At 44.4% G+C, this 124,984-nt stretch overlaps 3 protein-coding genes across 15 annotated transcripts; 1 reads left to right on the forward strand and 2 right to left on the reverse strand.

Moving 5' to 3' along the window:
• Positions 1 to 1,155: 1,155 nt before the first annotated feature.
• MAPK8IP3 (mitogen-activated protein kinase 8 interacting protein 3) lies at positions 1,156 to 79,696 on the reverse strand (the record flags this gene model as incomplete). Of its 10 annotated transcripts, XM_082313849.1 has the most annotated exons (30): positions 1,156 to 4,058; positions 4,618 to 4,761; positions 5,033 to 5,212; positions 7,096 to 7,134; positions 8,549 to 8,662; positions 8,788 to 8,959; positions 9,814 to 9,962; positions 11,272 to 11,339; positions 11,868 to 11,948; positions 12,226 to 12,348; positions 13,150 to 13,336; positions 13,947 to 14,132; positions 14,597 to 14,762; positions 15,698 to 15,859; positions 17,976 to 18,071; positions 18,906 to 19,032; positions 20,691 to 20,861; positions 21,336 to 21,392; positions 22,015 to 22,145; positions 23,943 to 24,024; positions 25,619 to 25,771; positions 26,780 to 26,837; positions 34,852 to 34,970; positions 37,729 to 37,831; positions 40,552 to 40,798; positions 46,119 to 46,263; positions 53,748 to 53,839; positions 54,607 to 54,677; positions 55,463 to 55,583; positions 79,379 to 79,696. In XM_082313849.1, the coding sequence occupies 30 exons, from the start codon at positions 79,694 to 79,696 to the stop codon at positions 3,937 to 3,939; spliced, it is 3,984 nt and encodes a 1,327-aa protein (XP_082169975.1). In that variant the 3' UTR covers positions 1,156 to 3,936. The 10 variants fall into 10 exon arrangements, 9 of the variants coding, with proteins under 9 accessions (XP_082169975.1, XP_082169982.1, XP_082169980.1 ...); XR_014228357.1 differs by lacking the exons at positions 46,119 to 46,263; positions 53,748 to 53,839; positions 54,607 to 54,677; positions 55,463 to 55,583; positions 79,379 to 79,696 and adding an exon at positions 43,263 to 43,326 and having other exon boundaries at positions 1,156 to 1,558; positions 3,559 to 4,058; positions 22,015 to 22,166; XM_082313856.1 differs by lacking the exons at positions 46,119 to 46,263; positions 53,748 to 53,839; positions 54,607 to 54,677; positions 55,463 to 55,583; positions 79,379 to 79,696 and adding an exon at positions 43,263 to 43,326 and having other exon boundaries at positions 23,970 to 24,024.
• Positions 79,697 to 94,948: 15,252 nt separating this feature from the next.
• Positions 94,949 to 107,076, forward strand: LOC309590680 (lysosomal dipeptide transporter MFSD1-like). 3 transcript variants are annotated; one of them, XM_082312065.1, is made up of 13 exons: positions 94,949 to 95,018; positions 95,177 to 95,277; positions 97,287 to 97,411; positions 97,506 to 97,561; positions 98,313 to 98,456; positions 98,940 to 99,098; positions 100,679 to 100,794; positions 101,662 to 101,762; positions 103,668 to 103,779; positions 104,422 to 104,559; positions 105,129 to 105,268; positions 105,434 to 105,545; positions 105,832 to 107,076. In XM_082312065.1, the coding sequence occupies exons 1-13, from the start codon at positions 94,997 to 94,999 to the stop codon at positions 105,946 to 105,948; spliced, it is 1,443 nt and encodes a 480-aa protein (XP_082168191.1). In that variant the 5' UTR covers positions 94,949 to 94,996; the 3' UTR covers positions 105,949 to 107,076. The 3 variants fall into 3 exon arrangements, with proteins under 3 accessions (XP_082168191.1, XP_082168192.1, XP_082168193.1); XM_082312066.1 differs by having other exon boundaries at positions 98,370 to 98,456; XM_082312067.1 differs by lacking the exon at positions 104,422 to 104,559.
• Positions 107,077 to 110,052: 2,976 nt separating this feature from the next.
• On the reverse strand, positions 110,053 to 123,502 carry JPT2 (Jupiter microtubule associated homolog 2). Of its 2 annotated transcripts, XR_014228194.1 has the most exons (6): positions 123,379 to 123,502; positions 117,529 to 117,677; positions 116,888 to 117,030; positions 114,915 to 114,960; positions 113,913 to 114,157; positions 110,053 to 110,193 (listed from the first exon to the last, which is right to left on the reverse strand). XR_014228194.1 is itself a non-coding variant. In XM_082312123.1 (5 exons), the coding sequence occupies exons 1-5, from the start codon at positions 123,420 to 123,422 to the stop codon at positions 113,973 to 113,975; spliced, it is 567 nt and encodes a 188-aa protein (XP_082168249.1). In that variant the 5' UTR covers positions 123,423 to 123,502; the 3' UTR covers positions 113,785 to 113,972. The 2 variants fall into 2 exon arrangements, 1 of the variants encoding a protein (XP_082168249.1); XM_082312123.1 differs by lacking the exon at positions 110,053 to 110,193 and having other exon boundaries at positions 113,785 to 114,157.
• Between the last annotated feature and the right edge of the window lie 1,482 nt (positions 123,503 to 124,984).

Consider the following 124,984-nt stretch of genomic DNA (forward strand, 5'->3'; position numbering starts at 1 on the left):
GCAGAGCCAGAGCCAAGTGCTGCTAACGGAGTCCACCAACAGCCCCAGACAAGGCAAGAAATGACCCCCGACCAGGGTCCGCCCAGGGAGCCCAGCCAGAAGCACAAGCAGTGTGCCTTCACACAGCGCCCTGGGCAGCCCGAGAGCCTTGTCTGATTGTGAAGGTTCCCTTCTGGAAAGCCGCACAGCCCCAGTTCGCCATGTGTTGGATCCAATGCCTAGAACATGCTGGGAGCTCTGCCGGGACCCTCAAACCTGTGCATTAACCTCCTGGATCATTCAACAGCACAGGGGGGGTTGTCTGAAGGATGACGGTAGCAAGCCCCTTCCTCAGCCACCCCAGTGGGTGCCAGGCATGGCTGCACTCCACCCAGTGCCTTGCTCAAACTGCTCCCGGCCGTATTGAGGGGTGCAGCCCCAGGGGTGCAGGACAGGTCCCGGGACCTGTTTCCAAACCTCAATGTTGAGGTGCTTCTAGTAACCCAGGAGGCATTGCCTGTTGTACCTCACCCTGCCTGCACAGGGCCACAGTGCAGGTGTTAGTCACGGAGCTGCTCAGGGCAGAAGCTGCTCCTGGCAGAAGGAGGTGGCTCCCTTGTCTATTATTGCTCTGTACAGCCCTTGAATTAGTGCAGTTCTACAAAATAAATTGAATGTGCCTAAGTGCTGCTGGGACTAACAGGAACTCGCTTCCTGCAGTGCTGAATGGCACCGATTCCTACGGGACTTTGGGAAGTACCACCCTGTACTGACAGGGGACATTGGCAAATGGAGTGTTGAAAGCCGAGCCTGATGTGTTAACCCTGGCAGCTCACCCGAAGGGGCCACCACGAGGACAGCTGCAGCCAGCCAGCAGCTGAACGACTGGTTGTCTTTTCCGCCTTTTATTTCTGACGCTGGGAGAAGCTACAGATTGCACTGTGGCTCGCAGGACCAGCCCCTTCTGCTCTAACCCAGTGAGCAATCCACATCTCATTTCTTGCCACTAAACTGCTCAACAGTGAACGCCTGAGCTGCCGTTCCCACCCTTTTAAGTGTCTTGCTGTTATTAGAGACTGAGCAGAAATCCCAGGGCCTTTATAGGAACAAGACGCCCTGCGCTTGCTGATGTTAACACATTTATTACATACAGAACAGATATGGTTTGTTGTTTGATAGCATAGGGGACAAAGCAAGGGAACGTATTCATACAGCAGTCTCTTTACAGAATGCCATCTTCAGAACAAATAGCGGAGTTTACAGGCCTTAAGACACTTTTTAAAATCCTTTTGTAACATACAAGATACTTTACATACATCACAGTGGAGATATGACAGGGAAGTGTGTTGAAGCCAGTCAGTTCTCACCTTGCTGCCCAGCAGCCACCAAACGCCCACAGGAGCTGACAGCAGAGGCTGGTTCTGCTTAGCTGTAGCTGCCCCTCTTAGACATGTGCTTCTCTTGGAGGAAAACACGCACTGAGCTGGAAAGGAACCTGTTGGTAGAGGCCCCAGACCGGTTTCCTTATGTTGCCAGGGCCCAGTGGGTGACAGGAGACCGAGTACTGTCACTTCGACTGCTAAAACCAGATAGAGAACAAACAGTAAGAGGTAAGAACGTTGCAATTCTGTACTTTTCTATGGAAGAGTCGATAGAGCTAAGGAACTGGGCCTTCAATTTTTCCTTCAATTAGCCCAAATTATGAAGTTTACCTGGCCCTAACTGATGAACTGTTACATGTCTGTGGAATCTGTGGTCTAAGTGTTGGTCTTGTTAACTTTAATGCACTCTGTGTTGTGATCCCAAGAGCTCTTCCTAGCAGAAAGCATTCTGGGAAAGTGAATGAGAAGTCTGGCATGGTCAGCAGTGCCCCGGTGAAATGTCCCTGGTGAAAAGTCCCCCTGCATGCAGGCGGCAGCTCCAAGCATCCCTTAGCCAAATGCCAGCCACAGAGCCTGGTGTGCCCATGGCCGGAGGACACCGTCCAGCTGGTTTCCTACCTCAGTGAAGTGGGGTGGGTGCGCGAGTCAGCAGCACCGCTCGCAGGCAGCGTGGGCACCACTGTGGCTCCTTACTTTGGTGGCCGAAGCCTCTGTTCGCCAGAGCTGCCCTCTTGCCCCAGCCTTTTCTGAACTGTGGGTCCGAAAATCATTTCAGTGCTGCTGCATCAGGACCGAGGCCATGTGCTAGAGCTTCCCCTGGGAATACTGCACCCTGCAGCACAGGAGTAGCTTCAGAGCACAAGCCCTGGGGGCAGCCTGGTCCGTGGCAACAAGGACAGGACACAGCTGGGAACCTCCCAGAAGACAGAGGCTTCCCCCGGCTGTCCCCATACTGCCGCACTGGCGCACAAGGACATCCCTGTGAACCCCGGAGTGCTGCACAGCTCGGGGAAGAAACAACATGACCACCAGAAACTTCCAAATTCATCGCTAACAACTGCTACTCGCTTTAGTCGTGCACATCCAGGAGGGAGCATTCAAAGGAAACAGAACTTGTCCTTGTGGAGACAGGACTGTTTCTGCTGTCGGAAAGGGAGGACAAACCACTGCCTCTACATCTGTAGCTGCCACGTTCTGCATCTGGAGCTCAAAACCGCTCTCCCTGGCCCCATGTTTTGCTGCTTCTCTTGTAAGTGGGACGCACATTTGCAATCCCCCACCACTGCTTACACAAGGAGGGCCATGAGAATTTTTCTCGGGTGTTGTCAATTCTTTTCAGGAGTAAGAAATTTCCAGCTTTTCAAACTACTTAGTAACAAAGTCAGTGCTCACAACGTTAGGTAAAAGAGGTTGGGAGATCTGGCCTCAACTCCTTTTTCTGTGTGACCTCAGGTGAGACACAGCCTTTCTATACCTTGACTGCACCTACGCAGTCTTTCCTAACCGACAGCCACAGTGTGAAGGAAAACAGCCACCTCCTCCAGCAGTTCCCAGAATGGGGACACAGCCATATGAGTCAAGGTAATCTCAATGTGTTAATACAGAATTTACAGTAGACCAACATCATCTGCCCTCGCCTGTGTTTTAAAAGCCAACAAATGCTATGCAGAGGTAACAACCTTTCAGAATGAACTCAAGAGTTCTCTGCCTGGCGTTTTTGGAAGGAAGAGTTAAAAGTATTGCTCCCTTTTCTGCTCCTAAAAAAGCAAGGTTCCAGTACCCGTTTGCTTTTTTTCCAAAGGCCCTGTGGCCTCCACAATCAAACACCTGTCTCCCATCTGAGGCTACCAAACAATCCTCTCCAGACACACACAGTCACCCAGCACACGACTGCTGAGACAACAGCAGCAGCAGAGGAGGGAGCTTTTCATCTGCAAGTACGGAGGATGTGTTCCCCACAGTAATGGCACTGCTGCCTTCTCCAGCCAAACAGCGGAAGCGCTGCCCAAACCCTGACACTTGGGTCTGCTGAGGGTTCCTTGGACCTGGCTGCTCTCAGTCCGTGGCACATTATTCTGTGCTTAAGGGTGGATAAGGTGGAGAGTCCACTGGTGAACGAGAAAGGATTTCTGCTAGGGTGCTGTAGAAGTTGTGATTCACCATCACTGCTTTGGCGGGGGGCGCCAGGGGGACATACTTCTTCTCATGCAGGTGGGAGTGAGGCAACCTGCCGGAGAACCTGAGCCACCACCCATCCAGCTGCCAGCTCCCGAGCGCTGGGCAAAGGCTTGCACAGTTCTAGCTCCAAGCTTCACTTCATCAATGCACTGCCATTTCTCTCCTTGTAGATGCCAGCTCCAGAGCAGAACAATAATCCAACCACGCAGAAAGCGCACGGGCCCAAGATGAAAGCTGCAAGTTCAGAGGTTAGAAGGGGGTCACAGTCCGAGGCAGGAGCCATTGCAGTTGTCTGGGGTCGGTTTCCAGCAGCAGGTATAATGCAGGCGTTCTGTATGTACATCTTGGCATTCAGGCGGGAGGAGGGACACTTACATTGGTGGGAAAGGAGAAATTCTCACTCAGGGATATATGACACCTGCCACACAATAATGTGGCTCCTTTCAGCCTTGGAAAGTACTGGCTTCACCTGGGTGGCATCTCCTGCATTCTCCTCTGTCTCATCATCTTCTCCATCCCCTGAAGAGAAAAACAGAGAGTAAAAAAGGCAAGAAAGAAAATCCCAAATTGCTCTGCTCTGGAATGCTTCCAAAGAGGTTAATATCCCTGATACAGTCTCAGCAGTCTGACAACAGACAGCATGAGCTGAGACCTTCCTTTAGGTCTGGAGAACATTTATAGCAACATGATGCTTTTCTGAAGCAGGACTATATGGGTGGAACAAACCACCTCCAGCAGTAGGAAACACCACCCTTCTTTTCGGGGAAGCCCACGTTTACAACACAGAGCGCCCTCGAGCAGCACAGGTGACCACAGTGGGTTTGGAGCCAGTGGCACAGATGGTTTTATTCCTTCTAGGGCCGTTAACGCAGACTGCGTGGCACTGCAGGCGCAGGCAGGGGCAGGGTTTGGCAGCCTTGTGTTGTGCAAGGATGCTATCTGTCCCCACAGCTAGAGGCAGGAGAAACAGAGAGCACTGCTTTTCAGATTTCGCTCCCCACAGCAGTGATCCCTCTCTCCGTGATCATGGCCCCACACCCCCTCCTCGTTCCAGATGCCTCCCACCACAGGTGCTTACCGATCCGGAAATCGATGTACCCTTCTCCTCCACTCAGCACCAGGACGTTCTTCAGCTTTTGCCCCTCAGTCTCTGTGGCTGCTGTGCTGGGGTTCTCCGAAGGGCTGTCCAACACACTCCCATTCAGGGTTGCTAGGACATTGCCTGGGAGAGGACAGAGGTGCTGTTGGTGCCTCTGCTCAGCCCCCACGCAGTTAACACACACACACACAAAACCACAATTGAGCAGGCCAGTTCCTTCTGCTGGTGAAATCTGTAAGTCACTGCAGTTTAAACTACTGATGTCTGAGCCACAGTGATCTGCAAGCGCTAGAAACGGCATGGACAGCCGTCTGCTGCAGATCAGCTCAAGCTCCTGCCGCAGAATGGACAGTGGGACAAGACCCTCACAAGGAAGGGCTATGCTCATCCTTACCAGGCACAGAGACGAAGAACTTGACAGCATCACGGTGGCCGTGGAAACAGAGCTGTGCCTGAGCCATGGAGCAGTAGGGAATGAAGCTGCTGGCAGATTTGTCACTGTTGTCATCACCGTACACGTGGATGACCCCACCAGAGCGGCTGCCCTCTCCAGAGGTTGGAGAGGTCTTGTTGGCTGGGAACAGGGAGGAGGAATATTGTCAGCGATGGCTTTGAGTCCCATTTACAGAAGGGACTCAAAGAGGAAACTCGTGAGCCATGAAGGAAAAAACCCTTAAAGGCACAGGTCTCTTTAAAGGTCTTGTGTAAAGGATGTGATGGAGGAGACCACACTAGACTATACAGTCCCTCTCTCTTAAGCGGTAACAATCCACTCATGATAACAAACTACATTTTCTCATCAAATCTAGTATTTGGCTACTAATGAGGCACACATCCCTGGAGGGGGAGTGACCCCAGGGCAAGCTAGACAAGGTCTCTGAGGTGTCCCAGTGAAGGCCTCTTCACCAGCAGCAATCCTGTCCAAGCTCCAGAAATCACCTACTGTCCTAGGATCAACCTTGGTCTTCTGTACTCGGCAGGGTGTCCAAAGGTGTCCACTGTACCCATGAGACATTAAGGGCACCTGGAGGAGAATTACTGCTATTTTCTGGATTGGTGAAGTTGCTCAGTTTCCACATTAAGTCCTTTGCTTATGCCAAGCTGTGAGCACACAGGCTGCTGAAAGCAGCCTCTGGTCTGGTGAAGGCCTCTCAGCCCAGTAAATGTCACAGCAGTGGAGTGAGGTCCTTCCTTCGTCCTTGATTTAGCCGTGACACCAGAAGATCAGCTACTCAAGCAATGAACATCTGAAAGATGTTCACCATCCACAGTTTCAAAAGGATTTCAAGGTGGGCTCAAGGGCCTGCATCCTTCATGTCCAGGCTCCGAGAATGTGAATGCTTCCACTCACCAAGGAACAGAGACCAGTGCTCAGAGCTTAGGACGGGAGATGCTTTCCTTCTGCATGCACTCACATCAGTAAAACAGAAACAGCACTAAAATCAGAAGGCTTTCACTTTCTGTGAGAGAACTGAATTGCTTGCTTAATTATCTGTAGTTCTGTATTTTGGCTTGGGCTGGATTTCGGTTACTAAGCGACTTGGACAAAGGAGACTTTTACCTATCAGGCTCAAGCCAGGATGGCGAGACAAGTACAAATATTTTGATGGAAGAACGAGAATCAGTGTGTGCAGGGGGAAGGTCCCCAAGATGAAGGCTCTCTGCACCTCTGTGCTTTGGTTTGCTGTGAGCAGCTATAACTGGATGAGCTCATCCGATTGACAGACAGGGCTGGTACTAGCACTTCCCACTCAGTATCTGGCTTCTTACTGCAACCAATATCAGATGCTTTAAAAGGAGGAGACACATGTTGATAATGCTTCTGGACAGCCACAGAAACGTCTTACAAAGAGGAAAAAATACTCCGCTCTGACCCTGGAGAGGCTAAGGTAAGCATAAATTTGAACTCAGACCCTGCCTTAACTGGCACAAAATGAAACAATTCTTAATGTTTATCAAAGTCCCCTCTGATTAAAAGTCTTGGTTGACTACTTGCAGCTGGCCAGGTGCCACAGCACCTGCTGCCATTGGCCTGGAACAGATGAGAGAAGCATCCTTGGAAAACCAAGGATGACCAAGGAAGACCTTGGAAGAAAAGTCCACTCCTACTTCCTGGAACTCTCTGATTGAATGAACCTTTACAGTCCCCATCTCAAACCTGGCCTACGGGAACTACTGATGAAGAAGTACTCTTGACACAAAAAAAAAAAAAAAAAAAAAAAGAAAAAAAAAGAGGAATGACTGATGGGATGGATGAAAATGTTTTTAGCCATGGGAAATGAGGATATTTACATTACTGTCTCTGGTCACTTTTCTCAGATCAATTTAGAATGAAAGAGTGATGAGGAAAAACAGATGGAGAGAGCTGAATGGCAGGATGGAAGGGTGGGAAAGTGACTGCAAAGGTGAATGGGTGCAAAAGGAGTGAAAGCTGAAGGAGGGAGGCAATGAACTTACCCCGGAGCCCAAGGAGTTGGCCTCGGTGGAGGACTACAGCTAGGCACAGGCAAGGAGTGGGAACACAGAGGGGCACGGGAAGAGAAAGGCAGGACGGGAGAGAAGAAAAAGGTAATTACTGGGAGAAAATTCAGGGAGCAACAGAAATGTACAAAATCTAGAGAAACCGCAACAGGAGCTACAGGCTCGGATCGCTCTATACCAACACTGTTCTTGCTCACTTTGCTCTTATCTTACAAGGACAAATGTAGTATCTGAGATGGGAGAGGGACCATGGTCACAAGGATCCATTGCTAAAGTTTCTACTGAGACCTTACTGTTTACCACATTTTTACAGAAACACCAAAAGATAATGCAACTGGTTTACAGCAGGGAACAAGCTTAACTCAGAATTAGGACAGCAGCCCCAAGAAAGAATGGGCTTTAAAACAGAGATTCAGAAATGAGACCGAGATTGCAATACGCAAAGACGACTGTGTCACTGGCTTCCTGGTGTCAGCCCTGGGCATATCCAGCTCCACTAGCCTTAGAGGAGACCATCTCAGCCGTGACTTCCAGGAGGATTACAACAGGTTTGCTCCTCTTATACAAAAGCCATTTGCTTCTCAGATTTCCTGCTAGCAGTGATGAGAAAATGTAAATTTGGCTGCTTTCTGTTGAAAGCAACTGCAACTGGCCTCAAATCCTACTCCCCCATTACAATCTGGAACAGACCTTCAAAATCAGATGCTGACTGGCAGGTACAGAACAGGATTACTAAGAGCTTCAACTAAACTTCCAGCTCCAGAGATGCACCTATTAACTACTACTGCTGGGCCTCCTCACCAGGTTGGATTTGGTGTAGGATACTGATTTCTACTTGACTGATAAAGCTGAGTCCTAATTTGAGTAAATGAAGCTTTTCCAAGGTCAGTTTCTGGAAAATACTGTAATGGAGCTGTTTAGATGTCTATGCCAAAACAAAATTTCCAGAGAGATCTTCCTGGTGACTTCTCATCCCATGGCCTCCTTTTGGAGGCTTACTACAAGTCCCAAAGCTTTGTTTCTCCTGCTTTCCAGTAGCTACAGAATCAGTTCACATCAGTTTACTCTGTCAAGGTCACACTCAAAAAAAGAAAACTGTATGGATGGTAGAGGTCCCCCAAGAAGAAAATGGCTTCAACTGAACTGAAAGGGACAGTAACAAATACCTATTTGGTTTTAAACAGGTTAAATCCGTTTAATCGAACACTTAATTCCTTAATAAGGAAGAGTTAAACCAAGTTCAGGGTTGCTCATACTCAGGACTCTTCTCTCTGAACACTGCTATCATCAAAGGTATGTCAGGTTCACAGTAAAAATGTCCAGAAAGCATTAGCCTGCCAGAGCCATCTGCCATGCCGCAGAAATAACATGCAAAAGCGTTCTTTTTTAGGAGGGGGATGCAGAAGTATCTCCAATAAACATCACTTACTCTCAGTCAATGGAATGGAGATGACGACACCGTTCCCTGTCCCTACCCAGAGGCGGTTGCCAGCAATGAGCAGGGCTGTAATCCGCACGAATGAGAAGCCCAGCTTTCCAGTGCCTAGTAAGCATGCATAAGAATTGGAGAGTCAGTTATGACTTCGGGCAAGGTCTGCTAATGAATTTTGATTTCTCTCTGATCTCAGTAAGCAACAGACCATTTACTGACAGTCCCTACTGCCTCACCTAGCATCTTGCTGACGTAAGGCTCAATGTCGACATCTTGCAGATGTTGATGGCTGTGGGCATGGTAAAGCCTCAGAGTGGAGTCCAGACGGATAGAAACCCATACTCCATCTCCAATCCATGCCAGCTGTCGCACCTGACTCTCCCGCCGAGGGTGGGCATCAAAGGATTTCTGAAATGCCAAATAGGTGGACCAATGTGAGTTCACAAAAGGTTTGCAATTGTCTACACATATACTCCATTTTCCTCAACTGAGATCACTTATTTGGGTTTCAAAGCTCTTGGAGAAAATGTATTAATACCAGCTGACCTCAGAAGTTCACAACAGTATACAGAAAATCCCTTGCTTGAAATGATGAGTTGTATAACAGCTCTGCAGAGATTATGGTCTTTGCAGACCACTTCAGGAGCAAGAACATTTAGAAACCAAGAGCTTTCAATGTGCTTCATAGAAAAGGAAAACACACAACTCCAGTATAAATTCCAAAGATCAAACTGCCTTGGCTCACTGATGTGAACTTCAGATTCAGCACTTCTCCCTTTGATTAGATTTATCCCAAGCACTGTCAAACAGGTTTGTACCAACACCACTGTACTGAATTTCAACCACAAGGCTCTAAACTTCATTTTTTGATTAGGCAAGTGGGATCACTGGGGCTTGCTAACTATACTCTTCCTTTGTGCCACAACGCCTACAGATGGAGAAGTCTTAGACCATATATGAAGGGCAGCTGTAAAGCACACACGTACATTTGTACAGTACGTGGCCTCATACACTCACTAGTAAAGGCAAAGAAAGTCCTCTGTTTAGACTTATCTAAATATTTAAGCTCTGCAAAGGGAAGAAGGAATAAATACCCCCCTGGTAGACTGGGTCATAACATGACTCAAATTGACAGCTTGGGTCCTACAGTCAGCAATGACAATACAAAGGTTCTGCATTTCCGTGCACTGCAGCAGAAAACAACTGTAAGAATAAATACAACAAAAGCACGTGCATGCATACGCACACATTTGCTCTCTTACCTCAATCTGCATTGTCTTAGGCTGGATAACATGGATTTTGTTCTTGTAGCCACACCAGACTCTATCATACACAACAGCCATGCAGCGGATGGAATGGTGAGTGTGACCGAGGTCCATTAAGTGGTAATTACTGAGATCCCACTGACCATCTAAGGTGAAAAACAAGTGTGGAAAGATGCATCTCCTTCATGACATGTCAGCATACAATAGAATCATCTACCTTTCCGTATGCAGGCTTAGCTAATACTCAAATGCTCATTTTGCTTATGTCTGTGAACTTCCCATGAATCCACAATACTACTTCCGGCACAGCCTTATACTTACGAAACACGTGACAGTAAAGTTTAGTTTGGTGGGCTGAAAGCTCTCCAAATCGGGCTAATTTAAACATCCTTTTATTGTAATGAAGTGAACGGGCTTCTCTAACAAGTACAACAAAAACAGCAGGGGAAGAAAAAAGACAGCCTAACAAGACTATACAGAAACTTAAAAGGAAATGGACCATACAGTCCTTGTGGTGAGGCTTCCTCATATCACAGACAGACAACATAATTTCCCCAAAGTGTCAAATCCAGGACAAGGAATCAATCTCCCTTCTCTCACGCTTATTTTCTAACTAACCAGGCTGATACTGTGTCCTTCACAGACAGGTGGCCTCTATATGTCATGAAACTTTATCCTGTTTCTGATGGGAGCAATTTTTATGTGTCAATGGTCAGACTTGAACTCATGACAAAGGATGAATCAAAATTTAGATTGCATAAGACCAGAAATCTCTGTATTTCAGCTTGATGGATAAACTGCTACTCAATGAATAACTAAGTTCTTAATATGCAAACATTAGTTACAGTTAGCAAATTCAGATTACTCAGACATCTCTTTTTTGCAACAAGAAAAACTGACCAAGTGTAAAGCAAAGGTGCCATTTGTTTGGAATTTCCAGACTTCCACAGAATCCCAGCTCTGCCTGCTGTGTATGCAGTGATCAATTCCACTACTTAACATAGAGTCCAATTTCTCTGGGAAGCAGCAGGCCTATTGCTACTGCACGGATGATCTGCTCGGGTACAGCCGGAGCTGTGTGGAGCTCCCTGTGCACGCTCTGTTAAGGTTGATTTGTGAATGCACAGTAACACCGATACGGCCCAAATGCATTAAACTTACTAAGCATGCCTCAAACAACTGCACAGCATATGTATTCCTAAAAGTGTTGGACTTACTCTGCATGTGCTACACAGCACGTACACATGTTTTTGTTCAGAAAAGCTGAGGAAATGGTGTTAAAGTATGCCTTAGATGTTTTAGGATAAAGATTACATGTGTATAATAGCTATGCATTTTAACTGTATGTTTGTATTCTGGCAAGCCAGCACCTTTCCTTCTCAACTTAGAATAGCATTTAATCCATTGCTACGCTTTCAGCCAAGTTTGGTTTTCTCTTATTATGTTGATTCTTACCTTCTCCCCGGTGGAATATGGCTAGTGTTCCATCTGCCAGAGCAACAAGGACTCTCCCTTTCACATGCCTGAAATCACAGTAAAGTAAACATTTACAAAAATCTGTAAGGGACTAACAAATCCTTTCTGACATACACACATACCATCTTTGTGTTCTCTCTACAATTCCTATTCAGCTTAGCACTCGCAGGGACATCCTGCAAGGGCCGAGGGTCATACCTCTTACCTTTGCTGTAGTAAGATCATTCATAAATTTCCTGAGGAGGTTAACTTCTCCTTCACCCTACAAACTCCATCAACTTCAAAAAATTCCACCTAATTTACATCCCACTGAAATTTTGTTTTTCTCTTCCCCACTTATTTCCTCCTGATACTGCTAATCTCATTTAGTATCTTGTTCGTTGAATTGAGTCAGGTCTGCAGTTGAGCAGGAAAATGGCTTTCCAGTAACAAAAACCTTGGGAAACTTTCCTCACAAACCAATGCACTTAGAAGAGCAAAGAAAAATATGACTGACAAAGAGCTGCTACTCCCATCTGAAATATCACTTAGGCACTGAACCTTCTCCTTCAGCATCCCTCAGCATGCACACTTACACTAGACTCAGTACAGAGTCCTTCAGCTTTATCGAGTGCAGACACTTCTTCCAGTTGGATACAGCCGAGTGCACATAAAGCCTGTGAGAAAGGACAAATTGGGAAGGGTTAGCAGCAAGGCCCCACTCCTTCAGCCTGACTAGGCTTGAGTCTTTTCTTCTGACGGGAAAGGTAGAGGTTAGGTAAGAAAGTGAGGATAAATCCCTGTGCCTATGATGAATGAGGGCTCAGAACAACAACGAGCAATGCAAACCTACTCCAGAAACAAGAAGTGAATTAAAGGTGTGAGGACACGAAAAGTGGAGCCCCGAGGAGAACTGAGGTGACAGAGAGATCTGCCAGCCCCAGGGGAACCTACCAGCCGTTCTGTGCTCCCAGCCACATGGTGGGGGCAGCACTGGTGCAAGTCCCAGCAGCATCCCCATTCAACTCCTGATCTGGCAGTGTCGTGCTTGACTCTGTCTTCAGCTGCCCATTCTCCCTGAAGAGGCAAAAGAACATTGTTAGAGGCTTTAGTGACAGCAATGCACTGAATGCCCATCTACGCTCACAGTCTGGCATTCACAAGCAGATAAGGGCACTTTTGTACACAAATCACTTCCTTCTCTTCAGTGTTTTTTAATTGCTTGACTCCCGAATCCGCAATTTGCAAAACCTCCTTTTTACCCCACCAATACAAATAGCGAGTACTTCAAATCTACAGAACTTCACTTAGTGTTTGGTAGTACTATTACATGAACAATATTTTCTCCATTCATTTCGAACTTCAACAGAAACAACTTAGAACAACTCGGTCATTTAGGAACAATTTCTGTCCAAGACTTCCACCTTGCTCCTCAGGCCATCATATCAGACTCAACTGTCTTAAGAATTCTTGGGTGGTGAATATGCTTTCTTCATTATCTTTTACAGCACATTAGAGGTACTACTAGAATAAATCAATCATCATTTTTACACATGAATCAATAAGCTCCTTCAGTAAGAACATTAAGTGTACATGTACTTTGGAAGATCTGTCTTAACAGCAGGTCTAAATTCATACTGAGAAATATAAAAAATATTTGCACTTAAACAGCTGACAAAGTCTGCTGCACGCTAAACCACGTTTATTTTCCTTTCATTTCTTTCCCTATCATCCCATCTGTAATACTATTTGGGCACAAAACTGAAAAAAGTTTGACACTTTATTGGAAGATCAGGCTGGTTCTCATATCAAAAAGCTTATGAAAACAGAGCTGATCGGCAAATAACCAAACTGACACTTTGGCCCCAGACTGCCTACCCGTTCTGCCTAAGAGGTGCCGGTGCAGGGACTGGATCTGTAAACACGTGCTCCGTGAGGGGCCCAGGCCGGGCCTGAGCAGGCTCTGCCTCGCTTGTACCGTTCTCTGGTACCTCCATAGCTTCTGTTGCCTCCTCAGTAGATTGGGACTGGTTGATCTTCCCATTGCAGACAGCAGCCACCTCACCTAAAAGACAAAGAGTGTGAGACATACTGGAGAATGAGCTGGTAAGTTACCTATACAGAAATCAGGCTGTCAATTTTTCAGTTTATCCTTGCCAAATTCAATCAAGCCCTGAGCCTGCACCACAGACAGCAGCTCACCCAGTGTTTTCTGCTTGGATGGGGAACAGAGGCTATTTTAAAGTGAGGCACAATCTTTGACTAGCAAAACATCAGAAGTTCTCCAGGGCTGCCCACTGCAGTATGGAGTCAGCAAGGGCATCACTATGGTTTTCATACGGGCTTTACTGACTTCACAAGAAGGTATGGTTCAGAGGAGAAAGCAATGAGAACAGAAGCAATTGTAGCAGGGCAAACATATCACCTGTCCAAAATACTCTGCTATATGACCCCCACAACCAGGCTGCAGGATGTGGATCGCTCAGAGAGAAAAGGAGGGCTCTAAAGAGAAATGTACCAAAAGGGTCTTTGGTCTTCCTGTACCACATTAAGAAACTTCTTGAGGCCTCGGAAGTACTTAACTCAGGGACAGGAGGATGCAGCTTTAAGACCATAAGTTCATACAGGACTAGCTATAATTGGACTGCCATTCAGTTTTATGTCCCAAAACTCACTCTGTCCCTTGTCCAGCACAGGCGTGTCACCACGCGAGGAACAGTTGCTTCGTGGCACATTGCAGCGGGTTGCACAGCCCACCAGAGTGATTCCTGCCAAGACACCATCTGTTCCAGACGACTCTTCAGGATTTACGTCTCCCTCCAGAAAGATCTCGCCTGGAGGATAATCACTCTCACTGGCCGCTGAAGGGCAAAGAACAGATTCTCCCATAAATCTAGCTGTCACTACTAATTTAAATGTAGCAGTACTCCTGAAGTAACCATATGGATGGAAGATGCTGACGCTCGGGGTTCACTACCCTGGGGACGCACCACAGCATCAGTCAACATCATGGTGAATCCCCTCATCCCTAGCATCAGCATCCAGACCAGCTACAGAGCCCTCCCAAACCTGGGCAAGGTTCACTCTTGCTCCCAAGAACCATCCTTTACATGCCAAAGGAACCACGTTCTAAACATTCAACAGTGAAGGATCTCCACAGAAAGGTACTACAAGAAGGCAAGATCTGAGTTACAGTTTTGAGGGACAACTACAGAATGCAGTAGGGTCCCAGGGTTAGTTCTGAAGTGAGGACGCTACATTTGCCACTCCTCAGTGGAGCAGGTGACCCTGTGCAGATTGCAGCCAGTGCCTGGGCCCCACTTACCAGGGATGCTGGAGATACAGAGCACATGAGCATTGCAGACAGTGAACTGGTCCACCACTGTGCCAGGCTGGTTGGCATCAATAATTACAACTTTACTTGTTGACAGCGTACTGGTGAGGATCCAGACACGACTGGATGTGGCATCCATTTCATGGAGCTCCTTTGCCTTCAGGAGAGCAATCACATGGGCAGAATCAGTGCTCCTCTCAGATCAGACTGAGTGTATTAGTGCTTGGCAACATTCACATATGCAAAGGCCACAATGCCGGCTTCAAAGAGCCAAGTGTCTTCCTAGCTGATGCAAATAAACAATATGAGCTATGCAAACTTCGTCCATGTTGCTGCACTAGTATCTGGAACACTGGCCAAAGAGCCCATCTGGCTCCCTAGGGTAAGAGGAGTTTGGCCATTAATTTCTCTTCTGAGATGTCTGACTAATGCATCACCGAACATTCACTTCAGACAGAATACCACAGAGCCGGGATGCACTCAACCTACCAGCTTAAGGAAGCTGATCTCAGAAGACTATAGAGCAGCAGTGTAAGACAGCTGTTGAAAAAAACCCCACAAACCAGAAAGGACAAAACGTTCTATTATTATCTGCAAATTACAGCTTGGTTCTTAAAAAAACCCAATGCTTAAGACTACTGAAAAACAGAGCTGGAATAAGTCTCAAGAGCTTCAACTTCTGAACCAAATGGACTCATGGATTCTGCTATGTCTATCTTCTTTTTAACAAAGCTTTGCCTGAATTTATTTATTTATTTTTTAATTTACAGTCATGAGGGCTCCATAATCTTTCTAGCAACCTCATCAAGCACTTAATTACCCTTATTATTAGGAATTTTTTCAAAATTCCAAACGTTTCAAAAGCAGAAGTTGGAAAATTTTATCCTAGATGATTTATCCCAAATCACACGGAAAGTTACTGAAGAGCCAGAATACCACAACCCTGCCCCACAAGATGATGCCTCAGAAGTACAAGTTAGAGCATTACATAGCATAGTACAACGGTATTGAGAGAGGGGGCATGTCAGGGATGGAATGAGAAAAAACAGCAGAGAAAAAAAAAAAAAAAAAAAATCCGTTTTCTTTTCTGACCTTTTTCTTTTCAGGAGATGCATGGTTACTTTTGTTGTTCTCGCCTTCCACTTCTCTATCACAGGTGAGGGGATCACGTCCAGGATCCAGTTTCTGCCCATTCCCAGGCTCCTGCTCCAAAGGTCTCCATCCTGTGAGATTGACTCCAGCTGCACACCACAGCTAAATAACAGAGACAGGAATCTTAAACTAAGAATTCTGGAGGCTCCAGGGTCTCTTGAAATTCAGGCATCTTTGTAGAAAACTGTGGACACATGTCAAACACCTAAAACATTTAGTTGGAAACAAAAGGTCTTGTTGATTTCTACTAGAAAACATGGTCAGATTTTATGGAGGTAAGATAAAGGTTCTCTATAACCTAACGAAAAATCACTGGTTTTTTTAACAGATGTGACTAACAAATTTAAAGAAAATAAAGATAATAAATCAGGTGCATAACTGAAAACAGGCTTCTGAAATGTCTTCAGTTTTTCTGACTCTGGGGTTCCTAAGCCATTGTAGCAAAGCAAGGAGGACATGGCAGATGTTCCTAGCTCAGGGTACAGTAAGCATGACTGCTTAAACAAAACTGACAGTGACTGCTTGGCTGAGGATAGACATTCAGAGCAGCCCTGTTCCCTAGGCCCCCTCCCACCCCTTGCACTCTTCTGCTTCCTCACACAGTCCTTTGCCCCAAAATCAGCGTTTGTCTGATATTAGAGAGCTATTTAAAGAACTAAGCAAAAAAAGAAGTAAAAAAAAAAAAAAAGAAAAAAATATCTGCTGGTTTAGCTCCCTATGTAACAAGTGTAGAGTGAAAGCAGCACACTGCATATTTTCTGAAATCCAATTTAGCTAACCTCCTATGAGCTATTTCCAGATAGTTTTTTGGGAGAACACTGGGAACAGGACTACAGAAGCAAATACTGGATTCATCAAAAATCATAAAGGAAAGATAATAAACAGAATATTATCCAAAGATCACGCCAACCTTCTAGAAACAACTAACAGCGTAAGAATCTTCTTACAACTTAAACATCACAATGACATCTAAAACTCAGCTCTGAATGAAGTTAATGACAAACTGCCTATTTCAAAACAACTAGTTATAGCAGATAAATGTGCTCCCTGCAGAGAGATGACCATCTATTCTCAACTGCAATTCTACTCAAAATATTCTAGTCTTGACAGACATAGCTTCACAAAGATCTGCTCTAGATAATTTTGGCCTGTTACCAGTGAATCCCAGTCAACAATGGAATCTAAAAAAGAGTGATGAGATGCATTTTTACTTTCACCTGCTCGTTTTCATGAATTTTTACATTGTTCTATATTATACCCTACGGAGTCTTAGCAAAAGCCTTAGAAGCATAAAATGTTGCTGATATTATGTAAGTTGTCTGAAAAAAGCATAAGATGTAAGACAGAAGCATGGGACCTGGCAACCAGAATCAGCTGAGAATTATGTCCTTACAGAGAGAGGTACTTTTCCCCACATACACTAGAAACCACCATTCAAAAAAAGGAAGTGGAAGATAGAATTTGGAATATATAATGTAAAAAAAAATACAGATTGTTGTAAAAATTGCACATTTAGTGACCAAAATTCTTTGCTTATTCCATGTACCCTTTCTGGACTGGAATGGTATGCAGAGACAACGTACAGAATCACAGAATCATAGAATCATAAAGGTTGGAAAAGACCTTTAAGATCATCAAGTCCAGCCATTAACCCAACACTGCCAACTCCACCACTAAACCATGTCCCTAAGCACCACGTCTCCCCGGCTTTTAAATCCCTCCAGGGATTGGACTCAACCACTTCCCTGGGCAGCCTGTTCCAATGCTTGACCACCCTCTCGGTGAAGAAGTTTTTCCTAATATCCAACCTCCCCTGGCGCAGCTTGAGGCTGTTTCCTCTCATCCTATCGCTTGTTACTTGAGAGAAGAGACCGACCCCCACCTCGCTACAACCTCCTTTCAGGCAGTTGTGGAGAGCGATACGGTCTCCCCTCAGCCTCCCTTTCTCCAGTCTAAACAACCCCAGCTCCCTCAGCCGCTCCTCATAAGACTTGTGCTCCAGACCCTTCACCAGCTTCATTGCCCTTCTCTGGCCACGCTCCAGCACCTCAATGTCCTTCTCGTAGTGAGGGGCCCAAAACTGATCACAGTATTCGAGGTGCAGCCTCACCAGTGCCGAGTAGAGGGGGACGATCACTTCCCTAGTCCTGCTGGCCACACTATTTCTGATACAAGCCAGGATGCTGCTGGCCTTCTTGGCCACCTGGGCACAACATACCTTCATGGTTGGGTCCTTCTCTACTAGTGGGCGACAATATACAGGCACAGGGACGTTTTTCATGCGAGTGTCTTCCTGACCACCATTGGGACTCAGCTGTAGGGGAAGAGAAGACGAAAAAGACAGTACAAAGCTGTAAACACCAGGCTATGGTAAGAGAGATGTAACTGATATGGCAGTACCAAACTTATTAGCCTCAGAGGTGGGTGCTGCTGAGGCTTCATCTCTCATCTTGTATGAAACAGAGTCCCTATAGGGCTAGGAGCAGCCTACCCCAGTGACTGCCTCTCTCACCATGATACGGTGCCCCAGTTATGGTCAACAGAGGCTATACACCGCACTGCTGACAGAGAAAGGGTTGTTAACAGATGCTCCTTGCAATGAAGTCAGAACGCTGGCATTCCCTTCCACCATGGCCTGAAACTCATCCACTTTCAAGGCACAGTGCAAGACTCCTTCCTTTCAGGTGGTCTTTGACCAGTGAAATGAGTCATAGGCCAACAAATGAGGCTGATGACATTTGATTCTGTGTTACTGCTGGGGAGAAGTGGGAGTGAACTGCACTGCATTTGGTTTTTATACTAAACAACTGATAAAAATCTCAGAGTATAAATGAAGTATCTAATGTTCAAGCCCAATTATAATAACAAAGGAAATAAAAACAAGTACTGTGCTCTGGACAAAGAAGAATAATTACTTTTGGTTTAGGGTAGGTTCTTTCAGCACCTTCATGCAGAAGAGTGCCCCCTCCATTGACTTTGGTGGAGATACAGAAAAGACTAATTTAATCTGTGCCTACAATTATCATACAAATAGAACATGCATGTGATACCTCTAAATGAAATATTTAAGGACTAACGCTAAAGTTACCAGTGGGAGAGTTAGGTCTTCACTGTTTTCCCCTCAGCCTGTTCGGAGAATGGTCCCTACCTGTTTGTACTTAGCAGGGAGGCTCCAGCCGCAGGCCTGCAATCGCCCATCATCATTCCGCACGTGCTCCCGGACCTGGCGGTACTGCTCCCTTTTCTGCTCACGACGTGCTGAGGACGTACAGTCACTGAGGAGAGAAGCAACAGCATTACTTCTCAATCTATGGTTAAAAACAGAAGCTGAAGGTTAAGGGAGTGTCGCCATAGCAGGGGGAGGAAACACAAAGCAAACCAAATCCATCTTTGCCAAGAGATGTAGGAAATGGGAGAGAGAAAAACCCTGTTAGGAAGCAGACATAGGCATCCCTAATCTCTAACTCCCTGTTACCTGAGCAATGTGGCAGGCCAAATCATTGTCATCTTCACTTCAATGCTCCAAGAGCCCTTCAGAAACAGGGAATCAACCTTCCATAAGACCTATGAATCTATGAGATTACACCAATTTTTGCTTAGCTCTTACAATTTACTGATCTAATGTCTCCATCAGGAAGGCATTTTGAGTTCTTCCCTTCTTCATTATAGTCAACTATTTATTTTTCTGTCCATTTTAAAGCTTTCTCTGCTGACAAGGAAAATTTGCACTAACTGCTGTTGAAACTGCTCGTTTCAACAGAACAACTCCAGCTTTGCACTGGCAAAGGTTAAAAGAAAAATTGATCTGTGAGCTCTTAAGATATGTTTTAATATAAACAAAGGCTGTTTGAATATCAGTTCCAGATCTCAATAGGTTTTTAAAGTATCATTCCAAGGTACGAACAACATCAGCAAAAAAATCCAATCCAAAACAAAAACCCCTACACACACACACACACACACACACAATGACATATATACTTAAAACAAAAATAACCCCCTGCTAAAACACAACACTTCCCTGCACATGCTTCCTCCCCTGGGGAGAGGATGAGAGAACAAACAGCTTCTGACAGTGGTTAGTCACATCGTTTAATGCACTGCTGAAAAGCACTCAGACACCACTCAATGACTATGATATTGCAATCAGATAAAAAGAACAGAATAAAGGCAGCGGCTATCTATAAAATACAAATTTACCTTTCTGAAGACAATCTCTCTTCTCCTGATCTAGCACCTTTGCAACAAATGCTTCTTATTGCAGAAGTTATAATACTTCACCATCACATTCTCCAAAGTCCTTCCACAAAAACGTACCACATACGAAACTGTGCAACCTCGTAATGGTAGAACACACACATTCTGAAGTCAAGTAAAGCACAGAAGAGTTTTCTCCCTTCATGTCAGAGACATAAATGATAGGGAGAAGACTCTGCAGTGGCAACACTTAGAGGCTCTTTTTTAGCATGGTTAAGATTAAAACCAAATACTGTAACCTAAATGTGCTGTTGAGAGAACTTTTGTCTTTACCTAAGCTCCTTGTCAACAGGGTTGGGCAAGACACTCCATCCCACTGTCCCAGTGCTACCATCACACTCTACCACAAAAGCCCTACTTCATTCTATCACACAGTCTGCAAACACGAGTGCAGAACTAGGGTTGAGGCCAACTCAAGCCTACAGTGGTCCCTGCCGAGATGAACCATCATGGCCTAGAAAGCCACGACAGCGATATGTTTGGGAGGACAAAGTTTGCGGAGCCCATCCACATGGTAACTTATGAGTTAAAGATCAGGGAGACAAACCACAAGAGACAGAAACATATTAACACCACACAGACGTTTTTTAAAGTGGAAACCAGCTTATTTTAAAGAAAAGCTGCTATTCGGGAGAGCTGCGGGGGGACCTGGCTCGGCACACAGCATGCAACTCACTCTTCAGGGAAGAACTCCAGGGTGCGGCTGCCGGAGGAGATCTGGCACATGGTGTGACTGCGACGTTGGCTGAACCCTGCTGTTGTTGGAGACTTGTAGTGGATGTTCACAGATGGGTAGGTCCTCTTTGCTGGTGGGGGACTTGAGGAAGAGCTGAACAGACGGCTGAAGCTAGGGACAGAAAAAGGCCAACAAATATGAGAAAAGGTGCCTGGGGAGACAACACACCATAGATTCACAACAGGGGAAGCAAGATGTACACAATCAGGGGCTGTAAGCCCTTCATGAAAACTGCCCTACTTCAAACATAGAGCTAAGTCTTCAGTTTGACATAAGGTGGTTTTAGCTTCCAGAAACAGATACCTTCTGAAAACAGCCCTTTATTAAAACTGATTGTGAGTGTATGTTTCCATTGCAGGGTACTCGTGATCTTTTTCAGGTTATAAAACAAAACCAATGCTGGATATTCAGATCTGACTTTAATTTCACTAAGGACAAAGGAAGGCCTTGAAGGCAAAAGGGTTCAGCTAACAACACTTTCAGTTGCCTTTTCATTAATGTCGAAGTCTATTAAGTTGCTGTCTAGAGTAAAAATGGCAACGCTTCCCCTTTTCTTAATCTTACACAAACCACCAAAGAACTTACAACTGCCAGATGGTGGATTTCTTCTTCTCCTGGACGGATGGGTGCTCACGGGACGCTCTAAGGACAAACACAGCAGAAGCAAGTTAATTTCAGCATCTCTTACCCACGTTTCTGCCAACCAGCAGGCCATTTCCATCAAGGAAGCCATGTCAAAATTCAGAATTCATTCTAACATGTTTCAAAACACAACAGAGGAAGTGACATGCACTGGTCTTTAATGTAAGCACACTCAACCACTTTATGTTTCAATGTTGACATGAAGTGCAAGCAAGTGGGTTCAATTCAAAGTTTTGTCAACTCCCTGCAACATTAGCATTGCCACAGTACTAGTCTGGTAACTACAAACCTCAGCATTATATTCACTTCAAGCCATAGCTTTAGAAATCATTAATTAGAAGCAACCCTCTTCCCTACGGCTTCTCCTAACTTAATCAGCACACGAGAAACAAGCAAGACAAACAACTGCCCAGTGTCTCCAAATAATGATGGCAACTCGAGATTTGCAGCCCAGGTTCAGGAACAAGAGAGAAAGAATTAGGTATTAGGAGAGACGCATCTACAGTTTGGAAAACTTTCAGCACTTCTCAACCAATATCTTGGTAGGGGTTCCATTGACCACAAGGTCAAACATGGCCAGGTTCTGTCCTAAATAGGAATGTTCACCAACACCCAGTCTCACCTGATCATCTCTGTCCACCTGACAGCCTCCTGGAGCTCCATCAACCTCTCTTTGTATTGATTGCGCTCCATCAGAACCCGGGCCATTTCCACACGGGTGAAGCGGCGGCGCTGAGCTATGGGAATGTTGTCCTGCAGGGGGGAGGAGCACTGCTTCAGCCCACAAAAGATGGAAGGGGACTGATGTTAGTATAGAGCAAGTCAGGAGACAGAAAGACATATTTACTCGTTCTCCTCCTGTTCTGTTTGATTACCCCCGATTTCCCAATATGAGGTGCTAATTCTAGACAAGTGATCTCCAAACTATGGCTCATGGACCTCTGGGGTGTTCTGCAAACCCATGGAAATGAGAATTAGAACCACCACCCAATTGAAAGCCCCACCCAGAGACTATTGCCAGCAAGGTGCTTTGATAGTCTGCAAGGAATTGTGAGAGTTGACAGTGGTCCAATTGGTCCAGAAAGTTTGGAAACCAAAGTTTTAGTTCATTAGCAAATCCAGTCACAAGCAGCAGGGAGCACCAGGTGATGCTGTCTGTCCCCTCAAGAGGACGAGGAAGGAGGCGTTCTGTTAGTACACACTGATAAAGGTGTATGGCACAAGAAACTAAAGAAAGGCCTTTTCCTCTTTGGTGATGCAACTTGGCCTTCCAATGAGGGCACATGCGGCTTTGGGTTAGGAGGTGACAGGAATGAGATTCTGTTTGTCTCTTTTGAGGAGTGGAAAATGAGAAAACACAGCTAAGTTGGGGAAAATATCTGCCCAAAAAGAAATCGTAAGGATTTGGGAACTCATTACTAGGAAGTGGCACGGGGTTGTGCCTAAACTATGGCAATTCCCAAGCTCAGCCTGGCTGGTGAGTACTGCTGAAAGCTGAAATAGCACAAATTAACCAAGTCCCTCTCCAGCCTCCCTGGACTTGGAATAAACCTGTATGACCAGTCAAAACAAGAAGTGTATAAATGAAAAGGAATTTTACAAACTTTTTTTTTTTTTTAATTTAAAAAAACAGACCTGTCAGTTCAGCTTCAAAGAAATCCAGTCCTCTTCAGCATTTCACAAGCACAACTTGAAAATTTTCCTATCTACCTAAATTCTCAACAGACCGAGCTCACCCCAGTTAAGTCAAGAGAATTAGCTAGAATTGAACCCACTCCAATACCTTTTACAAAGTAAGAACACAGTAATATTGAAAAGAAGTGTATCTAATTCCCTGTCCTAGCAGAGGAAAATCTCTGTTACTGCTTTGGTTTGCCTTTTTTTTTTAGCTACAGTAGGTCTTCGTTGAAAAGCCTCTACCTCAGCCAAAACAGTTTGAAGAGCTGTGACAGTCCATGAGCCTTCTCTGCCTGTATCCTGTAACAGGCCGTACTGGCTTATGTAAAAGAAATAATGAGAAAAACAATGCCACAAGATTGAGACTACAGAACTAATAAAAGAAGGCAGTTACTGCTGCAAAGTTGTCTGTATAATCTGGATTTCACTGTACAATGTCCTCATGGCTTACAGCTTCACTGCCAACGTGGAGACAAGCTCTTCTGTAGAAGCCTGACTACCACAAGACCCTGAGAGAAACCACACTGCTCACTAGACTAATTCAAAATTAGGGAGAAACAGATAAAATGGGAAAGTGCTGAGCAGGGCACTGCTCTAGCACCGTTCTGTGGAAACGACATCGTGCACAGTATTGCCACTGTGTCGGCTGCTCGTCTTTTTGCCAAATTATGGTTTGAAAGTCATATGAAGAGGTACTCTCATGGCATCTATCTACTAGCAATGCTCATCAGCAACAACCCACAGTTCACCAGCTTTGCCCTCATCGTTAATGAAGGCAGATCAGTCTGCATCTCAGGACTCATATATGTGAAGTAATATAGACTAAGTATATAAACCCCCTTTCCCCACAGGCATTTTAGTAATGTAATATACCAATTCTGTACAGAGATAGCTGCTTACATCCTCCACCTCCTCTTTGGGTTCTCGTCGGGCAACAATCGCTTCAGATTTCACTCTAGGAAACAGGAAGAAAGGCATCAAACCAGCAAGTGATACCATGGCTTAGGTGTTCTGGGAGTAGAACCATCTACGGGAAGGTCTGTCTGTATGCATCACCAGGAAATGTTTGCAAAATGCGATCTAAGTGTACATATTATGAGACGCTTCTCTGATATTTTTCCCTCTCTCTTCCAGCATGTTACTCTGAACAGCTTCACAGACATCACCGCATTTCTTTGCAACATTTGATGTAAGCACCAAAATACTGACCACTGGAACAGTTCAGCCGATTTCTATTTCAGAGATATAACCTATGTTCAAATGTTTGGTGAGATCCATGGGAAAACTGAGCCATTATCGGCAGTGAAAAAGCTGGCTTAAGTTCTTCTTCTGGGCTGCTTCTGTTTTCAATGCAGTGAAAAAAGCCTCTAATGTGAAGGACAGTTTGCCATAAGGGTAAAGAAGAGAAGACCAAATCCGTGTTAATAAAATACTTAAAGTATTTATCTGAGTGCTTTCAATTTCTTTAAACTCCATACCGAGTTGCAGTCAGGTAGTCCCATTTGAATTACAAGCACTTTTATTAACAGCAAAGACACTGCAGGAAAAAAAAATGCTGTCTCCATCTCTTAAAAAGGCACACTTGCCAGTTAAAAGTCCATGTCCCTACTGCATAATATATTAAACGTATTATGTATATTATGAGAGACTCAAAAAGGCATTTTAAAAACATCAGACCTATTTCCACTGCTTGTGAGACTACTTTCATTTCAGACATTTTGATCAACAAAGAGACCAGTCTGTGTTATTCTTGGTGATTCTGTGCTCAGATTGCTGAGGCAACCTTCCAGATTCCAGCTGCAAAATGAACACTGTCCTCTGAATTGAGATGCCACAGTGCAATGTACAGCTAGTCAAAATATAATTATGTTGCTTTGAGCCCCATGGGGCATCTTTAGTTTTATGGACCTAAAATCATCACAGGCTTTGCCAGGCATTCAGGTTTCAGTTTCTCTAGTTGGAGTGGAAAATAAGAAGTGGGATCTCTCCAAATGCTACCTGCATAGGACTTTAAAATCTCTTCTGCCTCTTCTTCTCATTCTTAACATGAACAATGAAACAATTAACAATACTGGCATTTAAATATTATTTGTGGGAATCTGTATTAGCTCTTTCATTAAATGAATGGGCATTCATGCCTCTCAGAGCTGTCTTGGCTGCTGCAAGGATCAAGCTCTTGACAGTTTCCTTCAAATCTATTGGTTTTTAAATGCCCCCCCCCCCCCCCCCCCCTTTTTTTAAATTGCAAATTGAAACTCTGAACGCTTCACTCCAGGGAGCCTGGATTTGCAGTTGCTGCTGCAGAATCCTAGTCCTGGGGAGGAAAATTCTGCGCGATTTCCAAGGTTCGATAACCCATTTCAATCCAATAAAAACAACATAACACTAAAAGTATCTCAGCCACCTACCATCAGCCTTGAAGTGCTCTGTAAGGTACCTCTGAATTCCAGTGCTAACCTCCACGAGGGAAACAGAGTAAAACTAAGAGAGGGGGTGGGTTTATCACTCATATCCTCCCAGCTCCCTGGGGCAGGGTGTGAAGCACTCACCTCTTCAGCTCCTCCTCCAGCTCCTTGACTCTGGTTTCCATTTTGGCTTTGGCCTGCTTTGTTGCTTCAAGCTCTCCCTTCAGCACTTCTTGCTCTCCAGACAGCTGGTCCACCTTGGCAATCAAATCATTCTTCACAACGTTCAAAGCATTTCTTAAAGGTGTGAAAGGGACAATAAGCAAAAATGCCCAAAACCAGCAGCTGTCCATAAGAGAGACCTGAAACTAAAGTCACAGGCACTACGAGGAGAGTTGAAACGAGTGTATTTAAACAGTTCAGTCCAGCTATAACTCATGGAAATGTAGATTTTGGCAAGAAGGAGCTGCAGAAGAACATAGAAATCACTGTAATGGGTCAGGATGAGGTTTGTCCATTCCTGTATTCTGACTGACAGACCAACATCACCTTAAGAAGATGGCAGAATACTGCAGAAAGCAGGTGTAGGGTAACCTATCACCTGCATAAGGTTCAAATCTATTTTTAACAGAATGAAGATCTGAAACACGTCTTTCAGAACTGCTGTTATCTGTAATTGTGGATAATTGTGGATGATGGTGATATAAATAAGCATTTCCAATCAGCTCCGAAATATCTTACAATCTTTAAAATCAGCAGCTTCCTATCATAGTAAGTTCTCCAGCTCTCCCCAAGAGTACTTTGCCTTCCTCTTCCTGGCTGCTTGGCTTTAGTATCTGGTTTGCCAGCCTTTCTCAAAAAGTAAGGCCATTACATTGTCTGCTTCTCCTTTATCAACTATTGAATCTTTGAAAACTCTTCTCAATAGTAAGAAAATTTTCTTTCCAAATAGCAAACCTTACAAACAGAAACTTATAAACAGCAATATCCTCACAGAGGCTCAGACCCACATCTAGATTCCCACCGAAATTAATTTAAAGCTTGCCACTGATTTCAGTTGGGATCAGACCCTACCAGCACATGCCCAGAGACTTCACCCAAGTGCTTGCAGAAAGGAATCAGTTAGGAAAGTCGCTTGGAAGAGCAATTCCTTTTCTACAACTGAAGGAACAGCAAGTATTCAAGAGAACCCGTGAGATAAACAAGCAAGCCACTGTGAGGCAGGAGTTCTGGCCAAGACCGACTTCAAGATGACATCTCATTTGTAACTAGGCAGGCAGTTCAGAGCACGCAACAGTTCCTTACTTGGTCTCCAGTAGCTGCGAGTTCTCCAACAGCAGATTCCCCACTTCTTTGCCCATTCCTGAAAAGAAAGGCCAGGCAGTTTTCACCTGCTCTCCTAGAAATATGAAGCTTGTGTGGCACTGCCTGACTCATGCTTGAGGAAGAGAAATCACTTTTGTTAGGCTTCCCTAGGCTTCTGTGTCCTGCTGTGGAGAGCGGAGTGCCTCTTGCTCAAAGACCATGCAGCACAAGCAAAGGCACCCCTGTGTGCTTCTGTAAAGAGCCCAAATGCAGACCTAGCTTCTTACTCCAACTTTCACAGACTCCCTGGAGAGGGACAGAGAGGAGAGCTTCACTAACGCCAGTCAGGGGAAGTCACGTCAGTAACTCCTGGTTCACCCATGAGCTATTGCAACCATTTTTTATCATCGCTCATACAGAAAGAAGGTAGAAGTTCATGGGTTTTTCACAGAGGACAGCAGAACACTGTCCAAATCGCTAGCCAGATCTGCACATCAGTGATTTTCTTTCTTTCTTAGTATAAGCCAAATTTGCTGTTTCTCAGTGCAGATTTGGGATCATGGTTGTGATCAACTTCACGCACACGAAAGGCTTCCCATTATCAGCCTTCCACCAGAGCAATTTTAACAGGACTTTAGATTGTCCATTGCTCTATCCACCTTAATAGTTTTCTCATAGATGTTTAAAATCTGAAGGCTCAGTCCCATCACTTAAGACCCACACTCAAGAAAACACATCAGAGACACTGCACTTGCACTTGGGCATCAATGGATGACGACTGCAATATGCAGACTGGGTTCCAAGCACTTTGAAAAATCTGGGGCTAAGAGTGAAGGTCGAATTCAGTATTTCATAAAACCAAATGGGAAGGAATTTAGGGACCAAAAGCACATCTGGATTGCTTCCTGCTGCCAGGGTCAGCTTCTATCTTACAGTGGGGAACAGAGGCCACCTGAGAGCTAAAGGCAAAGAGACCTCTCCTTGTCAGGGGACAGTGCTGAGGGTTGCAGCTCATTTCTCACCACAGGTCCCAGAGCATGAAGAAGTCTCACAACCATCAGTGTTTGTGCTGAAGTGCTCCTTGTCCTGCCCTCTGAACTACCTCCTCCTTTACAGCAAAGACATCAACAGTTTTCATGATCTGTTATTTGCTGATTAATTAATATTTGCAATAAAATAAAAACAACACAAACTTGAAGTAAATGGAAGTTAGAGAAACATGGTAGCATACAAGAAGTGAGAACACATCACAACACTCAAACATACAGATCCTCTTCCCACAGTTAAATGGGATGAATTTATGATGGCAAAAGCAAATTCCCAGCAAGAATGAGTAAGAAGCAGCATTTTCAAATAACTTTTGAAAAATTAGTAGACAGATAATTAATCACTTTGATGTTTCAGGCAATGTGTTCTTTGGATGCTGTGTCAAAGAATACTGCAAACAGCAAAAAAGTGAGAGACACTAACTGCAGCGTAAACAGAAGTGTATTCTTGGTTTGGTAAGGTGAATGACCTATAGCCCTTTCTTTTGTAGCATGCCATATGTTGACTGGAAGACCAAGAAGTCTTATGTTTATTAAATTATTTTCTTGTTCCTTTTTATTGATTCTACAAATGATCAAATACATATTTAGCCAGTAAGACATTAAAATGACACAAGGGCATTGCATCAAGGGAAACAGTTAATCTCCAGTTCTTTTAGACTAAATCTTTTTCCTTCCCGTTCTTGAGTCATCTATCCCTCTCTGTGGCTCGTTTTTGGAGAAGAAGGAACTCTGGTGAAGAGGGTGAACTATCATGCCAGAACTAAAAGCCATACAGCGTCCCAACCATCAGTATCCTCACTATAGCTTCTATCTTATTTGCGTGACACAGTCACAGCCCAATGCTTTAACCAGTGAGAGGTCTGAAGGGCTAGTCTTGCAATAAAGAAATGGATGAAGCCATCCCAGAGCCATAGAATTGACACTATGAGATAACCTTATGCTGTAATGGAAAAGCCCTGCTCATGGGGAAAAAAGCCACTGTGGAGTGACTAAAAGAAGATCTCTTCACCCCTTTGTGGCATGGAGCAAAGGGAAGAGAGGTCTGGACAGAGCCCTGTCTAACAGAGCCCATCCTACACCGTCCGCCTCCCATAGCCAGGCAAATAGTGTGAAGCATCAAAGTGGATAATCAACTACAAGAAGTGGAGGAGAATCCCCAAACCACCGCTACTGACCAGCTGCGTCCTGCTTCTTGGAGAGGTGATACCACCATCACAAAAAACCAAACCAAGGGAATGCAAGACATATGGAGGGATGTTGAGTGAATGGAAGAAATTTTTTAAAAAATGCACATTAAAAAAAAAAAAGAGAAAGAAAGGGAAAAAAAAAAAAAAAAAGAAAAGAAAAGAAAAAAGGCCTTCGCCTTACCAAAGAAATCATCCCGTACTATGAGAGCCATCCCATACGAGAAAGGGAACAGAAAGAGATGGGGACAAAGGGGAAGAAAGGAAGAGAAAAAAAGCAGCCATTAAGTACCAGTCTGTAAATAGCAAACAGAGCAGCTCATCAGCATGTGTACATCTCTGTGTGGTGCCAGTATATGTGATGCTGAGTAGTAACTAATCTACACCTTGTTCTGCTGCAGCCTGGCCTAACAGGGATTTACACCTGAGATGTCAGGACAAGCTCGAGGTGAGCTCATCTGTTTCTTCCATCTTCATCATTTCCCCTGGACTACACATCTTTGGGTTTCCCATCCCCACAACAAAGGTAGTTCAACAGACATTATGAATAGGGTGAGGGAAGGACAGGGGCAGGAGGAAAAACAAAAGGGGGAGAGGATATCAAAGCTCTCATCTGGCCTTTTTGCACACACCCAAATCCACCTCCGCACTGCGGCAAACTCCAACTCAACTTCAGTGGGAGGTCTTCTGAGAAAGGACCACAAAAAAGTGGCTTACAGTAAAAACAGGTTGAACTAAAAGAAAGGATGATGCCATCCCTTTCTTTTGTAACCTCACAGAGCCAACACCAAGAGGTGCCGAGCAAAGGAACGTGACAGAGCTCATCGCCGCACAGCATTACGCTATCACGCTGCGTTAAGTCACCTGCCTTTTCTACAGGGAAAACTTCATCCAATTTTCACTGAAATCAAGAGACATCCCCTTGACTTCATCTGAAATTGCATCAGGGACCAAGTGCATTTTATGGAAAGGTGAAAATCTTCTGACAACAGAGCGTGGCCCTAAGGCAATGAGTCTCCTTCACCAAAACAAAAGACAGAGCTATCGCTTAAACTCCTGCCAGAAAGGCAAAGCTTAAACAGAAGACAGAGGCTTTGCCACTCCAATCCATCAAGAAAGTGTCTTTAACGTCACTACAGCTATTCCAGAAGAGGGCCAGTATGCACCAACTAACCCACAGCAGCCGTGATGCACACAGAGCGATTCCCCACAGTGTGGTTCACTGAGAGGAGAGTGGGAACCTAACTCAGTCCTGTGCCCACCCAAGCTCTGCTCCAAGCACAGCACCCGTCCTGACAGAAAAAAAAGCACTTTGAGCCCCAAGACCTTGAGTGACAGGCCAGTGTAACACAGTGGAGCAAACCTGCAGAAAGCCACACAAGAAAAGCTTATTGAGAGGCAGCAGGCATGTGAGCACAGAGCGGGGATGCCCTGCTGCCCAGGGACCCACCGGTGCAAGGCAACCAAGCGAGGCAAAGGTGGGAGAAGTCCGCAAAGCCAACCGTGTTTGGACAAAAGCAGGGGAGTATCACACGTGTATACCACGTCATTCAACCTCAACAAGGAAAAAAGAAACAAGAAAGGAAACTGAGCAGAGGAGATACACACCTGAGAACTCCCCTATGGGCCATGTCCAGCGAAGCACAGAGAGACAAGGGAAAAAAGGAAGTGAAAAAAGGATCAATCAGTGACTGAAACCAACAAAATAAAAATTTTGTTCAAAAAAAATTAACAATGATTCAGCCATTTCAATGTCAAAAGGCATGAAATAGTAAGGACAGGACCTGCCATGACTGTAGATGGCATGACTCTACATACAGGACATAAAAAAAATCAAGGGAAGGTAACCCGTGGTACAACTGCAACCACATGCCTCAGCTACCCCCACTTTTCCAGACGCGAATCTCAGGCAATCACATCTTCCTGGACTGGACAGACCTTTATTTTCTCTTTATTTAGTCATGTACCACTAAATGCAGAACAGCTAGTTCCCACTACCTTCTCAATTCCCTTCCCCTTGTGATTTTAGCAACTAGATCTTCTGATAATAAATGTGCTCTTCAATGATACTTCAGCTTGCAAAAGACAATTAGTTGCATTTAAAAAAAATTTTTTTTTTTTTTTCTTTTTTACAGTGCAGTGCTGGGACTCAGTTTGATAATCCCATTTCAACTTCGGTACAAAAAACTATACATAAACTTACCGCTAATGTGGCTGAATTTCTGTCTTCACCACAAAACCCCTGTTATTTGAAGGGAGGTTTTAATCTCCAAAGCAAACACAGTTGGGCATCCTAAAACTGAAAGGAAGGACCTGCCCATAGTGCACAACCAAACTGCTAGTGCTCCTTCGCGTCCAGAAACTCTTGGGATAGTGAAGAGCAGGAAGGGGGAGATGGGATAAGGACAAGCCTATCCAGGATCTGGAGGTAAGAATCTGTGATTAACAAGTGAATACGCAGGAAAACAGCCAACTAGTGTTCCTAGGGCTGTAGTGAGAAAGAAGGGAATTTGGTCTACAATTACCACTAGTAAATAATTGTTTTCACTCCACGTTTTTCTCCAGAATACTTCCTATACAAACTCATGTATGTAAAGCAGTATTAGAGGTGGGGGGGGACCCCACATATTTTATTTATTACTTTATATTCAAAAATTGCAATGAAAAGTGCCAATTTTGTACCAAGAGATGCTGGCTGCTTTGCAGATATCCAGAAGGAAAGGGTGAGCTTTTCTGTTCAAGAAACAGACTTGCCTGCCAGCTACTGCTCAAAGGTAACTTCTCTAAGATCCTTCTATTTTAAAGTCCTCTTTAATGAGATTTCTCTTTCTTTAAGAAACTCAGTCCAAAGGGAGAGAATATTCTTTGAAGACTGATTGCCAAGTTTTGAGAGAGACCAGAGCAAATACTCGCATTTCACTTAGGTGGGGTAGACTTCATTAATTCTCTTGATTTACAGAGAGAAGTGAGCTCCAAGTACAACACAGAAAGAGAGAGAACTCTTTTGGCTTGTGGATCTTGTTTCTTACATCACGTCCATAAAGCACAATTCCTCTCTGGCTCTTCAGACTCAAAGGTACAGCAGGAAGAGAGAACAATTTATCTAACAAAAAAGGCAAAATTTTGAATAATGTTGACAGATTTGTCAGTACTAAGATCTAGCCTTCTGCTTCCACCTTTACCAGACTTTCCTACTGCTTTCTATGGCACGAAGCAAAAAAAAAAAAAAGAAAGGTACTAATCTCCTTCCTTGGACAGAGACATGACCTCTAAGATCTCTCTCTGCCTTCTTCCCTTTGTACAATCCTGGCAACATGAGCGTTCATTTTAAAGAACGCTTTTATGTGGACAGAGTCAGTAGCCAGAACTCAACAAAAGGATTAATTAGATTAACATTTCTCACAGGAAACTCATCTCCCAGGTTGGAAAGGAACCAGGAGAAGCCTTTGTATTCTGCTGGCCTGCTGTGCAATCACCTGCAAGATTTTTGCTGCTCTGCTCAAACCAGCAAATTGTCCCAGCACAGAAATGTACTCTTCATAAGCCACACTATGTGGTCTTCATAAGCCACATTTACATGGGCACTGTTCACTGAAGTCTCTGTACATTTTTATTACAAGTGGTAACTGCCAAACAACAGATGTCTCACAACCCAAAATCAAGCACTGGTCTTTGGGTAGCCTTATTACTGGAAGACCTGAAGCACCTTTGACTTTAACTGAAACTGCGGTGATCAACCTTGCAAGGTTTGGGCAACTAAAATCTTTGGCCCTTTGAAAACAACAGTTTGCATTTCTCACTGATCACTGGGTCAGACTACAGGGTAATCCAAAGGGGAAGTGGATTCCCAGAAGGTAAACTTCCAGAAGTGGGAAACAAGTTGTCTGAAGCAGTTCATACACCAGGCAAATCATTTTCCTGAATAGTAACTCTTAGAAGCTGACAATCCCTAATGCCCCAGCCATTTTGGGGAGAGAAGAAAAGCAGTAGTTGGCACAGTGACTAGTGGAAGATATCCATATAATCAACCATTCACTCTCCTACATAAGGAAGCACCTGAGGGCCAAGATAAAATAGATGGGCAATGGCAAGACTGTCAGTGCTGTTAATGCTTTGATTCTGCTAGGAAGAGAGTTCCCAATAACATATGGGGGCTGGCTAACCAAAATTCATTCCACAGCAGGTAGATGAAGCTTGAACAGTCACATGTAGTTCCTACTGTCATCTTCACTTTAAGCAGGAGTCCCAGCCCTTCTGCAATGACTGCTACCATCCAGGTGATTTCCAAACCTGGAAATCTTGCTTTTTCTTCTAAATTCTTAATTTTGTAAGTATCTGCACATGTTGTCTCCAACTGCAGGCAGAGAAAGCCTGTGCTTTCATCTTGACCCTTCTATAGATTTTTTTTCTTCTGGCAATCTTGAGTTGCAGGTGAAAGAATAGATATTTTAACACTCCAGGCAATGGTCATCAATCTATGCATGAGAGCTGTCCTGCATGTTGCAGGGCTAACACCATGCTTCTAAAAAAATAAAACCAAACCTTTCCGTATCAAAAAGGTATTGCAAGCGTTCTGATGATAGTCTGGAATGTGTTCTTACATTCCAGTCACGCTATTGCCTATAATAGTAACAATTTCACAGATTTTTGTCTTTGATAAAGCAAGAAGTATTGCGTTAACCTCCTTTCAAGTCTTCAGTCCACATCTTCATGGTTAAGTCTTCAGTGAATACGGTAAAATCTATCCTCTCTGCAGAAACATACCCTTTTAGAGGGTCCTGATACAAGACTCATACTCAAAGGTGATACAAGTATCTTCCTAATTTCATTTCTGCAAAGGTGAGCTGCTGCAAATCTGCGACACGATTCAGCTCGTCCTGTTCTGGACATATATACAGAACCAAACATACAAGATTATGCATAAGCAGCTCTTACATCAGTAATCACCAGGAAGGAAATGTCCACTTTCAGATCAGATCTCGTTACTAAATGTATAAAAGGTTGGTTGGAGTCCTCATGTCTCCTAAGGCTCCTTAAATCAAGCAGTAAAATGGTGAGTGAGCTACTCAGTTATTAACTTTGCCAGCTGTCTGTGTTTTGAGTCTTCAAAGACCACTCATATCGTCCTGATTCAGGAAAACAGTCAGCAGGACTTAAGAGCATGACTAAATTCTGTCACGAATTAAGGTCTAGATACTCAAGAGTCCAATACCAAAAAGCATGGCAAGGGCTCAGACTGCTACCTGAGGCAAAGCTGCTTCTCTGACTGCTTCAAAGTCCTAGTCAGGAGTACGGATTAGAACCAGACTTCAGGTGTTACGAGCTCCTTCAAAATCAGCCTGAGAAGTGAATTACTACATCTCTCAGACTGACTATAAAAGGGTAAAAACTGCAATATTATTTCCTTATAATTTAAACTTAAAAAAACTTAACAAAAGGAGTTACTTTCTTGCAAATTTCAAACAAACTCTAGTCCAAGTGAAACTGCCAGTGTGTACAATTACGGGGGGGGGGGGGGGATGGGATGTGCAGGAGGAAGCAGAAGGAGCAAATTTTGTCTTTGAACTGTTTGTGTGGGAGAGTTCTATAGAAAGACAACTTAGGCACATAAAGACAACCCAAATAAAAGTTACCCAACAGTATAAGCTATTTTCTAAGTAAGCATTACTGTACTGCAGGTACCTATTTCAGTCACATAATGTCTCAATTTCCATGCCATTTTTTTAAAAGCTAAACATCCAAGTTCTGAAAAAAAAAAAGAGAATTTAAGTGCTTGTAGAAGCTTAATATAGTTGTCATTGTACCAGAGAAAACAGAATGGTTCTAAAGAAGTTTTTACCTAGCAGATCCGCTCCTTCATCAACATCTCCAATAACCTCAGACCCTGCCGTGGAAAGTTCGTGGTACAGAGAGTCTGTGTTGATGCCAAATGCTTTGTTCACAATCCCCTGTGTTGGGCTGTTGTTGGAAGGAAAAAAAACAAGGACTCTTGTTACTTGGCAACATTTAAGCTAGAACATTTCTCTCTGAAATACTGAGCATCCCAGACATTGCGATCAAAACCCTGAGAGCACATTCCACCTGCTCACCATGGGCTGATTCAGGGAACGTATTGAGTAAAGAAAAAAGCATGTTTTATTTTCCACATCAAGGACAAGTACCTATCATGCACAACCTCAAAGCTCGCCGAGCTGACTTCCTTTTAAATCATAATAGTTAATGACTATTCAATATTTGATAAAAAATTTCAACTCGCAGAGGCTCTCAGCTCTGACTTCTCAGACTCTGCAAGGACGCCCACAATCCTATCAATTTAGATAGCAACCTTAGCAGTAAAATCAGATAAGGGCTCAAATGTTGAAAACAGCAATGGTCTTTTTTCTTCAGCAACGCATAAGTGAAATCAGCCTGAAAGGTTAGTTTCGTCTTTGGGTGAGTCTATGCGCCAAAATGCTTCTTCTTATGTCAGCAAAATGCACTTCATTAAAGGTAAATCAAAGTTAATGTTTTCAAATCATATCATATGGGAGCACATTTCCGCCTCTTAGTATCTTTGGTACCACCAAGAATCTTCTTGCATTTCTTGACAGTTTCATGGCTCAAACAGAAAACAGCTGTTACAGGAGGCGAGGCTGAGGCAGCCTCCGGGATTGTCATTGCCTACCCTAAAAAATGGTCTTAACATGGGTATGAACACTTTTTAGTGCCCTGCTTTGTATGAGGGGAATCAGCCAGCATGAAGAGAGTCTTGTGCAATTTTTCCAGCAGTCTAACAGAAAGGTCAGTACGACTGGAGATGATATCTCAAGTTGTGTGGCTTCATTCTTAGATAAATCAAGCCTCAGTGATAAAGCCTGGAGGTTACAAATGGGGTGCAGTAGCTGTCTCTGATATTGCAGAGTTACAGCACATTGCAGAGAAAAGGAAAAAAAAAAATTGTGTTTTTTTCCAATTACAGAAAAATTATAGCTACCCAGACATCTGAGAGCACTGAGGAGTTAAAAATGGGTGCCGTGACTGCACCAGAATTAATCAGTTCATGCAGTCTAATGGACAGCACAAGTGGCAAGAAGCAACCAGCACTCAGCGTCTGACCTCAAGACCCAGTTCCGCTTGAACCTACCTCTTCAGCACTCAACCTTCAGAAGCTATATAGATCTCAAAAGCATTCTGCTTTTAAAGCAGCAAGCGCACTGTTCAGCAGCTCCAGAGTTAGCTTGTGTCTCCTGTAGCTTTCAGCCTCACTACCTGGATCAGAGCTCACTGCCTGAAGAGCTCCCAGTCCAGCAATCCTCTCCATCCCCTTCTTTTCCTTGGGTTTGACCGATTTTCAATCTGATCTCATCAGTCACTTTTGTCTGCCCCACACAGAGTTGTTTCGGCTACCTAAATTTGTCCTGCATCTGACCCTAAAAACTGTCCATGCATCCTACGTATTCTGAGGCAAGCTTCACTGTATGTGGTTTCACAGTTGAGAAACACATCTGTTATCGCTGCTCATACCCTCTTGATGAGGGTGCTCAACAGGGGGAATCCAGTCCAGATTTGGACTGTTAGAAAATCTTGCCTTAACTTTATCAGGGTGTTATATACCTGTAAGAGCTAAGGGGTTATTTTTGCCGATGTAGTGCCAGATTACCCACTGGATGAGGGTAAAAATTAATGAATCCTGTAAAATTAACGACCAGACCTTAGTAAAAATGAATCAGGGTACCTAGACTAATAATTCTAGACTAATACATGCCTCACAGAAATATGGTGCCAAAATTAATAGCCTTTAGGGAGCCTCCTATTTAGCACAAAACTGATGATGGATAGGAACCAGATCAGCAGAGCAGTTCTGTAAAAGTCTGCTAACTCAGAGGACTCTGTCGAGGTCCCGAGTGCAGTGACGGGTCAGAATTGCTCTGACCAGCCTCACCTGGGACTCACACCCACCCACTGGTCCAAGGGCTCCCTTGAACCTCAGGCCTGTGCCTTCAGTCCTTCTCTGAGCTACCTGTCTTCAGCCCTGTCTCCTGCTGCTCATGGGTAGCGTCAGGCCCTAATTCATCCCCGTGCCTTGTCTGGGGCTGCTGATGGAGCTTGTTGTCATAGAATCATAGAATGCTTTGGGATGGAAGGGACCTTTAAAGGTCATCCAGTCCATCCCCCTGCAATTGCAGGGACATCTTCAACCAGATCGGGTTGCTCAGAGCCCCATAATCAGTGTTCTGCCCTCTCTGCTCAGAACCTGTGGGACTGGGATCGCTGGGGTTACTCTTGCTTGTCCTCCCTCATGGAGCAGCCCTGCTCCTGCTCTTCAAACACTTGAAAAAATTAAAGCAGAAAAAAGCTTAAGGTTTTAAAAATTAATTCAGAACTGATCTCTTATTAGATAAATGCATCGTTTGCCTCTTCCTGATAGCTTAAGCCCATGTTCCCTTTGCCTGTCTTAAAACTTTTGTTGCTCCATCTCTCTGTCCTCCCTGATCCAGCCAGGCAAACAAGCCCAGTTCTGGGTCAGCTGGACAAATCCTTCTGCAGATTACCTGCAGACATTTGCCTTCTCTGCAGAACTCAAAGATGGTCAGGAGCCCTCATATTCGCGCTAGGCAGAATATACAGACTTTCTCAAACAGCTGCAATCTTGAACTCAGTGTGAGCCACAGCATCCATTCCTCACTCCTCATAAAACCAAGCGAAAGAACACACAGCGAAAAGTCACAATCGATACCTGTTACCAGTGCGTTCCAGGCGGGGGTCTTGACACATATCCAGCTCTGGAGTAGAGTCTATGATGTCCTGAACGTCAGACCACTCATCACTGCTGCCCATTCCTAGGTAAGACAATACATATGATCTATAGGATCAGGACTTTCACAGGATGCTGTACCTTGAAGGGACTTTTGCAGCTTTGAATACGGGGTTTCAAAACTTCATGGTGTCATGTTCCAAGTCTTAAAATAGGAACCAAAAGTGGCTGATCATCTACAGTCACAAATGCACCAGTGCTGGGAAGGTACCCTCACAATTCCAGAGCAGGAAGACCATAAGCATCCCCTCCCTGCCACCATACCAGAGTGTCACCAAGGTCACTGGCCTGAATCCTCATTAAAATGTGGTAACTACAAATACTTCATCCATTAAAATAAATTCTCAATAAACTTTTTATCTGTCAGTAAAAACTCTTCAATCACCGTGCAGCTTTAGCTGATATCTAAGACAACACAGTGATTTTCTGTATAGCTTCACAGAGATTACTGTAGTTATGAATTGGCACTATTTAGTTTTAATAGAAATAATTTTTCAATACAAATTCTCAAGTCTACAACTGGTTTAGACATCCATTACAGTGACATTTCACTTAAGACCTGATATACGAGATCTACTCTGGTTTCTGTATAATCTACAGCCCGAAGTCAGTATTTAAAGAATAAGGAACTTCCTCCTCTCGTCAAGTCACATTTATTGGATACCAAACTGTTAAAAAGCTCAAACTTCCACCTATTCTAAACAAACAATATGAACACAGTGTCTGTTCACACAAGAAATTCTTGAAGGATTAAAGACCTACTTTGTAAACTACTTTAGTCCCTCAACAGTGTTAGATGTGAAATTTTTGACCTTTCCAAACGGCCTCAGTAGCCAAATATACAAAGCCCATGACAACTTGAGTGTTGATTTTTTTCTTTTAGGCTGGCATTGTGCACCAGCTGGCAACAGATGCCATGTTTGAAGACAAAGTGTGATGTGTATCTGTTGCCAAAGTAGGCATCCATACACCAGTGGTTCTCAAGCTCGCAGAAAACAGAGGCTTCCTTTTCTTTATTTTTTCAAGCTGGGAAGCTTTTCTGCAAATACCTTTGAGTACCTTTTTTTGGTAGTTCAGCTCTAAGGCATTTGCATCACTGACAGACATTTTAATTATAGATGCATAAAATACATAATTAAAATTCAAGTATCTGTGTTTCTCCTCAGCATGGAGATCTGATTTTGCATTATGTGTGAGAAATAGTTGAAAGGCTGAATATGCAGAGCACATAGGAAAAATATAACTATCTGCCTTGAGCAGATTCCACAATATGATACTTCCACCAAGAAGAAAGAAGCTTTCACGTGCACAATGACTTCAGGGTTGCACACATACAGAAGAGAGCAGACTTTGACCCAAGAAAGCTATTGATGGTAAACGAGCTTGTTAAAGCAGCAACCGTAAAAATAAGGGTAAGTATTTATAGGGCATTCAAACTACTGACATCCGTGCTCAATTTCTCCGATACCAATGCTTACACTGACTTGCCCTGGCCAGGATTACTGAACAGATCACAATTTAACAGTTAGCTATGCAGAAGCCATACGCTTTCATGGGGAACTACACCAGTTTCTGGCAGATTGACATCTGTGACCCTGGGACCCCCTCAGCTGCTAACATAAATACAGAATGGGACTCACATTGTCATGACAATTCTCATTCAAGTGCTGCAACAAAAGACGTTACATGTTGTTTTGTAGGCTTAATTTGTTAGGAAACAGCTCGTGAATGTTAGCAGAGGAATTTCCTCTGTATTAAGTAGGAAAAAAGATGATCATCTGGTTCAGATGCTAATCTCGGAGACCTATGCTCATCTCTGTGCTCCTGCACAGACTTTCCTTACGATCTTCAGCTAGTTTTACAGTCCTTTTGTATGTAAGTTCATGAGCTGTAGAACAGATCACTTCTGATTTCTGAAGGCTGCTGCAAGTCTAAATACTATACAGGCTGGGAGTTGCTCAGATACTACATTGGCACAGCTATATCAAAAAGCACAGAAAGGGGCTTTTATCATGTTATTACACCATTTTCTTTACTTAAACAGCCTGGTACTAAAGACTTAGGTGATAGCTTTCCTAAGAAGAAATCATGAATTCAAATTACTAAAGGACTCTGGGAAGTGGAGAGAAAACAACTGTAATTTCCAAAGATTCGGAGGGTTTCTTATATGAGAAATAGACTAAAAGAAAACAGCTTATTTAGCTTAGAAAAACAGCTGGATATAATTGCTATTTTTAAACATATCAAGGTGTGGGATAAACACACAGAAGGGAGAATAATTATTTAACCTGACTGACAAATTTGGCATATGAACAACTGGATATTTTTATACTTATGAATAAATCCGGAGAGAAAACTAAATGGAAGCTTTTAACTATCATATTGAGGTCCAGAAACAGCTTTCCAAAAGCTCAGTTAGACCAAGATGGGACTTGACTGGTCATGAAAGAGGTTCTACGACATAGACAAATGCAACTGCAGGGGACTGAACTCAATAACCTATTCCCATCCTGTATGTTTGTCATTCATATTACTGACGTTTTAAACATTTACTACCCAGAAAACTGCTAACATCCAACTGGCCCTATCTCGCTCACGTATCTTTCTAAGTAAGGCTACCTCAAATTCTATACTTATGAAGCTGATTACCCCTCAGTCTCCCAGGCTCTTCCTGTAACAGAGGGACACAAGGACTGGGAAGTCAATTACTTTAATGACCAAATACGCAAGCTCCAGCATCCATACCTATGCTGACGTTCCTCATCTCCTGTGTGACCTGGACTTCCATGTTCCGGCTGTTCCGCTTTTCTCGTGCCCTCTTATTGCTCTTGGTCGTGCCATTGTATTCGCTGATGGGTTGGATGCTCTCGTTCAAGGGTGTGACAGCAGCAGAGGGCACAGATGACGTGGGAGTGTTGGACTTGGTTCCAGTGGTGCTCGGTGTGGCAGCTGCTGAGGACTGCCCAGATTCAGACATTTCATCTTGGGGGCACTATGGCAATTCCAGGGTGGGGGAAGAACAAAAAGCGAAAAGCACAGCTATACATTTCAATTAATCTCCCATTTGTTGGTGTATGGCTGCCTTAAAGCATTATGAAGAATGAGTCTTGCTCGCTGTACCAGCTACATGTCCAGTGCTTGCTGGTGACACTAGGCACTGCAACCACAACGAAGCAGTGAGTTCTCGTGCTGAACTCAGCAAGCAAATCCCACCTGTGAAAGGACTGATATCCTTCCTCCTTTACTACCAAACATTGTTCTTCACAAGTCACATCAGTATGTGATCTCTTTATCATGCATCTCGGGAAAGGTGGCCTTATCATAAGTGAAAAGCACCTGCAGCTTACACTGACTACAGTGGAAGCTGAAGGGCTTTGGCACTTGTGGTAAGCCAGGCCAGCGTTTCCCAAGACTGGAAGGCAATGTGGATATTGCTTAGGAAGGACCTGAAGTGGCCTCTTAGAGGTCTTGGATGATGTCATTACTGTAAGCCATCAACACAACCTGGATGAGAGAACAGCAAAGTGGTTTTGACACTAAATTGCAGAAGCAAAGCGGATACCAAGCTGGGATGGTCTGACTTTGCTAGCACAGGAGACCTGTGTCCCCATACCACCTTATGCAGAAGCTAGCCAGGCATGGGGTCCAGCTTGACAACACAGTAGAAACAGGTATGGTCTCCCCACTTCCAAATGACAGGATGACAAGACTCAAGAATTCAAAAATCAGAAGCTGACAAATTAACATAGGAGACGGATTCCCAGTGTGAAATGTGCACAAACGGCTCTCAGTTTTACAGACATTACAGCCCCATTTTTGTAATATCACCTCTTGAGAAACATGGGAGGCTTTCAAGGCTCTGTCAGGATTTTATACTGTGAACCTTGTTTGTCAATTGAAACAGCACTGCTTCACAGTCAGCCGATTACATCTTGACCAATGCTGTGATCACTCCCAGACCCAAATGAGATCTCCCCATTCTTTATGGCACCCCACTCTAATTACTGCGTGCAGGGAGATGACAAAATTAATGTTGAGAGTTATATGTGATAATGAATTGCAATTGGGTGCAGTGACACTCAGCATCTGCACATCCAGACCCAGCTTTAATCGTTACTACTTGTCTCTCCCCTCTTTATGAAAGTGCTAGAAAGATCCTGATTCTGCTCAGAGGCTGCTCTGAGCCTCCCAACCCTGGAGCTGTGACGCTGTTTCACTTCACTAATTTGGAAGTCTCGGTCTCTTGTTCTAATAGTAACTTCACAACATGACAAAAAAATTCAAAATGGCATGAGAGAGAAGACTGAAAAAAAATGGTGACTTAACCCTTTGCAGCCATTTTTTTTTTTTTTTTTTTAAATCTGGAATCTTAAGATCTTCCTTTAATTAGACTGGCCTCTATATGTTTATCTTAAAATACCCTGCTGTACATTACACTGTGGAAGTCAAAGGCTTTACATTGCATCTGTGCATTTCTATTGGAAATTCAAGGTATTTGAAAAACTGCATTACCATTAAATGTGCTCCACATTTTATATATAGTTTCTGCATTGTCAGTCCAAACAGCAGTCACATTCCCACATGGCCATTCAAATCATCTCCCTGTACATTTGTTGATTTTAGCATCAAGACTGAGATGGGGACTTTTCACTTGGGCTGCTACATGTGAAAACCACACTTCCCACCTCTATTTCATACTCCTGTTTCAGGAGCTACTTTCCTAATATGTAAAGAAAAAAAAAAAATCAAACCAGGTTTTTGAGAACAAATATGATCCAGTAAGTCTTGTACTACTTCAACTGCAGTTTGCCTGCTGTGCTTTCTAATGTACAAAAGGACAAAGAGTATCAAGTGTAAAGTGCAATGATAAAACCTCTTTCCCCAAACAAAACTTCTGTTGGATGAAAGGATCCAGAGATGTTCTTGTACCCACTGTAAGTCTATAAGCATAACCAAAGTCCACGAGCATCTCAGCACTGTAAGAGAGACACCCAGGTGGGTCCACGTGTCACTCCCTGTTCTTAGGAACTAGATGTCATTCAGAAAGCCTGTATCATCAGTGTCTGTAGGGCGATTTTTGTATCAGAGATATCCTGTAACTTCTTGTTTATTGGCATAAGCTGCCCCTCACTCAGAACACACCGGTGAGTAATAACCCCAGTCTTTCACTTATTCTTTGGTTATACATCTGAGTTTTATATTTACCTAGAAAACATACTTTATCAACCTACCAGCCTGCATTGGAGCAATTCCTCCCAGATGTAAGTACTACTAAGGTGCTCCTCTTCACAGTCCAGAAGCTCTATTAACCTTTGCTGTTATCTTCCTTCTATTGTCCCGAGTGCTTCGTTAATGCTAAGTATTCCACTAAGTGTACGGCTCTCCTCTGCAGCGTAGGAGGCATTCTCCATAACCCATAGCTCACCCAAAGAATACTCTCCACAACCACAACTTACCTACAGCCATACCTGTCAACCTCCTAAACATCAAATGTGTAGTAGTGACCTCCAAAATGCATTGCAAAGGCCCAACATTCATAGCAGTCATATGTCACCATGAGAAGCCACAATTGTGTGGTTATAACACTGAAAGCATAGTACATAAAAACAAAAATGTTAAGGACTTTAATCTCCAAAACATTATAAAAAATAAATATACAACTGAATGTAAAAATAAAATAATGACAGCAACTAAAACAGAAAAATAAGTATACAAGGACAATTAAAATATAACTACAGTATGGCCCCATGAAGAAGGAAAACTAGTCAGAAGAGTCAGGATATACATACTGGGAAGGTGAGTCTTGTGTGTGCAGCTGATGTCAGTGAAATATCAGAGCTGCTGAAGAAGAGGCAAGGAGTGCATGAGCAGTACTGCTGAGATCTCAGTCATGCAAAATATTTGAGAAATAGCATTCCAGTCAGAGAGTGCGCAAGAAGCTTGCAGGAGGAAAACCTCCATTCCAAATTGCAAATCTAGTAAGTCAGTCAATCACATCCTTTAATTATTCATAGGTTTGCTCCATACTCTTAGGAAATCCTCCATAACATGCTACCCCATCCAAGTCTTCCACAGCCCAAGCTCTCTAACTCCACCCTACTGGCTAGCCTCCTTAAAGCCAGCATCCCACTTCTGAGTTTCCCTAACGAGCACCAACACAAATCCCAGCACTACCCATCAGATACATTTGGAGTAGCACACTACTACTTCTGCACAAAGCTTTCTTGTAACCAGAAACAATTTTTTTGCCTGACACCACCACCACCAAATCACTAAGCGATCCAGTCAGTAAACCTCCATTACCTGAACTTGGATATGAAAGCTTCCAATTTATCTGGGTTCCTGTTGCATTCTCCTGCAATGCAGATGCTGGGTTATCAGTGAGATCCACTCAACTTCTTTCAGAACTTCTGCAATGGTACCGCTTAAAGAATTACGCCTTAGCAAGTCTGTGGAAGATGGATCTAACCCCAACGTCCTCCCAGCTCTTCTCTAAAACTAACTCCTGCCACATACGCCTGATTGCTAGAGAGCTCGAGTGCATGTTCACACCATAGTGTGCAGCACTGCCTGGAGATCCCAAGGAATAAACTGGCTCCAGAACCAGAAGCTGGTTGGTCTCTGTGCATTTTGGTTGCTGTTGTGTCCTTGCAGCAGCGTTGTGTTGTCACAGCACTAGTCTGAAGAAACACATTCATGCTCTATCTTCATTTCCACCATCCTTAATTAAGTTATTGCACTGTGGCGTTGCTATTCCCTAATTCCAGGCAAAGCTCTCCAGAAATGACTGTGGGACCTGACTGGCATTCTGCAAGTGGCTACGTTTCCCAAATTTCTGTGCCTCTAACACTACAGCAAGGGTTGGGTTCCAAGAACAGTCTCCATCCTATCCAAAGATCTTGCTTTTGGATTTCCAACTTCCATGATTGCAGAGGGCTGACAAAGTGCTAAGATTTGTGCTGTGCTAGGCCTGGCTGCTTTACAAAGGCAGTGTTAAAAAAGGGAAGTTGCTGCTTTGTTTTCTGCATAAATTTTGAATTTGTCTGAATTTCTTGTGCTATGCATCAAGGAGGCCACTCCTGCAGAGTCCCTCAGGCCAAAGTACCATTAATGTAATCTGGAGAAATGCAGAACGGATACAACAGTAAGTTGGGTTTTTTCTTTCTTTGTTTTTTTCCCTCCTCTTTGCCTTTACTGCCTCAATATATTTTACAGGATTAGTGACTTACAACTTCTCAAAAGGAGAACAGTCCTTAAACATGACATATGAAACACCTGATGTTCTACAAATTCCAGGCAGAGAGAAAGTAAATTTTATCAGACCCTTTTAAAGCAGAAGAGAAGCTCTGTGAGATACTGGTGGACATACTGTAAGCCATGCTGCGTAGATGCACCACTGGCTCTCAGGCCTGTCACCAGGCATTTGTGGAACATCATTCAAAGAGAGGAATTTGGTGGGATCCTAAGCACAAAGACTTTGAGAAGTCTACAGGTACAGTTCCTGGGAAATGCGAGTCACCATGTGTAGTCTAAACTGTTAACAACTGCAGTGAGCTGTCAGCTAAGGGTACAACATCTGGGTCTTTGGGCTCAGACCAGTCTCCGAATGGCAGAGCGGAGCACTACAAGCAACAGGCAGAACCATGCAGCTGCTTCAGCACAGTTGCAATGCTGTGAGGTTTTTGGCAAGCCCCAGTGCAGAAGGCAGCGTATTGAAGGTGACAGGCGTATTGAAGGTAGACAATGCAAGTCTAGAGCAATACAAGGAACTGAAGACCTTTAAGCACAGTGCAAGACTCGGGCATCCAGAGAAGATGAGGAGCCCTTTTTACTGAAGACAGGAAGGCCAGAACAGCAATCAGTCAAAAAGGACAAACACTGGAGAGCAAGTGCAACCCAATGCCTGGTCCCAGCTGAGGTGCAAAAGCACTGCTCTTATCAAGGGGGAGAGAGGGGACAGGTTCCACCATTTCCTCTCCCAAATAAGCTATAAAAAAAGTGAAGGGTTTATCCTCCCTAAATCTCTATCTGCCTCCCCACACATTTCTTTCACCTTGGGGCCAGCCAAGTAAAGGAGATTATCACTGAGACAAGAAGCATGAGGAGCTGTGTCAAATCCCTCCCGTACCATATACCAGATCTGCAAAAGAATATCTTCCCACCTACAGCACAGTGACCAAGGGAGCAGACACACAGCAGGGAGAGGCTGCAAAGGGTTATGGACACAGATTGGTCTCCATCTTAATGAAAACATGGGATGCTATTGACAGTGGGAGAGTGGGAAACCCCTGCTCTGTGATGGTCTATAAAACCTTGTAGCTGGAGTTGGACTGCAGCTGGCCGAGGTCACTCAGGTGCCAGTGGTCCAGTGTTGGGACGATCTTGGCCCCTATCTGCCCACGTACCATGCCATCCGTGAGGGGGAAGACATTCAGAGAGTTAGGACGTTCCTTCCTGCTAAACAGAGAAACAGAGAGAGAGGGGAAACCAATCTGTTAGCCGTTTACAAGGTTCTTATAGAAAAGAAACAGCACGCTAGCTTATGTGAAATATTAGTCACTAGAAATTGAATCGCACTCCTTCCCGTCACGTAGCAGCTGTATGAACTCCCAGCTCCCACACTTCCATGGTGTTGTGTACTCAGACCCATGGTGTCTACTGCTAGAGCCATACATCTTCCTGGGGAGACTCCAGGAGGGAAGGGGCCAAGTGACCACAACAGGCATGGCTGACTTCTCCATCAGTATGAAACATTTTGGGGGAATGCAAAAGTGCAGGGAATCATCAGCCAATTTAAGCTGGTGTATCTTCTGAGAAACAAAGGTATGGTAGGAAAACAAGCCACAGCAAACAACTCTCATGGCAAAAAAAAAAAGCTTCCATAGATCCTAGAGATGTCATCACTGGGTCAGGGAAGAGGCTTTTAAGAGTCATCTACATGGCACTTCTGTACATGCCACCCCAAATCTGGTTAGCTCTAACAGCAGAAATCAGAGGGGTTTGGATCTCTTCCAATATTAAGCAAGAAAAATAACACTTGTACTCTCTGATCCCCTCTCCATATCCATATTACAATGCACTCAAAATTCAGAAATTAAACAAAGGTATAAATGAATGCATCATTCATATTGCCAGATGTCTGCAATTATGTTTTCTTTACCCTCTTCTTTCTGGCAATTGCAGGTGACTAGCTAGCTGTGTGTTTGATTCTGAATACAAAAGCTGGCACAGGTTTTGAGACCAAGTTCCAGTGGGAGAAAATCTAGAGCAAGCAGTGGAGGTGGAAGAGGCTGCAGCAGCATGCCGGAACTGGCAACTGGTTTTGTGCCAGAGAAGCAGGCCTGCAGGGACAGAGCACGCATCCATTTAGGAGATATCCCCAGCAGCCTCCACTAGCTGGATTCCAGTGGCCCTGCAGAGATGAACTAAGCTGGTCCTCTGTGTGACATGCACCCACAAAGGGGTTCAATGACGGTACTTCACCTACTCTTATATGGGGCTTCTGCTTATTGGTGCAGGGTGACAAAATCCACCCACCAGTATTAATAACAGTAGACCTTCATGGGCCTTTCTTTAATGATCATCAGCACTGGTCTGATGACCAGGCTAGGCAACCATCACAACCACCTCACCCGTGACTGCAAGTGAAACGACTGCAGCAGGACCTAAGGCCCCCCAGGACGTATGTCAACACACTAACACAGGAGATGGTGCATGAACCGGGTCATTTATGAAGAAAGGAGTTGGAGTGTCTAGCAGAGGAGACAATGTTTGTGGAGAAAACCAAAATGCCCAGCCTTTCAGTTCTCAGCACTGCCCACCAACACAGCGTGCCGCACCGCTGTGTCAGTGTTGCTCGTGCTGAGGAATAATCGCTTGCTGTGGCCTACCTTGGACAGGCAGAAGGGGCGGAAAGGTGTTTCCAGTGTGGCCCAGCAAGGAGATCTGGGATGCACTTTTCCTAAGAATCTGCATTAAAATCCTCTCCTGAAGATCTTAAGGACTCATACGTGGAAGTTTTACAGACAAATCCTCTTACAAAGGCAGCATATAACTGGATTTCAGAGGAACACAGACCATTGACACAACCTGATTAACCTTACTTTCTTTTATAGAGAAGATGCAATCATCTTTCAACAGATTGAAACCCAGATTCATATATCATAGGGATTATCAGCTTCCTTGTAGCCTTTCCACTCAAAAGGCATCTTGGTGCTTGTTACTCTTAAATATTAACAATCGCTGAAGGTTTATAGAAAACATTCCACTGCTGTTTGTCTAAATACTGATTTATGACCTCTAACCTGCCTGCTCCTAATACATCATGACGCCAAAGTACATTTACCTCTGTCTGTCTTCCTGCATCTACCTCTCTTTATCCTACTGCTATCATTCCAAGACCCTGAAAGTTTCTAACAAACAGCTGTGTTTTAAGTTTCTAAATAACATACTAGGGAAATTTTTCCCCTAACATGAAATCTTCAACCCTGGCACTGTACTGATCTAACCGCCACAGAAAGTATAGTCAGTTATGTATAAGAGATTATGGAGAGATTCAAAACCAGAAATTAGAACTTCATGCCACAAACACACAAAGTTCCTAGCTTTATAGTTGAACAAATAACTCAAGGGTCCCAAAGAGTCTACTGCAAAAGAATTATTCTTTTCAGAGAGAATAAAAAAATTAGGCCATTTTTTGAGCTGCTTTAACCATTAGTTTCATATCTTTCCTCTTCTTCAGGTTACAATTCAGGTCTTAAGGCAGGTGTACATAGCTGGAGAAAATTTCCTATAACTGCAAAACATTCCTTGTAGAACAAGTGGTGCAGCCAGAATATCCAACGACATGCTAGAATATAAATGCTTTTGTGACTATGCCAGGATGGTCCAATGTAACTCAGTGGCAGCACTGAGAAATACGAGCCATCCCAAATGTATGCTGAGAGAGACATCGAATTATACCTCCTCTTTAGGTAATCTCTATCAGATTTCTTTTGGGAACCCACAGCTTATTTCTACATGCATGTACAAACACATGCACATTTAACATGCAAGCAGATACAGCACCCCACTGCATGTACAGGGAACATATGAACTTCACAGCCCCTGCTGAACGGAGAACAGAAGTACAAAGTCTCCGTAGCATCAGAAGCTGTAGGATCTTCAGGAAAGGATTTTAATATAGATTGTTAGGAAATTTCCTTGCTGAGTTTCTTTGGAAACACCTTCCAGCCTCTTCTGAACCTCCCAGGGAAGGGGAAAGAGCAAACACTACAGAAGAGCTAACATTAGCTTTGCAGTCTTGGGGTTGACTACCAGTCTTCAAAGAACTTAAGAGTATCCTCAGGGCTGGTCTAACTTCTGAGTGCTAGAGTAACCTTCATACACCCAATTCTTTCCAGTACAGAGTGACTCTTAACACTTGGTTAGTTCCACCTCGTGTTAGTTACACGGTAAACAGCAAACTCCTCAATAAAGGTCTGCAGTAGCCAAAACCTGGGATCAGGATGCTCTGCAAGTAACATCCTAAAGCTTATAAAACCTAACAAAACTATGATTTGTTTGCCAGCATTTGAAGATAAGAACTGCTCTCTTTGCAGGCTCTGGGCACAGAACTTGCTGCCCAGCCCAAAGTCAGAAGTGCCTCCAGAGAGCTCCTAACAGTGACATGCATTTTCTGCCCTGCTCAGAAAATATGCAGGCCTTGTACTCTATAGTAAAATAAGGGAGAAAAGACGACTTTTTAAAACATTCTGGGACGTGCAGTGTAAATGTCCAATCACAGAGGACTGATCCTGTTTTGGGACCGAACTTCTGTGTCTTCTGCGTTTGAGTACACAAGCTTCTTCTTGACATGTTATCCCAGCAGCCTGGTGGCTCCCTCTGCCTCACCCAAACGAGCAAGTCTAAGACAGGTGCCAGTGGACAAAGAGGGCAAACAGGCCAGTACAGTACATTCCCAGCATCACACTGTTGCCACTCAACAGCACCCTCCAAAACTAGGATTAACAAAGTTAAGATGCAGCAATAGGATTTACCTTTTCCTCCATGACTGGCGATGACTGCAGTGACAAACATAACAGCCAAAACAGAGCGGCAATCGCACAAAAAGCGAGACAAAAAAACAACCATTAGAGAGCAAAGGTCATGCAAACGTGCAGCCCTACAACAAACATGGGGTACGCATGCACCTGTAATCCACACCACGTGGAAGTGTGCACCGTACTCATTACCTGTCTTGGGCGGCAGTAGATACACCCCCCCCAACAGTTCTTGCACAAACTTCTCCCAGGTGACAGGCAAACATACTGGGTGGACTTACGGTCTTATGCAAATATGCACCCCTATGCAGTCTAACACACCCAAGCACATCCACAAATGAAAATAAATAAATGCACTCAAATTTGTGTAACAGGCCATGAGAAATTATACCCAGGTCCCCCCAGTGCACATCGGTGCACCAAGACACACAAACGCTGGTGCTCACCCCCACCCAGCTGTGCAGTGACACAAAAACACACACCTGACCCAAGTGCTTGTGCACAAGCATGTACAAACACAGAGCTACACACACACGCACGCACACGAACAGTGCAAAGCTTGAAATGAAGGAAAAAGTCCCGTTTCCCACTGGCGGTTCCTACAAACTCAGATCATAGCCCCTTCAGGGGCTTTCATAAAGTGTTTCTCTTTTTTTATTCTCCAAGGAGACTAGCAATATGCCACACTTAAAAGGGTAAAAGACTAATTTCTCTAACATGAAGAGGCAATTTTTGATGAAAATTTTGCCCTTCATCCCAGACAATGGCAGTCTCGCAGTAACACTTCTCACTGTGCATCTCTTTAATGGAATTACAACAATAAAACCACAACTAATATTAACTTATTTGAAAGTCAGCAACGGAAAATCTCATTAAAATCAATTTCTACCATGCAGTCTAACCCAAATTTGGCAGGTGCACATATGAACCACCCTTTAAAAGAGAGAGGCCCTAATCATGCTTTTGCGTATGGTACTTTTATATTTTACTGTGCAAGTACTTCCACAGATATACTGTTATTTACAGAAGGATAAGTGGGAAGGGAAACACACTTATCCCATTTCAGCCGTAACACTATGATCAGACCATGTTCTGGGAGCTCACTGTGGGCTTCCAGACTGTGAGGGGAAGAGAAGGAGGAAGAAAAATAGTCTAATAAGGGAGATTTTCTGAACAGAAGAACACCTACAAACTACTGGTTCTTTTTAGACCATGTCTCCTCTTGCTTTCCACACCCCTCATGCCTGTCTCTTTTTCCTAGGAAGGCTGCCATATATATTTTGACCCCCCCCCCCAAATAGATTTTTATATTTTAGACAATCCAATTTTAGCCAGATCCCAAATACTGTATTATGTAATTGCTTTTATTCTCCTAAACTACTCTGTTGCAAAGCTAATTTACTGTTTTGCAGAAAATAGAGCACAGAGATAACTTACTATACAGCCCACTCGACAACTACAACAGCCTTTAGTTACTCCTCTCTAGAAGAAATACTGCAAGACATTCTTTTCTGAAAAGACTATTTGACTGTCAGAAGAGGAAAGGTAAATAGTCCCCCTTGATTCACATATAACTGTGTCTTTCCTTCCCTTGTGTAAGGCTTTGATAGCCTTACAAATGAGAGCATAAAAATCTTATCAACTGATTCAGAATAAATAAAGGATCTTTGAGATACCAGTATCTTCCAGCTGCAAGTTATCCTTGTAGCCAAGGCTACAGAAGTTATCTTTAATTATTATGGGAGGTAATGAAATAGCAAATAGACAGTATTGGAAAAAATTCTTCACTGAGAGGGTGGCCAAGCACGGAACAGGCTCCCCAGGGAAGTGGTCATGCCTCCGAGCCTGTCAGTGTTCAAGAAGTGTTTGGACAATGCTCTTAGACACATGGTTTAACCTTCAGGTTGCCCTGTGTGGGGTTGGGAGTTGGACTCAATGATCCTCGTGGGTCCCTTCCAGCTCAGGACATTGTATGACTCTAAGGCTGAAGGGAATCTGGCAGGACTCCCAGGCTAGCTACCAAAGTTTCTGAAGATTCACGTCTTTCACTGCTCCCTTTCCATCCTTCAAGCCTCTTCCATTGACAAGGTGGGGTTGGGTCTCTTTTTCTGTCCCTTTTTCTTTCTCACAATACACAGCCAAAACTTTGGCAATTTGAATTCAGTCTTTTCCAGAGCAGTCCAATGCAGCAACAGGGAGCCATAGCAGACAGAGGGAATTTACATGTCCTATGCCAAGACCTGAAATTTCCTTTCTATTATATTACCCCAAAACCAACTGACATTCTGGTATTTATGTGTTACAGACTTAAAAACAAGTTACTAAAATAGCCTCACTTATTCTTCCTTTATTCTTAATGTATTTCTTTATTCTTAATTTCAAATGATTTTGCTCTTTCTTCATCTTCAAATTTTGCTCAATGCTCTTCTTTTGCATTTCATCATCCCTACCAGATGATACTTCAAAAACCTTCATGGCTTTCCATTTGTCTGTCTTCCCAGTATTTTCATCTCAGTATCTTTGCCCATGTTACCCTTTCTGTATAGTCTGACATGCCATCCCCACTCCTTTTCTTAGCCTAATGCTTCCCAAAGATTTGGGTTTTGAGTGAAGCTCAGTGATACTAACCAGCTGAAGTTCACAGATATTAACCAAGATCAGTCAGACATATTTTGTAAGAGACAAGGGAAGACACACCTAGCAGGCCCTCTTTTCTGAGTATTCCTGGGCAGCTGGTACTGTCTCTGTCTATTTTTCAGACCAACAGCTCCCATGGCTTGTGGTCAGCACGTGTGCAAAACCTTTTAACATTCCTCAAGGCCAGAAAAAATGAAAAAGTCAAGAAAAGACAGGCAAGGACAACAAAAAGATTTAATCTCCTGCAGCATATTACTTGGTCAATAACGTTCCCCTGGAAAACATTGGTTTTGTTTAAAACTTGCTGGGTTAGACAGTGTCACTATAGTGTTAATCATCTCATTAGCGTGTGATGATTAACACAAATAGTAATCTGCCATGCATAAAAATTGCCACTGAAAACATCTTTTTTTATGGTTGAGTGACTTAATAGATTATGCTTAATCTGAGTAGATTATGCGTTATGTGATCTATTACATCTCTAACTAGTATTCATGAAACATCACTTTTACTTCTCAGCCCACAGGCAATGTTACTGGTATACAGTATCGGAGGGAAAGCATTTGGTTCCTTCACATACCAGTTAAACCCAGATGTATCTGTACTGAAATCAACGTAACTGCAACTTTTGTGCTTTAAATTTGTTCTAAGATTACAAAAGACTACTTCTTCTATATACTGAACTTATTTCCCACCACTGCCTTCTTTAAGCAAAGGCTGGTTCTTACTGGTTTGGTGCTCTGAAACGGGGGGCGTGCAGAGAGGGAGGAAAATCAATTTTTTGCGCATAGGTAGGTCCATTGGGTGATTGACTTACAGAAAGCTTCCCTTGAAGAAACGGGGGGGGGGGGCGGGGAGGAAATCCTATAATGGCTAATGCATTTAACTGCTACGGTTTTGCTGGCTATCACACGTACAAAGACACACACACATGCACACAAATATTTTATTTGACACCTCCATCCATTTTATAGATTAACCTTTTATATGCTACCTGAGAATACAAATGCATTTTTCCAGAGGCCCCCCCATCAATAGCAGCATGACAAAGCCTAAGCTTTGTAACAGAACACATAAAGCTCCTCCTCTTCAAGCCTTAGAAAACATACCCACAACTCACCCAGAACCCATTACAAAAAAGCTTCAACCACAGTCTGTGCCCACAGGGAAAGATCCTACTTCTGGTTTCTCTCTCTCAAATACGCGCAATCGGTTTGTAAGTTCCCGGATGGCATACGTTACGTGGAGAGGTTATGGCCCTACCTTCTCCCAGGTAGACTGCCTTCAGTTTGATTATTTCCCCCAACTTGCTGCATCTTGGATCGCTCAATGTGTTCCACGTAGGTCTGGATCATCTGTGAGGAGAGAAAAATCCATAAGCCAAACAGAGAAGAAGAAAAGACTCATGTTCTGCTTTTGTTTGATCTTCTCCAGCATCCATTTCCAATTCCCTTTCTTTTTTTTTTTTTGCACATCTCCTTGTCTTTGCTCTTGTCTTCTAAGCTGATGATGTAAGTGAATGGACTAATCTGACAGAAAAGTTGACAGCAAATAGTGTTGGAAATGACTTAAGCTTAATCTCATAACAGCAGAGCCATGAAAGAGCATATCCAAAAATAATGTACGATGTCTCCCGGAGGCTCATGGGCAGTGGGAGATGAGGTAGTGGGGCACTGTTCACAGAATCATAGAACAGTTGAGGTTGGAAGGAACCTCCTGGGGTCCATCAGGTCCAACATCCCCGCTCAAACAGGGCCACCTAGAGTAGGTTGCCCAGGACCATGTCCAGGTGGCTTCCGAATACCTCCAAGGACGGAGACTCCACCACGTCTCTGGGTAACCTGTGCTAACGCTCATCATCCTCACAGTACGGAAGTTTTTACTCACGTTCAGAGGGAGCCTTCTCTATTCCAGTTCGTGCCAGTTGCTTCCAGTCTTGTCACTGGGCACCACTGAAAAGAGTCTGGCTCCATCCTCTTTACACTCTCCATTCAGATATTTCTGATGCTCCCAAAGTTCAGAAGCTCTAGTCATCACTAGTATTATAAAGCTGAATTCTTTGACATGACTTTACTTTAGGCTAAGAGTTTATTTATTTAGAAATAATGAGATGACATCCTACCTCTGTGTGACGCTGATGTAGAGCATTATACTCTTTCTTCATTTCTGATTCACGTTCCTCCAGTCGTGAAACTACCAAGAGAAGATTCCGACCATTAGCTAACACACATCAGGCTCTCAAAAGAAAGTAGAAGCCTCAAAGCATATTTTGTTAGAAATTAATTTATACCTACTGAACAAAAACTGAAACAGAATAATGCACATTGTGGCATCTGGTCTTCATTACAAACTCAATTCATGGGTATCCGCTGTTCCCAAAATGAGCGGACCAAATAGTGCAATAAGACCATAGAAGCAGAGCTCTTCAGCAGTAGACTGGTGCCCCGGAACTGTCCTAGTTCGACAACAATTTAAATCATCCTCTGGGATGGGTGCCTCTGGCTATTTGAGGAGCAGGAGTACTGGATGAAACACCAATGAATTCTGAGGGGAACCTCAGCCAACAAAACACAGCTGCACATGTTAAGGAAGTATGTGTAAAAATAAATAAATAAACAAACAAGCAAATAAATGTGATAGTTTATATAAGAAAAAAAAAAAATTGGAGGTTCTATGCAGGGACAAGGAGAAACTGGAAACTAGATTCAAAAGCTTCACCAGTGGTCCAAATCTTGCAACTGGAGAGACTGAGCATGCCCCTCACAATAGAAGCAACAAAGCCTCTACTAAATTAGTGTGGATACATCCCATCCTTTAGAAGGCTCAGAATTTTATACCAAAGTAAGGGGTAACCAGACATTTCAGGCTTTGCATAAATCACATTAAAATAAAAAGTATGAAAAAATATTTTCAAAGTAGCAGTATATGTGTGTGGAAGGCAAAGTATATAATCATGTCTGGTGTACAACTCTGCTTACTCTGATCTGCATAGTTTTTGGTCTTCAGCTCCAGCTGTCGAGTCTGAAATTCAAGGTGTTCCACTTGGATTTGTAGTTCTTTCTTCTCCTGCTCCAGTGCATCTTCAAACTCTATAAACTTCTGCATACAGAAGAAGCAGAGAAGGAGGCACAGATGAGGAATACGTGTGAAATGTGTTTGCCCTATATGACTTTTCCTTTCCTCACAAAAAAAAAGAAAATTTGAGAGAATATAAAGTACAAAATAGGAAATAAGAATTTTTAAGTACTGTAATTAGTCCAATAGCATTTAATCAAGCTGAATAGATTATGTTATATGAGACTATATAGCTATATTTAATGTATAATTAATACATAAACTATGGTCCAACACGAGTTATGTAAACCAGTGCAACTCTATCTTCAGCAACATTGATTCCTGTTAATTTGTCACAGAAGAAAAATTCTATTTCTATTGTCATATATTTACAAATACATGTCAGAAACCTTCAGACCAATTCTTCTATTTGTGCAGTTTTAGAAAGCTTCATCTATAATTCACGTGGTGGGTGAGTTTTGCAGGAATGTGCAAGTCTTGTGGAAAAGTTATCCACAACTCTGGCAGCCGAGAGCAACCTCTGCACCCAGAGACGGTGACCTGCCCCAGCAGCAAACTTGAGAAGGGCTCTGTGGTATGCGGGAGCAGAGGGAAGGAGGAGGGAAACAGGCAGAGGAGGAGATTCTCACAGCAGAATTTAACAAATTTATACATAGCAAGAAAAAGCTTGGCTAGCTGCTCTTGGCAAAGAAGGGAGGGAAGGGATCATTGCTGCTAACTCTCACTAGCAAGAACAAAGTGGCAGCTGTGCACACAGCAGTGTGGATTCCTGCACAGAACATTGGTTTGAAGGAAAGATTTCTACAGATACACTCATGTCACAATGAAAACGCAACAGAAAAATACAGGTTATTATATCTGTAAATGTCACTTCTGACCTGGGAGCTTTAGTCACACTCTGCATTGGATACTAGCATGCACAGCAAAGAAAAGTAAAACATGTGAAACATTCAATTTAGCTCCACCATAGCACATTACTCTTGATAAAAGCTTTAGTCGCAGTTGCTTTCATGAAATATTTAAACTAAACAGGGTCCCTGGAAAGTGAATAGCACCCTCAAACCTCTGAGTATACTTAAGCAAGCCTGGTTCTTGTGCTATACGTGGTCACGAGAGTTTTTCTGCAAAGAACACTGATGCATACCCATACGCAATAATGACCCATAATCCATACTTCTGGACTCACAGTGAGCTGGTTCTAGTAGCACCCCTGACACAAGCTTGTCGAAAAGTTCGTAAGGCTCAGAAAATATTTTCTCTGTTAACCACATACATCCTCTCCACAGCAAACCAAGTCTAAAGTGCAGTCCCACCACACTTACATGGATACTGAAGCTATCTCACTAGCTTCAGAACAAGTCCTATTCTGGCCTTACGAACCCAAAAATTCGAGTCTCATTACATTACTCCTGAACAGCTACATCCAAGGAAGCTAAAACAAGAGAGTTGTCTGCATCAACTAGTCCAATAATTCAAACACAAACTCATCAGATGAGCAGCAAGAGCACGACTGGGGCTGGGAGCAGCCCTGGATTCAGAGCTGCAGAGGAAGAGAGCGAGCAGGAAATAAAGCCGAGACGGCTTTAATCTACCTGTAAGATGTTTATCGAACAAGAGGAGGCTGCAGGAGGTAGCTCAGGGCTATGAGCAGCTCACAAGGGTGCTTGCTCCTGGCCCTGCCTCTCTTCCTCTCCGTCTGTTTGCAAAACGCTCCTTAGGTTGAGCTCTAACAGATTCACCAGCACATGCACATCAACTGGCTGAAATCTCCCCTTTCTAGAGGTATGAATACTGGGGAAGAAAAGCCTTCTCTCACCCTCCTCTGTTCTCTGCACAGGGGAAAGTATTGCTCTCTGCAAATAATGCCACTCAAGAGGGCATGGCAATTTTAATTTAACAAAGTAAAGCCTCATCGTACTCTTAAAAGAGACAGACTCTGGTGAAAATCATTTTTGGATAAGATTCCCCGGGAAACGAATGCATTTAAATGCACAGTAAGATCATTTTGTTAAATTCTGCACATGAAACAATATGCACAGTATTCGACTGCATTCTCAGGATAAGCCCTGTGCACATTTCATATTACTTTTACTGCAATAATTAGCAGTGACACTGGAGCCATCATTATGTTCATGAACTGGATTTCTCTCTGTAGACGACTAAAAGGCTACATCATTTATTATTCTTGCAGACTTTTAAAACTGTTCAGTAAATTCATCTGAACAATGAGTCAGTTTTCATTCCTACATACCTGTATTTATAGAAACATTCAAACGCGTTTTAGCCACGTCTCATTTTCCTGCACTGGGTGTTCTGCAGTGCCTTTAAGCTTTAACTGGGCTTTTAACTTTCTTTTCCTTCCTGCCCAAATTTATTGCAATAAGGGTTCCCCCTCCCCCCCCTTGTTTTCCAGCAGTATTTTCTAGAAATACCAGAAAGGCCAATACCTTTCTTCCACTATAAAGGAGTAATCTCAGAGGCTAAACATTTACTTTTTAATTAAATTTTAAGACTGTACAAGGTTTTAGATTTTTAAGTAAGCATTTTTTCTCTGAGATGTCAAATAAACATTGAAATCCCTTAGTCACTCACAAATATCCAGCAATCTGTTTTATGGATTTTGAGAAATTTATAAAGCAATCTGCTTTATAAATTTTCAGATTTATTCCTGAAACATTTTCCAGAATAACAATATAATTTCAGAATGAGTAAAAAGAAAAAAAAAATCGTAACCAACACGGTTACACTGACCAACAAACCTAGAGAAGCAGCAGTTTAACTTGCTCCATTTGGAGGACTGATGGAAGCTACACCAACAAAAGAGCTATTTTTCTGGTATAATCTCCATCTCCTTGCAGGGTTTTGCTGGAACCACTCTGTGCTAAAGCTGTATTGACGAACCCTTTTAATTACAGCCAAGGGCTAAATCCCCATCGCATCGCACTGGCTCAGCTTTCCCTACCCTCTTGGCTCAAGATGCCCTCCTGCTCCGAGTTCTCCATCCAAGAGCACGCCACCCAGGCCAGGCAGGAATGAGGCTTTTAGCAGCAATAGAAATGAATAGACTTTAAGGAAAACATTCACAGATTTCTCAACAGTAAATAAGGAAGCAAAAAAAGGTACAAGCCCAATTTTATTCCCACTATGTAGGTCATCTTTAATAGGATTCCTGGATTTGCTACTGCTGTTTTGGTTTAATGAAGAAGAAACTGATTGAAAGATTAAGTCTTCTACAAATATGGCTCAGTCTTTTTATTCAGTCCTGTCTATTTTGCAACCTACAAGTAATCAAAGAAACAGAAAACTAGAAATCAATTAACCATTTGGAGAAGAAAGAGACATGGAGACAATAATATTAAAAATGAATATCACGCTAAGTATTCTCAAGGAAGAACAGCATTTCAGATAAATGTATTGCAGCATATCCTGTCCTGTCTGCTGAAGAGATCGAAAGACATTTGTGCGCAGGGACCCAAGGGCTCTTTACTCTCCCTGTCTGCGAAGCACCTTTTAGCTGCTCCTGCATCCGAAGCCATCTCACCTGAGGTTCTCCCTGTGCACCAGAAGGTCTGAGAGCAGGGAAAGTCCCAGATCCAGAGAGGAGCGAGCAGCCACACCAGCAGGACGAGGCGGAGAGGTTTCACTGCCGGGGCTGTCCCCGAGCACAGCGCGCTCCTGATTGAGGAGACGGCTTAGCACACGCTGTCACTGCTGCTCATCCTTCACGGTACAAGTGAGCTCTCATCAGGGTATTCAGGCAGGCTTTTTTTTTTTTTCTCCAATAAGCCGGCAGCAGACATTTCATATAGCATCCAGGGAAGAGCCTTACTAGCCACTAAAACCAGCAGAGATTGAAATGACCTTGTTCAGAAATACGAGCACATCCACAAGCACAACTAAGCAGTGCCAGGAGTTTGGGGAAAACAGGCACTTCAGGTACATTTGTATTAGTCTTGTGAAGAACAGCCTCCAGAGACAGAGACAGCAGAGGCAGCACTTTGTCTACAGCATGATGCTGTGCCATGGTCCTCAAGCCGTGGCTCGTGGACCACGGTACACGGCTGTGGATGGCCCAGCCACGCAGCATCACCTGGGCTGGCTACAGTCTCTCTCCTGCCCTAACAACCTGCCAGGCGCGTCCCCCAGCACACAGCAAAGTCCCTACCACATGGCGCTCTCTGCACCAACCCTTGCCTTCCCATGTTGCTGGAAACTCACCAGGGCAGGAAAAACAGAGAACACAAACTGAATAAAGTAATTCAATTTTTTTTTTATTTTTTATTAACCAGACTCACAGAGGCAGTTATGCCTTAAAACCAAGCACATATTATTCGGTGAATGCAGCTCAGTAAATAAACATCCATAGGCATTTCACATTTTGCATTTCTTTCAGAGGCGGGGGGCGTACAATCCTGGCCCTGCTGAAGCTGTGGAAATGTTCTCGGTAACTTGAAGAGCACCAAGATTTCACCCCGACCTTTTAAACCTCATAAACAGGCAGAGGGGACACTCACTTGAAAGTCACCTTCCCATCTGAATATTTTCCATCTGTAATATTTACAAAAAGCACCAACAACAGTTATAACAGAAAAAGAATCCTTCTGGTTTACTTGTTTCTTGTGGTTTTCATCTAAGTTTGTGCGCAGCCAATCCTATCTAAATGCTGCACAAATGTTCGATGCACAAAGATGAAGCTCCATGTGACTGTGGGTGCTAACTAAAATCAGCAAGCCTTCATAAGGGAAAAGAATATTCACATGAATCAAATTCATACTTCTGGCCTCAGAAATAGTACAAATTCCAATGACTTACTGAAAGCAGATACTGCAGATATTATTCTTGCTTCATGATAAATATAAATATTTAACAGGATAAGAGTGGGCCAAAAAAAAAACCAAAAACAAAACCAAAACCAAACAGCATAGCCTTATAATCTTTTTAAAAACATCTTAAAATAACTGAGATACACTATTTACAAAAAACCTCTGACACGAATTAAAATGCCCAGGGTACTAAGTTTAAAAACTGAAATGCAAATTTGCTGACTGCATTCTTTCACTTTAGTGCTGCCAAGAAGGGAAAAAAAAATATGGGCTGGCGAAGAGTCACAGGCTTAACTTGCTGCTATAACCCGCCCTTGATTTCAAGGGGTTCCTCATTTGCAGAGCCAGGTACTGCAACTGATTTTCTCTGATGGTTTCACTGCACGGAGTTTGGTTCAGACCCACACCTCGGTGATTTCACAGCTCCCAGCTCCATCTTTATGGAGATGCAGTAAAGATATTTAGAAAACAGAAATAAAAAGGACCAGATAATTCCACTGATGGTTAAGAAAAAGTACTCTTTTTTTTTGATCCCACTATGACAAAGTAGATGAGTGCAGTGGAAGAAAAAACAGCCCACGCTCCCAGTAGTTCTCAATAGCAAGGCTGACCACAGTGTTAATATTTTTATTATTTTTTATCATTTTTACTCTTTTTTCGAGAGCCTCTATGCTTGCTTTCAAAGAATAATTTCTGAATATGAACAGTTACAGTTAAATAGTTAATCACCTCAATGATGTAAGAAAATGGAAGTATGAAACTGCTATATATAAAAATCAGTCACATGGATTTTTTTTTTCTGCTAGCCTCTATCCCCAGATTTCAAGCAGGATAACTGGTCTGTAATAACCCAAGATTATGACAAACAACAATGGCTCACACACTAATCTTTACAGGGAAAATATCTAGCATAAAATCATCTTAAGGTGAAAGAATGAGTATTCCTCTGAAAAGCAGTGGTACAATGCAGATCGCTTGGCTTCCTGCTTTACTGCCTTTTGCAAAGGAAGAAAATGACTAAAAATAGTAGCATATAATCAGAAATCATCACATCACATCAGTGATAAATCAAGCAGAGAGCCAGAGATGCACATATATGCAGAAATCTTATTATGTGGCCTTAATCTGTGGTGGCTGGTACTGTGTGCAATGTACCGCACACCACAGGGAGCATCGCGGGTTCAGTCGCAGACCCGTCCCCTCGTCCCTTTGCTGGCAGGAGGTGGCTGCGGGTGCAAAAGCAGCGCTGCACGAAGAAGCCAGGAATACCCACCTGGGAGAGGCAGGCTTTCCTGGCTAGGAAAAACAGAGGTCTGTTGGTGAAGCGGGGAAGGGCTGGTGCTGCGGATGACTTCCCAGGGGAGGTCACCTCACCTGCAGGAAGCCCTCAGACGAGGGGGGCAACACTGGTCGTGTAGTCCACCTCACAGCTTCTTGGCAGCACTTATTAGGTTGGCAATTTAGGGTGTTGACAGTATTTTGTCTTAGAAAGCCATGACAAAGAAAAGAGGGCAACTCCTGGCTATTTAAAATCTGACCTGTTCAAAATCAAGTCTCCAGTCCCATTATCAGGCCCACTGCTGATGAGTTTTACGTGCTACTCAAGGTGAAGACCTTGTTCTGCTCTCTTAACAGGAGCCATTTCACTCAACAGCAACTTCACAAAGAGAGATTACTTCCTTATGAAGCAGATGTCTATACCACATAGTATTTGACACTCAAATCAGCAAGTCACACTGTCTTATTGTAGCTCCTGTACAGGCAATGGCCACAGTCGGATACCAACAATGCCAGAGCTTCAGGAACAGAGTGTTAAATCTTTTCACTTTGACAATCAGAAAAAGGATCTTTAAATTAAGCCACTCCTCAGAATTACGGTGGTCATCAGTGAAATGCTCCCTCAGGAAATACCCTCCATTCCAATCGTCAGTATCAAGGGAATTCTGCTTCTCACTTTATAAGCCAGCACACATTGATGCAACTACTTTTTAGAAGAGCATTAGAGAACTGTGTAAAAATCAACAAATAGTTAAAAATCTCAAACTATGAATAGATGTTCAGATTTTTATCCCTATAGGCATTTTATATAAAATCAAGTCATTTATTTAGCATAGCTGAAGTAGAAGATAAGGGAATTGAGTCTTGTCTACCTTACATCAACGTTAACTTGACTCCATTGCATGAACACATTCCTAGTTTCTATCAAGAAGAGAGGCAGTACAGACATATTTAGTGTTTCCCTTGTGAAAACCAAGGTTTTGCAAATATTTAAAGCCGCGCTCCCTCGCTGGTCTCAACAGCTGAAATGTACCCTCACACAAATAGAAAAATACAGCCATCAGCCCACTCACAGTGATAAAAGCATACCTGAATTTCCAAGTGTTGTATCTAACTTGACATGAATTTTAGAAACATTTTGGCTCCCTGAGAGCAGAGTTTCACTAGGAGGTAAAAATGGACTCCTTGCATTTCACCTGATAGTGACTCATCTTGCTCTTCAATGCCCCAAGTGACAGACGCATGGGTCTGACGGTGGTCTGAGCAACGCTCACCCTTTCTCCCAGAAGCCCTTGCCTTCAGAAGACCCATCTCCAGGTGACCCAGGTCAATCCCAGCTACAGCACCTGAAGAGCGAACCCCAGATCCCCCTGCAGCTTGGATGCTCCCCAGCGGTATCGACGTGCAGTGAAATCCCAATACATCTCTGAACCATATAAAAGAGACCCCAGACAGCAACTGTGCCACAAGAAAATATGCATCAGTAAGTGTAAATTCTAATAATAGCTCCTATCTTCTCCATCTCAAAAGGATCTTAGTTACCGCAAACAAGAAGTTGCTATATGTCAAGTATGAATTTTATAAGACACAGTTCAAAGGACCAAACTGTAACTCTCCCACAAGTGCACTGACAAACAGCAGATAGTCCACAAGCTGAAAAGAAGTTCAGCTGCAACTGTGAAATGAAGCAATCAACAATTTAAAACCCCTGACTACACTACACTTTTAAACACTTACAGGTAATTAATTTACCATCTCAAATTTCATGCTTGTTCAAAATCTTATCCCGCACTTATCACCAAACTCAGCAAATCACAACTGCGTTCTCCAATGTCTCTTGTTGTACTGTGTGGGTTCCCCATTTCTGGTGTGTTCAGCAATTATGCAACCACAGTCGTGATACCCGTGATATAGAAACTCTTACATTTTCACTGCAGAGCTTGGCCTGAAGTTCAAACTATATTCACAGTACAACTTATGTTACACATCAGCCTTGGGACCAGGAGGTGTTTTATACTAGGAATGCATGATTATATTAATAATTCCATATTGAATACTTAAGATACGTAACACTGATTCACATGAAGACGCTTACACATAAATATGCATTTAATATGGAAAAATAAATATCAGCCTTCCTTGGCTGAAGTCTCCGACCTCAAATAAAGCTGACAGTGAACAAGGCCATTTATTAGCAAACAGACAAAACATCATAAAAGAGAACAACCCCTTCCACCTCCTTCCTATTTTTTCTGACACACTCTAATGCCATTTTAGCTGTATTTTTAACTTAGTTTTTAGAGTTTATTAGTCCAGAAGGGCACACAGCACACAGTTTTGTGATGGAAAGATGCTCTGAGCTATGCCCTGTGTCTGAATTTTTGCTATCCTCTCCAAAGACAAATGCACTCTTGAAGGAACATTTCCATCTCCATTAAAGCATACAACCTTCTAGTGAAATAACATTTCCTTTACATCTGCAGAGCTTGGAGATAAAGATTTTTGTTCCTGTTGCTAACTTCGAGAAGTCAAAAAGACATAGATACTCTATAGTCATAGATTGGCCTTTGAGTGCCTTCTGTGAAATGAAAGCCTTTTTTGTTGATTTATGCAAAGATTACCATCTCCTGTATTCCTGTTCCAAGGGATCCGAGTCTTTTTCCAAAGGAAGATCACTTTTCTCTTAAGATGCTCTCTGTGAAGTAGGCCTGGTCCTACAGCACAGCCAGGAGAGGCAGAGGGGGCTCTCCCACACCCTTAACCCTGCTCCAGCTCTGCCCGAGACACGGAGTTTGCCCATCCTGCTGCTCACATCTCCTGGTGGGACTAACGACATGCTTGCTTGGAACAGAAGATGCGGTGGCAGAAAGGGGTGCACAAAGAAGGGATGGGCTGCTAATGGAGTTCTCGAAACTGCCTTGAGAACAGCCTTGTCCCATATTTCCATCGGCAAGCATGGCCAACAAGAAAGGAGGTGCAACTGTGAAGTCTTGCAGATGGCACAAGACCAGGAGGTGCCATCAGCACTAAAGAGAACTGAACTATCACAGGGGGAGAACTGGATGATGCCAAAGACCAGAGCAATACTGGGACTGAACAGCACATGAGCGCAAGGGCACACACACAGAGACAGCCATTTCTGCTGTGATGAGGAGGGTTGAGAGGAAGGAGCTGATGACAGAACAATTAGTTCATCAGGCCCCACGGTGACATGCTCTGGGCCAGATGCAACTGCAGCGTGAGGAGGGCAGAGAGGGGACGGACATGCTGCCGCCTCCTGCCACTCCATGTCACACAGACTGCACTGGACCACGCTAACGAAAGCGACAGCCCTCAGATAAATCCTATTACTAGGACTTTGAAAAAGGCAACGTGACACTGGGACACTCCTGGGAGAGAATTCACACCACTGCACGAAGCACTGGCGAGATGTACCCGGAAAACCACCCGTTATTCCTCCTGCCTTTCTGGGAGGATCAACCCAAGCACCAGATGTGGCTAAGTGTTACTCAAGGAAGGGGGGAATGAGGGAATCTGTAAAACAAGTCTAGGCTGGCTCGGTGACACACGGGCACCTCCACGCTCGCAGGACGTGCAACACAGGTCGGCTCGCCCGCCTTCTTCAGCGAGGGAACAGAGAGCTTGGCTCCAACAGCTAGCAAAGGGAGACCAAGATAGGACAGGACCAGTTTCCATTAACACAGCAAAGACGTAAGTATTTGACAGAGGCAAAACTTACTAACAGTGAAGGACAATACTGGCACAAGAACAAACCAGTAGAACCAGGCCATGAATTAAAAAAAAAAAAAAAAACAACACTCCACTGCAATTTAGAAGAAGGTTACCTTTCAGAAGAGTAGAGGCAGGAGATTTAACTAATGGTTTTAAGACAAAGCTTGATATATTTATGAAACGGATTACATAACTCAATTGCCTGCAACACCAAGGGACTGGACATGCTGACTCGGGAAGTCCCATCCAGCGTTATTGTCCTAGGCTCTTAATTAAGAGTGGGTGTCTTTCTAAGAACGCTAGAGGCAAAACAGTTAGAGATTTGGTGCAAAAATTACCATGCGGTAAGAAGTCCATAGGGATCAAGTCTGGAGTAACTCAACTTAAACCAAGACACTCCCCAGCTGTACAGCTACACATACTATAGCTACATACATATTTAATACTAATATTATCTTATATGTTTGTGTGTGTATAAACAGATAAACATGATAATAGATCATTCAGTATTAAAACAACAGGATGAGTGGATGCTGGACACCCATCACGTCGTGACACACCCAGGCCTCCTGCTTCACACACTGCTTCCACAACAGGCTGTACAACGAAAGCTGGACACTTGGACAGAGGCATTCTCAGTAAAATTACATGGTAAATACTAGATTAAGGTAACTTTCCTTATTTCAAGAATGTAGATGCTAATTTCCTCCCAAATCATAGAGATCATCACACCACAAGTGCAGCAAGTGGAGAGCACCCAACAACCACTGTCCAAACAAACTCTTGCCTCCCTGTTTTTAATTTCTTTCTGAATTTTTTCATGTATGACATTGCATTATTGAAGTCACAGTTTTCTGCTTCCTGCATAGCTTAGCAGGAGCCTCCATTCAGGGAGAAAAAAGATACTGATGCACTGTTTTTAAATGTTGAACAGAAACAGAGCATGGATAACAATGGATAATGAAACAAACATTTTAAAAAGGAAGAAAAAATCAAAATTATGGAAGCTAGTAATGTAACCTTTACTTTCTTTATGAGGACTAAAATGTATTTGTATGTCTTTTTTTATCTGGAATTATGGTGCAAACCACGTGGCAATTTCGATCCAACTCAGGCTACACACTACAAAAATCTCCCAGCTGAAGGAACGAAAAGGAAAGAAACCAGGGAGGTGAGACTAAAGTGGGGCTGGGGTAAAATGTAGGCAGTGTTTCAAATAAGTGGAATTACAAAGATTCTTCAATTGCATTTAATGCTGCTACAAAAGGTGGCTGTGATGAAAAACTGTGTTAAACCACATAACTATCCCGAGAGGTGCTCAAATCATTATTTTACAGATTTAAAAAATTGTAACAAAGTGAGTAGAAGATTTGCCAAAGTCCACTGTGCAAGTGAGCAGCAGAGCAGCCATCGAGACCCCAGCAGAACAGGCAGCGGCTGGTGGGAAGGGCAAGGTCCGCTGCCTGCACACGCGTGGCAGGGCCCGGGAACAGGGGTACAGCCCCCGCTGAAGCCACAGCCACCAAGGAATGAAGCTGACAGCCATCACCAGATGGACAACCTCAACACCACGGCCCTGATCAGCGCGGCAGTCGATGGAGCCTGTGATGTCCCTGAAGCTGAACGCGTGGCACGTGTTCTGCTGGACCGGGACCTCCAGAGAGAGGACAACCAGTGAAACCAGAGACCCGGCGCAGCCCCGGCAGGCGCCCGCAGCTGGGCCACCACAAACGCTATCTCCCCTCTGCAGACCTGGAGGTGCCGCAGGACTCTGCCAAGGCACCGCACTGGGAAGCCCCTCTGAAGCAGACTTCTCCACTTATGCTAGTAAGTAGATTTCTGGAGGCAGAAGGCACCTAGTACAAGGCATATACAAATCAATGGATAAAAATAACAGTTTAGTTTAAATTGAATGTGCTTTTAAACACAAATGCTCAGAGGTTGATTGTGAAAGTACAGTAGTATCTGTTGAACACTATTATGTTCAAATCACAAATGAAAAAGTATGATTTCTTTAACAAAGTCTTTCACCATTTTCTAATAAAATGAAAATGCAGTAGGAAGTATGACTAATATAATTTCTTAAGCATATGTGTGTAAATACTGTATCTCCTTATTTTATATATACATAGGGCCAAATTGCATCAAACCAGTGAGAAACAACTTGTCCATAAAAGACTACAGAATAGCACAAAGTGATAAACAAAATAAAATAGATCATTTAGAGTGGGAAATCTCTATTTAAATAATTTAAATCAGTTAATGGAGCTTATTTTTGGTCACTCTGGTGTACTGAGGCTAAAACCGATACCAAATCCAAACTAGTATACCCAACACACCTTAAAAGCAAAGCTTTGTGCATGCAAATCTACCAAGCCACACACTCTTCATGTAGCTGTAACACTGGAGACGACAAATTCCTTGTGCCAGAAGAGCCTATTAAGCATTATGCAAAAGCGAAGAGGCCAGCCGCCACGGCCATCCTTCTGTATTTCTCTCAATACTTTTTTTTCATCCTTATTCCATGAACCTCTCTTACATCTTAAAGGAAAGGATATTTCTAGCAGCTATGTGTCATACTATATGGTACTGCACCTTCACGATCTAAATGAAAAAAAGAAATGTATTGGTAGCCGCTCAGATCTTCATAGGAAGCAATCCTGAGGTGTCTCAAAGCTGTACAGAACTTTCATCAATCTAGCAATACTTTTCTGAAATACTCAGCAGATGTAGTATCCGCGTCTGTTATAATGTCTTACAAAACAGAACATTTCTGCTTCCACAAGAGGGGCTTGGGGTCGGAATTCAACCCTCCTATTGGAGATAGGGTTAATTTCTTTTCTAGTGGAGCTTCAGATGAGCTTTATAACTAGACTTTGGAAGGTCAGATTTAGACCACGTAGAGAAAGACACCAGAAATACTCCATCATACCCAATATAAATCAGTGGATATTTCACTAACAAAAAAAATCCATTCCATATGGGCTTCTGGGGAGAATACTGAAACTTAGCAACAATAAATGTAGTGAAATGGGAAGGCAGACCCAGACAGAGGCAGTCAATTAATGCCATCTTCACCATGAAATATAAAACTCTAAGATTTAGTAAGAAAAACGCTACGTAATATATCAGTTACTTGAAAAATCTCCTAGCTCTGAAACCACTCAGTCTGATTTTAGCTCTGATGCTCTGAAACACAATCTATACAGTTTCCTTAAGTAACGCTGGAGGAGAACATATGCACCAAATTAAATGCTGAGAGCACCGAATTCCTCTTAGTTTTACCACCCCGGGCACCTCTACAATGAATACCACCAACTCTGCCTCCCCACTCCTCAACCGAGGGAACAGACCCCTGCCTTCTCAACTGCAGCTCTGAAGCAAAGAGACAGACCCAGAACGCGGTATACGAGATGTGCCACGTGAGTAACCAGCAATTCTCACCATCTTCCAGTCCTGCGCACGCAGACACGCGCGTCTGCACGCACCGCACACCTTCTGCCTTACTCCCCATCTCCATTTGCTATGACACACCGAATTTAGATTGCTCGTTCTTTAAACATGTCCTAGTGTCCCACTTTCTGCAAGACGCAATGTATTTTACAAGGATTAGCAGCTAAATAAAAAAAAATAGAGGATTCTGGTTTAGCTCAACCAAAACATATATGTGGATTATTTTCCAAAGCTATCATTGATTGGTGACAGAAAAATGTAAAATATCCTGAAACAACATCTCTCTCCATAGTGGGAAGGGGAAGGTACTTCTGCATAACCGAGTTCTTCTAAATGTGTTGTACATCATCTTGTATACTTCTTCCAAACGCGCTGCTCATAAATGTGTGACAAATGAGCCCTTTCAGTCCTTTTTCAAGCACAGAATCCCAGAACCAAAAATTTCAGACAGACTCTGAAAAAAGAGGGCAAAAAGCTGACATGCCTCTGGGCCATACACCTTGAAAATACCCAATCATTAACAGATCAGCTAACCTTCCTGTTTTAAATTAGGATTTACAATTACCTTTTGGGAAAAACTCAGCATGTGTCCAACAGGAAAACCTTTCCACAAAACACTGCAGAGCGAAGGGCAGGCAAGTCTGTTTTGATGCTGCGACGTTGCTTCCCCTCTCCAGGGGGATGAGCAGGTCTGCTCTAGCACCGAGAGGCAGCTAGCATTCATGCCGCAAAGCAGAGTGGCTGAGGTTGGGATGGCCAAGCCCCAGGTAGAATGGGAAAGAAAAATAAGAGCCCGAAATTGTTTTTGTCAGACCCAGTTGAGCCTTGTATCCTGCCCTGAGCAGGCCCTTTCAAATCAGGGCACTGGGAGAGAAGGCAGACGCCAGCAGCTGTCCATGATCAGTGGAGACCACATCATGATCCAGCTCAGGAGCAAAAGGTCCAACGCTTCCCATTGATACCTGAACTAAAGCAATTTCTCCTGCAAAGCAAGACACAGCTCCAAGGATACCATTCTGGACACCTTACGGCCAAACAGACTGCGGTGAACTGCAGACAAAGAGAATACCACACCCAATGCAGCAATTTTGAAGGGTGACCACCTCCTTGAAGAAAAGAAGAGATTTTCTATCACTAAATACAGAAGAATTGCAGTGTTTGCCATGGCCCATGCATGGTATCTCTGGACATGCAGATTACCTGTCAATCTTCCTGACTTCCATGTGCAACCTCAGACTGACTGGACTAGAACTGAAATCACTGTTGATCGAGAAGCGGACAGATGAAATGGCAGCCCTGCACACGCCCGTGATTTTTCTTGAAACTTCAGCCATCACAGTTATTTAAATTGATTTGCAATGATAGTAAGGCCGAATCTTCCCAGACCTTCCTGGCTTTTGTCTTACAATCCTACCTCCTGAAAACCCAATGCTAAGTTCTGCCTTCATGTACCTAGCACATCCCAACAACACCCTTGAAAAATCCACCTGCAGAGCCATGAACAAAAAGGGACCATGAAGCAGCCTGCTTCATTTCATCAAGAGGAAAAAAAAAAGCTTCTCATCAAAGCCTGCTTGGGGATTACAATCTGACTTATGTGGGTAATCCTGTTGAGGGGAAACTTGACCATAACCCCAGTTCATCAACTAACATCCAGAATATTACCGCGAATTGCTCTTTAAATAAAGTAACACCTCATAGTGCTCGCTCAGATTAATTTTGCTTTAAAGGTAATTTTTAATAACACACACTGATCTTTATGAATATTAATAAGTGCCATAAGCTTGAGTGACATAAAGAGGATTTGTATGAAGCATCTGTGTTTGGATATAGATTTTTTTCCTCCAAGATTAGTGAGAATAAAGTAAGGTTACCAGATGGCAAGGACTGATGGGCATTACGTTTGGGAAGCCTGACTCCTCATAAAGAAGTGATTGAGAAATACATGTCATGTGGTCAGTTTCTACTGCCTGTCACAAATTTATTTTCTTAGCTTTCTTTAAATTAATAAAACTTGTAAACTGAAGAGTCTCCAAATTCATTTCATCTAATCAGTGCGGACTTCATATCATTTATTAGAAAAATTCAGAATAACTTACCAAGCGTTTTTAGCAAGTGGCTTTCCAGCAACTGTTTGTCCTATAACAACATCTCTAATATGCTAAAAAAATCTATAGTTTTTACATTAAAAAAAAGGCATTCTGCTCACAAACTTTTTATAAGGAGAAGATCAAAAAAGTAGAGGGAAGGACAAGCTGCTTCTGCATTTCCAAGAGCATTTTTTCCTCTGCCTAACCCCAAAGCATTACATCTTGTATTTTAGCTCTTAGTCTGCATTTGATCCACTTGGCATCCCTCCACCAGACCAGCTTGACTTCTGATCAGCAGAATGATACATCTCTTCTGCATCTCAAAACCAGCGCTGACTAGCCCACCCCGAGACAGATCCCGTGGGAAACGGGGTCCCGGGAACAGAGCAGCACATTCTGCATCTTTCAGGACGCCGCGCTGCTGCCAGCCTGGGTTTCATCCGCGCTGTTGCCCCCGTCCCCACCCTATCACGTGCCGACCCGCCTTACTCCTGATGGAGTGATGCCCGAAGAAGGAAGCAAATAAAAATGGGCAGACTGCCATAATACTAAAATCGTACTGTGGAGAGGGAAGAGAGTGGCTGCTGCCCTTAAACCTCTGCAGACGGTCTCTTCCCTGCTGTTCGTTCACAGAGGTAGGGGCAGGGCAGGAACCGATCCAGAACTGCAGCAAACCCTCCTGCTTGCAGAGGCAGCTCTCAAGCCTCACAGCTGAGCAGAGAAAAGGCACCATTTAATTATTTCCCAGCAAATGCCCCTCCTTCACCTTCAGGGGGAGGAAAGAATTATCTCTATCACTGCTATCTGCATTAACATCAATCCTAGTCCTGCATCAGAAGACAAGCAACGGGATGTTAAATCTTTGACTTACAATCCTATTTAGTTTTATTGCTACAGTTCTTTGTAAAGAAGGGCATGCTCAGAATCTAAAGATTACCATCCTTCACACGGTGGATGCGCTGATCGTAGGCCAAAGCAGTGATGAGGTTGTCACTATTGGTAAGGATGGCTAGTAGCTTTATTTTACCATTTAAGAGGGAAAGGAGAAAATTTGAATCGTTATAACTAACGCTGTCTACTTAGATATGAAGTTGAAACACAGGCGTCTCCAGAAACATTTCTTGTTGTTGCTTTCTTTTTAAATATATGGAGTTAATTTTATTATCTTCACTTGCTGAGTTTTAATAATAATCTGCAATATTGTGATCGATTCTGAATCATGTTCAAGTGATACCACTGACAAAAGACATAGGAGAAAAATGAGAAAAGATTATTAATATCCCAATGATTTAAGGTTTGTCTCACCCAGAAGACATGAGATCAATCTACAGACGCTCACACTTGTGTTGCTTTTTACTTCTCAACAGCTAAATGCATGTATTTTGGAACCTTACAACAAGTAAGGAGGGAAGTATCATAAATATGAAATCTAACATTTGCATGCTCAGTAGAAAAAAAATCATTACAAATATCACAGTACTTTTCACAAAAATTAAGAATCTAGTTTCTCCAAGACCAACAGCTTTTGTAAATCAAGACAATTGCTAAAGAGGAGTCAAGGTAAATTGGAAGAACCCTCTAACAACGACACAGATTCTGCTGCTCATTCTGCTGGTGAAATCTGACAGTGCCCGCAGGCTCCAACAGATGAAGAGGATTCTGAAGAATATGGAGACAGATCTTGCACATCAGCGGCTGTGCAGTAAGTCTGCATTTCATGCTTGCCAGTTACTTTCAACTGCATATAGTGGAAAGGATCCACGTGATAAGCAAAGCCTTTCTTTATCTGGTATCTGCTATTCCCAGCTGCTTTTCTCCTTCGATACTATGAGGTCACCATCAAGCTGCAGAAATTCCCATTAATCAGCTATTTGTGAGGTCAGGTTTCAGGGTGGGGAAGCAGAAAGTGCCTTCGCAGGCTGCGATTCATTTCACGGAGAAAGAAAACACAAGGCAGAAAGGGGAAGGGGGCTCACAGCGGAGAACACCAGAGGCTGGAGCACAGAGCATTGCTCTTATCACCCTTCCTCACCATCTTCTTGAAGGGAACTAGTGTACGAGGGAGGGACAATATTTAAAGTATCCCTTAAACTGCAGTGAGGGGGTGATTTTCAAAAGCCTTTTTGTTGTTTGACATGCAGATAGGAGCTAGTGAGCTTGCAATATTGAGACCCAGCTGGAAAGCTCCAAGTACTTCAAGCCACACAGAAACATGCGGAAACTACAGTCCATGCCTCTCTCAAACGACCATCTCTTCCCAAAGCGCTGCCCACTGATTTTCAAACAAAACACCGGAGGCATCTCCAACTATTACATAAAATACTGGTAAGCGAACATGCTTAGCATGTAAAATAACAATGCAAACAGCAAGCCATAAAGAGGAAGCGATGGCCACGGCAACATGCCATGAGAAGACTGAGATGTTGCTTTTTTTTGGAAGTGGGAAAGGATGACACCCAGGTGTCTCTCGAACACCAGTCCCACAGTGGCAATGCCAGCAGAGGGCTTTTACAGCTCACATCCTTTTTGGGTCCACCCCTGGGGAAGCACAACCCCAGGCATCAGTATATGCTGGGGCCACCCAGCTGGAAAGCAGCTTGGCAGAAAACTGGGGGTCCTGGTGGACACCAGTTGAACATGAGCCAGCAATGTGTCCTTGCAGCAAAGAAGGTGAATGGTGTCCTCCGCTACTGCCAGCAGGTCGAGGAGGTGATCCTTCCCCTTTATTCAGCGCTGATGAGGCCACACCAGCAGTGCTGTGTCCAGTGCTGGGCTCTCCAGTACAGGAGAGACAGGGACATACTGGAGAAAGTCCAGTGAAGGGCCACAAGGGTGATGAAGGGGCTGGAGCACCTGGAGAAGAGAAGGCTCAGGGGATCTCATCGATACATATAAATACCTGAAGGGAAGGTGCAGAGAGGATGGAGCCAGGCTCTTTCCAGTGGTGGCCAGTGACAAGACAAGAGGCAATGGGCACAACCTGGAACACAGGAGGTTCCCTCTGAACATGAGGAAACCCTTTTTCACTGTGAGGGTGACTGAGTACTGGCACAGGTTGCCCAGAGAGGTGGTGGAGTCTCCATCCTTGGAAATACTCAAATGCTGCTTGGACACGGTCCTGGGCAACCTGCTCTGGGTGATGCTGCTTGAGCAGGGTGGTTGGACCAGATGACCTCCAGAGATCCCTTCCAACCTCAACCCCTCTGTGAGTCTGTGGAAGCACCCAGAGCACAGATACACTCATGGGGAAGCCCAGAAGATGACAACTCAAAAGACAGCCCACTGGGAACATCACACGCAGCAGCACACACTGCTTCAGGGGGTCCCTTCCCTGCCAAAGCCCATGTCACATCACTCAGCAGCTCAGACCAGCACTGCCCACCTCTTGGTTGGGTCCAACAAGTCTTTGAGAACCACAGCCTGGAAGGCTCTGCCACACGGTCGCATGCCAGCTCCTCACTCCCAGAGCCGAGCAAAGACCAAACCACGCTGGTACGCGCAGCATCGCCTGCCCTCCAACACCTGCAGCCTGGAAACACACCTACCACCACAGGCAGAAGAGTCATCGTTTAGAAACAGCCGCCACATTTACCGAGACAGAGGTTTCTTTCACCACTTTCCGATGGAGGTTGCTTCCAGGTGCTGGAATGCCGTAGCGCAGAACACAAGCTACAACAGCCTTTCACAAGGGGGTCAGACCTCCTAACCAGCACTAGGTACTTCTTTCTATACCATATATATATGCATGTTAAATGAGCATTAACTGATGATGCAAACCAATCGACCAAGATCTTGCTTTGCTATTAAGACATGTAATTAATCATATTTTGGGAAGACCCTGAGTATTAGTATTTACAGCTGGACTTGATGATCTTAAAGGTCTTTTCCAACCTAAACAATTCTATGATTCTATGACAACGCACTTTTTGTTTCTTTGGACAGCCACCACCATTCCCTTGTGGTGTATGAAATGCCACTGGAAGCAGTTTTCATGCAATGAGAGGTCCAAAGGCCACCTCCACGCCTGGCAGAGATCTGCGTTGCTTTTCTGACCTCCAAGAAGCAATGCTAACGTACGCCAACCGGCCCCATGCTTCTGTGCTTCCCGTCTGTGAAACCTTTTATGTGCATTTACACAAGCATGTTCATCTTGGAATTAGTGCCCAAACATGACTGACAATCTCTGCAGAAACCAGCATTTAGGGCACGTGGTGGTGGTTTTCTTCAAGGGAATAAGAATCCGGAACATTAGGGAAGCAGCTTAGATACAACAAAATATCTCATTAAGAGTGGACCCAATAAAGCTTGTTTTTCCTGGGGATTTCTGCTGGTGTGCCCTAGCCCTTTCCCCGTCCCACCTCTACCCCCGCGTGTCTTCTGAGCAGACACCAGGAAGAGACGGCATTTGCATGGGCTAACGAGAGCTGGACCCACCTGCCCCAGACCTGCTGACTGTCCTGCTGCCTGCTACTGACCTGCACGCTGGCAAGCTCTGCCTGTCTCTCCTCCAGGCAGGATCTTCATTTGGCCTTTCTCTCTTTTGCTTTTCACAAAAAAAAAAGAACCAACAACCCCCAACTAGCCCACAAATATGGCTGAAAGTAGTCACCAGCTTCCTAAGTTATTGGGAGCGACTGCCTAACAGAGCGATCACACAATCGTCATTTCTTTAAGGAATCAAGCTAAAAACAATACTTAGCCAGTAAAAATAAATAAATACCATGTGTTAGTATACACCACCACAAATACCAGGGCCACAAAGGTGGTAAATGGACTGGAGGCTCTTTCATAGAAGAGGCTGGGACTCTTCAGCCTGGAGAAGAGATGGCGCAGGGAGATCTTACCAGTGTGTTTAAGTACCTGCTGGGAGGGAGCGAGGACGAGGGAGCCAGACTCTTCTCTGGACAAGAGGCAATGGGCACACATTAAACCACACCAAATTCCACCTGAACGCAAGGAAGCACTCTTTCACTGTGAGGGTGGCCAGACACCGGCACAGGCTGCCCAGGGAGGCTGCAGAGTCGCCCATCTGTGGAGACGCTCAGACTCTGACCAGACACGGTCCTGGGCAACCTGCTCTGGCTGCCCTGCTTGAGCAGAGGGTGCTGGACCAGATGATCTCAGGAGGTCCCTGCTGAACTAAACAATGCTGTGATTCCATGAAACACCACAACATGCAAGCAATAATTACCCTATGTTCATACATAATATGAGACAGATGGAAGAAAACAAAACCACCAAAAATCTGGTGCAATCCCACATCTTCAGTAGCTCAGAGCTCATGAAAAACTGGAATGTTGTGTGTTAAGCCCCATAATCACAGAGACTGACAGCACCGCCTCATTTCAAGGAACTTCTAATTTCAATCCACTAGGTGGATTTCAAGCCTAGGTGCTTCTGCTGTCCTATTTTAGGACAAGAGGAAAATACGGAGTCACTCTGCAGCCCAAGTGTTTAGAAAATAATGTAATAATTTGCTTTTGTAAAGATTGTTTGAAAAGATAATATACAGAATCATCTTAGAGAAAGAGACAGAAAAGCACTGAGAAGGAAAGCTTTCCTTTACAGCATTTAGCGCAAGTGAAATGAAAGTTGTTAGAAACAGGCCTAATTTAACAAAACATACCTATAGAGTCTGTTTGTGCACAATTTCTGCATAAAGATGAAACAGCAAGATTTGATGGTTCTGCAGCAGTGGTAATGACAATACAACACACATTTTTATGCCAGAGAACAATGCCCACTTGTGGTTTCAGCTACTTTGGAATTAATAAACTAAATTAATAAACTAATTTAACTAAATTAATAAAAAAATAATAAATTAATAATTATAACTCAGGGTCTTTTGACACAACATTGCAAGAGAAGAACAGAACAGTTTTTCATCTCCAACTCCCAACTTTCTTTGTTGTAATTAGCATTCATATGCAGAGAGGAATCAAGCCTGGGATCCAATCCTGTTCCCAGAGGAGGATCCTCCCACTTAGAAGTGCAGCACAGGAGGCTGAACGCTGCTCGAGACGTGGGACGGACCTTCCCTGGTTACGATGCGCACTGCTATAGAACAGCAATCCACATCCTGGTGGGAAAAACATTTTTCTATTTTTTGATAATTTACAATTATCTGGGAGACAGCATAAGTCTCCATAGATTTTCACCTCCACAACATGTAATTTACTGCATAGTAAGCAGCCTGTGGGAAACAGGTGCAGATAAATAATGTACTTTTTTTGTTATATGCAGAGCGCAATAACAGCCACATATTCCAAATATGGCCTTGTAACAGGGATTATGTAGAGGCAGAATACTCATTTGTTCTCATAAAAAGCACATTATCTATTCCTTTTTGGTAACAAGTCTCCTCGCAGTCACTTTTTTCCCCCACTTACATTGAGCTGTGCATAAGGATGACAGAGTATCGTCATCATCATCGGTACTTCTGAAATCTCAGCAAACAGTATCCTGCTATGGCTCCCGAGTTTCCTTGCAAGGAATGTAACTGTTGTCACTACATTTGCTTCCAGAAAACACATCCTCTATATCTAGTAAGTCAAGAACAGAAATCCACCCGAGTCCAAAGATGCAGCATCATTCCAACTGGACTGTTCCGTTCCCCATTTGTAGTCCCATTTTTTTCCCCATAAATAGGGCACTTTTTAAAAATTTTATTTCTCAGAAGCTGCAAAATACTGTCTCTACGCAATGTCTAATAAGTAAAGTCTCATGTACTCAGAACCATTTTTCAATCCCTACATGCATTCAAAAGAATTTTAAAAGATTATTTATTAGCCCATTAATACATAATTAAAACTCAGGGCTAAAACTTTAATTGGCTCTCACTCTCAGCATTAGTGATGGACTGCAAGTATCCTCCTCCTCAAGTTAGCAAGATTCTTGCACACGACTATTAAGCAACAAGAACAGGTCTGTGAAAATACTGCCTGGTGCTTTCCATTGTTCTCCAGTTCAAAAGCTAATTACCCCTAATTAATGACCCCTTAACAAATCAGAACTTGACTCCCAGTAAGACTACTGAATCTTAAATCTGCTCTTTCTTAGTCTAAAAGATGGAAAAAAACCACTTTTTAAGAAGTTGGGTAGTGACACAAGGATGATGTGATGGCGATGGACTTTCTCCACCACCAGTGCTTTATCCCGGTTCGCAGACTAGCACTTCAGGAGGCTAAACAGCAAAGCCTCTGCTTCACAGCCCTCATTTACGGCTGAAAAGACGCTCTCAATCTCAGCAGGGACAGGCGCAGATGCAGGAAGAAGACAGAGTGCAAGTCACCTCCCCTCTCTGTTTTGCCTACAGCTGAGTCTTTGTAAGCCAAGGATTTTCATTCCTTTCCATCAGAGGGTTTTGTTCCTCTCATGATCCACTTTCAAGTCCCCCCTCCCCGCTGAGCAGCTCTGATGTGGCTCCCATGGGAGCAAATCCATACTCCGGGAAACTGCAGATGCTAACTTAGGAAACTATTTTATTAAGGTTCAAGGTGTAGTTTTGGCAAAAACAAGTTTCAAAAATGAGATGCTATACTCTAAGGGTAATTTCTTGCTCCAACTAAATAGCTTACTGCTGACGTTAAAAAAGCTGTATGGCTGCACAGGCATTATCAGTTTTAACACGTATTTTTTAAACCACAAATTAGCACAAATATCAAGTCTGCTACGTGCTGTTGGCATTGCAAAGGGAATTCTCCAAACCCACGGGATGGCCGCGATTTTGTTTAGTTTTTTTCCTCTCCCGCTTTCGCAGGGGCGGATCAGCTGCAGGGGCACCTGCCCGCGCCGCTGCGGGGCCCGCCGGGACGGGGCGGGGGGGGCCCGCCGGGGGGGCGGGGGATCCCGCCGCGGGGGGCGGGGGGGGATCCCGGGGCGGGGGGAGATCCCGGGGCGGGGGGAGATCCCGGGGCGGGGGGCAGGGGGAATCCCGGGGCGGGGGGGGGGGGGGGGGGTGGAATCCCGGGGCTGGGGGCAGGGGGGGATCCCGGGGCGGGGGGGATCCCGGGGCGGGGGGGGGGGGGTGTCCCGCCGCGGGAGGCCGCGCAGCCCCGCGCCCCCGCAGGAAGGGACGCGTCTCCCGGTGCCCGGGCCCGCAGCCGCCCCGGCCGCCCGCGCTCCCCTTCTAGAAGGTACCGCCGGCCGCTGCCCCGGGGCTCCCCCGCCGCCCGGCCTCGCCGCCCCGCCCCGGGCCCGCCGCGGGGGCCCGGGGACGAGGGGACCCGCCGGCGGCGGCCGATGGAGGGGACGGGGCCGAGGCCCGCGGGTGGCGGCCCCGCCACAGGCCCGATGCGGCCCCGCCGCCGGCCCGATGCGGCCCCGCGGCCTCGCCCCGCCGCCCCCCCCGCGGCCCCTGCCCGCCCCTCAGCCGCAGCGGGGCCGCGGCGCGGTGCCCCCGCCCGGCGGGCGGCCAAGATGGTCGCGGGGCGGCGTCGCTCACCTCCTCGGCCTGCTTGCGCAGCGCCTTCTCCCGCTCGTACTGCGTGAGGAGCTGCTCGTTGTCCTCCCGCAGCAGCTCCAGCTCCACCTCGTGCTCCTGGTTGTCGGTGAGCACCGAGTCCAGGTTCTCCAGCACCGTCACCACCAGCGGCATCAGCTCCTTCACCACCTCCTCGTCGTAGCAGTGGATCAGCCGCTCGAACTCGCGGTAGATGCTGTTGGCGAGGCCCGAGACCCGCTCCGACATCACCGACCCCGAGCAGTAATCGTCGCCCGGGTACCCCCCCACGCCGCCATCGTCCAGCTGGATCTCCAGCATCCTGCCGGCCCGACAGCCCCCCGCTCCGCGCCGCCGCCGCTGCCCAGGCCGCCGCCGCCGCCGCCGCCGCCGCCAGGCGCTGCCCGCCCCCGCCCCGCCCGCCGCGTCACGGGCCGCGGGCACCGGCGGGGGCGGAGCGCGGCGGCGCCGCCCCGGGAGCCCGGCGCCGCCCCCGGGCGGAGACCGCGGGCGCAGAGCGGGGGGCGAGCGGATCCCGGCGGGCCCCGCCCGCAGCGCTGCCCCGCGGGGCCGCCCCCGCCCTGCCCCGCGTCGGGCCCGCCCGCGGCCGCCGGCGTCCCGGGAGCCAGGGCCGGGGGGTGGCGAGCGTCGGCTGCAGGCGGGGGCCCGCACAGCGCCCGAGGTCGCCACGCGTGGCACCGCAGCGCGGCTGGGCGTCACGGAGCGGAGCTGCCAGCAGCGCGGGCAGAGCACGGCGGGGCTGGGGAGCCGTCTCCCACCGTAAGGACCCGGCAAGTCTCGCTCTGTGCCGTGGTCCGTTTGGTTCATCCTAACGGAAATCCAAACCCGAGTCTCCACATCCTCACCTGGATCCCAAAGCACTCGGGGAAAATAAGTTGTCCCAGGCCCGGATAACGAGCTACAAGCTGGAGAGACCTTCAAAGTAGATGGTCTGAAGGTCACAGACCGGTCAATTCTTTCCCGTTCTCACTCTCAAACTCTCCATCGCCTAACAGAAACATAAGAAGCATTATCTAAACTGGATGTTGTTCGATCTGAGGCCTGATCTGGAAGGCCTCTTTTTTGAGGGAAGGGGACAACCTCCAGCCAGAAGAGTGTTAGAACCTAATTTTGCAACCCAGTTATTAACGCAAAACCTCCAAACACCTTCAGACTTGCAAGTCTCCTCCTAGCATCCATGAAAATCAGGGCACTCCTTTGCTCCATACATGTTGGTTGTTTCACTCTAGTTACTCAGCTATCTTTCCAAGACAAGGCAGCTGTAGTTACTGCAGTAAAAGGAGACAACGGCCTCTTCAGGCAGGGACAAACTGACAGATAGAACCAGAGGCCAGAACTGGCCAGCTGAAGTCCTAAAAAAATCCAGCACCTCAGCCCTTGAAAGTAGCAGCACAATCGCAGAACCTCATCAAGGGGTTTCTGTAAGCAGCAGCACGCTCCCACATACGGGAGGCAGCCTCCAGCACCCCCAGCGTATATCACAAAAGGCAAATTGATGCATACCATACTCATTTATGTAACACGTTTGTACACAGCTGAGAATGGCGTGGAAATGGGAAATAATGCTCCAAAACGCCTATGTTATCGGCGTCCCCTAGGTCTCACGGCTGTGAGGAGGGCATTTCATTACACTGTTATTCATCTTGATGCCCTTTTGCGAAATATCCTTGTGAATAACCTACTTGTGAGGGATATTGCTTTTCACGTTCTTAGCTGAGAAAGTAGAGAGATTCAGAAATATCAAGGACATACTTTACTATTCTTAACAAAGAAAAGGCAAATAAATTCAATTCTGAAATTATATATATATCTGAAATTCAAAAGCTTCTCATTTAGGCATTATAATTAGAAATAAAAATGGTTTAGAAGCTAGGTAAGCGATTTGCATCACTGGAAGAAATAAGCATAGGCAAATGAGAAAAAGAGATTTATTAATTAGCCAAGCTGTTACTGCCTTAAAAAAAAAATCAAGCCCTAAAAAAGAATTTAGTATATGCAAAATAACTGTTCAATCACCTTATGATCAGAAATATTCAAATAAAGTATCTGTGAAGTTCTCTGAAGGATTATTTCTTTCCACTTTCAGGGGGTTTCCAACTAACTGAAATTTAAGTCGGAACCAAAACTGTTGGAGGTTAATGGTGATAGTTGCCATTTCTAATTTTCTAAACAAAATCTTTCAGAGTTACAGGGCAAATTTATGCATAGAAAATATGACCTAATCATTCTTCAAGAGTTAAACCTTCCTGTGTAGCACCCCAATTTCCACTCCTCTGGCACTCAACCGCCTTTCGCCAGTGTTGACTTTTGTCTCTTTTAGGGGGGCAGAGCAGCCCCCGAGAACTCCTCAGCCGGGAAGAATGAACGACCACACAGGTATCGCAGTAGGATTTCAGATATTAGGGGGGCATTTTCGCATCGCTGGGGCAACGCTTCAGCCTGAGCCTAACGAGCAGATGCAGGACTTGATGCTAATTGTGCTCATTTGTGTTAGTTGCCTATATATTCACGCCCAGGAAACTGCCATGTGGCTGCATTTCAGGTGCCATTCATCCAAGGCCAGTCTTACTTTTTCTTCCTCAGAAGAGGAAGACTTTCTTTCTCTACAAGTCGAGAATAAAAAAAACAATTATTGGACAACTTAAGTGTTTAGGTTCTTGGCACATACACATTCTACTGTCCCTTTACAGTGATAGAGCTTTTCCTGAAGAATCAATTTGTATTTCGTCCAGTGTTTTTAAAAAAAATTAAAAGAAAAATGGCCAAAGAGAGGCCAAGAGAACTGTACGGTCCATTCCCTATAAGGAGACATTTTCAGTTTGGGTAGTAAAAGGAGGAGACCAAACAACTGCTTAAATTAACAGCTTAAAATCAGAAATAGGTTTTCAGATTTGGTATTGTTATTAACGGCTGAAAAAGTTGGATAAAAAAGACATACCTGTTTTACACCACCACTGAAATCTGCATTTTGCAATGCAACTGTGTTTAGACTAAAACAAGATAATATAACAAGTCTGGTTTTGTAGGCAAGCAATACTTTACAGCAGTAAAGAGTTGTTTCTATCTTTCTAGCTGCCTTTAAATAGTTTATATCATTAGAGTCCCAAATATTGGAATTTATTAGACAAACTGAACAAGCCAAAGTATATGTAGTCTTTCTGAATTTCAACTGGGCAAGGCTACACCAGTGTAAACACCATGACGGAAAAAGGGATATACCCCAAAGCTGCATATGATTGTGTTGTTCAGAGGAAAATTCAATGGTTCAATCTCCTAGAATATCATCCCAGATATTAGTGGTTGTTATTAGGCATGGGAATAAAATCTGCATGATAGAAAACAATGTGGAACATTTTGCTCACAGACGAACTGAGACGCCCACTTGCATTTCTACAGATGTATTGTAAAACAAGTTTCCCTATCAACACCAAATAAGCACACCCAACGTAACCGTCTGATGCTGGTGACTCATATTGTCCCCTAAACGCAGGAAAATGACATTTAATCTGAGTCTCCAACTTGCTTATTAAATACCTAGAAAAGAAATGTCCACTAAACCCGTATGCTAGTGCTTATATACATGCAATAAGTACTAAATCAGATAAATCCAATTGTTTTTTCAGACACTGTGTCAGATGCAGTGAAGAAATATGTACTACTTTCAAATAGGTCCTCATTTAAAAAGATATAATAGTGTAATTCAGATCTCAAACTTCTTCTGGAAAAAATTTTTTTTAAATTGCACAAGTGAGTGCTCTCGTATTTTTGTAAACAAAAGTCCAATTTAACATAGTTTTATGTGCATTTAAATGTTCCTTTCAGTGGAATTTATAGATAAATCTGTTGAGTTAGCATGCGGGGGGAAAAAGTGAAATGGAAGATTAAAGTGAATTGCTTACTTTCACAGAAGAGAAACGAGATCATCCTGGTTATAATGTAATCAGAGAATTGTCCACAGTATCAACTGGAAAATGTTTTTGTAGCCCCTGCAAACTAAACCGAGCACAGTGGATGAAATTCTCATCACCTAAACAGGGTCATTTTTTTATCAGTAACAGTAAATAAGGTAGCATCTAAAACTCCAAGTACAAGCCACAACAGCAGCATACTAAACATGAGGCAAACAAAGGCAGTGAGGTAAAAAATGGCCACATTCAGAATAATCTTGTGGTCTAGGAAAAACAAAATCCAGAAAAAAGTTTTGCAAAAATATGGGCAATTGGGAATTTTCCCATACAGCAAATGAAAACTAAACACTAAGGCAGCCAGTTGTACATAGCAGCACGTGTACGGGCGTATGTGACCGCCCCTCGAGTCCTGTGCTCAGCGCTGGGCCCCGCACCCCAAGGCGGCCATGGAGGGGCTGGAGCGTGGCCAGAGCAGGGCAGCGAGGCTGGGGCAGGGGCTGGAGCACAAGGCTGGGGAGGAGCGGCTGGGGGAGCTGGGGGGGCTCAGCCTGGAGAAGAGGAGGCTGAGGGGAGCCCTCCTCGCTCTCTGCAACGGCCTGAAAGGAGGCTGGAGCCGGGGGGGTCGGTCTCTGCTCCCCAGGAACAAGCGCTGGGACGAGAGGGAACGGCCTCAAGCTGCGCCAGGGCAGGGTTGGGTTGGGTATTGGGAAAAACTTCTTCCCCCAAAGGGCTGTCAGGGCCTGGCCCAGGCTGCCCAGGGCAGGGGCTGAGTCCCCATCCCTGGGGGGATTTAAAAGCCGGGGAGATGTGGTGCTGAGGGACATGGGTTAGTGGTGGGCTTGGCAGTGCTGGGTTAACGGTTGGGCTCACTGATCTTAAGGGTCTTTGCCAACCTGAATGATTCTACGATTCTGTGATTCCATATCCTGCAAGCGGAAGTAATACAGAACTGAGTGGGATTACAGCGATATGTGTATTAGTGATTTATGTAAGAAATATCTGTCTTTGGTGTGTATGAGTCCACAGATCCACAGCAACATACTCAGTAACTGCCATTGTACAAACACTAACCAGGTCTTACACCTTCTTGTGAATATTGTCTCTGGTTTAGAGATGGAAGAAACTGAGGCGGAAGCATTAAATGGACCACGCAGGGAAGGACTGCTAGAGCTGGGATTACACCAGAGGAGCTTTTGAGGGCTAAATGCAGATCTGGAGTCTGCACCTGACCTGTGTTTTCTTCTTTCTACGGCAGCGTGAAGCACTGCCGTGGCCGACAGCCTGCCTTGGTGCACTGGCGCTTCCTGCCTGTAACGGAGTCACCAAGGGAAGGGAGATGCCAACAGGGTTGTACTTGGACAGGGACCAGCTATTCCCTTCTGCAGCACAGCTACAGAAAACCACTGCAGGCAAACCTTGGAGCGGTCAGCCCGACCTTGGGCTCAGCTGACCTTAGACTGTGGAGTTGGAGTAGGAAGGCAGCAGGAAACCATCTTCTCTGCACCGAGTCCAGCCTGGCAGGATAGAGAAGTGAGGTGTTGATTTGTGGAAAGGCTCCCAACATACACGTTTGATTTAGAGCTCTTGAAGAAGAGTGTAATTCCAAAGTCATCATTAGCAATGACCTTAAAAGCTTCATATTACACAAAGGGAAAGAACTTTAAACCTACTCAGAAAGCATAATTGCAATGGGAGTATCACATCTCATCAGTAATTAACAGTTTTAAGCGTTATGACTGTTTCATCCTATGTTATGTCATTATAGCTAACTGTATTGCTAGCATATTATAGATTAATTGCATGACAGCTTTTAGAGATAGCTGCATTTATAGCAAAAAACCTGTTTGTCTCCCAAAGAAGACCTGACAGAGAAAGGAACAGAGTAGAGTAGAGTAGAGTAGAGTAGAGTAGAGTAGAGTAGAGTAGAGTAGAACAGGATAGGATAGGATAGGATAGGATAGGATAGGATAGGATAGGATAGGATAGAACAGGATAGGATAGGATGGGATAGGATAGGATAGGATGGGATAGGACAGGACAGGATAGGACAGGACAGGACAGGATAGGATAGGGTAGGATAGGATAGGATAGGATAGAACAGGATAGGATAGGGTAGGATAGGATAGGATAGGATAGGATAGAACAGGATAGGATAGAACAGGATAGGATAGGATAGGGTAGGATAGGATAGGGTAGGATAGGATAGGATAGAACAGGATAGGATAGGATAGGATAGGATAGGATAGGATAGGATAGGATAGAACAGGATAGGATAGGATAGGATAGGATAGGATAGAACAGGATAGGATAGGATAGGGTAGGATAGGATAGGGTAGGATAGGATAGGATAGGAGTAGTTCACTTGGAAGGGACCTACAATGATAGAGTCTGAGGTGTAACTGGTTATGGGATGGATCACCAATAAATCATGAGGCATCTGAATGTAACAGTCAGATTTTCAGACGTTCTCCACACAGAGCAGGTCCAGTTGAGTGCAGTGGATGCAATGGGTGTATACACATAAGCAACAAATGCGAATGCAAAAAATCCCACCGAAAAATTTAAAACTCAAAAAGTTGACCAACACGTTGGGCCTTGATTCACACTGTCGTGCATGGGAAACTATATAGACAATAAGTTGTGCTGTCATTCACAACAAAAATAGCATGCCAGCAAACTTGGTTGCATGCTTGATTAAACGCTTGATTGCATTTAAAATATTATGAATAAAAATTTACAAGTTCTGGTAAAAAGAGAGAGAAACAAGGCAGGCAAAGGGTGAGAGAAGGCTTATTCACCAGTTTATTCTGGTTCATTCCTCATTACATCAAACTTCTAATTTCATGTAATCTAGAGGGTATGTAAACAACATTTATAAAGTTTTCTAGCGTTTTGCCCACATACATAAGAAACTGTAACAACGGGAGTGACACAAATTAAAGCCCACTAAATTGCATAGCCTGATGAGTTCATGGCGTTACCCACACTTCTTGACTGTAATCGCAAAAGGTCGAGCAGGCATCCCTGAGGTGAGGTGCTCTGACCTTAATTACGTTCTCCTTTCTACAGAAGACAGCTTGTTCAAGCCCTACGACGTTGTTAAAGCTCCTACTGAAAAAGACGGGTGATTGCCGTAAGTTAAATTATACATTCCCATATTTATAAATCCATAAATAATTTAAAGTCTAGAGATGAGTCAAGAAATGCTAGGTGCTGCCACATGTGAGAAAGAGTTAAAATTACCACTTCAAAATGAAAGCTAGCAAGGAAAAATATTTGCTTATTCTATCCCTCTTGGTTTTTTATTGCATCTAGTGTAGGAACTTATGTATGATTCAAATTATTTGCTTAGCACTAACAATATGCTAAAAACTAATTGTTCTGTAGATATGACTGCAAGGTCCCTTTCCTAAAGAGTTTACTCTTCCAAGTAGATAATATAAAGGCAACCCACAAGGAGTGACAAATGGATAGAAACACTGAGAGTAAGCAAGTAAAACCAGGATTGCTTTTTAGTAACCACGCGATCTCCAATTAGCCTTTTTTTTTCCTTTGGACAGTTGGAACTTTCCTCTGTGAAAGAATAAGCATTTTTTGGTTTTTATTTTGATGGCACATGGCCAAGGAAAATATTAAATTGTTTTTAGTGGTTAGAATTTACCTTCAAATAATATTCAGCTGAAATCCAAGGTGTTGTTTCTGCAGAAAATTATGGCATCATAGTACCAATACGACAGTTGTGGCAGAGGCAGGATTTCTGTAAACCAGACTTTCTTTACAAGTGATTATTCTTGTTTAAAAATACCTGTACGGCAGAAACTACTTGTGCTTCCTTTCTATAAGACAGGATCTGGAGAGTTGACTGGCAAAATGTAGCTGCGGGAATGGGATCGTATAAAACCTTTTTACAGAGGTTTATCTCTGTCTAGCATAAGAACTGTTCAGTGGTATTCCTTCTAAGTTTAAAAGGAACGCTTGATTTGGCTTCAAATAATTTAATGAAGTTCCATAAGCATTTTAAAGACAATGCTTACGGAAGACCACTGAAAGCTCTATATAACAACAGCAACCGATGCACATATAGCTCATTTCCCACTCCAGAAGCTTCTTCCATATTTGTTAAGGTCAGGAAAAAAATATTCTGGTAGTTCTACAAAACCTCATTCACCCAGTACTTTCTGAACTGGGGTAATGACTTGTGCTTTGGCCAGAGAATGCCTGTTACAGAGATATTCAGCCTTCATTTTTAAACAATCTACCATATCTCTTGGAAATCCTTAGTGATATTTCCAGCTTTATATTTTTTATTTTTAATTTACAGCCACGGGATCTTAATAGACCTTCTGCAGGGCTCAGGAACTGTCTCGACTCAGCCGTCATTCCTTGATAGGTACTTACAGGCCACAGACCCTCGCATTTCTGTTTGTTCAATTCTCTTCTGACTGAAGAAAACTCTGTGTAGTTTTCTGCATTATTACACAGTTTCTATTAATTGAATGGGCTGTAAAAAAAAAGGTAGATAAAACTACATATTGGATACCTTCACAACCATGAAATTTTTGTATAGACTAGCTGTGTACATCTGCTCACCCTCCTGAGCACTCCATCATTTTTTTGCAAATAATACTCTCATTTAGTCAAAATTTAATTAACTGCTTTGATGTAGCACTTGGCTCTCTGTAACCAACAGAGAAACGGCCACACCAGTTTATCCTCTCTAATCTTTTACATTTCTTCAGTAGTGTAAATGGCACTAGTATAAATATGCACAAGAAACAACAAAACCAAGCATTTTCAATCAATAAGCAGTAGGCAAGACTGTGCAAGTACCAGGGAAGATCTCAGGCAGTTGTTAGGGGCCACGTAGTGTGATCCATCCCCTCTCCATCCTAATGGCTCATCACAGAGGCATTTTGAAGGTTCTGGCAGAACTGTGACCAGACCCTTCCTCTTCAGAGGACGGCGGAGAGAGGAGGAGGAAGCCAGGCCTTGTAGGAAAGCGCAGGAGAGTTTTGTTTAGCGTTCATAAAACATTAGTAAAAGCAACTTCCATTCTGGGTGAAATCCCTGAGATTGGCAAACACGGATTTCTGCATCCCTGCAGGCAACTCCCCTTCTTTTTTGTATCTATTTTATTTGAGTTCTTTAAAGAACATGAGAAAGCACTGTGATTCTGTCTTTGAAATGCTTCAAGTAAATATATTTTTGACAATATTCTGATTAAAACACAGATTTGTAAAATCTGACATTATTTTCTTCCCATCTGCTGGTTTGCTAAATTTTGAAATGCACTACTCAGTGCTGTGATGATATGGTTTAGCAACAGAAAAGTTGCTTTCTCCTCTACCTCTCTTCAGTGCACTTCAGAAGCATTTTCTGGACACAGCGTTAAAAACGGCACCTTTGCCTAAAGCAAACGTCTTTTTGACACGGTTCTCCAAAGTTAGCATATACCCAGTTCTTATCTATCTCCCGATCCGTCACAATAAACTGCTCAACTTGTGCACGAAATCACTTGTCCCCAGTACTCACCGCTGAAGTTCACTTGGGAGCTCTGCAATACGTGAGGAAATGACAGGGAAATGGGACGGCATTTCTTTAGGATGGTATTGTGCCAATTGCCAAACCACTGATTGCAGTGGTGACCTGCCCTGAGGATCTGTAGGAGCACAGTTCCATCTTCCATCTCTGTATTTTATTAATTCTCATAGAATCATAGAATCATTTAGGTTGGAAAAGACCTTTAAGATCATCGAGTCCAACTGTATTCTCGTTGCTTTGTTGTTGTTATCAAAGTGTGCATTTCAGGGGAGAGAATTACATTCATGGTGAATAGTAACATCAAAAATGCATGCAAAATGTAAATACAGGGTTGGGGTTTTTTTTACTGACTTGCACGTGGGCTTTATTATTTTTTTCTTGCATATTAAATCAATGCATAGACCTTGAACCGAAGGCAAAAAAAGATTTCCTGAATGAGGCCAGGATGCCCTGGCCTGCTGATCTCAGACCTTTTACTCCCTGCCCTGTAAAGTATAGAGAGGAAAAATAAAACCCCTAAGCCCCAAGCAAGCTACATTACATGAAAACCATGGCCGCTGCAACGAAGGGTATCTCATGGTAAATTAAGAAAGAGTAGAAGCGTAGTGAAATGTGCAGAAGCTCATGATGTTTTCAGAAACACTGGCTGCTGTTAAATGTTTTATAGTAGCCCTTCTGCACCTGATATCCTTCCACGCCAGTGAGAGGCAGAGAGAAACACGAAGGGAGTAGGATGGGAGATTTCAAGCGTCAGTTTGCCACACGTGCTCTGTACCAGCACGCTGCTTTCTTCCCATGTCCTGGGCCTTAATCCCAGCCCCACTTTTACTCCTGTGCTTTCAGCTGACAAACTGCAGGTGCAGGGACACGCTTGGCGAGGGACAATCTTTTCAAGCAGAAAGGGGCAGCGGCACACACCTTAGTGCCTAGAAGATTTACATCAACTCCCCCATTTCTTTCCATTTGCTTTTTATAAAGTAGGAGAGAGCCTCTAGAAACCTAAGCTACATTTAAAAGAGACGTTCAGGACAAATTTAAGGGGACAGACAAATGCTCAGATATGGCGGTAAGGGATGCAGTACAAGCACCGAAAGAGTCAGGTTGCCTTTATTAGCGGTTCAGCAAAGAGGGAAAATTCTGTCTCTGTGACAAGGGCAAAGAATATAATTAACTAACAGGACTCCTTAGTTTAGTGCCATATTAAATCCGTGGTGGGTTTTAAGGTCTGTCCTGAACCCGTGGGAGGGATGGCTTCCAAGCTAGCTGGAATGAACATCAGCAAATGGAGCAGCCATGCTGGGGAAGGTTACATTATTAATTATATTAAAGAGCTCTCACAACAGCAGGACATTACAGAAAAAAAAGAATAGCTCATCCCTCAGACACCGCAGTAAGCAAACGCAGACAAGTGCGGGTCTTCCCGCCGTTGTGAACCCTCCTCCTCCCCCCTGCTCACCCCGTGCACCGGGGATTTTCCTCCCTCCCAGCCACTCAGCCTTGGCGGTGAGCAGCGCACATCATCTGGTGACGGAGCCTCTGACAGCACCCGCAGCAAAAAGATGTCTCGGAGCTTGGCAGCAGAACAACCTCTGGGGACCCAGCGAGCCTGAGAGCAGACGCTGGCTGGTTAGTAAGAAAAATACGCAGTCGTGAGAAGGATATGGCAAAATATGTTAAATGATTACATATTAATGCTCCTGTTCCCTCTCTTTTCAGAAGAAATACACAATTAATTGCAAAATGAAGTATAACACCTGACAAATTAAAATCACTCGCCTGCCTGAAAATGTTGTACTTACTACAGCTATACTTTTACCTGACCGTTTATGACTCAAGACATAACAAAAAACACAGTATCTTTTTAAAAAGATTTAACACAACTTGTCAGATAACCAATTTCACTGTTTTCTCTCATGGAAGGCAATCATTTGGAAACAGAATGCAAATAATGACACGTGCTTTAGTAAGTTAAGCGCTAAACTCAAAGGGCTGTCCACAATACTTGAGGAGTCCCTGAGACTGAGACCCTGGTGATGAAAAATCCAGACAAGTAAGAGCAGGCATATACCAGAAGAGGCTGCCTGTTTAAGACAGAAAATTGAAACTATAAAGTCAGAAAAACTGGCACAAGGACTTCAAGGGCAGGAGAAGGGCTTGATACTACTTTCAGTAAGCTTTTTGTAAAACTGAATTACAATTATCCGTGTAGGTTTTTATGAGAGGACTAAAACCAGGAGTTCTGAGAGCTTCAGGAAATAACAAAAGCTCTGCAGTTTTGGACTAAATTTACAGTCAAGGCAAAACGTTATAATGATACATTTATGGACGCACAGGTGTAGGAACCAGGTAATTATTCAAATAAAAATCAGAATGACTGAACACCTACAAATTCAAGTTAAGATGAATGGAATTTGACAGAATATGAGACCTAATAGACAGGAGACAATATTAAAATCATAGATATACTTACAAGGCAGAACGTAAGGCAAACCTCGAGTTAACCAGGCACCCACACCTGTGCTCCAGACCTTACAAAGCCATCATGGATCCTCTCCATTCAAGGTTTTCTTCAAGGATGGTCTCCATAGGTTGTATTCATAATCTCCATCTTACTTGTCAGCCAATTGATTTTTCTTAACAAATATTAATTCTCTTCCTTGAAGCAGTCATGGAAAAAGAGCTCTTCTCCTTCTCTCCGCTGTCTGAATTGGTCTGGTTCTTGCCCCATAAGTGTTGTGAGTAGATGAGGTTTTCTGACACACTGCTACTTCTTCGGTTTTAAATTTTGTGGATCTTCCTACTCCATTTGTGACGTAAGCCCACACCTCTTCCACTACATAAAGACTTCTTACTGGATAGAAGGTGGAAATAACAACAGTCTTCAGGTTCAGTGTTCCCAAATGATTTCTGGATCACAGATTTTTTAATCAGTCATGTCTATTAGTTCTGATTCTAGGAAGCTCTGAGCAACAGCATAGACACCAGAGCTGCTGATGTGCAGATTCAGCAGGAAAAGTATTTCACCTGGCCATGCTCAGAAAGTTATCTTTAACTGACAAGACATCTAAAGTATTTTTATGCCTGTCCCTTTCCTCGCTAAAGACAACCTAAAGGTTCTTCTAGACATGCAGTAACCTGAGTCTGGACAAACATTCATGTCCCCATTGCAAATTCCTCACAAGTATTTGACCTCACCATCACTAGTCCTATATACTAATTCTTACTAAGGACTCATGAATCAAACACACTTCCCACCTCTACTCCAGATCATTTATGAGCTAGAGCTAAAAGGGGGAAAAGAGTAAAATTCAAAAGGTGAATTAATTCTAACACATCAAATTCATACAGCCTGTTAGCCAAAGATTGAAAGGAGGGAGGGGGGAGTATTTCATATGTGTGGAAAAATATATATTTCCATATAAATAACATGGAATATTATGAAATAGATATAGTATTATATATATATATATAGTTCCATATATACACACATATGTACATACAGAAAATATTTCATATAGATATAGAAAACAAAACACTTCTGAGGAAGAAAATTGGAGGTGTGTGTCCAGACTCACTATGCAAAGGAATCAGATATATTCAACCTATTATTTACATAGTAGGATGCTGATACGTATTTTTCATTTCCATCCCTTTGGCACCACAGTGCATTTTGTCCAGCATATCAGTATTTTTCCCAAGCAATGTGATTGCAGCACAGTTTTCCTGAAGCGTGATACAAATACCACGAGTGGCTAGGTAAACATGTCTTAGAAGTGCTACAAAGCTTCGGGAACCTGCTGCTGCTCCCAGCAGCGTTTGTACGCACCCCTGATGCTGCAAATAATGGATATAGCCTACAAGAAATCTGAGAATCTGTGGGCTATAGTACCCTGCACGTATGCATTACGTCCAAGTCTGGAATCTTAGATTCATTCTTTGACTTCAAAAAGTAGGGCTGTCACAGTACACTGATAGCGGAAAAGGCTCTCCCAGGTGCCCTTTGCACGATACTTGCCAGCAGGCGTCCTTCGTGAAGACAGGAATCGGAACTGAAATGAGGGGCAGCCCCCTCAGAAAGAATTGGACTCGGAGCATTTCATAGCTTTTGTAAGGAAGTACCTAGAACCAAAACCCAGCTAGTTTCCTGAGAACCTGCAAATCAGCAGGAAAGCTCTAACCCTAGTTTTCAAATCAATCATACACACAGTCGTATGTTTTATACACAGACACACACATATATTTGTATACACAGGCATATACACACACACACATACACATGTATATATAAATGTTATTGTTATCCAGACACTTTTATTTTTGCTAAATGCTTTATAAAACATTTGTCTTTGGCCAAAAGAGTTCCTTTCAGGAGCTGGTTCTTAGTTAGTGTACTGGGTTTAGCTGGGAAGGAGTTTATTTTCTTCATCACAGCTGATACGGCGCTATGCTTCAGGCTGGCTAGGAGAACAACGCTGGCAACACCACCATGTTTCAGCTGACCAAAGAGATGTCCCACGCCATGTAGCACCGTGTTCAGCAAGAAAGCCGGGGGGAGTTTTTTCCAAGGTAACCGTTGCTTGGGGGCCAGGTGGGCATTGGTCTGTTGATGGTGAGCAATTGCCTGTGCACCACTTGGCGGGCTTTTTCCTTGTTTTTTTTTTTTCCCTTCACTTATTAAGCTGTCTGTATCTCAACCCACAAGGCTCTGTGTTTTTTTCCTCACTTTTGCCCTTTCGATTCTCTCCCCCATCCCACTGGGGAAAGTGAGTGAGCAGCCGGGTGGGGGCTCACCTGCTCGTCGGGATCAGCCCACCAAAGCGAGGTGGGGCCAAGATGGATCAGCAACGTGAGGCTTCCTCTGCACGTAAGGCAACAGTGCTGTTTCAGTGTTCTCCACACCTGCAGCCCAAGGAAGGGAGAAACCATAGGGTAGGATAAAATAAAAAACTTCTGCCTGGCAGCACCAAGCGATGTCTGAACGACAGCATTTATAAAAATAGACTTTAAGGATATCTTGTAGTCCGACTCCGTTCACAAGTCAGGTGCTCCTAGAACTGTTAGTTATTGAACTATTTTCAGTACACACCACTGCTGAAAACTTTTGTTTAACATCGCATTGGCTACCTGAATAAACTTTGTCTTACTGAGCATATAACATGAGCACAGAGAACATTTCACAACGCACAGCCAGGTTGCTCAAGGTTATTTTTTCATCCTGTACCTTTTCCCTGCGCGTACCTTGACCCACTGACACAGGAGCGGGAAGAAACTTCTGGATTCCCAAGTCGTGCCGCTTGCTGTGAAGGGCAGCCATGCCACATAGCCTTGCTCATGTGTTTATCAAGCTCTGTTTTAAAATCAGGTGAGGCACTGGCCCTCGCTGTTGTTGTTGCGAGGCTTGCCTTATTTGATGGCTCTTTGTGCCTTGTTTGGGTAGAAAATATTCTTCCAATGGGGAGAGAGATATACCTACCCCTTCAATCATAGAGGGGTTTGGGGGCTTGGGGTTTTTTTTGTGTTTGTTTTTTTTTCCCTTCTTCTTTCCTTGTTTTTCTTCTTTTCATTACCAGGACCCTGCTCTTGTGATAACTAGAAACCTCTGATTTATGCTTGGCTGGTCTCTGTCTATCTGCTCTTGTGCAGTATTGTCCACTAGCTTAAATAACTGCTCTTCTTCCATTTTTTAGATGAGACACTTCTGTTAACACATCCTAAAAGATATGCCTTTTTCCCCCGAAAACATTGCATTTTTGACTGCTGTTTGGTTTATGATGCATTACAAACCAGTTTCTTCTGTGCTGCTGCTCCCTAGTCAGCTATTCCACACCCTGTGTTCACCCATTCGGCCTCCTCCTTTTTCACCTGCCAGCTCCGATTCTCCTTACCGAACTCCCCGGCTAACGGAGGACACCGCCCCGCTTTACCACGCCGCTTTTCAAATCGGATCCCGTCGCTTCGGATTCCTCCCAGCCGCGGCCCAGCCCCGAGGGCGAGGCCGAGCTCCGGGGGCAGCGGCCTCACCGCGGGCAGCGGCGGCGCCCCGCGGGGCCAGGCCTTGTCCCGGCGGCGGGCGGGGCCGGGCCGGGCCCGGGGCCGAGGCGGGGCCGGCGCAGCGGCAGCGGCCGCGGCCGGGGGAGGCGCGGGCTGCGGCATGGCGGCGGCGGCGGAGCGGGGTGAGCGCCGGCGGGGCGGCGGGGCGGCGCGGCCCGGGGGCGGCCGCGGGTCGGGCCCCGCAGCCCCGGGCCCAGCTGGGCCCGCCCGGCCGAGGCGCGGCGGGGCCTGCGGGAGGGCCGCGCCGCCAGGGGTGAGGTGGGTCCGCTCTGCCCCGCAGCCTCCTACCGCTTCGTGGTGCTGCTCTTCAACTGCCTCCTCACCTTCGGCTCCTACTTCTGCTTCGACATCCCCAGCGTCCTGCAGGAGCAGCTGCAGGGGGTGAGCGCGGGGCGTGCGCCTGGGCCGCGGCGCGGCGGCGGGCGGCGCGGGCGGGCAGAGCCGGCGCGGCGGAGGCCGCGGCCGCCGGGGGAGCGTCAGGCCCCTTCGTGCGGCGTCGGTGAGGGCCGGGCGCCGGGGCCTCCCGCTGCCGGGCGCGGGGGCTGTTCCCGGCCCGCTCGCCGCGAAGAGACGCGCGGGGCCGGGGGGAGCCGAGAGCGGCTCGAGTTCTCGCTGCCGCCGGGGCAACCGGCAACCTAAAACCTGCCCCTGCGCGATGACGGTCAGCTCTCCGTCCAAAGCGCCGCTCGCTACGCAGAGCTCAGGGTTAGGATGGGGTCCGCACCGCTCTGCGGCAGAGGATGCGCAGGACGGGCCGCCAGCCCCTGCGCTGGACGGGAGGACCAGCGCTGTTGGAGGCAGGAGCCGAGCGAAGACTTTCTGGGTCTGCAGACCCAAACCTCCCGATACTGCAGGTATCACATCACGCTGCCCGACAGACGGAGCCGTGCAGGGGGATCGCAGGAGGGCTCTGTCATGTAAAACTCGCCGTATTCTCAAATGCTAGAAAGTTTCGTTGTTCAGGGTTCAGACCGATATCCCAGTTGATGTCTGGGATTTCTCCAGGGATGCCGGAGTCCCAAAGTTCTTACCCGGATTCCTGGATACCTGACAAATTATCACTTGACTCATTATCTGCCATTACTGAATCTTTTGAGAGCTGATTTTACTCTCGTGTGCCATCTGCGGGTCGGTTAGGATGTGTAGGCTGAGAGCCACTGCCCTTTGTCTGCTTCAGTAGCCAGGGCAGAAATATCTATAGCTTGCATGTAGCTTTTTTCTTTTTTTTTTTTTAAATGCAGTTAATCCATAACATGCAGACAGGGAACTCCAGGCTAAATTGGGTGCAGTTTGTCATTGCAAACAGGAGTAAAAAGAAAAAAAATAGGTCAGTATTTATTCCTTGATCCTCCACAACTTCTGTAGGTCTGTGGGAGAAGAGTCAGTTCTTTATTTATGGAGTAAAGGAAAGGTTATGTCATATTTTGTTACGTAGGTAGCTTTATAGGGTAGTGAAACCAAGCCGTATTTTGCTGTGTTAGGTACTGTGCAAACGGTGTTTTCATCTGTTAACACTCTCATGATATTTTTACTCTGGCGAATTTAGCCTCTACCTGCCTTATACCAGTGGTACAGTGGTAGTCGGAGCATCTAAGAGCAGCATCTAAGACCAGTGCTTGCAGTGAAAACACTTTGTTCTAGGGAACTGTTTCCCCGCAGCCTCGGGCATTTCTACTGGAGCAGATCTGAGGGGTTTGTAAATATGATGGCTATATAAAAATCATGTGGTTAAAATCACGCTTTCCTTGTGCTTATTCAAGACGTTAAGCTTGTGCCTGCTAGTGTGGAAGACCTAGCGTCCATTTCCTGATGCAGGTAGAGTTTTAGTAGTTGGAAGATCTAGGTTTTTTCCTAATCATATGGTGTTGAGGAGATGTTGCTTTTCTGTAGCAAAAATGATGTTATTAAATCATGCTAGGACTACCAGTTTCCTACTGTTCAGCAAATGCTTTATAGCTGTGAATTAACATGGACTACTGCTAAGTTTTGTATTTACACACTGCTTAAGACTTTATAGTAAGTAATGAAGAGTCAGATCAAGCTAAACTACAGCCAAGAAACTAAGGCATCAAATAAACCTCATGGTGCAGTCTCCTGGCTTTTCTTTTGGACTGAAATGTGTATAAAAGTGCTGAGTCCCTGCTGCTGCTGCCACAGAAAGGGAGAGGGAAGGGGAAGACGAGCCGTGCTGATGGCCAGTGGTTTCTCATTTGGCAAGGGCTGGCTTCCTGGGAGAAGACACGAGTCCTCTAATTCCTGCTCGTGGAAGTGGGAACTGAGTAGGAGAAATAGAAATCTAGCAGGCAAGAACTTAACTTCATTTTTAAAGGAATGTGTGGGTTTTCATCTGTGTCTGCTGCCTAACACGGGCTCTGTGACTTGTTATGCAGAACTTGACCTGCCCCAATGGAACCCATCATAACAGCACCGGGCATAACAGCACGCTGGACTGTGTTGAAGGCTTGGGAATGACACCTGCACAATACAATTTGCTGTACGCGATCTATGCTTGGACGTAAGTCACTTTTCTCTTCCTTGGGGGGTGGGGTAGTTTGCTAGTTGCTATCCGGCAGCAAGACACAAATGTTTCTGCTCTTGTTTTCTCCTAGAAACGCAGTAGTGGTTATTCTGGCTGGATTCCTGATTGATAAACTAGGAAATCGCTGTAAGTTCTGAGGATCGATTAATTTATTCTTGTACTGAAGTGGGATTTCAGGCTGTTCCTTCAGTGCAAAGGGATGGTCAAAGGTTGCACTTCAGTGCGATCCCAGAGGGATGGGACAGGAGGGACAGCTCTGTGTGCGGGGTGCGTGACGGTTAGTTGAGCCGCTCCATGAAGGCACCTGAGACGTTTTCATCCTTTGACCACTGACTTATCTGAATTTACACAGCAGCGCAGTAAACGTGCATTCCTCTGACATGCATGTAGCAGGGAATAGTGTTACCTGTTTTCGATGGGACAAACTGATAGTGTTCTGTTCCCTTATCTGACATTTGTTCTGGTGTGGGCCATCATTTAAGACCCAGCAGTCCCAGCAAATGCAGTTATGCAGGGAAATATCGTACAGATGAGGAGACAGAGGCACAGAGAAAGAGCTCGCTGGCTGTAGGCTGTAGTCTGTAGTGGAGCTCAGGACAGGAACAGGGACCCTATAGAGTTCAGAGTCCTCTATCTGACGACTTATTCTGCCTCTCTAACCTTCCACCATGATAATATCACCATTATTTTGAGGATTCCCAGGTCATTTTATAAAGAGACCAGTCTTTACAAAATTAAAATGAGGGTAAACTGATGGAAGCCCACAGGTTTACTGGCATGTTTTGAGGTTGCTCTTTTGCTTTTTGACAAGGAATGCTTTTGTCCTGATCTCAGCATGTCTGCTGAGGTTCGTGTATTTTTTTCTGTTTCTCCCTAGTTGGTGTCTTTGTTTTCTCTTTTCTGACTGTGCTGGGATCATCAATCTTTGCTCTAGGCTCACATTTCAAGGGGTCGCCATACCTCCTACCAATGATGCTGACAGGAAGACTGCTCTTTGGCTCTGGGAATGGGTCACTCACAAGTAAGGAGTTCACGTTCTTAATTACGCCTCAGCAGAGCGCCATGATACATTTTTATTTTGCCTCCTAGATCCTTGTCCAACCAGTCAGCTTCACCGGCTCTGCACCAGGAACCTGCGTTGCTAAGAGAAGAACACTGCTCTTTGAAGGGTTGCATGGATTTAATGTGTGCCAAAATGTTTGAGTCTTCCCCTCTAACAAGTTTGTCCTTCTCCCAAGGGTGGGGACTGACGTGTGATTGCTGTGCCTTTGGGGTTATTTTTGCTTGCCTTATTTGAGGGATAAGTTCACCTCCCATGTCCCAGCATGATTTAGTACGTTTTAAAATGGACTGCGAAGTTGACACGTACTACCTCCGCTTGGGATGTGTAGCGGTTTCTTACCCCAGCTCCAGCACTCTAGCTTGAGAGACTGTGTTTGTTGCTTCTGTGCAATGCTCTTGGCCACGTCTGTCTGTTCAAGAGAGGATTTTTGTCTTCTCCAAGTTGTGCAGAATCGTATCACAGCCTTCTGGTTCAAGGGGAAGGAACTGGCACTGGCATTTGGGCTGACTCTGTCTTTCTCTCGTCTTGGGAGTGTCCTCAACTTCTTCTTCACCCAGCAGTTTGAGGCAAAATTTGGAATGCAGTGGACGCTCTGGGGAGGTGAGTTTCTTTGGTGCTTTGGCGTTTTATTTTTCTAGACCTGAGGCTAGCCTGTTTGGTCCAGTTATGAAAAGCACCTGAAAGAGATAGTGAAGTTAGCAGGAGGAGGCACATTATTTTCCGGTTTTTCCTGTTGCTTTCTGTATGCAGTGGAGCGGTGGTTTCTTCATTGATGCCTGAAAACCCTCTCTAAAGCTGTAGTGTCAGCCTGACCGTTTTGTCTGCAGTTTTCTTGAGATTACTTTAACATCTGCAGTCACAGGTAGTCAGTACTTAATATAGGTTTACTCCCATGGAATGGAAACTTCAGAGTGAAACAAAAGAGCAATCTAAAGTGTTTGTTCTTCCATATTTTAGCTAGCAGAACATGCTGGTTCTGTAGCAGTATCTGTATTGGTCTCAGCGTAAGATGCCTTGCACATGGACTGATCAAAACTGTAGGTTTAAATTACTGTGAGAAGCAGGATCTGAAATACACGTTTCTTAGTGTGAATCTGTTCTAGGGCTCAACTCTTTAGAAGGTTTGAGTTTTTGTCCCTCTTTGGTGCAGTAAGATGGGATCTGTCTCTAGTGGAAGGGGTGATCTGTTTCACAGTGCAGTTAAGTAGTGGTGCTCGGGTACTCTGGTGTGCTGGAACGGTGAGTTAGGGAGACCTGCCTCAGGGCGTCCTTCGTGTACACAGACTCAGTGATTACAGGAAAGTGTTATTTCCCAAACAACAAAACAGTATGGGTCATCACCCATGGAAAAGAGGATGCATATGTGAGATAAATCTCTTGCAGAAATGGAAACCCGTTGCTCTCCCCTGATTCCAGCTCTTGGAGGAGAAACTGGGACGGGCATGGCGTGTCACATCCCACTGACACCGTTAGTTTTGTGCTCAGGCTGCATTTGCAAGCACAGCACAGCGAATTCAGTAGCCCATGAAGGGATAAATGCATCAGACAAAGCGTGTATGCGTCACAGATTGTTTTGCCTCTTTGGAAAACAAAACGGATACCGATCTCTTTCTGAGAGAAGGATGTCCGCAGCAGATGCCCGTTGCCAAACTTGCTTCTGGCATACCCAGCGTGATCCGATTCCCTTCTCTGGAGCTGAGTGTGCTAACGGGTCAGGTTGCTCTAGTAACTGCAGTAGGCCACATAAATAAAGAGGTGTAACTTGGCTTCCAGTACCAGCCCGTGTGTGATACCTCTCCTGCTCGTGGAACCATGGAAGTTTCTTAATGTCTGGCTTGTTTTAACCTTGGGTTTGTTACGCACAGGCCTGCTGCAGTTTAGAAGGCGTTCTGGCCACAGCCCAGCCAAGTGGCTGTCCCTAGGGACGGGTGGGGCCTTAGCTTCGCTGGCCTCAGGCAGTTTGCAGCGCATTGGGAGCTTAGTGGACAGAGCTCAGGGACTCTGACAGGGTGGTCCGAGGTAAATGGTCCTACCACACGGCTGCAGTAGGGAAGGCTGTTAACTTTAAGAGAAGCCAGAAGTAGGAGTCGTAGAGAATTCTGCGTATTACATGCAGTTGGTTTTGTCATTCGGCTCTCTCCACGCTGAGGAATTTCTAACACCTCTTGTGTCTTTTCCAGGTACCCTGCTCTGCGTGCTTGGTTTTGTTTCAGCCTTGACAGTCAGTGTACTAGATAAAGTGGGCATGAAGCAACTGGGCTTGGATGGAGTTATCCAGCAAGAATCCAAAAAAGTGGTACGTGGTGCACAGACAGCTTTTCCATCTCAGTTTCGGAAGCCTGCAGTAGTAAGGGCTGGTCCTGGCCAGAAGAGGGCATTAACACCACTTGGTTAAATCTTGCAGAGTAGTTCTTCAGGTACATCTGAGGATATTGCCTCTCCAAGCCCCCAAAGTCTACATGTTCTGTTTAGAGCCTATGTATTTGCAGCCTTCCAGAGAGCTGAGTTAGCCCTCTGAACAGCATTGCTTTTCTGAGCCAGTTACTTCTTGACTGTAGGTGGCTCAGAAGAGGATTTTGTGCATAAAACTGCAAGCAGCCTCTCTCTGGAACTGCTTTCTGGCTCACAGGATCCGTGATAGAAAACAGCTAATCTGGGCAGTACTGAACTATCTTTTGCCAGCCCTTATCCTCCAGTCCTCCTTGCATTCTTCTGTCCAGGAACAAGCATTACGGGCAATAGCTTGCAATTTTTATGGCACTTAAATCTATTAGACAGCTTTCTTCTTATGGCAGTATTCTTACTCGTTTCTGTATCTATCTCAGTGTTGTGACTCCTGTTTATACTGTGTCTTTGCACTGTGTTTCACTTAAAGTTTTGCAGTAGAATAGCCTGCTTGGAATAGTCTCTTGCAGCCATAACCTTCATAAAAATAAGAAGAAAGCTTTTTTTGTTTTCTTTACTGAACAGTGTTAAGGAAGGAATGCTTTGGAGACAGGACATGCCAAATTTCGCTTAGAGATACATGAGCTGCCTTTCAATTCCCTTTTATCTGCTGTTACTTACTGAATTTTTTGTGACCTTCAATGGCTGGCAGAAAGTGACATTAGTGTGAAGCTGAAGACTATTTCCTGGTGAGCGAGGGCACGTCTTATTTTTGCAGCGCATTCAGGACATCCGGCAACTTCCCCTTCGCTACTGGCTCCTGGTCCTCACCATCATGTTCTTCTACAATGGAGTCTTCCCCTTTGTGGCAGACGCCAGGTACTGCTCTATGGCTGTAGTCCCACTGACTGGTACAAGCCTGTCAGAGCCTTGCAGGCCCTCGATTTTTAGTTGACTGGGAAATACGTGGGTAATATGCTTGTTCCTTCCACTCATGAAACACAGAGAAACATGTCTTTAACAAGTAGTTAAAAAACACGAGGGTTCTTCGACCTGTCTTTCCCTTCAAAGGTGAGGGAGGCTTCTGAAGGAAAGCAAAAATAACTTAAAGGGAAATGATTCATCCAATATTTAAAGCTTGGAACACTGCTAAAGGAGGATGAAAAGGATTTGGGAGAAGGGGAAGAAATAGTTTATTTAAAAAATAGCCCGTGGACATTTCACCTTTGTGACAGTCCAACAAAGCGGCTGTCTTTTGAACAGGGTGGGGTGTCAGCTTCGCAGGCCTGGGGCAGTTCTGTCCTGCATGTTGTCTGCTGTGTTTGGAACAAAGCTAAGCTTGCAGCAGCCTGGGTTTGTAAGTGAGGAAGCCTTTGCATCCCAGTGCAAGGCTTGCAGACTTCCTTTTTTATGCCTTCATTTGCTTAAAACAAAGAAGCAACCTGCCTGACTAAATTGGGACTCCTGCTTCTGTCCTGTGGCTCTGCCACAGACTTGTCATTTTGCTGCTTTTTTCCTGTTTGTGGATGATGCGGCTTCTATCACATAATGAGTATGAACTTTTATGTTAGCAAATGCCTGCAGTAAAAAAAAGAAAATTATTTTGGTAGTATTTCATTAGTGATGTATAGTAAGCCACTGTGAAATCAGGAGTGAAGAAATGTCATCAACATTGTCGTAACAAATGTACAAGTGACCTCTTATTAGTAAAATAGAGACATTCCAGATGGCAAGGATCATCAAGGCCTTGATGAGCTGGGCTTTCTATCAGTTGCCCTCTCATTTTAACTGAAAACAGTGTTGGCTGATCACACAGAATCCTCACTTCTGCAGTTCTGCCTCCCTGCAGGAGTTTTTTTTTTGCTCCCTCTGGAGCAAAAGTTCAGGCACCAAGAGTCATGTTTCACACGTCTTTTCTGGCAAAAAATGCTATGCTGCTTCCCAGTCAGAAAAATAACGATCCCAAGGCCACTGCTCTTTGGCGAATTCTGTTGCAGTAAATCTTCAGGGCACAGTGTCTTGTTTCATCCTTTGCTAACAACGCAGGCTGTAAAGGCTCGTTATTACTAATGGTGAGTAGCCAAACCAGGTTTAAGTAGCTACAAGATCTCTAAATAAACTAGTCTTTCTAAGCTGGTATGACTGTAAATTCTGTAAGGAATTTGAGTAAGTTTTAATGCCATTTTTGGGTGTCCCTGACAAAGGTGAAAGGCTGACTTCCGACAATGAAAACAAAGCGTGGTTTGTATGTTTTCGGCTTTAACCAGAAGTCTCCTTAAAGATGCCAAGGAGGGATTCCTAGTACTTCTAAAATGCAGGTGTTCAATTTAAATGCTGATCTTTGCTGCTGGATTATTTTAAAATACTCTTCCTGCCCCTCAGCGTTCTCATCCTGGGACTGATAATGCTTTCTGCCTCTTCAAAGAGAATGTAGAAAACCCATCCGTATGTTTTGGACAGGTGATGGCAAATGGCTGCTTGTGAGCTGTGCTGATGTAAGTGAACATATGCCCAACTTTAACCTGCGGTTTTACTCTGCACTTGCAGAAGCATCTTGAAAGTGGCCATTTAGGTTACCAGCTTCTCTATGGTGTGCATCAGTTAAAAAGAAAATAAAACAACAAAGGCTTGGCACTACAAACTAGATGGAATCAAACTTGTTTACAAGTCCTCTCATTAAACCCCTTCCTGTCCATATGTTTGCGTTCAGACTTACTTTCTGTCAAAATAACCAGATCAAGAATCCTAATTATGTCATTTTTCCCCCCTTCATTTTATTTTTAGCAAGTTTATCCAGGATAAATATTCTGGTTACAGTCAGCAGGCAGCCGCTTATATTGCAGGGGCAGTGTACGACAGCTCCCTTCTTCTCTCTGCAGCAGCTGGCATATTAATTGTGAGTACCCAAACCCACAAGTGCGTGCTGATAACTTTTTCCTATTTTTTTCAGATGTCTTTGTTACAACCTCCTCAACCAGAATTTAGCCTGTTGTTACTGAACAAGCAGTCCTTTAATTCCTTGCGAACTGCAAGATGCACTTCAGTCTGAATTAAATAACAAGAAATAATGTTAACCTGTTTTTCCCTCTGAGCCTTAACTGTGCTACGGTAGCATCAAACCATGGCAAATGGCTGTATGTTTTGAGAAGTCTGAGACTGGAACAGAAAGGATCAGGATAAGCTTTGCAAGTAGGTAGGAAAGGACAACCTGCATGTAGTCAGTCCCTGTTTTGTCAAACTCTTCCTTTCCTTATTTCCATAATTGTCAAGGCATGATGGTGTGGTTTTCCTCCCCCTTTATTAAAGCCTGCCATTTTACATGAATACTGGACACCGATTCTCTGACGAGCGTTTCAGTCTCAGTTCAGGAGTACGCAAGAGGAACTAGTAATAGCTAGTCTGCTACAATACCAACAACTAGGAAATGACGCGTTACTGCCGCTTGTGCCAGCCCGCTTTGCGCAGCCGCGCGTGTCACTAGGATCTGCGGGAAGCAGGGATCCCTTGTAAGAGGCCTTCTGCTCGTTTCCTTTACCAGGACTACGTGGGACTGAGAGGCATCTTCGCTGTCAGCTGTGCTGCACTGACTCTGCCAGTCTTTGCTCTTCTGGCATTTACGTTTGTTCCCCCGTTAGTCTCTACCATCTGGCTGGGGATTACTTACTCCTTTGCTGCTGTAAGTTCACAACCCGGTGCTGCAGCTGAGAGTTTTGTGGCTGCGCTCCTGCCTCCGGGATGGCATACATCCCTGCCCTTCTGTCCCCATGAGCAGGTTTAGCAGCCGCAGTCTGAACTCGTTGGCTCCCCAGTCCTGAAGACTTTGGTTAGTACCAAATAACCCCAAAGATGGAGCAAAACGCAAAGCAGAGGGAGGGACCATTTGATGTAGCGTGAAGCACGAACCTGTCTGTGCTTTCCTTGGTGCTTTTTTACCTTGAATGTAACACCTGTATCTCCTTTGAGTCTTAGGAGCTAAATCATCAGGTCCAACTCCCCTTCAGAAATCTGGAGTCAGGTTATTCCAGTTTCAAATAACGTGTTGTCTATGCTGTCTCAAGCTGCTTGAAAAGGGTGGGGAACAGTCTAGAACCAGCCAACAGGCTGGGAGGGATAAGCACCAGATTTTTTGAAGAGAAAGTATAAAGGTTTATTTAGTGGGACTAATTCCTTTTTAAACCAGCGACCATCTAACTAACACCTTTAAATAAGACTTTGAGTTAATTCCTCTTCTCACTTCTCCTACAGGCTAGTATGTGGCCGTCCATACCTCTTGTGGTTCCCCAAGCAACCTTAGGGACAGCTATGGGGCTTGCAACTTCCGTGCAGATGATTGGCGTCGGCCTTTCAAATCTGATTGTTGGACACATTCTAGGAACAAAGTCCAGGTGAGAATGCTTTTTCTTTTTTTCCAAGCAGAGACATCAGGAGTGCTTTGGTGGAGCAGTATGAACAGAAATCAGTCTTTGCAACTTGATGCTGCAAGGAACTATAGAGGTGCCTTAAATATCTTCAAGTGACTAGTTGTGCCATCCTGTTTTGGCCTTTTCTAGTGAACTAAAGATCCCCCTGTGGCGCTGGCAACAGATGATGATCTTTATGTTGGCAAACACTATTGCATGCATCGTTGCCTCCGTTAGCCTCAATATCGTGGACAAGAAACAGGTAAGTGTGATAAAAGTTGACAAATAGCCTTGCATCACCGAGTTGCTTTTGTTGCTGTAATAGCTGTTGGGTGTGTATAGAAGTAATTCCCCCAACATAAAAAAAAAATGGGACTGCATAAAACCAGAACAATCTGCTAAGATAATGATGCAGTGCCCAGTAGTCTTACCTAGTATCAAGCTATTGGCGGTTGTATTTTTTTGCAAAAAGGACACAGCTGTAGCAATATATGTTTACAGGAAGAACAGTATCATTTTTGTCACGAATTGCTTCTTTGAATTTCTAGGGCGGGACACTGAACAGAACAAGAAAGGGAGCACCTGTGGAGCAGGAGGACAGAGAGCCTGCAGATGCAGCACCGCTCCTCGATGATGAAACGGGAAACGAAGGCTCTCTCAGCTGAACCTTCGCAGTGTGAGATGATGACGGCTGCCAGACACAGCACTGGTCACTTCTGTTTGAAAGCTGATTTTTAGCCTGTGTATTTTAAACATCTTTAAAGGGAATCTTGAAGGGAACTGTCTACAGAAAGGGAATGTTTCCACTTTCTTATGCCTGGCACACAAGTGAAAGGTGTCTGCTCTGTGGTTCTTGGGCATTCTCCAACAGAGAAACCTGCATGGGGCACTTTAAAAACTACACTACAGCAAGTGAAACTAACCTAGCTGAAGCGTGTTCGTAAGCCATTAGAGAGCTGCTTTTCACTCTTGCGTCAAAACTGCCCACATAAAGTGTGCCTGCCTGATCCACCGCTGTTTCTCCATCACAAGAATCCTGTACATCAGCGCTTGCTAATCCACACACCCTGGTAGGCCTGCTGTTTCAGTTATTGCCCTAGATTAGCATGCATCTTTCACAAATTACATATCCATGCAAGTTACACCATCGTTATTCTTTAGGCAGGAGACTGAATTAATTTTCTGCACAAGCCTAGCTTAATTGCTTCTTACCTTACTAGAAATGCTTCTGTAAGCTGTGCTTATTCATTTGTCTTCAAAAGCATAACAGGTTTTGATCTGAAATTCTGTCCTTTAAACCAGGGTGCTCTTACTCATGAATGCTAGAGGCTTATTTTGCTCAGCCAGCTGCCCTTTCACTATGCAAAATGCTCACAAACACTCACACAGTGTTTACAAAAGCACAAAGGATGCTTTAAGAATGAAGTAAACTTTAACATAGCCAAGTACAAGGAATGCTGAAGTGAATGACTTATGTAAATTATTACAAATTCCTATGAGAAAGAGCAGCTCTGCTCAAGTTGCATTTAACATAAACACTAGTATACTGAAAGCAGTTTAGGCACTGACAGCATCCAGTAAAGACATATTTTAAGTAGTGGTCACAGAAGACAAATCCACCCATCAAAGCTAAGTTTTCTTAAACTGATTTACTGAAGATAATGTGTTCAGAGAGCAACATCTTCTAAGTTTTAAGTTACACTGTGAATTAAAGGATTTCCCTGTTGGAGTCTGGTGCAGCAGAAATTTGGGGGTGGGGTGGAAAGTCACAGAACTGCAAAATCACAGACTCCTTTGGCTTGGTGGTGACCTCCTGAGATCATCTGGTCCAGCACCCTCTGCTCAAGCAGGGCAGCCAGAGCAGGTTGCCCAGGACCGTGTCTGGTCAGAGTCTGAGCGTCTCCACAGATGGGCGACTCTGCAGCCTCCCTGGGCAGCCTGTGCCGGTGTCTGGCCGCCCTCACAGTGAAAGAGTGCTTCCTTGCGTTCAGGTGGAATTTGGTGTGGTTTAATGTGTGCCCATTGCCTCTTGTCCAGAGAAGAGTCTGGCTCCCTCGTCCTCGCTCCCTCCCAGCAGGTACTTAAACACACTGGTAAGATCTCCCTGTGCCATCTCTTCTCCAGGCTGAAGAGTCCCAGCCTCTTCTCCTATGAAAGGGCCTCCAGTCCATTTACCACCTTTGTGGCCCATCACTGCGCTTACTAAGTCGCATCCCTCTGGTACTAGGGAGCCCAAAGCTGGACTTGGTGCTCTGTGTGAGGCCTCCTCAGTGTTTTCACTCAGCTGGTAAATCAGACTCCTGCTGGACTGTAGCTTTAAGCACACCCCTGAGCCTCCAGTCACTGTACTCCTCTCCAGTGCTGAAATCCTCCAGCTGCATTTTTTCACAATGAAAAAATCCCATGGTGAATTTCCAGATGTGTTTATGAAAAACCACATGCAGCAGTGGCACATACTCAGGTTGGAGGCTCGTGTACAGAAGAAAGTATGTGTTCAACAGAGCTGATTTTTTGCGTCAATACTACCGACACCTGGCTTAAAAGCAGTGACTCCAGCCTGGCTGGCAGGAAGTCATCAGCTTTCTCACTTTATACACCAAACGATGCTGCAGCTAAACTCAGTGGGGTTGGTCCTGTGACAAGTGCTGGGATACCCACTGAAAGTCCTGTACTTGGTTCTTCATGGAAGAAGCTCAAATGCCAGCCATTCCTGTTTCTCCATTTCCCATAATCTGCTTCCCAATTACCAGAAAAACTTCACTCTTCTGTTTTGAAGAAGAGTTGTGACATACTTTCCTTAAAATCTGCCACTGGTTAACAAGCTCCATGACTATGTGGCACTGGAAATCTCACTGCCTACTCTACTAGGTTTCACTCTGAAGCATTCCTGCATATTTCCTACAGTCACCACCTATAAGGAGAACTTCTGTTCACTACAGCGGTTTTTGTAGAGACCACTGTACAAAGATCCCTGCACGTGCTTTTAAAAACCCTTCCATATAATCTGAAGATGCGGGCAGATTCTAGTGAGCTTCGACTCTGTTGCACAAAGACCATCTTTGTGGCTTGTAGGTTGGGAGGATTCCACTAGAGCCTCTTACAGGCAAAGAGTTGTTCTTAAAAGACTGCTCAGATTAATAAAGCTTGAAACTGATACAACAACAACAAGGAGGCAGAGTATGAGCCTTCCTGCAACAGCACCTGCTCATCTCCATTAGGATTCATCAACAGCTTCCCGTTACTCCTGTTTAACTGCTTTTTTCATTAATTACTCCACTGATGACAGGAAAGCCACCCTCGCTTTGCCTGTCTTCCTGATTCTTGCTTGACACCTGCTGATGAGATGCCAGAGCTCACTTCTGAGAAACTTTTTACATAGTAATTGCATGGCGCTCTACTTTGAGCTTGTCATGAAAATGAAAGGGTGACAATCACAGAGGTCAACGTGCTGCAAGAAATGGAAAGATACAATCAGCTGATCTTGTTTAATGTTTGTAGCGCTGCACTGATCACGTATACAGGTAACCGAACCCCCCACGCTCTCCCTAGCCTCGGGCAACCCTGGAAAGGGTAAGCTCTTTTCAACAATATTCTTTGGCAGAACCTTCCTCTGTATAAGAGACAGTGGATTGCAACTCTTAAAATACAAGCTGTGAAACTTGAAAGTGGACTTCAGTTCGGGCAACTCATGCCAAGGTGGATTTTTTTTTTTTTTTTTTGCTCATCATGCTCCAGAGCATGCTCCCAGAAGCCAGAACGTTAAACCCTTTTACACAGCAGAGCCCATGTTTAGGTAAGTTTGTGGGAGGTGGCAGGGGAGGAAAAGCTGCCATCTTTATGAAGAAATTGGCACAACATTAATTCCTGGTTACTTCTGAGAGACCTCTGTGCTTCTGATTGATACACTTTGGCACAGAGCCGTTTGTGTTTTTGCCTTCAGTGGCATATAGCATACACCCAGCAGCAGCATGGGACAGGTAATTGAGAAGTCAAAGGCAGCATAGCTACGATTTAAAATATACGTTTATGTAGGAGGGAGGATGAAAGCGGCAGGGTAAGAGAGCAGAATTGGAAGCTGGCTGGAGCTAGAGAGGCTGATGGGTAAAGCAAATTACTGCATTCTTGCTGGTTTTGGCCAGCATTTTGACCTGCTTGAGGAGGAGGTCCTGTTAACAATAAAAGGAGTTGCAGCTTGAAAGAAAGGGAAAGCTAGATTCAGGAGAGGATAATCTTCATCCCAAGAAGCAAGACAAAACAATAAAAATAATAAGGGGTGCAAATTTAGCACAATAATTAAAACCTGCTCTTTCTGCTCATTGACTGTGTTTTCAGAGGGAGGAGCAAGTAGCAATTGGGCTAGCAGCCTGGACATCCAGCTTAGTCTGCCGGCTGTTTGTGGGGGTTCTGTGCATCAGTTCTTGGCCAGCAATAAGTCATTACCCAGTCTACTTCTTGCACAGCTGATAAGAAGTGATGACATAAATGGCTTATCATGTGCCAAGGTCTCTCTATAATCCTGCCCTCTGTTACCAGCAGATAGCCTGCGCTCACAGAGGTCTCCATCCTTTTGCTTTCTCTAGTTTAGCGTAGCACAGCATCCTGGCTGTGACCCTACTTTATTCCTCAAGAAAAATAAACAATGGAAAACTCCAGCCTCAACAACATTCTAAACCATCACCTTTTCCAAAGGGAAGTGATAGAGGATTTTGGCAGAGCTTCAAGCTGAAATTCACTAGGAGACACATCAGAGGGCTTGAACAAAATACTGGGTGGCCAGCTGGCTTCCAGACTATGAAGATGCAAGTTGACAGCTGAGCACGCTCCACATGTTGACAGGCAAGCAAACTGTTCTCCACCACGCGGTCACCCAGGTAGCCAAGATACTTGGATGTCCACGCATCAGTGCGATCCTATTATACGTAAGCAACTGTGAGAATTTTTCAGGGAACGTGCCACAACAGTTCCTCATTTAGTGCTTAAATAATTGTCTCCACACAACACTACTTTACATATGTTCTCTCACTAAACAAGCCCCAAGAATGTACTTTAGTATTCCAAGTCTGATTAACCTCTATAAATCCTTCAAAAACCCACAGTAATGCGACTTAGAACACTGACAGAGAGGACATTAATCTTGCTCAGTAAGAGTGCGAAGTGGGCTGTTTATCAATGGTGATGCAGTGATGTGCCAGAAGGACAGTACCAGACAGTGCTTGCTTAACAGGTCCTGCACGGAGGCCAGCAGCCTGAACGGGGGAAAACGTGCGTTGATCTGGGCAAATCAGGTTCACAGGGGATCAGGAGGGATGACATTGCAGCTGGGCTGCTCATCAGAGCAGTGTTGTACTGGACAGGCATGGTGACATATTTAGGAACTAAGCAGCAGCTATGCCTAGAATTGTACACATGACTTAGGAAAGCATGCAAGTCATCCTTTAACCACTTTCCAAGCTAAGCTTATTATACCAGATAGAATCAATCTCCTTCCAAGACTGAAACAGTAACCTAGATAATATTCTATCCTAAGTGTTTAAGCTACAAACCTTCAATTTAGGGGCAAAGCAATGAGGTAATGTACAGAGTTGCAAAGTGAACCTATATTGTAGTCTACTGGTTGGCAGCAGTTCAAAGGAAGGACAATCCTTAGTTGCTAATGTGTTACCTATCAAGGATATTCACAAGTTCCCACACCAAGCAGATCCTACCCAAAGCACTGTGCATGCTCAAGAGAAGAGTTCTGAACTATACATGGCAAAACTCTCAGTGCAAAATACAAAAGTCACTGTAGAAACAACTGCCGGCTGAGAGGCTCCGTAGGGCATCGCAATCTGTAACTTAAGGGATGAAAGCAGCATATTTAGAACGCCCTGGCTGAGGGGCCACCATGTCCACGCTCACCCAGCACTGCGATTTCTGCAGCTGTAGTTACCTCCGCGCTGTCAGCCAAGACCGTCTGGCACACGAGGAGAGTTTTATGCACTCACCCGAAGTGCAGAAGTCGGGGGGTGTAACTTCTCCACATGAAAAGCATCCTGTGCTCAAGGGGAATTACTACACTACTCTACAAATAGACTGAAATGTTCAAATATTTTAAATATTTAAGTCTATTTACAATATTGCTGAAGAGCATAAAAGCATCCCTGCGTTGTACAGGACGCCATGAAACCTCGCCCACAAAAAGGCATTGACCTGAACAGCCCACCCTTGCTACCGTCCCTTCACGCGGCCCAGGGATAAGAGGTGCTTGCCTCATGAGCAACCTTGAGCAGGACGTCACATCTCTAAAGCATACTCCCCCCTGCAGAAAGCCTGAAAAGATTTGTGCCATTTTTTCCAATTTCAGATAACAAAATTCACTAGTGTATCTACATTGAACTAGATTACCGATTGATTTATAAAAGCAGGCATCTACAGCACACAATGAAGTAACAAAATACAGAGGTTTATTGACAATTGCATGATTTATCATTTGATTTCCAATCCCCTTTTGTCCTGGAGAAATGTTCTTATCGATCTTACTTGATGAGTTGAAAACATGGTTTAGAGTCCAAAGAAAGAAATGCAAGAAAATGAACATAGTTTAACTAATTTAAGGCCTAGTTGGAAGCTGCTTTTTAAAAGACGGGCACTGTAGCCAACGCACATCAGGTACTAGAAGATGCCAAGTCTAAGCTCAGTATTACAGAGTCAATTACACCAGACCCTTCAATGCAGAAAGCAGCCGCTGGTTGATTTTTCCACATGATATCCCTCTTAAAACCCTGTCAAGTACTGGAACAAGGCATTGAAACAGATAGATGTGTCTGAGACTCAGACGGAGGCTAGACAGCACAGACTCAAGAACAGTTGCTAGGAAATACATGTTTGGAAGTAACATAAATCCATTACAGGGTTGCAGTTAGAATCACTGTCTTGTTTTCCTAGGGGGGCGAAGAACAGGAAGCTCCAAATCTATCTGAAAGGTACAAAGGCATCGAAATCCCTACTTTCCATGGCTATTTCTACCCTTAGCCCTGCCCCATATATTTCACTTTCACTATTTGAAATGGCAACTATGTCTTCATGCAGTCATCCACCACTTCTGACATCAACTGAACTGAGCAGTGTAGTAAGCACTATCATCACAGGGTGTTTTAGCACCTGGCCCAGAGATAGCCCCCTCTGAACAGTAGCAGTTCCCAGGGAACCTGGGCTAGAACAGCAGTGGATACATGCAGATAAGGCCACTTGTTCTTTGGTGTACCTGAACAACTGTTTTGATATGTCAAATTTAAAAAGTCACTATTAAATACATTGAACAATAAGCACCTAATGTTAACATTCATATATCAAAGCTCTGGATAGGATCAGAAACTCCATTCAGAGACCAAATGATGGGAGCTACCCTCCCCAACGAACGTTTGTGCAAAACATGCACATCTTCCAAACATGATTTAAGATAGCCAGCACAACCACAAGGTTTGTATTGCTAAAGTCTTTGTCTCTCCAACTAGGATAGTCTACAGCACGTCTCAAAACAACAACTGTGGTTTGGGGAGAATCCACATAGTTCTCCCAACCTTACCAACAAAAATCTGAGGCAGTCAAAGGCAAACGTAAGGCTGACCAAAGACAAGAGAATTCACTAACAGAGTCAGCACAGACAAACAAACAAAAAAATGCACTGTGGTGAAGACAGTAGAACAGTCCTGGTTTCTGCAGGGTACAAAGTAAAAACCTTTGCAGAAGCTAAGGCATTGCTATACAGGCTGGGTCAAAGCTAGCTGGCTCGACACCTCTGTATATTCTCCACGGTAATGGTACACTTTAAGTTGCTTCTGTTCAAAGAGTACCGTAAAGCTATCGTTTGCACCCACATCTTTACCAGAAAATGTGCAAGCACTCAACCAGGATACTTTAAATAAAAGTCTTCTAGAAGCACCTACATGAAACAGTATGTTGGGCCGAGATTATCACTTGTCAAGAGCTAGCTCTAGTAATCAGCAGATTACTGAAGGCATCAGAAAGGCCTGAATACTCTGGGGAGGGGAAGACCATGATATTTATTAACATATGATGGCTTATGAGCATAAAGGAAACTTTCAGCATGTTTTGTCCTTGTATCAGCAATCACGTGCTGAAAAGCAAGAAAGGAGAAAAGGAGAACCAAAGACTGAAGACACTCAAAACCACGGTAGCACTACTCGTTCCAGTGGAAGGTATTTACATTAAAGTGACTGCAAGTCAACTGACACCGTGAAGCTGCATCCATTGCCTAGAGGAAAGCACAGCCTACCCGCTGTGCTTCAGAATCTTTCAGATGTGACCTCCAGGTCCCCACCCATTCACAACGTTTTACCTGTTGACTGTATGGATCAGCCTGACCCCACAAGAGCGTCCCGAGCCACTAGCTGGCTAAGAACTTAACAGTCTGATGAACTCACCACAAAGTAGCACTGATCTTCCACAAAATTACACTAATGTCCCCCTCTGCCACCCACCCAAGCAGTCCAATACTCGCATCTTCCACAGGGCACCCTTTCCCTCCCCGGCCCCCCCCTCCCCAAATCATCAGGTTATCTTTCCTACACGCTTTAGCGTCATCCATCTGCCTAAGAATCTATCCACAAACTATAGTCTATAAACTGACCTCGCAACCACAGACAAGAGTTTCTGTGCAGACTCCGTTAGTGAAAGCGAACGGATGACCCTAATAGAACGCAATGCTGGACTTCCCCCCCGGCGGATTGAGAACTTTGTTGTGTGAGCGTGGCCTTGGCCCTAATCGGGGCTCGTGATTGTCTATCTTGGGTTCTGGCTCCTTGCATCGCTCCTCTTTGCCCAGATCCTTTTTCTCACCTCCATCTTCCAGCTGTGGTTTGATATTTTCTGTAGCTGAATAAAAAGAAAAGGGATTAGATCAACTTGCTATTCTGTAGTGCACAAAGCGCCTCATCTTCTGTAGGCTGCATTATTTCCCATGTCTCCCATCCATAGCACACTAAGGTTTCTCTGTATCTGTTCATTTTTCCTGAAGGAAACAGGTGCTGAGGAAGAATTTCACTTTTTGCAACAATTCCTCTCTTCCTTCAGCAATCTTTCTAACAAAGATCTGTATGCTAAGCAATATACCTTCCGAATTATTTTGGCGGTTTCAGGCAATTAAGAGATGCAACATACCAATGAATCCTTTCACACTGAGCTGGAAGGCAGCATTCCCATCATTCTTTAAAAATAACTAGTTGAGCAACAATGCGTGTTGTCAGTCAGCTATTTGTTACTTACAACTACAGAAGGCCAAGATTATACGCTTGAAGGAGATGGCAAGGGAGAAAGAAGCAATCTGATAGGATGCTTTGCTATATATACAGATTCCATATACATCTATATGTACACACATGGTATCAAGCAAAGTATACACACACACACAGAGTATAAAGACTTACGCCTGTGGAGTTCTCCTCAATAAGAGGAAGAGAACCATTTCCCTGAAGTCAAGTCATTAAATTTCTAACTAACAGAAGGAAAACTTCTCAGTTATATTATCCTAAACACTAGCCTTAGTCTTATATTTTTAAGAGGAAGCATAAGAAGCCATTCCTCAGAGCTTATCTTCTCAAAGAGAACAGAGAAAGGAATTTCTCTTGCTGACCTTCTAGCTTCTTTGGTGTTTCATCTTCTTTCAAGACAATGTGATCCTGCAAAAAAACCAAAAAACTATCTTAGTATATTATTGTTCTCAAACAGTAATTCTGTCACAAAATCTTTCAGAAAGTTTTGCTTTGTTTCTGACGTAAGTTTACATGTTTATCATGGTAAAACCCAACAGCTGCAGACACTGTGTGCAGCCCTGCATCCCCTCCACCGCTACATAATCCCAAGAGCGGTGGTAGAAGGTAGCTCTTATGTCAAGGTGCACACCCCAGACAATTCACTGAGACACAGATGAAGATGCTACACTAGTTCATTAGAGCTTAAAACTTTGTCTATGATAAACAGTTCAGTCCAAAGGTCTGGAATTACCATTCTTGTCAAGCACCCACTGCCGCCCAGAAGCTGGTGTTCACAACTAGAACACAAGCAGCCCTTGAGCACCCTATTTATACTCAGCAATTACTGCCTTCTGCGAGTATCCATAGTGACCCAGTCAGGTAATTAACGAAGCCTTTTAAGACCATTTCCCCAACAATCCAAAACTGACTGTCAGAAATACACAGCAATACTTCAGAAAAGCTTGCATGTTTTCCCACCCATGAAATTCAACTTGCAGTAATTTTTGCAAATATGCTATCTCCTTTCCGTCCCAGTAATTCCCACAATTCCAATGCTCTAATTGAAGACACAGGAATTTCCAAAGCGTTGTCCTCCATTTAGTCGGGAATTCACAGAAATTAATGTATTACGTTTTTAACAGCACAACTAAAAAGACTCAGAGACCAGCCTGATAAAGGGGTACAGAGGAACAAAACAAAGCCCTTTCCTACATCAACAGCACTGCTCCTGACAAAACCTAGCTCCCAGTCTTTTTTTCTCTCCTCCTTTCTAATGACCCGAATCCCCCAAAATACACTCCAGAGTCTGCATAAAAAGCTAGGCAAAAGTACACTACCAGCACCTTCAAATTTAAGGGGAAAAAAGGAGAAAAAAAAAAAAGTTAAATTGGACTGATCTTTTATTCCTAAGGTACCAGGAAAAATGAGACCGATACTACCCTTTCAGCACAAAACCAGCAAGCTGTGTTTCATGAGATGTTAAGTTCCCATGCTATCCGACATGTCAAAAACATTCCCAGCATAGTAGCTACTCACTTAATAGTATCTACCCAGAGTAAAGCAGCAGGTTGTAAATCCAAATATAGGGCATTTAAATACAGAAATAAAGTAATTGGCAACATATTCTCCTTTTTTCCAAAACCAGATTTGGTCATAACTACAAGCCTCTCCAACCGTTACACATCCCAGCTTTAAGATCAAAAAATAACAACTGATACAGCAACACACTTTTGCCTGACATCACAAAATCAAGTGCACGCTGGACCTAACACTCAAAGCTGATCTCAAGTTAGCTTTTTCACTGTTGATCACCTAAGCTTAATCTCTTGCTAAAGTGCTTTCATGCTGAATGTAGATACATGTATTTAAGAGAGGCGAAGGGCACAGCCAGGCCATATGAAGATCTATGACTGTAGCTCACTGGCATTCACCGACTTTCCAGAATTGGTATCAAGATCACCTCTGCCAAATCGCAGAATAAAGAAAAAGATCTTCTCCCTATCTAGCTTAAACGCCTCTTGGCTGTGTGCCAAGATCTCCAGCTGTACCTCACTTACAAGGAAGACCAAAGGCTTCAGAAGCATTTCTTGTCTTTTCTTTTTTTTTGAACACACATCCGCAGTCTAATTAATAGTTTTACTGCAAACTACAGAGCATGCTGAGATCTGACGTACCAAAGATAAGAAGCTATCAAAAAGAGACTTTGGGAATAACTGTCTAATTTGAAGTTACCCTATGCATAATTCTGGTCTGTCATCTTAAAAAGAATACAGGCACTGCATTGTGACAAGACTGTAAGACGACTCACTGAGCTGCTAGCTTCTTGGTTTGACAGCAAAAGAAGTACAAATACCTTAGGCTTGTTTGGGTGTGCTCGCACAACGCTGGTAGATACAGGAGACCCAAAGATATCGCTTGTCTTCCCACCAGGTGGATTGATGCGTGGACGAGGCTGAGCAGAACTAGAATCCTCAAAAATACCACTTTCTTTTCCCCCTGCAAGGCAGTTGTTAGATTTTTTTTTTTTTTCTAGATGACTTGGTTTTACCACAGTATATTAAAAAATAAAAAAAGATATAATAATTCAAAGACTTCTAGAACCCTACTGCCTAGAGACCTTTGCTTGCCTGAAGATACTAGTTGAAATCCTTTGTTACAAGAATTCACTAGAGGATCTCAGATTCACAGCTGTACTCACTGCAGCTAACCGATCACACAGCTCTAGAACAGCAGCAGTTTCCTTTCATCATTTCCTAGACCTCAACTTGGAAAGAATTAGACTTGGATGATGGGCTAAAAAAATACGTGAACATGTAGGTCATTGAAATATTCATATATTCAGAAGTCTGAATAGATTTATTGTTCAAGCCCACTCAATTTGTAAAAATGCAATATAAAAAGACAGACAGATCAGCGTTCCGCTTTAGGAATATGAAACCAGTTCTGCACTGCAATTCAGAGCCGAACCATGCTGAAGGAAGTCGCTGCTCTTACCTGGAGGGTTTGTTCTTTTTGGAATGTTTTGAGGTTCTTCTGATGCTCCAAAGATATTGGATGCCATCCGGTGTGGCCTGCTTGAAGAAGAAACTTCTTCTGCACTCCCAAAGAGATTACTAGAACCTCCTCCAGGGGGCTTCAGTACCCTACATTGAAGAATGAAAGAAGCAAGAGACAAGTTTGTTTGAAATTTACATCATTCAACATATTTGATGTCCCCCCCCTTGCATGCTATGAATAACTATTCTGATTTGAACTTACTTCACGTAATTCTGCTATGTCCATGAAGTATCTACTTTTCAAGAGCTGTTCTAACAAAATATTCTCAAATTTAGCACAAGTGTTGCCAGCCTCCTAGTCAGTCAACTTGATCATTACGCTACCTACGATTACTTGGAATGGTCATTAACATGGCTATGCTATCTGTGGTGTTCCAGAAGCAAGAGGAAATTAAGAGAAGACATATGACTCTGGTTAGTATTTTAAAAACAACCATTACAGAATGAGACTTTCTGCTAAACTACACACACCAGCTGTGTGTGTTGGTTCTGCTCAGATATAATATTACCTGTGCAGTGGACAAGACGGTTGTCCCGTCTACAGGACACAACCAACTGTGTGTGCAACTATCACCATCTGTGATACAAATGAAACCGATCGACTTTCAAATAAAAGCGGACATTTCATAACTACTAAAAAATTTGCCAGTTTCAACCATCAGTTATCATCTTAGCTGCTGTAGAGTTTAGAATGGAAAGGCAGAATGCCAAGAAGCCACATTTTTAGTGGTCAAGATGCAAATCCGTTACAACCAAAGCTCTGCACCAGAGGTATATCAAACGGATCCTCATAAAAATTGGAGGTTCCAATACAAATAGACTGACTTCTTGAAAACCTACCAAAAGTCATGACTGTCCTTGAGTAGTAAGTCCACAGTTAATACCTACGCCTTGCTCAACAGACTTCAGGTCCTGTCCCGAAAAGGAACTGAACCACTACATGGGAGTAGAATCAGTGGAATTAATTGGAAAATTAACAGAAAAAGCATGGGAAAGCAATGAATACCTAGGTATCAAAAATAATCTTTACAGTTATATCTACTTGACCAATTACCCACAATCTTAGCAGCTGAGCAAAAGCAGTAGGTGAATTATACCTCTTCTAATCTGAATACTTGATATGGGACCTAAACTAACCTTTACTTTTATACGAGTAAAGGTTACAATTTGCAAGATCTTTATCCCACTCTACCTGAAGAGAATTCAAACATCAGTGAATTGATACAACACATCCCCTCCATAGATCTGTGACAGAAGCAAGCCGTTTCAGCTTGGATATCTGCCAGGCATAAGAAGAGGTTCCTCTTGGAGCCAAGATCTACTCCAATTTAACCCTAAGATTTAATTTCACAAAAGCAGAGATATTTGGCTGCCCTCTCAGAAAATGAGCTTTGTCAGCATTTCAGATCTCAGGATGCAGAAAGCAGTTCTGTTCTCTTTGGGAAGAAGGAGAAAAGAGTTCCTCTTTTAGTCTGGGAGTAGTTTACATAGTCAGAACCAGCCTCAGAGAGACTGTCTTTACTGGCCAGTTTCAATATTTTAATCCTTAGTACAACTGTGGATTTAATGAACCCCTTTAGCTTGAGGGAGTAACTAGAATTTCAGCAGACAGGACAACTGTCTTGTTCACTGCACAGCTAAGATCATATCTGAGCAGAAGGTTTATTTACTTCTTAATTTTAGTGTCCAACAGACTACAGATCCAACTATGCTATAGGCTTTCCACGTGTCTTAGAAGATCTAAAACTGCTATTAAAACAGACATTGTATAGGCAAATTATGCATTTCCATCACTCTCAATGGTCCAGAAACCATGAGGCAGTTTAAGCATTTAAACTTGGGAGATGGAAGGAACAGGGAACAATCAAAAAAACCCAAAACAAAACAAACCTAGAGGAGTTGGGGAAGGGGCTCCTGTTAAAAAAGTAGGTCTGCTAGTATCCCTCATATAATTTAAATGACTTCTGACTTTACCTATTCTTTTCAGCTATTTTTTTTTTTAACTCATCTAGTCTTTCTTGAGTTCTAAGTATACTAATCTAAGTGTACTATCAAAGAGATTGAAAGGAAGAGAAACATCGTTTATACAGATGGAGTTTCTTACATTATAGATTCACTCCATTTACCATGCTGTTTTCTTAACACATGCCTACAAGCGTAGGAGGGAATAACAAAATAACTACATTCGGATTTTTTTTGATTTAAGAAAAACAACTAGTCCTAAGAGTCAAATTACTTCTCATTCCTGCAGCTGGATTTAAGATCCATTGCAGGAGAAAAAAAACAAAAAAAAACCCAAACCAACCACAACCCATTTTTAAGATTAAAGGTCTTGATTATTCAGTTAACAAACTTAATTAATCATCAAAAGAAATCCAACACTGATTGATCTTATATTGTCCTCCCATTTTCAGCTCAGTATAGATACTAAGTAAATCCTACTGTTGCAATGAGTAAGTCAGAGGCTGAGGTGCTTAGGAGGCACTTCGAAATCAGCATAATCGGTGTCCTTTTCTGCCAGCATCGCCCAAAAGAATGTCTTGGCTCTACATACACAAGTGGATTTGCCTCTTCAATTTCAGAAACTTGTCATTGCTAGGAACTTTCCAAATAGTCCATAAACTTTCAAGTGACTGCGACACCAGGTCCATAAAATTCTAACTAATGCAAAGGCAGATATCCAAGTCAGTCACAGGGATTACCAAAAATAATATTGAAGTACAGTAACAAGGTCTTCCAGCTTATGATAGCAAAGAGGGTTTTGCACTCCTTCACTTCAGGCAAAAACTGGGGAGAATACAAAGCTATTTTCCTGCCGTGTAGCCTCTACAGCATTGCTGACCTCCTTGTACTCCCATGCCACTCAGTTCTAGATCAGAGAGAGATGCGCGGGTCTCCCACACCAAATAAGAAAATAAGATTTAGCCTGTGAATCCTACCAAAGGAAAACAGCTTGCTAAACTCGATAAGCCAGTGTGAGCCGCTTCAACATAGTACAAGGAAATTCAACATACACTTTATAGTAATTTTAGTTTATAGTTTATAGTCACTTTAATTTATATTGGTATTATGCCAGTTTACACAGAGATATTTTTATGTCTTGTAGCCAGGTAAGTTAAATCTTCTTTCTTCCTTTGGGAGGAGAGGGGCAAAGGGAAGGTGGTGTTTTATTCTTTTAAACAGTAATGAAAAAAAAACCCCTTTGTTTTCTATGCAATCTAAATCTGCCTCTTCTCCCTCTCCCCTCCAGTAGACTAGAAGTCTGTCAATTCATCTAGAACAGCTAAATTAAGAACCCTGCCCTGTAAGTTTAAAAGCCTCTACTAATTGCTTTGTTCTCTTCTGGCAGGCTTGAAGAATTTTAATTAGTTCTTGTGGTCTTTTTCTCCTACATTCTAACACACTTGAATTTGAATGCCCTTTCCTCATTATACCTTTCAGTCGACCTATGGAAGAAGTGCCAAGACTTATCCATTACTTCAAGACACTGGCTATATAATTTTTTTTTTGAATTCTGCCTGAAAGTTAAACACTGAAGTCCTACCAGCTTTCAGACAGTTCTACTAGAGCAGGTAAAATAGGAGAGCTGCATTATACTAAGAGACCATCACTAAGGTAACTGGTGCTAAGGTTTGGAACACCAGGCTCTAAAGCAAAGACCAGAAAGCTGCTGGGGGCACTCCTGCTGTTGGAGCAATACAAACTCACGGCTCATTAAGTAGCTCACTCATAAACAAGCGGCAAGCTTTGGTAAGTCAGTGATGCTCTTGATCTGAAAGCTCTACAATATTCTGCAATAATACCGATGGGGAGGAGGGGAACACGCGTATCGCATTTCCAGGATGGCTACATTTAACATTTTCAGCTTTATACAGTAGCTGTGAAGCTGCTCATATACTAGATGAATTGAGGATACATAAAAGCGATGCATCTTTATAGTGTGCACCAAGAACGGAATGATACAATTCTGTCCTGCTTTGCTTTCAGAGCAATAGCAACTCTTAGACATGCAATTCCTCATTTTATTTTGGAAAAGCAAAAATTCCTTAAAAACACAAAGCGTCATTATTAAAGTTTAATAAAATAAAGCTAGGCAGTTAATTTGATTCAACAAACTAGTTGTTCGTTATACCACTGTACACATTAACTGGCTCACTAGAGATACATCTCACTGGACAATTATCTAAGTGGAAGCTTTAATTTAAAATATTTTTGGCACAAGTTATTTCTAACTAATACCCCTGCATTACGAAGTTCTCAAAATGCAAAGCATTTGTTTATAATTTCCTCATTTCACATTAGGAAGAATTATTTTTTCCCACTTCCGCAGCTGTTGGTGGTTGCTGCAGGGATTTTGAATTAGGCTCAGTTTTAATTAGAGAATCTTCTACACATCAAGAACCACAAAAGGACTTTCATTATCACTAAATAAAGTTTTGTTTAGGGAATCAATGGAAAAAGTGTCCTTAAAGCAAGTACTTTTTGCTTTTGATGGCACAGGCCGTATGTCAACAGTCACCATCTCAGAGACCACTCTACAAAATCCAATAACATAACGTATTGCAGTGCTGCAGCGTGCACGCTTGCTATGCCGGGTCTGTTTATATAGTTGTGTGTATTGCTATAGTTCCTTCTCGGGCACGATGAAAACACTGTCAGGATGCCAGAGAACAAGCTCTAACAAGACCACCTTTGCTTGCCACTAACTAAAAAGTTATGATGGTCTGCCTTCCAGATTCTATGCAGTAACCCGATTTATGAGTTAAACATGGTTTCAAAATTACCATGAGAACAGAATCTTCTCAGAGACTATATTAAGGACAGAGCATCCTCAGAAGTCTTTTAAAACCAGGTCACAGCTTAGAGCAACTGGAATAAAAGGCAAACTTGAAGCACCCTTACACAGTTTCAAAACACTTCCTTCCTTCCCCTCCGAGCACATGATTACCTCGCAGATGGATTAATCACTCCAGCTCCAAGTTGTTAGGGTACAGGCCCTCGTCCAAGTACAACAATATACTTCAGCTTCGCAAGGCGAAAACAAGATAGCATCTGCTTACGCGGGCGTTTGTGTCGGATCCTCTCAAAGCTTCACAGCGCGTCACCGGGCCCCCCTCCCTCCCTGGGAGGGGCGGACACGGGGCAAGGAGGGCCTCCGCAGCGCCAGGCCCCTTCCCGCACGGGAACCCCCTCCGGCCCCGGCCCCGCTCCAGCCCGTATCGCCAGCAGGAGCTCAGCCCCGCTCCCGGCGGGCCGGGGCCAGGCGCCGAGCGCTGCAGCCCCGCGGGGACGGGACCGGGACCGGGACCGGCCCCGCCCGCCCTCGCTCCGCGCAGCCCCGAGCCCACGGCGGCGTCCCGCTCCCCGCGCCGCCCGCTCCCGGGGCGCGGGAGAGGCAAACGGAGGCACGGCAAGGTCACCGGGCAGGCGGCGAGCGCCGCCGCCCCGCGCCGGCCTCCTGCCGCAGCGGCTACCGGAGGGACGGGGGGCGGCGATCCCGCCCAGCGCGGCCCAGAAGGCCCCTCAGCAGGGACCCACCGCCCCCAGCCGGAGCCCCCCGCCTGCCTCCCTCCCCTCGGCGCCGCGCCTCAGCCGGAGCGCGCCCTCCCCCGCGGCCCCGGCCCTCAGCCGGAGCCCCCGCCCCGAGCGCCGCGCCTCAGCCGGAGCCTTGCACCTCTCCCGCCTCCCTCAGCCCGAACAAAGCCCCGCCGCGGGCCCCACGCCGCCGCACGGCTCTTCCCGTTTCTCCCTTCACCCCCGCACCGCCAATGCCCCCCCGCTGCGCCACCTGGAGCTGGGCTTGGCCGAGTCGGCCTCGGGGCCCTGGAACATGGTGGCGGACGACGGGGCTGCACGCCGCGGCCCGGCGCACGGCGCTCCTCCTCGGCCGCCTGGACAGCAGGTAGCGCCGGCGGGCCCGCCCTGCCCTACCGTTGGTTGACCCACCTGCCCGTCACGTCGAGCAGCCAATTGAACGCAGCCCGCTCTCTCGATATCCCGCCTGTCCGTTGAGCCTCGCAGAGGGAGGGAAGCTTGAAGAGCGCCCGCGTCGTGATTCATCCTGGCCGCCTCCCATTGGTAAGACCGCGCGTCCGTCAGAGGGAACGGCAGAGCCATTGGCTGAGAGGCGGAGCGGGGCGAGCCGCGGCAGGGCGTTTAAAGGGCTAGGGAGGAGGGCCGCCCCCTGGCGGCAAGCGGCGGGCACAGGGGCGCGGTGCCCGCAGCGGGCCTGGGCGCCTTCTCCCTGAGGGGGCGCGGCGCGGCAGCCGCCCCGCCGCAGCCGCGGCCGAGGGCGGGCTGCGGAGCGTGTGGTCCCGTCCCCACGGACGAGCCCGGCCGGCCCTGCCTCTCGGGCGACAAAGGCCGGTTTTTGTCCGCTGGGGGTGGTGCCCCTGTGGTAAACGGCTGCGGCAGCCCCGAGAGGGGTCGGCTGCGGTCCGCGCTTCAGCCGTGCAGCCAGGTCCCGGCGGCCTTATAGGGGCATTTCACCCAAAAACGTCAATGTAAAGCAAAAATCAGGAGGAATAATCTCCCAGACGACTTTATAACCTGGCGACTGCAGCATCGCGTCTGTTGGGAACCTCTGAAGCTTCACCTGGCGCTCGCAGGGCAGAGGCCTGCGCCTCCCTCTCGCGCAGCGCAGCAGGCGGGAGGCCGCGTGCACACGCGGTTATGGACCCCGGCGTGTAACCTGATCGATAACGGTCCGTCTGCTTCCCTTCACCTCTTCCCCTCTCCAGGAAACGGTGTCCATAAATTCCTCACAGCTCTGCGGCTGCAGCGGAAGCTGCGTTGGGCAACGGCCGCGTGGAAGCCATCGGTTTCCTGGAGAATCTGGGCTCAGAGGAGCTGGTACGGTCACACTCAAGGAGCCAACACTTGCAGGAGCTGGTACAGTCACACTCAAAGAACCAGCACTTGCATGGCCTTTTTAACCAAACGTTACACGTTAACGTTTTCAGCTGAAGATTTTATTTAATGGCTCCACAGCTTCCCATATGCCGAGAAGTAAATTTAGAGGCAGCCCTATTGCTGCTTTTGTCTTGAAGGATTAAAAAAACCCCAAACAACCAAGCAAAAAAACAACACACCAAAAATAGGTACTCTGACTGCAACATCTTGCTTTGCTAATCATTCTTTACTTCCGACTCATTCCTTCTGTTTTTACAGTGTTAAGTTTTGGTCATTAAGGGAAAAATCAGATATCTATGAGAAAAGAAAGTGGTAGGATTCAGTACCAGCTTTGACATAAGGTGGAAAAGAATTGAAGGTCTCTTAGCTGTGAGCCTTTGTCACAGCATGGCAAAGGTAAGAAGCTGCACAGAAAGAGATGAAACTTAGTCACATAGTCCAGTCTTCTCGGTACACAAGTGGCAGAGATGAGTCCTTACTCT

The sequence above is a fragment of the Platalea leucorodia genome (genome assembly GCF_965183815.1).
Source record: "Platalea leucorodia genome assembly, chromosome: 5".
In the NCBI taxonomy this organism is placed as follows: domain Eukaryota; kingdom Metazoa; phylum Chordata; class Aves; order Pelecaniformes; family Threskiornithidae; genus Platalea; species Platalea leucorodia.

Bases quoted from the DNA above. Each gene is read 5' to 3' on its own strand.
- LOC309590680 (XM_082312065.1), top strand. From the start codon at position 94,997: ATGGCGGCGGCGGCGGAGCGGG. The intron at 105,269-105,433 runs GTGAGAATGCTT...GGCCTTTTCTAG, and splicing joins ATTCTAGGAACAAAGTCCAG to TGAACTAAAGATCCCCCTGT. The intron at 105,546-105,831 runs GTAAGTGTGATA...TTGAATTTCTAG, and splicing joins ATATCGTGGACAAGAAACAG to GGCGGGACACTGAACAGAAC.
- JPT2 (XM_082312123.1), bottom strand. From the start codon at position 123,422: ATGTTCCAGGGCCCCGAGGCCGACTCGGCCAAGCCCAGCTCCAG. The intron at 117,031-117,528 runs GTAAGAGCAGCG...ACTGCCTTGCAG, and splicing joins AAAAAGAACAAACCCTCCAG to GGGGAAAAGAAAGTGGTATT. The intron at 114,158-114,914 runs GTCAGCAAGAGA...CTTTTTATTCAG, and splicing joins AACACCAAAGAAGCTAGAAG to CTACAGAAAATATCAAACCA.